The sequence below is a fragment of the Hypanus sabinus genome, chromosome X1 (genome assembly GCF_030144855.1).
Source record: "Hypanus sabinus isolate sHypSab1 chromosome X1, sHypSab1.hap1, whole genome shotgun sequence".
Taxonomy (NCBI): Eukaryota; Metazoa; Chordata; class Chondrichthyes; order Myliobatiformes; family Dasyatidae; genus Hypanus; species Hypanus sabinus.
In genome coordinates, this window is record NC_082738.1 from 46,750,383 (window position 1) to 46,894,561 (window position 144,179).

At 40.2% G+C, this 144,179-nt stretch overlaps 1 protein-coding gene across 1 annotated transcript; it reads left to right on the forward strand.

Annotated features, from left to right (window-relative positions):
• Window positions 1-47,280: 47,280 nt before the first annotated feature.
• kcnj19a (potassium inwardly rectifying channel subfamily J member 19a) lies at window positions 47,281-114,207 on the forward strand. The gene is made up of 3 exons (XM_059955643.1): window positions 47,281-47,946; window positions 76,595-76,811; window positions 113,603-114,207. Exons 1-3 carry the CDS (start codon window positions 47,281-47,283, stop codon window positions 114,205-114,207), a joined length of 1,488 nt encoding a protein of 495 aa, XP_059811626.1.
• Window positions 114,208-144,179: the final 29,972 nt, after the last annotated feature.

The following is a 144,179-nucleotide window of genomic DNA, read 5'->3' on the forward strand; positions in this document are numbered from 1 at the left end:
GGGACAGGCGCATGCGCTCCACTTGCATGGGGTCCTCCGTGGGCTGGGTGGTGGGTGGTGAGGGAGGGGGAGAGGACGAGGAAAGACGGTGATCTGGCGGCGCGTAGGACCAGTCACCTGGTCGTCAACTCGAACAGCCAGGTTAATCTGGTCATCCAAACTATCCTGCTCGTCCTGGACAGCGATCTCATACCAGACCCCTGCATTTGGTCCACGCTGGAAGGCGGTGATGAGGGACCTCTCATTCCATCCCATCTCTACTGCAAGAGTACGGAATTTAACTGCATAGGCTCTCCCTGTTCCTCTGCCTTGGCGCAGGTCCAAGAGTCGGTGGGCAGCCTCCTGTCCCCGTACTGGAATATCAAAAACCCTCCTTAACTCTGCCATGATATGTCAGAACAACTGGGTTGCAGGGTATCCTTGCTCCCGTAGAGTGTTGAAAAGGCTGAGTGGAGGCCCGTCAAGAAGGTAGACTATGTATGCCAATTTTCGTGCATCATCACCAAAACGACCAGGATGGGCTTGGAATGTCAGCTTGCATTGGGTAATAAAATTACTGCAACCATCAGAATCACCAGAATATCGGCCCGGTGGTGGAATACTCGGTTCCTGAATGGTTGTGGGAGTCGGCTCTGGTCTGGGCATGGGAGTGGTTGCATTAGTAGAAGAGATTGTCGGGGCAGCAAAAAAGGAGGCCCTGAGAGATGCTGGGAGTGGGACTGAAGCAGCCTGAAGCTGCTGAATTGCGCTGGTGAGAATATTAATGGCTGTCCGCTGATGCTGGCTGCTCACAGTAAGTTCATGAAAATCGCAGACGCATGAGTCTGATTGTCTGTGGTGAGCTGTTGAACAGTTGCGGCTAGGTTGTTCCTCCAAGTGAGACTGGCTTGTCAGCACAAGGTTATCTCCCTCATTGCCTCCATAACTTCACTGAGAACAGATTCCATTGCCTGTAGCTTGTCCAATGAACCTCATGGCCAAGGTCAGCTGCTCTCCCTCTGTTGGGACCATCTATGTTGTTCGAGACTTGCTGTTCCCAGGCTCGGATATGGCCCAAGTGCGGAGTGAGAGACACTGAAGCAGGTTGATAGTTCACAGACTTTAATACGAACAGTGTTAAATGGAAAATAAAACAAAAAACGCAAGGCCAAACAGGGCCGTTAACTAAAATTGTCAAATGGAAAACGAAGTCTACACTGCGGCTGAAAAGAACGTCTAAACATTAAACGAATACCGCTAGTCTGCAGAGTCAGTTAACTTGAAAGACCAATTTCTCAGGGAAGGCCAAATGCCAAACAGGTAGTGAAGCGTTGCTATGCTCTGTCCAAGTCTCGACAAGCACTATAAAGACAAGTATGGTGCTAAATACTATCATGATTAAATAATAATTAGCTGACAAGTGCAAATTCCAAGTGAATTTAAGAGCAGGGTGGAAGTTAGAGGCAAAGTTGATGAAATTGATGAGCTCAGCATGGGTGCAGGAAGCAGCACCAATGCGATCGTCAATGTACACAGAAAGCGTTGGTGCGTATTACTGGGGAAAGCTTCGAACATGGACTGCTTTACATAGTCAATGAAAAAACAAACGTAGCTGGGGCCCATGCGGGGGCCCATGGCTACCCCTTGAGTTTGGAGAAAGTGGGAGGGGCCAAAGGAAAATTTTTTTAAGGTGAGACCAGTTCTGCCAGATGGAGGAGGGCTGGTTGGTTCTTTAATTGAGGAAGAAGTGGAGAGCTGTAAGGCCTTCTTGATTGGCATAGAAGTGTATAAGGACTAGGCATCCATGGTGAAAATAAGGCAGTCAAGGCCGGGAAATTCAAAGTTAGTGAAGAGATCAAGAGCATGAGAAGTGTCACTGATGTAGGTGGGAAGGTGACTGAACCAAAGGGGATAAGATGGAATTGAGGCATGCAGACATGAGTTCCTTGGGGCAGGCAGGCAGAAACAATCGGCCTACCCAGACAATCAGTTTTGTGAATCTTGGATAGGAGGTAGAAGCGAGCGATGCGGGGTAAGGGAACTATGAGTCTGGTGGCAGTGGATGGGAGCTCTCCAGAGTTGATGAGGTCAGTGATGGTGTCGGAAATGTAAATTGGTTAATAGTTTTATTATTGTTACATGTACTGAGGTAAAGCCAAAAACCTTGTTTTGCATGTCATTCCTACAGATTGCTTCATCACATTGAGGCAGAATAAGGGAAAACCAATACAAAATGCAGAATAACGTTATACAGTGTAGTTCAGGCAGACGATACGGTGCAAGTTCTTAATGAGGCAGACTAAGATTAAGAGTCCATCTTGACCTCAGTCTCTCTTGTAGGCGACCATTAAATACCTTAGTTAGAAGTTACCCATGAGCTTGATAGTGCGCGCTTTCAGGTTATTATAACTCCTGCTCGATGGGATTGAGGAAACAAAATGTCCAGCTTGGGTTGGGTCTTTGATGAAATAGGCTTTTTGCGGAGGCATTGAGAAAGCAAAGTCCATGGAGGGGAGACTGGTTTCCATGATGCGCTGAGCTTTGTCAACAACTCTCTGCAGTATCTTCTCATCTGAGACTGCAAGAAACTGCACGGAATTGTGGACACAATTCAGCACATCACAGAAACCAGTCTCCCCTTCTTAGAAATTAATGTTTTACATTGACAAAACAAGGAGCAGCCTGAGGAGGGATGTGAACGTGAGCTGACATTTGGGTGAAATCAAAGGCTGCCACTTGCATTGGGGACTAGTAGTTGTGGGGAAGAATGGTTGGTAGATCAGGCATTGGCTGACCAGGGTTTGGGTCTTCAGGATCAACTGGTGAAGGTATAAGTATTCGGTACTTTAAATGAGGTATATGTCATGTTTATCACTAGAGATGTAACATAATAGTAAATAATTATTATGAGGTCATTTGTTCAATAATTTACTATTCACAATTGATAGCAGTTCTGAGAGTTAGAGTCAGCTAGAAATGTTCCATATATTGATATATTTGACACCCAACTAAGCCACTGAGCTTGGCCACCATTTTCCTTCACAACTGCCCCACCCCTATCTCCACACCTCATGATGGAACACAGGGCAAGAAAGCCCAGTGGTGCAGAGCCTTGGTGATTGTAGGTCTCAACAGCCTCAGTAAGGAAGCTGCAGCTGGAAAATTCATACAAATCAAGTGCAAAATTAGAAGGGAGATGAGTCTTGGCAGGCAATTCTGAGTCAAAGTTTCTTTTGAAAAGGAAAGTTACAAAGAAGTATGCCATAGTAGTATCCATATACCTCAACTCCATTCTATCCTCCTTGGTTCAGTCCCTTCCTACTTGCATCCATGGTACTTGTTATGCTCTTAATCACCTCACTAACTTTGAATTCCCTGGCCCTGACCGTCTCATTTTCACCTTGGAAGTCTAGTTCCTGTGCGTTTCTATCCCCAATCAAGAAGGCCTTAAATTTCTTCACTTTCTTAATAAAAGAACCAACCAGTTCCTCTCCACCACCTCCCTCCTCCACCTGGCAGAACTGGTCTTCACCCTCAACAATTTCTCCTTTGGTTCCTCCCAATTTCTCCAGACTGGAGGCGTAGCCATGGGCACCCATATGGGCCCCAGCTATGCCTATCTCTTTGTTGGCTATGTGAAACAGTTCCAAGCCTTCCCCAGTAATGCTCTCCAACATTTTCTGCACTACATTGACAACTGCATTGATGCTGCTTCATCACCCATGCTGAGCTCATCAATTTCATCATTTCACCAACCTCCACCCTGTCCTTAAATTCACTTGGTCCATTTCTAACACCTCTCTCCTCTTTCTCAATCTCTGGAGACAAGTTGCCGACCGAAATCTTTTATAAACCGACAGATTCCCAGTTACCTTGACTATACCTCTTTCCACCCTGTCTCTTGTGAAAATTATCTTCCCTTTTCTCAGTTCCTTTGTCTCCACTGCATCTGTTCCCAGGATGTGGCTTTCCTTTCCAGGACATTTGAGATGTCCCCTTTCTTCAAAGAATGGAATTTCCCTCCCTCCACTATTGATGTTGTCCTTATCTGCCTCTCCCCATCTTCACGCTACCTTGACCTCACCTACCACCCCTCAAACCTCTGCATCCAACACATCATTCTCTGCAACTTCTGCCATCTTCAATAGGACCCCACCACCAAACACATCTTTACCTCCCTCCCCCACTGTCTGCTTTCCACAGGGATTACTCCCTCTGTAATTCTCTTGCTCTTTCATCCCTTCCCACTAATATCCCTCCTGGCACACATCTCTTCAAGCAACAGAAATATTACACCTACCTATTCATCCTACCTTCCCTCCATTCAGGGCTGCAAACAGAGGGTTCTGAATGTTCTCACATGCAAATCAGTTTTTAGTGTCTTACTCACTATTCCCAAAGTTAAAGAGTTTGCATGAGCCAAATATGATTAGAAACTATCTGGGTATTTTTGTGGCTTTTTTTTTAATAGAGGAAAATAAAATGTTAAATGTGGTTCTGTAAATCACGTTTAATATTCAGCTGGTAATGGCTACTGCAGCTGGAGACAAGCTTGAGTGAGGTTTCCTCTGGGTGTTTCTCAACCTTGGGAACCATTTAAAGATCTTGAATTTAAAGGAGGATCTATCATGTACACACAGGCTTAAAGCATTGAACTTTAAGCAAGTAAAATGTAAAGTAATTATCCACATACCTTTCTTATACCAAAAAAAACCATTAACACTGTTGAAATGAATGATTGTTCTCCAGAACTATAGGATCACTGTTGAATCTCAGGGAAATGTAATATAGCCTAACTGGACTATTTATTGATGTTTTATTTTTGACTTCACTTTTGAAATTACAATAGACAATAGGTGCAGAAGTAGACCATTCAGCCCCTCGAGTCTGCACCGCCATTCTGAGATCATGGCTGATCATTCACTATCAATACCCAGTCCCTGCCTTGTCCCCATATCCCTTGATTCCCCTATTCATCAGATATATATCTAGCTCCTTCTTGAAAGCATCCAGAGAATTGGCCTCCACCGTCTTCCGAGGCAGTGCATTCCACACCTCCACAACTCTCTGGGAGGAGAAGTTTTTCCTCAACTCTGTTTTAAATAACTGACCTCTTATTCTCAATCCATGCCCTCTGGTACTGGACTCTCTCAACATCTGGAACATATTTCCTGCCTCAATCCTATCAAATCCTTTAATTATCTTATGATTATTGTGTGAACTAGAAATTAGAACAATGTATTCCAAATGGCTTCTGCAACCTCTTGCAAATAGTGATTTATTTATTACAGCAGTTGAGGAAGCTGTTCAGCCCACTAGGTCCATACAGGCTCCCAGTCGAGCAATCCATCAGTTTCACTACCTGACCTGCTGAGTTCTTCCAGCATTTTGTGTGTGTAACACCTTTTGCACAGATGATGTTGACATGCTGAGTGTTTCCAGTATTTTTTGTCTTTTTACAGATTTCCATCATTTGTAGATTTTTTTTAAAAGTTTAGCTTTATGAAGTTCCTCCTGTCAGTGTTTCCGTCCAGTTTTCGCGCGGTGCTGCCCTCTAGTGTTCGCTTGGTGGAGGAACAAGCTGGACCAGGACAATTTACCATGCCATGTTAGTCATGCAACTCAGGGACTTGGGCTATATTTTCTTTCTTTGTGACTATCATGTTTTTTTGAAATCATAATTATGTGAGCTATTTGTGCTATATGCTATGTGTAGTATGCTGTGTGTAATGTGTTTTTCACCTTGGCCACAGAGGGATGCTGGTTCGTTTGGCTATATTTACGCATGGTTGAATGATAATTAAACTTGAGCTTGAAGTTTTATAGTTTTAAAGACAGGTTTTTGAATACAATAGACAATAGGTGCAGGAGTAGGCCATTCGGCCCTTCAAGCCAGCATTGCTATTCACTGTGATCATGGCTGATCATCCACAATCAGTACCCCGTTCCTGCCTTCTCCCCATATCCCTTGACTCCACTATCTTTAAGAGTTTTTCTTTTTGAACAAATTATTTATCAATGATGGAGATGAGAAATTAAACATCGTGTTAAATCTGAGTAAGAAATGTGTAAATTTAATAGAACTAAGAACAGGTCTGTGGATTGGGAGTAATTTGATTCTCAGCAAAAGAAGGCCAAGAAATTGATTTTAAAAAAAGGACAAGCTAGAATGGTAGAGTAAGTAGGGGAAAAAGATTAAAAATATGAAAGATTTTATAGGTGTATAAAATGGAATAAATTACCAAGAGTAAGTGTGGGTTTCTTACAGTGATAGAATTCTTAATGGGGAATAAAAGTCAATGATTACTTTGTGTTTTCAGGGAAGGTGCTTAAACCTGTCTAGTTAGAGAGCAAAGGTCTAACTAAGGAGCTGAAGAAAATATTGTAAATAATATTCAGAAAGTAGTACTAGCAAAGTTAGTGAGTTTTCAAGCTGATAAAACCCAAGGATCTGATTGTTTGCATCCTAGAGTTTTGAAAGTGATGGATTTAGAGATGGTCAATGTTTTAGTTACCATCTTCTGGAGTTCTGTAGATTTTGGAATTGCTCCTATGGATTTGATGAGGGCAAGCATTAACCACATTTAAGAGAGGAGACAGGGAGATAGAGAAAGACCTGACCTGTTAGTTTCATATCAGTGAAGGATCTAATAACAGAACACCTTAAATATGTTCCATTATTGTTTTTGGGATTTAGTAATTGCATTAACTTTAATGTTCCTTTTACAGCCTGTCTGTTAAATAGTTAAATGTTAATTACACGTGTAAAAGTTTCTACAAGGATGTAATTTGAAATACTTTCGGATTTGATGCTGTCTGGTCTGTTCACCTTGGCTCTCTTTTTTAAATATTTATTTATTTATTAATTTTTTAGAAAATTACAAAGAATAAATGTAATGAAAAATTAGTAAGAAAAAGAAAAATAATATTAATCCTCCCCCTCCCCTTAATCCTCCCCCTTCACCCTTGTCTAAAGAAAGAAAAAGAAAGAAAGAAAGAAAGAAAGAAAGAAAGAAAGAAAGAAAGAAAGAAAGAAAGAAAGAAAGAAAGAAAGAAAGAAAGAAAGAAAGAAAGAAAGAAAGAAAGAAAGAAAGAAAGAAAGAAGAGAAAGATTGCCTGGATATCGGAGGATCCCCACATGCTCCATGGAGTTCAAAATAATTTTAATATTTATTTTTACTTTCCCCAATTACTTTATAATTTTATCTTCAAAGGATCTATATATTTAATCCCATCTTTTGTAGGTATGGGAGCCAAATTTTCAAAAATATATCATATTCTTTTCTTAGTTTATATGTAATTTTTTTCAAGTGGAATACAACTATATATTTCATTATTCCAATGATCCATAGTTAAATATAAATCAGATTTCCAAGTAACTGCGATAACTTTTTTAGCTACTGCCAATGCAATTTTTATAAATTTTTTCTGATACTTATTCAATTTAAGTTTCGGTATTGTCCCTTCAATATCTCCTAATAAAAATAATATTGGACTATGTGGGAGTTGTACTCCAGTAATTTGTTCCAATAAAAGTCTTAGATTTATCCAAAATGGTTGAATTTTAAAACAAGACCAAGTAGAATGTAAAAAAGCACCAATTTCTTGATTACATTAAAAACATTGGTCAGACATATTTGAATTTAATCTATTTATTTTCTGTGGTGTTATATATAATTGATGTAAAAAATTATATTGCATTAATCTAAGTCAAACATTTATTGTATTTATCATACTATCAGAACATAATCTTGACCAACTTTTTCCATCAATTTTAACATTCAAATCAGATTTCCATTTTTGTCTTGATTTATGAATTCCAGATTCAATTGTCTGTTTTTGAATCAAATTGTACATACAGGATGTAATTTTTTAAATTTTTCCTTTTTGAATTAATATTTCTATTTCACTAGGTTTTGGCATCAACATTGTTTGACCCATCTTTTCTCGTAAATAAGCCTTTAATTGAAAATAACAGAAAAGAGTGTTGTTTGATATTTTATATTTATTTTTTAATTGATCAAACGACATCAATGTACCTCCTTCAAAACAATCACCTATATATTTAATCCCCTTTTGGAACCAATTATGTAAAAGTTTATTATCCATTGTAAAAGGAATAAGCCTATTTTGAATTAAAGTTCTTTTTACTATTATCTCATCGTCCACATCTACCTTATTCCATAAATCAATCGAGTGTCTTAATATAGGAGATTCTTCTTTTTCTTTTTTCCTGTATCCATTTGGATTCCCATTTATATAGAAAATCTTCTGGTATGTTTTCTCCTATCTTATCTAATTCTATTCTAATCCATGCCGGGTTTTTTTCATCAAAAAAAAGATGCAATAAATCTAAGTTGATTTGCTTTATAATAATTCTTAAAATTTGGAAGTTGTAACCCTCCTAAATCAAATTTACATGTCAATTTTTCCAATGATATTCTTGACATCTTTCCTTTCCAAAGAAATTTCCTTACATATTTATTTAGTTCTTGAAAAAACTTCTGAGGTAATTGTATTGGTAAAGTTTGGAATAAATATTGCAATCTAGGAAATATATTCATTTTTACAGCATTAACTCTACCTATTAATGTTATTGGTAACATCATCCATTTATCAAGATCCTCTTTTATTTTTTTTTAATAATGGCAAATAATTTTGTTTATATAAATTTTTTACATCATTATCAACTCTAATACCTAAATATTTTATCCCATTTATTGACCATCGAAATTGAGTTACTAATCAACATTGATTATAATTTCCTTTGGTAAGGGGTAAAATTTCACTTTTATCCCAATTTACTTTATACCCTGATACTTTCCCATATTCTTCCAATCTAAAAGTTAATCTTTGCAACGATTGCAATGGGTTTGTTAAATAAATCAAAACATCATCAGCAAATAAATTAATCTTGTATTCTTCTTGATTAACTCTAAAGCCCCCAATGTCTGAATCTGTTCTAATTAATTCAGCTAATGGTTCTATTGCCAATACAAATAAAGCAGGTGATAATGGGCAGCCTTGTCTAGTTGACCTCCTTAAGCAAAATGGTGTTGAAATCTGACCATTTGTAACTACTTTAGCTTGAGGATTAGTATTTAAAGTTTTAATCCATTGTATAAAAGATTTGAGGGAAGTTTTCTTAACTTTATCCTGTATTCTGAATCGCCACTTAGAACCTAACCCTTTAATTGCTCTTTTTGGTTTCTTGGCTGAGACAGATATACGTTTGAGTTTGACTAAACGTTGAATATTATCTTTTGCTTCTCTCCTGGCTAGACGTCTAATTCTTCTTAGATGGAGAGATGTTGCCTCACTGACGCATGCTCAATGGCTTAACAATATTATGTCCTGTTTAGATCTTGAAAAAATTCATTACTCAATTCTTAATTCGGACATAAAGTTTCATAACAACTGGGGACATTTTATTGAGTATTTTCATAACTTTCCTTTAGACTAAGTTTCTTTTTCAGTCCCTTGCTTTCAGCTTTTTTTTGGGTAGTAGGCATTATCTTCTGTTTTTAATTGTATTTACAGTTTTGGGGGTTTGAATGTTCTGATTTATATTTCCTACATTTTGCTGTGGTTGGTCTGGAGCTTTTTTCTTGCGGGGGTGGGGGTGGGGGTGGATACCAACTTTATACGACTTCAGTTTGGGTGCTTTTTCAATTATTATATTCTGTATTATATTACCATTGTATGTTTATCTTCCACTGTTTTAATTTCCTATTTTGTTCTTGGGGTTTTTTTTGTAGTGTTGTAGAAAATGCATTAAAAAAATCAATTAAAAATGCTACATGTGTTTTTGAGGGGTAATGATCACAGATGGCTCTCTGATGGCAGTCTTACCACTAAACCAGAAAGTTATGCATTACTGTTCTGCTGCAGAACCCTAAGCAGATCAGTCATACACCTCCAGAGTTGTTCTGAGATGAAGAAATTAAAATGGGTCCTCTTGAACATCTGTAAAAGATCCAATAAGCACGGTAGCTTATCAATGAGCGTAATGCTTTACACCAGTGATTGGGGTTCAATTCCCACCACTGTCTGTCCGGTGACCTCGTGGGTTTCTTTCGGGTGCTCTGGTTCTCTCCCACACTCTAAAGACATATGGGTTATGATTAGTAAGTTGTGGGCATGCTACGTTGGCGCTGGAAGCATAGCAACACTTGCGGACTGCCCACCCCCCAGTTCACCCTTGGACTGTGTTGGTTGTTGATATGAAACAATGCACTTCACTACACGTTTCATTGTTTTGATGTACACGTGATAAATTAAACTAATCTCAATCTTAACCTTGATAACATTATTCAACAAATAGCAAAGGAGTTCTCCCCAGTGGCCTGGAAATACTCCTCCTTTAGTCGCTGTAACTCAGACAGATGATCTTGTTATTGACTGTGATGTTTTGGTTCCTTGTTCTTTCACTGTGTTTTGTACTTTGCTGCAATGACTATACCTCAAAAATACTTTATTTAGCAAGGATTTGAAGCAGTGCCAGGCTCTGCACAAATTGCTGTCTTGAGGTTCGGTCGCATTGCAGTGCATTAGGAGTTGAATCCTTTATGTCTCTGCAGAGTGGCAGAATAAATCTGAGTGACCGATTTTACATACCTGTCAGCTGCCACTCACAAAGCAAGTTAAGAGTTGATAAACAAATCCCCTTGTGTTCTCACTTGAATCTACACCAGAGTGAGTGGATTATTAAAAACACAAAATGCTGGCAGAACTCAACAGGCCAGACAGCATCTATGGGAGGAGGTAGTGACGACATTTCGGGCCGAAACCCTTCATCAGGAGTGAAGTAACATGGGATGGTCAAGGGGGGGATAAGAAGTGGGGGGAGGGATAAAGTAGAGAGCTGGGAAGTGATAGGCTGGAGGAAAATGGGCTAGGGGGAAGGTGGAGAATTATGGGAAATAAAAGAGAAAGAAAGGTAGGGCTGGGGGGAGATTATAGTGAGGGGGGGAAGAGAGAGAAAAAGAAACAGACTAAAATTATAGATAGGGATGGGGGTAAGGGGGGGGCAGTGGTATCAATGGAGGTCTGTGAGTTGAATGTTCATGCCGGCAGGAAGGAGGCTACCTAGGCGGGAGATAAGGTATTGCTCAATCGACCTGCATGTGGCCTCATCTTGACGGTAGAGGAGGCCATGGGCAGACATGTCAGAGTGGGAGTGGTCTGTGGAATTGAAGTGTGTGGCCACAGGGAGATCCCGCCACTGCTGGAGGACTGAGCACCGGTGTTCGGCGAAACGGTCTCCCAGTCTGCGGCGGGTCTCCCCAATGTATAAATGGCCACATCGGGAGCACCGGATACAGTATATCACCCCAGTTGACTCGCAGGTGAAGTGGTGCATCACCTGAAAGGACTGTCTGGGGCCTAGGATGGTGGTGAGGGAAGAATGTGGGGGCAGGTGTAGCACTTCTTCCGTTTGCAGGGATGAGTGTGACGCACCATCAATAACTCTCTCTGAGACGTAAAGGCGAGACATCGGCTTTTATTGACTGGAAGAAGGAACAAGCAGTGGTTGACCACCATACTACATCCTGGAGACAGCGAGGCCGGGCTCAGGCCTCAATCGCCTTTATACAGGGGTCTGTGGGAGGAGCCACAGGAGCAGTCAGCAGGGGGTGTGTCCAGACAGGTATATGTAGTTCACCATAGAGTGCCTGGAGGGAGGTCGGTGGGGAGGGATGAATGGACAAGGGAGTCACGTAGGGGGAGATCCCTGCGGAAAGCCGAGAGTTGGGGGGGGAGGGGAAGATGTGTCTGGTGGTGGGATCTCTTAGGAGGTGGCGGAAGTTACAGAGGATTATACGTTGGATCTGTAGGCTGGAAGGGTGATTTACTAATGGATTATTTACTGTTTCCAAATCTATCTTGCACTCAGAGTCCAAATTACTATTGAATGTGTTCGAATTTAGTTACAATTAATGGCTAATGTTCTAACTGATACATAAAAATTACTGAGCATATTGATTCCTAGTCTCCATTACAAAATTTTGTCTTTATTAATTAATTAGTTCTCCGATTCCGGAAGATTGGGCACTAGGAGTTCAGTTTGAAAACAGTCACAGTGGACAACACGTTCCTTAAGCTCTGCTTGTTCTGTTGATTTCATGACCCATCTTAGGCCCTGGGCCTCTAATCGATTGTTTGATTGTTTAATATTTAATGACATTTCCTGTACACAGTGTAAGGAGAACAAAATAATTGTTACTCTGGATCTGATGCAGCACAAAAGAATACAAAACGTAAAGAGCACAAAAATAATAATAATAATAATGAACACACAATAAATATAAATACATAAGATAGCTCCTATACATAGATTGATTGTGTGCCCATAAAGTGACGCTAGGCTTTACATAAGATGTCTGACAGGAAATAATACAGTAGTGGTGGAGTTAGTGGGTAGAGGTGTTGATCAGCTTTTCTGCTTGGGGAAAGTAGCTGTTTTTGCGTCTGGTGGCCCTGGTGTGGATGCTATGTACGTAGCCTCCTCCCTAATGGGAGTGAGACAAACAGTCCATGAGCAGACTGTGTAGGATGTTACTGGCCCTTTTTTGGCACCTTCCATATATATGTCCTTTATGGTGAGTAGTTGATGCATTGGACAGTTTTGAGTACCTGTTGTAGAATTTTCCAGCCCACCACAGAGCAGCTCCCATACCAGGCTGTGATGCAACTTGTCAGGATGCTCTCTACTGCACATCTGTAGAATAACGTGACCATAGTTGTACGTAGTCTAGCTCCCTTCAGCCTCCTCAGAAAGCAGAGGCATTGGTGAGCTTTCCCAACTGCGTAGCATGTGTTCTGGGACCATGGGAAGCTGTGTGTGCACTTCCCGAAGTTTGCAGCTTCCACTGTTATGCTGTCAGTGTAAAGGGGGTTATGAGTGGTGCAAGTTCTCCTGAAGTCAATAACCATCTCCTTTGCCTTGTTGACATTAAGGAAGAGGTTGTTTGCCTGTCACTAGGCCTCAAGCTCTTCCACCTTCTCTCCGTAGGCCGTCTCAACATTGTTGGTGATGAGCCCACAGCTGTAGTGTCATTGATCTCAGCTTTGCAGTTCACAGCTTTCCCTCTGATGTCCTTGCAACCCTCTCCATCCCAGTAGCCTTCTCTAGCCTGCTGCAGGCATAAAACTCTGGAATTCTTTCTTCAAATAGCACCACACACGCACCTCCCTTTTCTTCTTTAAGACACAACAAAATTCAATGCAGGCCACATTTTCAAGCATTTTACCTAATGTTGTCTTCCAGTCTACACCAGATAGTGTACATTAAAGGAATTTGTTGCAGATTTTATGATGTACTATATTGAAATATTGCTGATAAAACAATTTAATCTTACATAATTATGACACTCCCTCCATTAAAATGATATAACATGTTATGTACTACCATTCACAGGTAAGCTTTTTATATTTTGTCCATCAAATGTTATAACATCTTAAACATCACAATTGAGTTACCCCGTAATGTCTATCAGTGAGTAAGATGAGCAAACATCATTGCATTTGTTTCTTGTTTTTCTTTTCTTTTTCCAATATTTTTATTAGTTTCTACATAGAAGAATACAGAGTAAAGAAAGTGTATATAAAAGGTCAGATAAGATAAAAAACTACCAGTTTCATTATATCTGTTCATAGTAATAATTACATTACCCCATATTCATATAAGTTAATCAATAGTTATATTGAACTATACTAATTTATTACAAAAGAAAAAAGAGTCTAACCCCTACCAAGACCGAAGCTGTTCATTAAGGAGAAAAGAAGGAAAATACCTTCTTATATAATAAAAATTAATTATAGTCAACATCTGAGTTTAAATAACGAATTGAAGGTTTTGAAAATAATTCAGGAAAGGTCCCCACAATGTTTGAAGGTCTTGAATAGATTCAGAAATTGAACAACAAATCTTCTCTAAATCTAAATATGACATAACGTTCCATAACCATTGAGCATGAGTAGGAGGGAAAACATCTTTCCATTTAAACGAAAGCGTCCTCCTGGCTATAAGAGAGCTAAAGGCCAAAATAAGTAAATCAGATGCCTTCAACTTAATATCCTGTCCTGCAACAATACCAAATAGGGCCGTCAGAGGGTTAAGCTTAAAATTAACTTTAAAAAGTAAGAAAAAAAATTTGAAAAACTTCCTTCCAATATTTTTCAAGATTCAGACAAGTCCAAAACATATGAATTAATGAAGTTTCTCCATTATTACATCAGTCACAGTAGGGAGATACATCTGAATAAAAATGAGATAGCTTGTCCTTAGTCATATGAGCTCTATGTACCACCTTAAATTGTGTGAGGGAATGACGAGCACATAGTGATGAAGTATTAACTGGTTTAAAAATTTCATTCCAAGTTTCCTCAGATATTGTTGTCTGTAAATCTTATTCCTCGAGATTCTTAATTTTGTCTAAAGGGACATTCCTTGTCTCCAGTAACATACCATAAATCTTAGATATTGAACCATTATGAAAAGGTGTCAATCTAAAAATTATGTCTAGTAAGTTCTTATCTGAGCTTATAGGAAATGTGCATAATTGAGATCTTAAAAAGTCTCCAATTTGTAAATATCTAAAAAAGTGAGTTTTGGGTAAACTATATTTGGCCAACAATTGCTCAAATGAAGAAAGGTTTCTTCCAACAAACAGATCCCCAAAACATTTAATACCCAACTGGTCCCATTCCTTAAAAACTAAATCAACAACCATAGAGGGTTTAAAAAAATCTGAATAAATGGGGCTTGAAAGGGAAAATATCAATAAACCAAAGTGTTTTCTAAATTGTATCCAGATCATCAGAGAATGTTTAACTATTAAATTATCAGTTAGTATACTTACAGATAAAGGAAGTGAGGATCCATGAAGGGAAATAATAGAAAATTTATTAACAGAGTTAGCTTCTAAAGAAACCCATACTGGTCAGTCTACACGATTAATATAATAGTAAGATATCGTATATTAACTACCCAGTAATTAAATCTAAAATTAGGTAAGGCTAAACCTCCAGACATTTTATATTTTTGAAGATGAACTTCATTTAAATGAGGACATTTATTTTTCCATATATAAGAGGATAAAATAGAATCAAGAGAGTCAAAAAAGGATTTAGGAATAAAAATGGGTAAAGCCTGAAAAAGATAAATAAACTTAAGTAGAATATTCATTTTAACAGAATTAATTCGTCCAATCAACAATATTGAAAGAGGTGACCAATTTAATGATATCCTTTTTACATGATTCAATAAATTAAGTAAGTTTTCTTTAAACAGGTGTTTTGTATTTCTTATTAACTGTTACACCCAAAAAAGTAAATTAATTCCTTACAACTTTAAAAGGGAGATTAGTATTAATTGATACCAGATTATTTAAAGGGAATAATTCACTCTTATTTAGGTTCAATTTATATCCTGAAAACTGGCTAAAACGGGAGAGTAAAGAACATATGCAAGGTAATGGGTCTCAACATTGGAGATAGACAGCAATATATCACCCGCGTAAAGTGAAATTTTATGAGTAATAGCTGTGGTGGTTCAATCCGAAGTTCGGGTTTTCTGGTGTTTCCTTGCTGTGGTTGGAGTTAACTAGAAACACCTGAGGCTCATATTGGAACTGGGAATATAAGTGGCCCTGGTATGGAGTGTGGTTGGGGGAATTTGTCTGGGCAAGAGACTTTTGGCACAGATGGCTGGTGGAAGGCTAGAATGGACTCTTGGGGCTGTGTTGGAGAACCATGGCTTCTGGGAGCCTTGCTGGTAGTAGTTGGAGTGGTCATTGTGGTAGGGATTCAGCTGTTTCCTGGGCCAGCTGGGTGGCTGTCAGCCACTCTGAGCTAGGGAGGGATCTGGTTGCTTCTGTAGCCAGACAAGGCTGCTGGCTGTAATGGCTACTTGGAGCTACCCTGATGCAGAGGTGGAACTGTCTGTTGTTTGTCTCTTCCTGTCCTTGCCCCTGTGGGGTAAGTCTGGCTGTTCTGCCATTGCCCTGTGGGGAGATTTGTCTTGTCTTGTCTTTGCCTCTGTTGGGTAGGTCAGGCTGTTCTGCTGTTACCTGATGGATGGTCCTGCCCCACATTGGTGTGGAGTTATAGATGAGTCCTGGCTTGTTGGAGGATAAGTCCTGGCTCCATGTTGATGTACAGTTCCTAGTCTGCCCCTAGCTCCAGCCAGTGAGTTCACCATTCTCCAAGCCTGCAGCCTCTGGCCTCAAGCATCAAGACCCCAAGTCCCTAGCCAAGCCTTGTCACATCCTCGCCTGGGTTTAGGGGTCTGAGCCCAAGGCAAGACCCAGGTTCTGGGTCCTTGTCCTGTCTCGGGCTTGGAGTCCACCCCAGGCTCCTTGTTCCCAGTCCCTTGTCCTGGTCCTGCTTACCCTGCCTAGACTGCATCCTCTCCTGTCCTTGGGTTCTGTCTCATCCTGTTTCTGGGACTCCAGTGTCTGTGTCCTGCAGCTGGGTCCTGATTCAGTACCTGACTAATGACAATACCTCTCCTTAAAATACCACAGATATCATTAGATTCTCAAAAAGCAATGGCAAGAGGTTCTAAAGCTAGATCAAAGAGCAAAGGGTTCAATGGACAGCCTTGTCTAGTTCTGTGATGAAGTTTAAATGGTTTAGAATTTTGAAAATTAGTGACAACCTGGGCAGAAGGAGATAGATAAAGAAATTTAATCCATTGAATAAAATCTGGTCCAAAATAAAATTTTTCTAAGATTTTAAATAAATAATTCCATTCAACCCAATCAAAGGCCTTCTCAGCATCTAAGGATATCACACATTCTGATATCTCCTGGGATGGAGAGTAAATAACATTTAATACACAGCGTATATTAAAATGGGGATGTCTGGTTTTTAATAAAACCAGTGTGATCACCAGAAATAATAGAAGGTAGAATATTTTCAATCCTATGAGTCAGAAATTTAGAAAGGATTTTAGTATCAACATTGAGTAATGAAATTGGCCTATATGAAGAGCATTCAGTTGGGTCCTTGTTCTACTTTAGGATAAGTGAAATAGAGGCTTCATAGAAAGGTTGAGGCAAGCTGCCCAATTTGAAAGAATGCAAAAAGACTCAGTGCTACTGCAGTATAATTAATGAAGATAAAGCCTTATAAAATTCTCCAGAAAATCCATTTCGATCCTTCCCCAAATGTAAGGAATGTATAGCCTCAGCAATTTCCTCATAAGAAATGGATTGATCCATCTGTTTGCAATTATCTGCAGAAAGTGTGGGGATGTTTAATTGATCTAGAAAATTATTTATTTCAGTATTATCTTTAGGGGAATCATAATTATAAAGCTTAGAATAGAATTCTCTAAAGGTATCATTTATTTCAGAGTGATCAGTTGTCCTATCACCATTAGTTTTGCAAATTTCTTTAATTTGTCATTTAACTACAGATGTTTTTAATTGATTGTCCAATACTTTGCCTGATTTATCTCTGTGAATATAAAATTGAGTTTTATCTTTAAGAAGTTGAGTTTCAATTGGATAGGTTAACAAAGGATCATATAGTTTTAACTTCAACACGTTTTTTATATAAAACAGGATCTGGAGCTATAGCATATTTTTGATCTAATTGTTTCAATTGATTGGCTAATTCAATTCTTTCTTTATTAGCTTTATTCTTAACACTTGCAGTATAAGAAATAATTTGTCCTCTAATATAGGCCTTGAAAGTGTCCCATACAATAAGATTAGAAGTCTCTTCCTTTTTATTTTTTCAAAAATAAAATAATACGTCTCTCTAGAAATTTTAAAAATTCCTCATCAGATAACAAAGTTGTTCTGAAAATGCCAAATTTTGTTTGTTTGAGGAAAACCAAGAAGATTTAAAGATAGAAATACAGGGGCATGATCTGAAACAGCAATTTCTTTATATTCACAGGAATGAACTGATGAAATCATTTGACTATCAATAAAAAATAATCAATCCTGGAATATGTATGATGGGCATGAGAAAAAAAAAGAGTGCTCCCTATCTAAAGGATGTAAGAAACGCCAAATATCAACAATACCACATTTCAATAAAAAAGATTGAATAAACAAAGCTGATTTGTTAAGAGATGCTGGTTTAGAAGATGATTGGTCTAAGATTTGGTCTAGCCAGCAGTTAAAATCAACTCCCATCACCCAAGAAGAAAGACTCAGATCTGGTAGAAACAAAAAAAAACACTCAAAGAATCATGGATCATCTCCAATGGATATATATACATTGGTAAATACTGTTAATTTATTGTCTAGTTTTCCTGAAACTATAAGAAAATGTCCATTAGTATCAGACACTACTTTATGTTGGACAAAGGAAAGTGTATTATCTATAAGAATCGAAACTCCTCTAGATTTGGCCAGAAAAACTGAATGAAAACAAAGTCCATTCCAACGGCTATGAAAAACATAGATGATCACATTTGCGTATGTGAGTTTCTTGTTAAATAAAAAATAATAGGGACCTTAAATTTCCTGATATCAGCAAAAGTCTTATTATGTTTGACAGGGTGATTTAACCCTTTCACGTTAAAACTGAATAGATTAATAGTTTGGTCCATTTTTAGAATAATTTAAAGAAAGGTTTAAAATGTAAGTTAAAACCAATCCATAAACCTTGAGAAATGGTAACCAAGCAACAAGTTGGCTAAAAACAGTTCGAAAACAGCTTCTGAGAGAAAAAACACACCCCCCCGCCCACCTCCCAAAGAAAGAAAGTCGACAACTACAGACAACCCCCCCCCCCCAAAAACCTGGTGATCGCTCCAATTAGTTTCAGGTTGTTTATATTCTAATCTAGACAAAACAATATCCAGACAAGAAATTCAATTCTTGTATATCAAAAATACAGTATTAAAAATACAAAAGGAAATTGGTTACAAAGGTTTACCAAAAGTAAAAGTTACCATTATTCATACAGAAAGGCATTAAACATTTAATCTTATATCTTCATGAAAAAACAGGATAAGCAGTTAGCTTTCAAATTAAAAAAACATCTTTATGCTTCAGCATTCCAACGAAACAATTCGAAGGGTTCATCTTTAATAAGATTCTCAGCCAAACAAAGTAGACAAGGGACGGGTTAACCCTTAATAAAAAAATTTCCAACAAAGCTTGTTTAAATATAGCATATTCCTGCATAACCTCAAGCCAATAATCTTCAAGAATCTTAATATCCCATCTTATAACGAATCATGCCCTTTCGATGGGATTTATGAATTAAAAGTTTCTCATTTAATCGTGTGTTTTCATACAAGGACAGACTAAGCAGCTAGCCTTCGGGTTTTAAATACTTTTGTGCTTCAGCAATCGACTGAAACCATTTGAAAAAAACGTTTTTAAGTATGATTCTGAGATGAGCTGGATAACGAAGGGAGGGTTTAAAATTCTTGTTAAAAAAACCCGGACATAACTTCTTTAAACTTAGCATGTTCCTGCATAACCTCTGGTGGGTAGTCTTCCACGATTCTAATCTTGCCATCACAATAGTCAATCATGCTTCTTCAATGAGATTCATGTATTAACAAACTCTTTGTTTTAAATTCATGAAAGCAAATTATTATGGATCTTTGTTTATCTCTGTTAGGAGATTGAAACACAGGGGACCTGTGAACTCGATCAATCATCGGCAAAGACGCCAAAATTTCCAGAAAGTTTGCAAAGAATTCCATAGAATGATTACCTTCGATTAATTCTCTGAAACCCAGAACCCATAGGTTGTCCCTTCTACTTCTACTTTCTATGTTGATAATCTTCTGTCTTAACTTTTTGTTGGACTTCAATTGCTTTTCACAAAGCTTTTGCAGTTCATCCACTTCCGTTTCCAGAGATGACAAAATTGCTTCATTATTTTTTATACGTTTATCGTGTTCAATGAGAGTTTGTTGAATAGAATCCAATTTGCCATCTATTTGTTTAAATTCAGAGCTGAATTGTTGAAACTCCTCAAAGGCTTCTCGTGTATGACTTTGCAGCAAATCCATAATAGAATCCAAAGAAGCAGGGGGATCATCCCTTTTAGTACCTCTGCCACCCCTTGATGTAGCCATAATGAAAAAATATCACACTTAAAAAGGTTTCAAGACAGGTTGGAAGTAGTAAGATAATTAGAGTTGGAGCAACAGAAGATTGCTGTTACTCCATCACCCACCACCAGGAAATCTCCATTTGTTTCTCGCTGAAAGGTAATTAACCTGAAACATTTAACTCTGTTCCTCGCTGCACAAACCCCGCTGAGCCCTTCCAGCATTTTTATTTCTTTTCTAGCATCTGTGGTATTTTGGACATTTTTGGCTCATCCGTTAAATGTTCACATCAAGATAAAACGTTCAATAATGGATATGGATTTGGCATACAGTTAACATTGCGGTACTATTCCCAATCTGGCATTTGTTACTGTGTTTTTTGTGTGATATTTGTGTTTCACTGAAAGCTGATAATGAGCTGTTGTCAGAATAAACTGCAGCAGTATATGGAGGTTTACAGCAGATGGTGTACTGTGAAGCAAGCAAATTATATTCCAATGAGATATCCACATTTTAATAATTAACATTGTTTTTAATTACCTTTATTCACACATTCTTCATATTCAATATTAATGTTTTGGAAGAGGGCCACTGTTCACCATTGTACCCCACACACCTATTTCACTTTCATCAAATACACTGAAAATTTGAGTCCATTAGGGAGAACTGGCTTTAAAAGTCTCAGACTGATTTTTCAGTTTGGGAGGGGTAGCTCCTGCTGAGGACATCTATGCATCCAACTTCTTGAACTTTGAAGCAAAGGAAAAGCCATCTGCTGCCCCTTATTAGAAGATTCCTCTACATACAGTATCTCCAATCACGGAACATAAGAATCAAACAAAATAAGAGCAGGAGTAAGTAGCTTATTGGGCCTAGTGAACCCTTCAAGTTGATCATGGCTAATTTATCCTGGCCTCAACTCCTCTCCATAACACTCGATCTTTCAAATATTTTCTATCTCCATCTTAAATATATCTAACAATCTGGCTTCTGTCACCCGAAAGGTAGAAAGCTCCAAGATCCACCACTCTCTGAGAGAAGTTTCCATGCATCTCAGATATAAATGATCATTCCCTTATCTTGTAGCAACTGTATGTCCCCTTGCTCTCAATAGTGGGAGACTCACGAAAATGTCAACATCCACCCTATCAAGATGTCAAAAGTGCTTTTATACTTGATCAAAGTCACTCTTCATTCATCTAAACTCCAAGGAATACAGAACCAGACTGTTTCCTGATAGGACAATCTCATCCAGATATTATCTTGGCAAATCTTCTTTGGTTTGTCTCCAATGCTACTATATTCCTTTCTGGACTATGAAACAAATACTGTTCACAATATTCCAGGTGAAGTATCCTTCTTCTTCGTGAATACCAACAGGAAGTATTAATTTAGGATTTTGGCCACCTCCTCTTCCCCTTTCCCTTGCTCCAATTTTTTTTTCTGAATATATATTTAAAATGCATTAGATTCTTCTTGATTCTGCTTGCCAAGGACATTTCATGACCACCTTTAGCCATCTTAATTCCTCCTTTAAGTTCTTTCCTGCTTCCTTTATACTCGAGGGCTTGTGTGATTGGTCCTAACCCTGACCCTAAACCTTACATGAATGCTTCCTTTTCCTTTTTGACTAAATATACAATGTCTCTTTGTCATCTAAGGGAAGTGGTGTGCCAAAAGTTCTCACTTTTTTTAAAATTTCATTTGACATGTTGAAGTGTGATAGAGAACCATTTAATGGTTAAGCATTTGCCTTGAACCTCAAAGCCTTCTTTAGTAATTGATGTTGCTTGAGCATCAACAGCTGTCCACAAGAAGCCTTCAGGACCTTCATCTCTTCATTGACATTCTGTCTATGTCTGCCTATCGCTACCTTACTTGTTTTATTTCTTTCATTTTCCTATCTCTTTCTGTTTCCTTTTCTCCGTCTTCTCTCCATTCCCTCTTCCCTCTTTCCCACTCATCATCATCTCTCTCTCTTTCTGTATGTGTGTGTTTCTTTACATCACTGGGTTTTAATTGGCCTGATTGTTTTTTTTTTAAACCCCATATCATACTGTACTTATGCATTATGGCACATGTAAATAAATCATCAGCATAATTAAGGGCAAGATGGCACTACCGTACATTGGCAACTCTCTGTAGGCTACAGAAAATTGTACCAGATTTCCTTTTGAACTACTTCCGCTGCAATCTGTAAACTTCCTCTGACAAAGGCTACGAAATTACATCAATGATCTTCCGATCTCATGACTGACAATCGAATAGGGAACAGAAGTCAAGAGCTTCAGCAGAGCTGTTAAGTGCCCTGCCTTTAAGGGTCAACACCATGGCTGGAAGTGCAGCAAGAGAGGTGGAATTCAAACCAGGCTGAAGCACAGAGGGACAAGGCCTCCTCTACCCAGCAACTTGTTAGTGAATGTTCATTCGCTGGTGAATGAGATTGACAAGCTCAGGGCAAGGCTGTTGTATTAGAGGCAGATGAAGAGATCTCAATTGTTTGTTGCATTGAGACTTGACTAACAGCGAACACACTGAAGCCAGGGATACGACTGGAAGGTTTTACGATTTTCAGAATGGATCGAACTGTGAACTCTGGTAAGGAAATGGGTGTGTGCATGTTAGTCAATTCTCAGTGGTGTTCAGATGTGGGGGTTACATTGACCTCCTGTTTCCATGACTGAGAACAACTAATGATTAAATATAGACCATTCTTTTGGTCTCGGGAGTTCTCATCCATGATCCTGACCACAGTTTATATACCACCAGCGGCTGATTATAAGCAAGTACTCGTGAAATTGCACGATGTCTGCAGACAAAAAATAGCTCATCCCGATGCATTTCAGATTATAGTCAGTGAGTTTAACCAGGCTTGTTTGATGAAAACCCTACCCAATTATCACCAGCACGTAACCTGTTGCACCAGAGGTCCCAACAGATTAGACCACTGTTACACTATGATAAGGAAGCCTATTGTTCCTTCCCAAGACTGCATTTTGGCAAGCTGGATCATTTGGCTGCACTCCTGCCACCTGCATACAGACAGAGCCTAAAGAGCAAGGCTCCAGAGATCAAGACAATAGGAGGTGGTCGTGGGAGGCTGAGGAACTGTTACAAGATTGCCTTGAGTCAGTGGACTGGACCATGTTCAAGAACTCATCTGAGGACCTGAATGACTACACCAGGGCCATTACAGACTTTATTAAAACAGCTGTGGATGAGTGTGTCCCCACAAAATCATTCAGGGTTTTCCCCAGTCAGAAGCCCTGGATGAACAATGAAATCCAGAACCTGCTGAGAGCCAGATCAGAGACATTGACATCTGGAGATCAAGAATGTTGCAAAAGGTGTAGGTATGATCTCCAGAAAGCTACCTCATGAGTGAAGTGGAGATCCCAGACTAGACTGGAATCAACGAGGGGTGTTCGACAGCTTTGGCAGGGTTTGAATGTCATAACCTCCTACAAAGTTAAATCTTGTGACATAGTAGACAGCAGAGCTTCACTTCCAGATGAGCTCAATGCCTTCTATGCTCACTTTAACCACCAGAACAGGGAACAGCCATCATATATCCCCAAGTCTCCCAATGATCCTCTGGTCTCAGTATCTGAATATGACCTGCCGTTGCCTTCAAGAGAGTGAATCCAAGGAAAGCATCTGGTCTGGATGGAGTACCTGGCCAAGTACTGAAGACCTGTACTGACCAACTGGCTGGCGTACTCCTGGATATTTTCAACCTCTTGCTCTGGCAGCATGTGGTACCCACCTACTTCATGCAGGCTTCAATCATACCAGTGCCCTAGAAGAGTGTCTAAATCAGTATCGCCCAGTGGTACTTACATCCACAGTGATGAAGTGTTTTGAGAGGCTGGTGTTGAAACATAATCAGCTCCTGCCTGAGTGGTGACTTGGATCTGCTCCAATTTGGCTACCGAGACAACAGCAGATACCATCTCATTGGCTTTTCACACAACGCTGGAACATCTGGGCAGCGAAGATGCATATGTCAGGATGCTCTTGGTCAATTATAGCTCAGCATTTTATACCATCATCCCCTCAAAACTAATCAGTGAACTCCAAGACCTGGGCTTCAATACCCCCTTGTGCAATTGGATCCTGGATTTCCTCATTTGTAGACCCCGGTCAGTTTGGATTGGCAAAAATATCTCCACAATCTCCATCAGCACGGGATCATCACAGGGCTGTGTGCTTAGCCCCCTGCTCTACTTGCTTTACACCTATGACTGTGTGGCTAAGCACAGCTCCGACACCATATACAAGTTTGCTGATGACGCCACTGTTGTGAGTTATATCAAAGGGGCTGAGTGGTGTAATAACAACAACCTCTCACTCGATGTCAATAAGACCAAGGAATGGATTGTAGACTTCAAGAGAGGGAAGTCAGAGGTCCATGAGCCAGTAATCATCAGAAGATCAGAGGTGGAGAGGGTCAGTAACTTCAAATTCCTGGGTGTCACTATCTCAGAGGACCTGTTCTGGACCCATCACATAAATATAACTGCAAAGAATCCACAACAGCACTTTTACTTCCTCGGGAATCTGCAGAGATTTGGCGTGTCATCAAAAACCTATGCAAGCTTCTATAGATGTGTGGTGGAGAGTGTGCTGACTGGCTGCATTGCGGCCTGGTATGGGAACACCGATGCCTTGGAATGTAAAATCCTACAAAAGATAGTGGATTCAGCCCAGTACATCACGGGTAAAACCCTCCCAACCATTGAGCACATCTACATGAAATGTTGTCGTAAAAAAGCAGCATCCATCATCATAGATCCTCACCAGCCAGGACATGCTCTTTTCTCGCTGCTGCCTTCAGATAGAAGGTGCAGATACCTCAGGACTCACACCACCAGGTTCAAGAACAGTTACTACCCCTCAACCATCAGACTCTTGAACAAAAGGAGATAACTACACTCATTCTAATTCTGGTGCTCTACAACTGATAGTCTCACCCTCACTTTAAGGACTCTTTGTCTTGTTGTTAAATACTCATTATTGATTTATATTTCCACTTACATAGTCTGTTGTCCATTGATCCTGTTTACAGTTACTGTTTTATGGATTTGCTAAGTATGCCTGCAGAAAAAGAATCTTAGGGTTATTTATGGTGACATGCATGTACTCTGATAATAAGTTTTACTTTGAACTTCAAACTTTAGTTAGGACCCTTGCATAAACAAAGTTTGTGAGCCGAAATAAGTTTTTTCATTTGGAGGCCATTGCAAGTAAATATGTCAGATAACTGTTTACAGTGAGTTAAAAGCATTTGCCATCATCAATGTGTAAAGCCAACAACCTTCTCCAAGAGAAACGTATAACAGGGAAGAGAAAAAAAATTACCTGTGACTTGATGATTTGTGATGTTTCTCTGTTAATTTCAGAAAACTGAAAATTCTGTCAAACTCCTTATTGAAATTCATTGAATGTCATGGATTTGCAGCATAAGTAAGAATGAATTTTACCACAGGCTAGTATTTCATGTCAAAGGTCCATTTTAATGTTGTGATTTAGAGTCCTGACATGCTGCTTAACCTTGAAAGCTCAGAGGAGGAGCTGCTTTGATGATTTTTTACTGCTCCACTCTTTTGTTTTCTCTCATTTCTTTCCTTCTCTTCATTTCACTTTTGATACCCGGTATATTTTGTAACTCCAAAACTTAAAAACTAATTGAAAAAAAAACCCAGGAGACAGGAGATAACTCATGTACATTAACTTTTTTTACCTTTCAGCAAAGCACACACATATCGCATGGTCATTCCGTGATGTATGCAATTCACTTATTTTTACATATAACTTGTAATGAATGATTTAAACAAGAATACTTAATCAAGAAAAATATTTACAATATTACTCAAATGCTACCGAAATATTAAATATACACCACTCTTCCCTACTTAGCTATAAAATCCAACTCAATATGGAATGCACCTCAACTACTTACACAGTATACTATATAATACAACTACTATATAGACATCCACAGTGTAGTAAATTTTAAATTGTCCCATTCAGGCACAAAGATTTAATCCCTGTGGAGGCTTTCTTCTCTTATGGGATAACGTCTTTTATGACATTGGGGGGTGGAGGGGGTGGTCACTCTGCTTGGCAGGTGAGACTTGTGGCTGTGAAACAATCTCAGGTTCTGAGGCATCCTCCCTGGTGGTTGTAGGAGTTGACTTTAGGACTGCAGGAAGTGGTTCTGACAGCTTTGGACAGATTTCTACTCTAACAACTGAGTGCGCTCTCCTTGACTGATCGATGTGTTGTCCCCAGATAACATCTGACGCAATCTCCACAGTGTAGGAGACTGGTCTAGTTCTGTCATTAATCTTTCCATGTACCCACTTTTGATCATCTCTGTAGTCCCTCATCAGGACTGCTTGTCCAGGAGTGAAACATCAAACCTCCTTGTTTGAGGAGACTTCAATTTGTCTCAGCTCTTTGTCCTGCGTACTCTTTCTGAGATTGGGTTTGAGGAGATCCAAGCATGGGCACAAGGGATGACCCAGGAACAGCTTAGCGGGTGAGTTGTTGGTTGTGGTCTGTGCTGCATTGTGATATGCAAGGAGGAAATTGCTTAGTATCAGTGTGGTGGGTGCTTCTGACATTGCTCATAGTCTGTTCTTTAGACTCTGGATAAACCTTTCCACCAAGCCATTTCTAACTGGGTGGTATGGTGCAGATGTAATATATCTTATTGCATTTATTTTCAGGAATGACTGAAACGGTTCTGCGACAAACTGTGATCCATCGTCACTGACTAAGTGTTCTGGAACACCAGTCCTTGAGAAGAGGCTTCTCAACACATCACCAGTGTACACACTGTGGTGGAGGCTATTGGGACACTCCCGGCCACTTTGTAGCTGCATTCACTACTAGCAAGAAATTGTGCAAATGAATGGTCCAGTAATATGTACGTGAATCCTCTGCCAGGGCTATGCAGGCCATTTCCATGGATGGAGAGTGTCTGCTCTTGGCATTTTCTGGACATGTTGGCATCCCGAACAGGGCTTGGCAAACTACTTGATCTACTGATTTATCCCAGGCCACCAGACAAAGCTTTGAGCCAACACTTTCATTTTGACCTTGCCGAGATGACCGGCAGGTAGCTCCTTCAACGCTTTAGCTCTCAGCTTGGATGATACAACAACTCTCAATCTCCACATAAGGTAAACCCCATCAAGGGCAAGTTCATCCTGGCACTGGTAAAAATGGGGAACAGGAAGCTCTGCTGCACATTCCAGTCATTTTGGGTGGCCCTGTAGACCTGAGACAGTGTGGGGTCTTGTCTGCTTTCCCTTTGGATCATCTCTGCCATAATAGAAAGACTTTCGATTTGCATGAGGGAGAATGTGTACATCAAGAGGAGTGGCCTCCTTTGTAAAGTTTTCAGGGATTTCCATTTCCAAATGCAAATGAGACAATCCATCAGCATTTTCATGATTTTGATCTGTCATAAGGGGACAGGAGTCTGGACCCAAGTGCAGGACACAGGCACTGAAGTACTAGGGGCAGGATGGGAACAACTAAACGAGAGACAAGACATGGAGACCATGGTGTGCGTGAGGGAAGTGATGTTCAAGGTGATGCTGGGGTTCCGAGAGAGTCTTAGAGTTCAGGCAGGGCAGGATCCCAGAGTTCACTGGGCAGGCCACATAACTCATAGGCAGGGCTCGGACCTTCCAGGCAGGAACACGGAGACTTGAGCAGGTCGCGGGGCACCTGGGAAGATTGCGGGACACAACCTGTCAGCAGCGAGGGATGGAAAGGAGCAGAGTCACCCCGCCAGGCAACAGCAGTCAGGCCGGATTTGCACAACGGAGACAGGGGATAGGTAGGGAACTAGGTCCTGGGTGACTGCCAGACATATTCATCTTTAACAAGGGGAACTGCAAAGCAGGGCAATCAGAGGAGCAGGACAATGCCCCAACTCCACTCAGTCCCAGAGTATGTACACCGCCAGCCGATGGGCATCAGGGTCACCTCCTTGAGTCCAAACAAGCCACGATGATCCACAGGTGTGACTAATTGGTCTCAAGGGCGAGAGGAGGTACGGCTACAAGACCCAGAGTCCATGGACCGGATCAAGAATCGGAATGCGAGCTCCAGACCGGACCATAACCTGATCTTTTGAATTTGATCTTGTAATTGTGTCCTCCAAGAAACAGAGCCCATCTCTGTACTTGTGCTGCTGCTGTGAGTGGAACATCCTTTTGTGGTTTGAAAATGGACACTCATGTTTGATGATCAGTAATGAGGGTAAACTCTGTCCCACACAAGTGCTGGTTAAAACATTTTACACCCCAAACCAGACTCAAGACCTCTCTTGTCAATCTGTATGTAATTTTTCTTTGCAGAGGTAAGGGAACATCATGCAAAGGCTATGGGGCGTTCACTTCCAGCACTCATCATAAGGTGAGGTATCGCAGACAAGCTTCACTGGACGATGTGGATCATAATGTGTGAGTACAGTGTCTGATGTCACCATTTCCTTTACCTTTTGGAAAGACACCTCACACTGCTTTATCCATTGCCATTTCTTCCCGATCTGTAGTAATGAGTTCAAGGGGTGGAGCACAGTAGCCAGGATGGGCAGTGAACCATTATAGTAATTGACAAATCCTAAAAAGAACTGTCACACATCCTTTGGCCTTGGAGCATCCGCCAGTGCTGGAAAGTTTTCAGCATACTTGTGTAACGTTTGTGCGTCATTGGTGTGACCACAGTATGTGATGCTTTGTTTAACGAATTTACACTTGTTGCGTTGTTCTCTAAGCACATAATATTCTGATCTTTTTAACACTGTCTTGAGATTTTGGAGATGTTCCTTGTCATTCTTGCTGGTAACAATGATAAGACCATAAGAAAAAGGAGCAGAATTAGGCCATTTGGCCCAAGTAGCCCACTATTTCATCCCTTTATTCCTTGATTAATCAAGGATCTATCAACCCCTGCATCAAATATACCCAGTCACTTGGTCTCCACAGCTGCCTGTGGCAGCAAATTCCACAGATTTACCACTCTCTGGATAAAGAAATTCCTCCTCATCTCTGTTCCAAATGACACCCATCCATTCTGAAGCTGTGTCCTCTGTTCTTAGACTGTCTCACCATAAGAAACATCCTGTCAATAAAGTCCTCTATTGAGGTCTTTTAACATTCGATAGGTTTCAATGATGCCACCCCTCATTCTTCTGAATTCCAGTGAATAGAGGCCCAGAGCCATCAACTGCTTCTCATATAACAGGCTTTTCAATCCTGGAATCATTTTCGTGAACCTCCTTTGAACTCACTCCAGTGTCAGTACTTCCTTTCTTAGATAAGGGGCCCAAAACTGCTCATGATACTCCAAGTGAGGCCTTACCACATTCTTATAATGTCTCAACATTACATTCTTGCTTTTATATTCTAGTCATAAAATCAATGATGTCATCCAGGTAACACTGAGTGCCTGGGCAGCCTTGCAACACCTGGTCTATAGCTTTCTGTCAGAATGCAGGTGCAGGTGCTACTCCAAAAATATGCCTGTTACAGTGTTAGAGCCTTTTGTGAGTGTCCACTTTGCTGAAGAGTTTCCCTCCAGAAAGGTTGCGAAAATATCCTCTATCCTGGGCAGAGCTTATTGATCTACTTTCAGTACTGAGCTGACAGTGACCTTCAAATCACTACAGATCCTGACAGACCCATTCGTCTTGGCTGCTGGGACCACTGGCATTACCCATGGGCTCCACTCAACCTTGGAAAGAATTCCACACAACCTAGCTCACTAGCTACTTTATCACGGATGGTATAAGGAATTAAACAGGCTTTGTAAAATTTAGGTGTAGCACTTTCATTCAGCGCTACTTTACTTTTGATATATTTCAATGCCGTCCCTCAACACGGCTGTAGCATCATCCAGTACCTTTCTCTATTGCAGGGGATGTGGCATGCAAATGGTGGATGGATCTCCAATCGAAATGTAGTTGTCTCAGCCAATCATGACTCCACAATGCTGGCCATCAGGTTTTTACCACATACAAGCCCAATGTGGCTTTTTGGTTGCTGTATTTTACTGTCACAAATGTCATTCCTCTAGGAATGATCTTTTTTCCAGTATAAGTTCTTAGTTGGATATCTGCAGGCTTTAGTTCAGTATCTTTGAAATGCTGTTCAGATTCATTTTGTGGAATGACTGAAACAGCCGAGCCAGACCAATTCCATTTAAATTAATTTGCTGTTCACTTCTGTTGGAAGCCATATTGCTTGTTGATCGTTAGTTCTCACATTGTAAATCTCAAGGCTACACAGTCGTGTGGCATTCTTATCATTATCAGAGTTTTCAGCAACAGCATGCAATTTAGTGCTCTTTTTCAAACTGCAGTTTGAGCTTTTATCTTTCTCTCTTCCATTTATTTTTGTCTGCCTAACATGCTTTTTGTATGTGTCCTCCTTCGTTGCATTTTCTGCAAGTTTCACCTTTAAATCTGTTAAATCAAGTTAATGATCTCTCAGTGCATCATTAAGTCCATTAACGAACTAGTAATGATTAGACAACTTCTTCAATTAGGCCTCATATGCTGAATTGACTCCGCTTTCTTTTGATTCCACATAAAACCAAAAGCATTCTTCAATCAACAATAGCTTCAGTTCTAAATGTTCCTGCATTTCTTGTTGTTTAGTCATTAAGTCGTGTCCGACTCTTCGTGACCTCATAAACCATAGGGTCCATCGGGCTTTCATGACAAGGTATGGAAGTAAATTGCCAGGCCTTTCTTCTGCACACATACTACTGCTGCCCATGTGGGGATCCAGCTGGGTTTGAACTCAGGACCATCTGCATTGAAGTCCAGTGCTGATGCCACTACTCCATCTTCATTACTTTCTCAATATCAGCAAAACTCATTTCGGCTGGTTTGGTTGGAGCTGTTAAACTTCAAAGCAAACTGTAAGCCTTTGTACACAATACACTCAGCAAATTTGACACTCACTTCTCATTGGCTATTTCATTTGCTTTAAAATACTGTCCAATTTGCTCAGTATACAATATCCAGTTATCTATTGTATAATCAAATGCATCAATTTTTCCAATGCAGCCTGCCATTTCTGCTCTTTTTTTATGATTAGTATCAGCTGGTACTCACTGTTTATGAATCTGCGAACTCTTCTATTTTCTTTTATTACTCAGTCATTTTTCCTTTTGCAAGGAAAATGTGCTGCTCCGAATCCGTGCTTCTCTTAAACTCATAAGTCTTGCTGGGCTTCAACAGGTAGGGTTGAACAGTCATCTTGGGTTCAGTTTAAAAATACCTCATCACCACTGTTATGTTTAGTAATTCCCAAAGCAGAAAAAAATTAATTGAAAGAAAAACAAGGAGATGAGAGATAACTCGTGTATGTTCATTTTTTTTTTACTTTCTAAGATTCTTTTTTCTCCTAAGATAGGAGCAAGGCACACTCCTATCATGTGGCACTATTATGACGTATGAGATTCACTTATTTTTAGAGAGAATCCATAATGAGTTATTAAAATGAACATGAGTGCTTAATCAAACAACATATTTGCAATATTACTCAAATACTAAAATATTAAATGCATAACAGTGCCTAATTAGACTCAAACACAGGGTTTGTGTACTTATCAGCAGTCACACGTTCACATTGGAAAATGCTGCAGTGTAGGAAATTATCATGATCAAACAACATATAACTGTCATTTCTGAAGATCAACCAGATTTATATTCACTTATTTATATCCTTCTTCTCCTAACGTTACTCCATGTAACAGCTTGTGATTGCTTTTCTGGGAACTGATTTATAAAATCTTCCTTTTATGAAGTGCCTCTTGGCATAGGCCTTCCTTTGTGCAACCTCTTTGAAACCTACTGTCCTTCTATGTCCTCTCTCCTCTGATATATTGGCACAACATTGACAACAATGTCTTCGGGTATTTTTCCCCTTTATTTCTGGAATTTCTTCTGTGAACCTCTGACTTTTCTCCTCCTGAAAACTCATCTGTTTGTCTTCTGTCCTGACTTCTTTCTCTGTGAGCTTTCTTTTTGTGATAAACATAGTTAAATCTTTTATAAGATATTCATCATGTCAGAGGCCCTACTTACAGGAAACACCCCAAGAGGAATCATGAAGACCATCACAGTCAGAGCTCTGAGGCATGATAATGGTGCTGCCTGGATGGAGTATGCAAGTTCTCCCTGTGATCGTCTGGGCTTCCTCCAGGTGCTTAGTTTTCTCCCACCTTCCAAAGAGATGTAGGTTGATCATTTAGCTCACTACTGTAAATTGTCCTGAATGTGTAGGTGAGTGGTAGAATTGGGGGCGGGGGGGGGGGGGGGGAAGAGAGTCACTGAGAGTGTGAGAAGAATAGAAAATAGTTAATATAGATTTATTGTAAACAATATATAGACTTGGTGGCCATTAGGTGTGTTTCAGTGCTATAGGGCCCAGTGACTTTTGCACTGCTGTCAGTTTGCAACACTTCAAACTCTAAACTCAATTGTAACACTAAATGTGTTGTATGGTTATTACTGCTCATTTTTGCTAAGTCTGAGATTTATCAAGGCAGTGAATTTCAGGACCAAAATTGAGAGTGCTGGCTTGGCTATGCAGCACAGTTAGCATTATAGACTGTGGATAAACTCCTGGGCAATTGGCTGGTTCTTTCCATACAGAACTCTTCTGTAAATAAACAACAGAGCATTTGTAGCTTGCCTGGTCCATGGCCTCATATTTCTCTCGATTTAATTCATAGTTTTGTGGCATGTGCGTCATTGCAAAGAGCTGTGCAAAATGAAAGCAGTGTGGTGCAATACAGTCTCATCATTGTGATTGCCCTATTGAGTAGCAGCTTTCAACAGGATCACTACCAGCAGCAAAACTGTAGTCCCACAACTGTTGATCATGAAGTTACATTAACATCATCATCATCATCATAATCATCATCCTGGACCCCCCCCCCCCCCCCTTGGGTTTGTGAATTGATGAGATTGAAGTTTGAGATCTGGTGTTCGGTTACCCTACGTTGGCGATTCTGGATTTTGAGGCTTGTTGTTCAGTGATTGTCGTGACCTGGAATCAATTCCAACGATCGAGGCCTGAGGATGAACTGGAAGTCTGGAAGTCCAGAGGTCGAGGCCGGAGGACGAAATCGGTAGTTGGGAAGTCTGGAAGTCGAGGCCCACTGGCCAGAGCCTAAGCCTACAATTCTCTAGGCCTGTCCTGGTGTTAAAGTACTGTGCAAGTGCATGGGAGGGAGGGAGGAACAGGCTTGTTTCTGCTGATATTTTTTTCTAAAAAATTATTTATGATATTCACTAGATCTTTCTGGGTAGTTTACTACAAGGCAAGTAACAAATGGTTGACGGAAAATTCCAAGTCATAGTAGCATCACAGTGGAACTGAGGAGCAAGCTATCATTTTCACATTTATCTTTCAAAGCCTGATTCTTTGGAGAAGTTCTTTGCTTTAACATTTTTCTTTCAAGAATCATGAAGAGACAGAAATAGTTGTGAGCTTGCAGAGAGCAGAGAAGAAAATAAGGATTGGGACACCAAACACTCACTATATGCATATATCATTTCCTTGATCATTTCACATTGTTTCTCACCTAACAATGTGCAGTGCAGTTTTAAAATGGCATCCAGAATTGCTCAATCAAACAGAGGCCAAGATAGTACTGAAATCCTTCACGACATCTGTACAAATCCATCTCCACCAATTCTCACTTTTAAGGATTATATGAAAACTGGGTTAATTCCAGAACAACATAGATAATCAACTGTGATTCCAGGCTTTGTCAGAGCAAAAAAATTCTACTCATGATCATTAGCAGGCTGGGTCAAGCTTTGATATTGGCAGCTATCTGATGATCTGCACACCTTTCACTTCTCCGAATGGGTCCACAGGCAATTCCAAAATGTTCTGAAATGATGGCCCGAGTGAACTTTGTATCTACCTGCTCAGCTTTGCATCAGCTGGAGTTCAAAAGAGTACAACTCAAAGCAACAAAAAACATGAGTAGAGCCAAGTTTCTATTTGCTTATTTTTCCTTAATTCACTTTATTTTTATATTATTTACCAAGATGAATCTTCCAGCTCTTCTCGTAAACTTTCAACAAAATCCTCAGTAATATTGAACTTGTAACTTCAGATGATTCTTTTTGAGACCTATTGAAACGATAATTAATCTGACACCAGCAATAATACCAGAAAGAATAATTTATGGAGTCATTTCTTTGTGTTTTGTTTCAACTATTTGGTTGGATCAAGATGCACAATCTCTTCAAAAAAGTAAATAGTGCAAATAAGATAGAAATAAAAATATTTCATGCTATTTTATTTTAATTAAAACACTACAGAACTACAAAAAAGACATAAAATACTGCAAAATCTGGGCAATATGATAGCTTCTGTACTCTTAATAATATTACAGTTTTAATTCTTAACTTTCATGTTTCTCTCTGACTTTGATCTTCAAACAATTTACTTCATTGGTTGCACAATGGAACTGCTCCCATGATCAATTCTGCTGTCCTTTGCAAGTTTCTCAAAGTTTGCCCCCAGATACACTCTTTATAACAGAAGAATAAGTCAGTTCAATGCAATTGATTGTGTTTTGAATGTAGCTTCTGCAAGTGCTCGATTTACCTATTGATCAGATTTCACAGGGCATTTCTGTAATGAAAAGTTACTTTTCTTATAAACACTTATCAATTGACTCTAGAAAACTCTATGGACAGTCATACCACAGATGATCTGTTGAGAAAGTAGATAAATTGTGTCCTTGACTTAGTGTGTGCAAATAACTGCTTTCTCAGATGCTTCACTTGAAGTCTGTTTCTTTAAATAAATCCTGTGATTGGATGTGCTGTGATAAACATTTTGGTCAATTTTTATTCAATGTTAGATTAATTCCTGCCATACCATAAGTTTCTTGATACAGACTTGACAGCACTGAAGAATATCTCTCAAACATTGCATTGGATGAATAAAGATTGACACTAGAGCTCTCAAATCATGTTTACCAGAAGGGCTTCAATTATCATAAATGGACTAGTACTATGTCAGAATGACTGTTATTATTTTTGGCGGTAGCTTACTATATTTCAAGTTATCAATCTACAAAGCTTCATTTCAAATTAAACCCAGCCACTATATTTTATGTGAAGAAAATACATCTTTCCACAAGGGGTCATCATCTGATTAAGAAAAGAGAATGATTTTGAAACTCTGTTATGAAAATTCTGAAAACCATTGGAAAAATAGAAAATTAAATTTACATCTGAACTTCTCACAATAAACTTAAAATTAGTTCTCACAAAACTACATCAGCGCTGTCTAAAAATCATCATTATTGAATGTGTTAGCTGCCACCTACACCAGAATACTTTAGAAAATATTTTCTCAGTTCCTGTCATCTCTGTTTTCATTAGAATTAGAATTATTTACTCTACTTCCTCAAGAAAACCAATAAAAGATGTTATTCATTAGTGCACAATTAATTCATTACATTCAGGCACAAAATCATTAAAAGCTAATAAAAATGATATAACCGCAAACACGTGGAAATCTGCAGATGCTGGAAATTCAGGCAATACACACAAAATGCTGGTGGAATGCAGCAGGTCAGACAGCATCTATAGGGAGAAGCACTGTCAATGTTTCGGGCTGAGACCCTTCGACAGGACTAACTGAAAGGAAAAATAGTAAGAAATTTGAAAGGGGGAGGGGGAGATCTGAAATGATAGGAGCAGAGAGGAGGGGGAGGGATGAAGCTGGAAAGGTGATTGGTGAAAGGGATACAGAGCTGGAGAAGGGAAAGGATCATGGGATGGGAGGCCTAGGGAGAAAGAAAGGGGGAGGGGAGCACCAGAGGGAGATGGAGAACAGGCAGAGTGATGGGCAGAGAGAGAGAGAAAAAGGGAAAAATTAATAAGTAAATAAGGGATGGAGTAAGAAGGAGAGGAGGGGCATTAACGGAAGTTAGAGAAATCAATGTTCATGCCATCAGGTTGGAGGCTACCCAGACGGAATATAAGGTGTTGTTCCTCCAACCTGAGTGTGGCTTCATCTTGACAGTAGAGGAGGCCATGGATATACATATCAGAATGGGAATGGGACGTGGAATTAAAACGTGTGGCCACTGGGAGATCCTGCTTTCTCTGGCGGACCGAGCGTAGGTGTTCAGCGAAACGGTCTCACAGTCTGCGTTGGGTCTCACCAATATATAAAAGGCCACACCGGGAGCACCAGATGCAGTATACCACACCAGCAGACTCACAGGTGAAGTGTCACCTCACCTGGAAGGTCTGGCTGAGGGCCCTGAATGGTGGTGAGGGAGGAAGTGTAAGGGCAGGTGTAGCATTTGTTCCGCTTACAAGGGTAAGTGCCAATAGGGAGATCGGTGGGAAGGAATGGGAGAGACAAATGGACAAGGGAGTCGTGTAGGGAGCGAACTCTGCAGAAAGCAGAAAGTGGGGAGGGAAAGATGTGCTTGGTAGTGGGATCCCGTTGGAGGTGGCGGAAGTTACGAAGAATTATGTATTGGACCTGGAGGCTGGTGGGGTGGTAGGTGAGGACAAGGGGGACCCTATCCCGAGTGGGGTGGCGGGTGGATGGGGTGAGAGCAGATGTGTGTGAAATAGGAGAGATGCATTTGAGAGCAGAGCTGATGGCGGAGGAAGAGAAACCCCTTTCTTTAAAAAAGGAAGACATCTCCTTTCTTCCTGGAATGAAAAGCCTCATCCTGAGAGCAGATGTTGCGGAGACAGAGGAATTGCGAGAAGGGGATGGCATTTTTGCAAGTGACAGGGTGGGAAGAGGAATAGTCCAGGTAGCTGTGAGAGTCTGTAGACTTATAGCAGACATCAGTAGATAAGCCGTCTCCAGAGATAGAGACAGGAAGATCAAAAAAGGGGAGGGAGGTGTCGGAAATGGACCAGGTAAATTTGAGGGCAGGGTGAAAGTTTTAGGCAAATTTATTTATTTATTATTTTTTCCCTTTTTTTCCTCTCTCTTTTTTTACTCTCTCTGTCCCTGTCACAAACACTCCTTGCCTGCTCTCTATCTTCCTCTGGAGCTCCCCTCCCCTTTTCTTTCTCCCTAGGCCTCCCGTCCCATGATCCCCTCCCTTCTCCAGCTGTGTATCTCTTTTGCCAATCAACTTTCCAGCTCTTACTTTCACCCCACCCCCTCCAGTCATCTCCTATCATTTTGCATTTCCCCCTCCCCCTCCCACTTTCAAATCTCTTGCTATCTCTTCTTTCAGTTAGTCCTGACGAAGGGTCTCAGTCTGAAATGTCGACTGTGCTACTTCTTATAAAAGTGATAGAATGTTGTTATTGTATTTTTGTATACTTTTATGAATAAAATTTATTCTTGAAATTAAAAAAAAAATCCTCTTGGTAGGTTTCCCTTGAAACCTCCACCAACACCCCCATGTGCTCGTTCTTGTGCCTTCAGTTCAATTGTTACTCCACCAGATGTACAGGAAAAAGGGAATACAACAGAATTTTACAAAAGAAAACATATATAGGCTGTCTAACAACCAATGTACATAAGAAGACAAACTGTAAGTAAAAAATAATATTGAGAACATGAATTGTAAAGTGTCCTTGAAGGTCAGTCTGTAGGTCGTAGTTTGCTAGTCTTCTGCTGAAGGAGAGAGGACCACAATGATTCATTATCTAGTTCAGTCTTCAAAATCACTGTGGCCTACATTATCAAAGAGATATACAAATGTCAAAGCCAAAATGAACAAGGTATGTGACATAAATCAGGTGTTCTTTGTTCTACGTTCTTTCCTAACATTCTTCAAGATTTGACTGAGAGTCTAGAATAGGGATCAGGGATTGAATCATAAAATCGCCGCACAGCTGTGTTCTAGATTGATGTAGTCAGTGGTAAAGAAGAATGTAAATGCTCTTTCAAATTACGTGAGTGTAACATAGTAAGAAAATATTTAGCAGTATAGAAGACAACAAAATGGCGAATTTAAGGAAAAGGGAAGACACAGCTTGTATAAATTAAGACTAGGGGTTATCCTTTAGTATTTCTAAAACTTACAGATGCAATAAAGAATCCAGTCCTAACGAAGGGTCTCGGCACAAAACATTTACTGCTCATTTCAACAGATGCTGCCCGACCTGCTGAGTTCCTCCAGCGTGTTGTACATGCTGCAAGGAATCGAAGTGATTCTTCAGGTGTCTCTATTTTAATAATTTGGACACCACAGAAGAAGGTAACCCATTATAGAAGTAATGACTGTACTCGCTTTAAAGTATCTAATTATTATATTTGAATGCTCCAAAGAGGTGATGGAGCTTACAAATGAATGAAGAGTAAGGAAAAGTAAGGCTTTGAATGATGCCAAACCTTACAAAGATTCTATATTATCAAGAGTTGAAAGGAGGAAATATGGGAATATTAAGTTGGAATAGTAACTTAACTCTTCATGCCTGTTTCACTGTTTGGTTATACTATGCTTGAATGCTCTCTGTTGCCTCTTTTTTGATAGAAAGCCAGGCTATTGAACTATAAAAAGTGGCACAAATGGAGGTTTTGTGCTGGTGACTTTTTTCTTGACTTTAGCAATGTTGCAGATTTCTGAACAGTCCACAATCCCATGTTATCACCTACTTTTCCTCTCACATGACTTCACCTATCACCATCCAGCTTGACTACTTCCCCTCACCCTACCTTCTTATTCTGGCTTCTTCTGCCTTCCTTTCCAGCCCCGATGAAGGGCCTCGGCCCGAAAGGTTGACTGTTTATTCCTCCCCGCAGATGCTGCCTGACCTGCTCTGTTCCTCCAGCATTTTATGTGTGTTACTCTGGATTTCCAGCATCTGCAAAACCTCTTGAGTTTATGATTTACTACCATGTTATTCCTTGTTTTATACTAGTTACTTTTGAAATTTATAAATTTCTATGACTTCGCACTGTACTGCTGCCACAAAACAACAAATTTCACATCTTACGTCAGTGATAATAAATCTGATTCTGATTCTGAACAGTGTCTGGAGTTTTAAAAATTCTTGAATTAGCCCTTGCCAAAAGAATAGAGCCCTTGCAGGCATTATTCTTCAACCTTATAAATACTCTTCCATTCCTACCTCATCATTACAGTATCTACCCATTAAGTAGCAACATCTACCTGAATAAACATGTATCCCCTTTAAGAGCAGGCTCCCATGACCACACCATCAAACCAATACATTAGTAGAGAACACTGCTGACACTGATCCAGCATGGTATTACACGAGGAAACATCATTACGCTGTTCTGTGAATCCTACATTTGAAGGTTTGGATCTTTGTGGTATTTCCATAAATAAATTTAGGGTGACATTTAGCACAATTAAAAATAATAAAGCAAATTTGAGGCTATATAATTTCTACTTTATAGATGCTTCTATGTCCTGATAACCCTCAAATAAATAATAACAGGAAGTGATGTGAGAGGACATGTCGTAGCTTTCCTTTGCTGTTACTAGATGGACATATCTGTGTAAGTATATCCCATCTCATTAGGTACAGATAGCCTGGTTTTAACCATATAACATATAACCATATAACAATCACAGCACGGAAACAGGCCATCTCGGCCTTCCTAGTCCGTGCCGAACTCTTAATCTCACAAAATGGGTTTTATCTTTAATACCATCAGTCTCCACAATTAAGTATGTGGGCTAACCCTGACCCTAACCTAATTGAATTCTCTTTTGTTTCTTTTGTGACACGCTTCATCCTGTATGCATAAGACAAATCCAATCCCATGATCTACTCAGCTCAGAAATGCTACATACATATTCTATTCAGAGCTGATGAAGTTTGATGAATAGAAACATAGAACCATAGTACACTACAGCGCAGTAGAAGCCCTTCAGCCCTCCCTGTTGTGCCGACCCATATAATCCTTTAAAAAAAGTACTAAACCCACACTACCCCATAACCCTCATTTTTTCTTTCAACCATGTGCCTGTCCAAGAGGCTCTTAAATACCCCTAATGTTTTAGCCTCCACCACCATCCCTGGCAAGTCATTCCAGGCACTCACAACCCTCTATGTAAAAAACTTACCCCTGATGTCTCCCCTAAACTTCCCTCCCTTAATTTTGTACATATGCCCTCTGGTGTTTGGTCTTGGTGGTCTGGGAAACAGGTACTGGCTATCCACCCTATCTATGCCTCTCATAATCTTGTAGACCTCTATCAAGTCCCCTCTCATTCTTCTACGCTCCAAAGAGAAAAATCCCAGCTTTGCTAACCTTGCTTCGTAAGATTTGTTCTCCAAACCAGGAAACATCCTGGTAAGTCTCCTCTGCACCCTCTCCATAGCTTCCACATCCTTCCTGTAATGAGGTGACCAGAATTGAACACAATACTCTAAGTGCGGTCTCACCAGAGATTTGTAGAGTTGCAACATGACCTCTCTACTCTTGAACTCAATCTCCCTATTAATGAAGACTTACATCCCATAGGCCTTCTTAACTACCCTATCAACCTGCGCAGCGACCTTGAGGGATGTATGGATTTGAACCCCAAGGTCCCTTTGTTCATCCACACTCTTAAGTAACTGACCATTAATCCTGTACTTAGTCTTCTGGTTTGTCCTTCCAAAATGCATCACCTCACACTTGTCCGGATTGAACTCCATCTGCCATTTTTCTGCCCAACTCTGCAGCCTGTCTATATAGCCTCTTATAGCCTTCGACAACCTACAGTTCCATCCACAACTCCTCCAATCTTCGTGTCATCTGCAAACTTACTCACCCATCCTTCCACCTCTACATCCAGGTCATTTATAAAAGTCACAAATAGCAGGGGTCCCAGGACAGATCCCTGCGGCACTCCACTAGACACCGACCTCCAGGCAGAATACTTTCCTTCCACAACTACCCTCTGCTTTCTTCCTTTAAGCCAATTTTTTATCCAAACAGGCAAGGTTCCACTTATCCCATGCCTCATGACTTTCTGGATGAGTCTCTTATGAGGGACCCTGTCAAATGTTTTGCTAAAGTCCATGTAGACCACATCCACTGCCCTACCCTCATCAATTTCTTTTGTTACCTCAGATTAGCTAGATTCCTTATTAACAAATGCAAGCATTAATCAAGAAGCTGCTTTTACTAAAATGATAATACCACTGATGCCTGGAAATTCTGGTCTTTTTCCTCTAAGACTTCCACCCAAAAGTAGACACACTGACATTGCTTAAGAATTTCACCTGAATAACCTTCTCCTTCTGTTCCAATATTATTGAGGTGTTTCCAGTCTTGGGAATGAAGAAACACATGATCTTAAATAAAGTGGGCTCTGAACAATTTAATGTGTCAAGCATACTTGTGCTAGCATGCCTGGAGTGATAATTAATTTTTACATTAAATTCACAGAATTGCCCAAAGCCATCCACAATGACCTATCCCTACTAAGCAGATAATTATCAAAATAATCTAACATAACTGGTGTCAGCAATGGAAAACTTAAAACATCAGAAAAAGATATGACATTAAATGAGTGTTGGTCTCCATAATTTATATTCTTTAAGCAATGAATGAGATAAGAGTATGCACTCATTTTTTAAAAAAAAATAAAGTCTCCCCCTTTTTATTCAACCATATTTCACAAATAAGCTATTGGGTCATCAAATATAATGTGTGTATTCATTTGTGGTTTTTATAGAGTGTTGTTATATAAGAAGCTCGAATGTGTCAATGTGTCTTCTGTCTGTTTCTCCTGCACTCAGTCCATTAATGGTACTTTTCTGGTTCCTGTTGTGTTAGTATTTCAATGAAGTAGAAAGTAATGATTCTGAAAAAGGTTCTTCTGAGTAATAATATTAATATACAGCTATTATATTAAGCAGCTAAATGAAACTTCTTTACCAGTCATGCTTCACAATCAGATTCCTGGAACTGATTGACAATGAAATGAGTTAATTCGCCTTTTGATTTCCTTCCTCACTCCAGTGGGGAAACTTACTTGGTTTTTCTTTCTTTTACTGTGCTGTAAGAAAATTAAAGACAGGCCATTTATCACACTAAGCTTCAGTGCACCCAAGGCAACATTACACTTGTTTCTAGAGAAGAGCACTGAAGACTTTTACTTATCCAGTGGACACACAGAGTGTCAGAATAGATATGAAATAGCAGGAATAAAACATGACAATGTCTAATATGATACCCAGTTTTAAATGTTTTACAGTTTCATGCAAAGTGAAGTAATTTATCAGTAGCCTGATCCACCAGGCCAGATACTCCCACATCCCACAGTCCCTGGCAGGGACTGCTCTGCCCTACAGAAACAAAGACATAAGATTACCCTGCTATCTTACTAATCAATGATACAAAACAAAATCAATGTTGAAAATTGCTGGGAATGGAAACTAAAAATTCTTTACAGTATTTATTTAATGTTCTTGTATCTGAGCACCAAAAATAAATGCACATAATTTTTCCCTTCATTTCTGCTCTTTATATTTTTACAATAGTACATTGAGTAAGTCATGGCAGATCCACTAGTTCCAAAATAGATTACAATTGAATCTACCACATCTGCTACCTTGTGGTGGCCATTTATATGAGTTGGCTAGCAATGAACAGACTGCAATTAACACTTTGCGAGGCGTGGATTCAGGGATCATTTTCCCTCAGCAGAAAGACAAGTAGTTAAGGGACACAGACTAACTGATAGCATTAGAACAGAATTGAGTAAATAGCTTTCATGCAAGAGCGATAGGATCTGGAATTCATTGGCTGAAAGTTGATGGAGGCAGGAACTTTCATAGCACGTACAAGATATGTGTTTTATGTGAAGTATACACAATAACAAATAAGGCAATGGTCTAAAAGCTGGGAATAGGATTAAGCCAGACAGAAACCTCCAGCTGGTATGGACTGGATAGGCTGAGTGGCCTCTTGCAGTGAGACAAATTTGTATGATTCTATGATGTCTGGGCAGGCCGCAAAACAGAGGGTGGAGGCACAATTTCATAGTTTCATTTTGTATCTACAGGGAGTTCAGTGGAATCAGTATCAGGTAGACTAGATGACTAATTGGCAATTGACTCAATAGTTAAAAGAACATTTTAAAATAAAATTAAATTAGTTTGATTTTGGTATTTTGCATATGGAGAATTATTTTTTTAATCTAGATAGTGGTGCTCTTTAATTCTAGAATTAAAGCTATTCCTTTGCAGTTGCCTGGGTAAATGTTGCAGTATTCTTTATAAAAGTTTAACACTGGGTTTCTGGATAAGGCAAGCTATGAACAGTATGATGATGAAGATGAATACCAGTGTTGAATAATGGAAACATTAGCTATGCAATATATTAATTGCTTAAATAATTATGATGTCTACTACAAAGGCTGTTGAAAATTCAGCAAATTGGACATTGAAGTGCAACCATCACAATGACAGGGAGGGATAGACAAATAAAGAATGCAACAAGACTGATGGTATCACTACTGGCTGCTGATATATTAAATTTGGATATGGCACGGTATATTGTTAAGGAATATTTGTGGCTATGCATTTTGCTATATATGATATTTTTGGTGACAGATTTCAAATCTGGTCATACCATTATTGCAAGTCCCAGTATGGACCAACATAAAAATACAAGAGACTCTGCAGATGCTGGAAATCCAGAGTAAGACACGCAAAAACACTGGAGGAACTCAGCAGGTCAGACAGCATCTATGGAGAGGAATAAAGAATTGATGGTTTGGCTGAGATCCTTCATCAGAATCTTGTCATATGCCAGTTGATGTTCACTCACTACCATTCAAATCTGCTTGTAGTCAAAATCCCTTTGTCCCTCCTAACCCTCTCCACTCCTCTTCTGTAATCAGCTCCAGAATGGCTTTCTGGAGCTCTGTGTCCCCAACTTCTCTGCCACATGAATACCTTGCTTCTCTCACCCCTTTACAAGCATCTTGCTCCTCTTGCGATCTCCTCTCCACTGCAATCCTCTCTACAATCTCTCAGTGATCTCTTTCCATTCACACCTCCCTGCAACTTCCACCAACCCAATTAGACAGATTTAGAATTAGATGTACTTATTTATTTATCACGTGTATAATGAAACATACAGTGAAATGTGTTGTTTGTCTTAACAGCCAACACAGTCTGGACTTGTGCTGGGGGCAGCCTGCAGGTGTCAACATTCTGGTTTCAACATCGCATGGCCACAATGTTCAGTAGAACATGCAGCCAACATACAACAATCATCAACAACAACACAAATCCCTTTCCCACCCCCACCCACACAAGCAGATGGGCTTCTAACCTCCAGGAAAGTCACCTCTGGGCCTTTAACCTCCAGACCGTGGCCCCAGACCTGCAGTTACTTTGCCTCCGACTTCCAGACTCACCAATTTAGGAGTTTCAACAGGTCTTTAACCTTCAGATTTGCCAGCCTTGGGCTTCGGACTCACTGACCTTGGGGCTTTGACCTCGGGACTCCCGGATCACAGGCCTTTGACCTCAGAATCTGCCAATTGATCCAATCCTGGGACTCGCTGACCTCAGACATCTGACCCCAGGATTCACTGACCTTGGGGATCACCGACCCTCATTCTATTATAACCAGTACAGAATTAGAAAGTCTATTGTAATGATTTTGTCTAAATGCTTTTCAGAGAACTTTTAAGAGAAATTTGCTTTAGGAAAATTTCCACAAGTGCAATACCATAGAAAAAAATTGGGTGAGGCTCAGAGAGACCAATGCCTGAAAAATCAGGCATATTTCAGATGCACGAAAAGTAGCCCATGTCCTGACTTCAGATTTGGGATTCAGTTGCAGTATGCAGTTTCCTGCGCTTCCCTCATCAGTTATGCAGCCACCAACCCATTTTTCAGCAGAGGAGCACTTAGTTGTCAAGCACCTCCGCAATTATTGTGGAAAATTCATGACGCACAAGCTAGCAAATGTGGCAAATAAATAATTGAAGTCCATCAGCAGAGTCACTGCTCTAATTATAATAAAAAATAATTCGCCGTTACTATAACTTCCAGACTATCATTCTTTGTCACATAAAATATAAAATGCTATTTGTTCAGAAACAAAACATGATTATATATGCACCTAGCTTTATGTATGAAAATAGCAAAGGTATGAATGTGAACAAAATAAAGGGTTCTTTGAACACTCTAAGTTTGTTGTAATGCAACTGCATGAGGAGTTAAATTCAAGGAGACTCAATATCCATCTGTGCTTCAGCATCAGTTTCTCTGTCTGCATATAGTTCTTGATGAGACATCTGTGATGAGATTTGGTTTTACTTATTTGATCATAAGGTGTGAACATCACTGAGATCACAGGGCAATTAAGAGTCACCCACATTATTGCGTCTGGAGTCGCGTGTAGATTAGATTCAAGATTCAAGATTGTTTATTGTCATTCTTCAGTACACGAGTGTAAAGAGAACAAAATGACTGTTACTCTGGGTCTGATGCTGCAAAGAAAAGGCACAATAAATATAAAAAACACAATTGTAGCCCTCAGGTTCTGTCGGCTGTGTAAGTCCAGGGAAGACAATCTCTGGCCTCACCAAACGTGTGAGATTGAGATGCCAAACCTCCAGTCTGTGTGGATGCTGCGTGACGTGTTACCCAGTTACACATCAGTACCACGAAGTAACAGACTGTACACCATATGCAATTAAATGATTTAGCTTCATAATTCTTAATTTGACTGAAGGGTTAGTAAAGTAAAACAAAAAGAAAAGGGCCCATTTTAACGAAACAGTCTACTGTGCACAAGTTGGAGCTCACAGCTTCCCTTCTGCTGGTCCTCCATTGATTTCCCCAGGCTTCATCGACTCCCGACCCCACTCCGAGTCCACTCTGTCCTGCTGTCTATGACCTCTCCTTTCTGGCATCTTCTCTCTTCATCTTTCGCCGAATAAAAGACCCAGATCACTTCGGTCGCAGGCACATAACAAGAAAAATCACTCCCTTCATTGGACAGTGCACGTTCCAAAGCCCCGTATCTCTAGCCATAACCCAAACACTGCTGCTACAGAAAAATCATTACATTAGCCATGAAACCTTTCCCAGGGTGTTAAACAATAAAAACACAATAAATATAAATACATAAGATTAGCTTATATACAGAGATTGATGCATGTCCATAAGGTGATGCTAGGTAGCAGAGTATCTATTCATAAAGTGCTGACTCTGCAAAGTTTGATATTGTAAGTTACTCTGAAGGATATACTTACTGAATGTGTGTGAAACTCCTCAGTGCTATTTTGTTGGAGACATTAACCAATTTTAAAACTTTTTCCAAAACCATAAGCTGATCAAACCATGTAATATTGGGGCTCTGACTTTGTTTGATTTTACAGGGTAATGTTTAGCTGTAGGGGGCAGCATCATATCTCATTCACATTTTCATTGTAACCCTTGAGAAACTGAAATTTTCTAAATGATACAGCTATTATAATGCACAAACTCAGATTTCTCTTCTCCTTTATTTTTTAGCTTCTATCAACATTTTAACATTTTCAAGATCTTTCTGAACATTTGAACTATTAAAATTATTCAAGTTGGAATAAGTTTTTATTTGTATTGTCACCATGATTTCTTCTAGTATATTAGTTTAATGGAAAATGGTTAATGTAGTAATATTACATTAATGTTCTGGATGTCTGAACTTTGCATTGCTAAAATTATCTATGGTCTCACTGATATTATTTCTGTCAGTGTTTTGGTGTCCCTTTCTCTGTTATTCTGCTTCACAGTTGTTTGTCAATCTTATTTTTATATCATTTTTATTTGCCTGCCTCTTTCTTTCTGTTCACTCATTCTGTTCATCACTTCTCTGAGGGATGATTGCAAGGCAGCAGTGTGCTCCAATTGGTCAGTCAGCTGCCGTGTACAGCTCCTATCTCTAGAAACATCATGATGCTGGATAACAGTTCCCAGGGAGTCTCCAGCATTCCTGTAACAAAGCTGCACATGCTCCCGAGCCTTCTACCTCTTCTGATCATCACAAAAGCAGCTGAATCGAGGAGAGTCCCCACTTCCCTTCGTTGTCGAGAGACATTAAACTCCCTAGCAACGGGGAAACATCTTTTAAAGTATAAATCCTAAGCTACCTAGCAACTAAACAATGTTATTTAGTGCCTTTCCAACTTCCAGATTTGAAAGGAGACCTGTGTCATTACACAAAGACTGAGGCTGCTTCAAGGATAAAACAACACTGGACAAAGATTAATGGTACCGGTCTAGAGCTGAAAGGATGTCTGCACTCCGTCGAAAATTTGGTGAAGACTATCAAGTTGTCAATACTTCCAGGGGTTCTACCTACAACGCTCCCATAAAAAAGAAAAGACAAAGGTTTGTTGACAAGAATGGTCGTTGTAACGTACAGCATGGGAACTTAGGCGGAGAGACAAGTAGGTACATTTCTGATCTGTTCACTACTTTAGTGGATCTGAAGTGGAGATGGAACCTTCTAATTTTCATTCTGACTTACACAATAGCCTGGCTGGTGATGGCTTCAATGTGGTGGATCATAGCCTACATCCGTGGAGACATAGATCAAACCCATGGGGAGAACTACACTCCGTGTGTGGCTAATGTCTACAATTTTCCATCAGCTTTTCTTTTCTTCATAGAAACAGAAGCCACTATTGGCTATGGCTTCAGATACATCACTGAAAAATGCCCAGAGGGTATCATCCTCTTCTTGTTCCAGTCTTTGCTTGGCTCCATTGTGGATGCCTTTTTGATCGGGTGTATGTTCATCAAAATGTCCCAGCCAAAGAAAAGGGCAGAGACTTTGATGTTCAGCCACAGCGCAGTCATCTCTCAGCGTGACGGCAAAATGTGCCTGATGTTTCGAGTAGGGAACCTTAGAAACAGCCATATGGTCTCTGCTCAGATGAGATGCAAAGTGATAAAGGTAAGCGCTGTCAAATATTAACTAATTTGCCCGTAATAGCCTCCTAAATGTGTTTAAGTTAAACCAGGCACCCTAACGAGATTTGGCTCTGTAGATAATTTGTTATACTGTACTGGTTCATTTAAAACAAACCTGTTTTATTGCAAGATATCGTTGCCTTCAGTAGTGAAGATTGTTGAAAATTTAATTTGAAAGCATTTAGCATTAACTATCTGGAAAATAAAATGAAGCTCAAACAAGAGAAATATTGCTCCCAAGGCAATTCAGCAATGGAGGAGTTAATAAAGTCAGTATGGGCACAATAAGTAAATCTAACACTTGTGCTTCTTCCTGCAAAGACTCCATCAGAATATGTTCAAATACTACAAGTATTTGAATATCTGGATTGATAGTGAAATGATAGGGCAGTAGACTAGAATTACTACTGCCATCATTAACACACCAGTAACTCATTTGTTAACAGTTTTTTGTTCTTGCTATAGTGCGTGCAATAATGATATTTCATGACAAGCATTTTACACTGCTGTTCACTAAACATTGTCAATACATAATTTTAATCATTATTTAAGGCACTGCGCAAAATAAAATCCCAGCAACTGAAATGTGAGTGAGAGATGTCCTCATTTCCAAGTCAAATTCGAGAGCGTTGGGACATACGCTCAATAGCTTCTTTACGGTTACCTCCTGTGCCTAATAAAGTGGCTACTGAGTGTATGTTTGTGGTCTTCTGCTGCTGTAGCCCATCCACTTCAAGGTTTGACCTGTTGTATGTTGAGAGACCCTCTTCTACACACCACTGTTGTAATGAGTGGTTATTGGAGTGTCTGTCACCTTCCTGTCAGCTTGAACCAGTCTGACCATTCTTCTCTGACCTCTCCCATTAACAAGGTGTTTTTGTCCACAGAACTGCCACCCACTGGATGTTTTTTTGTTTCTCGCACCATTTTCTGTGAACTCTAGAGACCGTTGTGCGTGAAACTCCCAGGAGATCAGCATTTTCTGAGATACTCAAACCACCCCGTCTGGCACCAACGGTCATTCCACGGTCAAAGTCTCCCCTATTCTGACAGCAACTGAACCCCTTATCCATGTCTGCATGTTTTTTTTCATTGAAATGCTGCCACGTGATTGGCTGATTAGATATTTGCATTAACGGGCAGGTGTACCTAAAACAGTGGCTACTAAGTGTGTCTTTGGCCAGTGACTTGACCATGACTGCTGGGAACTCCAGTGCCTGCTAGCAGGTGTTACTTAGGGGCAATGGGAGTAGGACGACTCTGAGGGATACCACAATGGGGGGTAGGTTACCTCTCCTAGTGATAACTCTAAACAAGGGAGACATAGGAAATGTTTAGGGAACTGGGCCAGTTGAGTAGCCTAACCAACCAACATGTAAAACCCACACAAGTGTGCATTCATGTTGCAGCTGCTGATCACTCGAAAGGCCTGTGAGTCTAAAATGCAATCGGTATTGTAGAGTAACTACTAGGAAATGGATGCTTTGCAATTTCCTACACACAGTAATGAGGCAAATCACCATTTAAGGTAATATTGGTGGCATTATTTGAGAAACAAATGTTGGCTACGCAATTAGAGAATTTATTAGAATTGGTTTATTATTGTCACATGTACCAAGATAGAGTGAAAAGTTTGTCTTGCAAACTGTTCATACAGGTCAGATCATTATACAGTACATTTTATTGCACCATATAATAGTTAGTACTTCCACCAACACAAGGGTTTTTGGAACTTAGCAAGTCAGGCAACATCTATGGCAGGGGTTCCCAAGCTTTTTTATGCCATGGACCAATACCATTAAGCATGGGATCCGCGGACCCCAGGTTGGGAACCCCTGGGTGGAGTAAACAGTTGATGTTTTGGCCCTTTGAGTCTCAGCCCACGATGTCGGCTGTTTACTCCCTTCCCTCCATAGATGCTGCCCGCCTTGCTGAGTTCCTCCAGCATTTTGTTTGTGTTGCTCAGTACTTCCACCAATGCAACTTGACTTCAGATCTGCTCTGAAACATCAATTGAAATAAGCCCACAACCACCTATCTCAGAAGACAAGTGTACAACCACTAAATCAAGGCTGATACATCGCACCAGAATTGGGTGTATCACTAATGACTGCACAGCTAAATGGAGGCAGCAGTAGCAGGAACATCTGACATGTGGAGGTCCACCACCCCAACATAAGCTCAATCACTTATCTCATGTATGGGGCAGATGGAAGCTCTGCATTGTATTCATGGTTGAGCGGGTTGCTGACCTCTGTTAGGGCTCTTGTGCAAATCTGGTGGAATCAGTACAACTTCTGGGCCACAAAATTCAAAATATTTAACTGATACAAAAACAGAAAATGCTGGAAAAACTCAACAGGTTATGCAAGATGTGTGGATAGAAAACAGTCAATGTTTTGGGTCTGCGACCTTTTGCCAGCTACCAATTCTGATGTTGGGCTGCAAACTTGAAATGTTGACTGTCTTTTTTCCACAAATGCTGCCTGATCTGCTGAGTTTTTTCCCAGTATTTTCTGTTTTTTTTTTCATTTCCAGCATCTGCATTTTTTTTTAAATTTCATTTACACTTGGCTGATCTCTTCCGTCAGAATCGTGAGCAAGTCCTATTTTGTATTGCTCAAAGGTGTAAATATATTTACTGCACTTGTAGAGAAAATTGCACACCTTACAGTCTCCAAATCAAGTTAGTTGGGAAGAAGGCTAGTAAGTAATTATTGTGTCAATAATTTAATTAAAGTTTCAAATATTAGCTAATGTAAAAATGTTATGTTAAGAAAGTGACAAATACAAATTAGGAGAGAGGAGGTAAGCATTTTAAAACACAAGACAAAAGGAATAGTCCACCAGACCCCCTCAAGCCTGCCATGACATGCAATCTAATCATGCCTCAGCTATGCTGGTCTCAACTCCTCTTCTGTGCCAGTTCCCTATGACCTTTCATATATTTGGCAGTTTTCATCAATAGCATTCCTAATAATCTGTCCTCCACCACCCTCAGAGACAGGGAATTTGCTGTCATTTGTGAGAAGAAGTTTCAACAAACCTCATTTTTGAAAGACCAGTCGTTTATTTTGTAGCTATGTCCTTTTCTGGCTCCCCCTTACTGTGCAACAGAAACACAGAATAACTCCTAAACCTAAATGAAGATGATAATGAATAGCAAACAACAAATAAATACTCCATTAGTGTTTGCATTACACTGTCAGTATAATAGAATGTAACATGATTAGCATGATAATTATATGTCTAAACAAACAGAATCCAAAAAAACAATGACTAATAAAATCTTTCTGCAACTGTCTGTTGGCATTTCTAGTTTCAATCTGTTGTAAATCATTTTATAATAAAATGTGTATGATTTTGAAGTATATTTGTTCAATCAGTTTTATGGCAAGATATGCAGCTAATTTGGTGTGTACTATGTTGCAGAGGGCATAAAAGTAGTTTCACGTCTCTATTCACTTTTATGAATGAAAAGCTTCAAAACTAATGCCAGCACAAAATATATATTAATCATTGATCTAAAATTAATTTGTGCAGATCTCTATATAAGCATAAAACAGTATCTACAAAGGTAGTAATATGTTGTTTTGATGTATTTTGTAACATTCTTGTTATCTATTTTAGAATTTTTAACAAAACACGGGATTTTGAACTAAAATGTTTTACTTTGAACAATTTTACTGTATCTGTAAGACTCATACACTCACATCTAAAACTTTTTCTGTGTCAAATTATTTACATACATAAAATGAATCATTGCCATAAGACTTTGAAATAAAGCTGATCAAAATTGTTCAAAGCCATTCCTCATTGTTTGTTCATGAACACATTGCTACTTTTATCAAACTTGTTTTTGAACAATTAAAGGTAATGTTAGGTCAAGATGGAAAACTTAGTTTATGGTAACAATTGCAATGAGATTCATGGTCAGTTACCTCTGAATTGGCACTGTAATTTCACCCACAAGATACTAAGCTTTTTATTGGCAAGGTAATGTAACCTATTTAACCTTTTCAAAGCTTACATTGACATTTCTGGCTACTAATCAAAAATGGCATTTCCTATTACTTTCTTATTGCCTCATGAATTGAACCATTTCCACTTCTCCATAGTTACTTCCCAAATGTGCATTATAATGTTTTGTGCAGAAGAAAATATAATTTTTGTAAACATTTATTTCTTAGAATCTGTTTCCAAGTATACAATACATCAAGAAAACAATGATTTCAAACTAACATCCATTCTGCTTTTCAAATGAAAGCATTGCCTATAAATCATAAAGCTGTCCCTTTACTTTCAATTAGTAATGTCATGTAGGGGGGCAGTTCTTCAAAGGAGCGTAAAATATTAATTCAGGAATAGGCATTTCTGACCCTCGTGCTACCCCTGTGATTCAATAACATCATGGCTGATCTTCTATCTCAGTGCCAATTTCCTGTTCTAACCAAATAATACTTGATTCCCTTAATAACTTAAAATCTATCAAACCTGGCTGGGTACATCTGGGTCTTGGTTACATCAGGTAAGGCAATTTGAATGTACAGAAATATAGGAATCTGCAGAAAGTAGTGGACACTGCCCAATACATCACAAGCACATCCCTACTCACCATCAGTAGTATCAACAGGAAATACTGCTTCCAGAATGCCACATCTATCGTCAAAGATCCACTCCATATAGGCCATGCCTTCTACTCACAGCTACCATTGGGCAGGAGGAACAGAAGTCCCACACCACAATGCTCAAAAACAAATACCTACCTTGAACCATTTGTTTCTTGAACACCCATCAGTACAATTTAGCAACTCTCTGAGCACTTTCACAACATTGAACTAAAATGGACACCTTCCTTTTTGTTCTAAGTTTCTTGCAAAAAAATTATGTATAATTTTGTTTAACTTGTGTTTTCTTGTAAATGCTGCTTACATGACGCCACGTGCTAATGACGTTGCTGCAAGTAAACTTTTTATTACACCTGTGTGCACCTGTACTTGTGCATATGACAATAACCTCATCAAGCTCTGTTTTGAACATCTCAATGGAGTGACGAACCCTCCACAGCCCTCTGACATAGTGAATTTTGCACCCGCTGACTGAAGAATTACTTCTCAGCTCTGATTTGAATAGACAATCCTTTATTTAAGACTGTGACTTTTTATTCCAGGCATTTCCAAACAGAAGAAACATCAATTCCCAAGTTACTCTGTCAATGGCACTTTGATCTCTCTTGCACATTCAGAAATATTCTATTTCATGCCAAATTTAGGGATAGTTTATTTACTCATTTTTTTTAGGGTGTGAATGTTGCTAGGAAGGCTAACATCAAATGGCCATCTCAAATTTACTTTAAAAACAAAGATGTGGTGCATTACCTCCTTGAATTGCTGAAGTCCTTTTGGTGAGGGTTGTTAGGTAGGGAGTTTCTGAACTTAGACTGAATGACAATGAAGGACAGGCAATGTACAGTACTGTGCAGAAGTCTTAGGCACATACCACATATATATATATATATCTAAGGCGCCTAAGACTTTTGCACAGTACTGTAGTAATTGTATGTATGTAACTGCTGCCACAGAAAAAAACAATTTCATGACGTATGTGAGTAATGATAAACCTGAATCAGATATGGATCTCTATCGTAGTCTGAGAGTGGGAAGAGGACAGGGAGAGTGGAATCATGGTTGGGAAAAGGGGAAGGGAGAGGATAGGGAGCGGAAGCATCAGAGACATTCTGTAATGATCAATACACCAATTGTTTGGAATCAAATGACCTTGCTTGGTGTCTCAGAGCTGGGTGTGTCTGCACTCACACCACACCCCCCTGGCCTGGCAGTCCTTCTCTGCCACGTGTCTCAGAATCTTCCCGTGGAGCTCCGCCCTCAAAATGCCTAACATCCTTTGCTCCTGCCAGATTTACAAACTTACAAACTACATATGTGTGCCTAAGACTTTTTCACAGTATTGTACTTCCAAGTCAGGATACAGCGTGTGACTTGGAGGGGGGAATTGATTCAAGGTGCTGTTCTAACTATATGATTTGCTGAAATGACCTTTCTTAGTACTATTTGGAGTGCACATCATAGTAAAGCAATTGGAAAAAGACTTTTTTTCTAACTCTGTTATTTCCTAATTGTGACACAGACAATACCAATACCAATACCAGACAAAACACACAAGAGTTTGCAATTATTTATAACACACATGTGAGGAAGGAAATGTCATTTTCTCCATTTGCGTCAATGAGTGCAGCTACAATACTCAAACTTGATGCCATCCAGGAGACAGAAACTGAGAGGAATTCGGTTTTAATTGTCAGTTCAAAATACAGGAAGGGGTATTGGCTGTGAATGTTTCATTCCTTGAGCTCATGGAAGTATAGGTGTTTAGTTAGTTGACTGCTTACCAAAGGTAAATTACTCCCCCAAGACATTTACTGTATCTAGTACTTATGAAGACCTCAGGGCTTCCTTTAAACATTTCAAAGCCAATGAAATGTAATCATTGTTGTAATGCAGTCAGACACAGCTTACCAATGTATGCACTTAAAGGTCTGTGAAGCAGAAGTTATATTAATGATCCTTTAACATAGGTATGAGGCAAAAATTGACCAGAATTTTGAACTCTATAATATTAATATCACTGAATTATTTTCACCTGACATCACCTCAGATGAACAACTCAGCAAATTTAAACTTGATTTTGCCCCAATTACTGATGTACAGCTGTTGCTAGAAGAGGCAATTGCAATGACCAGAAGATGCCCAACAGATATCGGAGTGGACTTTGGTCATGTTGCTTTTCAGGTCTCCTAGACAACCACTGAAATGAAATGTTTGGTCCCTTAGCTGTGCAAACAAAGGATGCAGGTCCGTCTATGGCTTGATCTACCACAGTGGACAGGCAGAGTAAGGGGGGGGGGGGGGGGTGCTGCTCTGCTGGGGATGTTCCGTGATTCCATAATTCTCATAGCCATTTCTTTTGCAGTACACACACTGATGCTCTGTCCTGAAGGACTGAAGCGAATGAGACAAGTGCATTCAACATTATCTCCTCACCAAGTAAATGTGGCAGCAAGCCTGAATAATATAAGGTTCAACATTGAACTGGAGCCCACTTCAGACACAAACCCTTCTTAATTTGGTCTGGCCACATTTGGCGTGTTTTCTCCTTTCCACATTACAGTAAGGAGGTGGAGTCATTGGAGAGGGTGCAGAAGAATTTCATTTGGATGTTGTTTGGATTAGAAAGTATCAGCACAAGGAGAATTTGGACAAACTTCGATCATTTTCTCTGGAGAATTGGAGGCTGTGAGGAGACCTGATAGAGAGGCAAAGATCGGTTGTTTTTCCCAAGGTAGAAATATCAAATAAAAGGTGACATAGCTTTAAGATGGGGGCAGAGGTTTGAAGGAGATATGGGGAGGGAGTGGGGGTACTATTTCTTTCACACACAGTGGTCGGTGCTTCGAATGTGCTGCCAGTGGTAACTGTAGAAGCTGACATGAGTCATTTAAACAGACACAGAAACATGCTTGAGACGGAGGGATATAAGACAGGTACAAGCAGATGGGATGAGTTTTACTTGACATCATGGTTCACACAGACATCATGAGCTGACGGGTCTGTTCTATGTTACATATTCTAATTAGGGTTGAAAATACTCCGCCTCAAGAATAATGAGCAGTTTGTTTAGCATTGTTCTCTTGATGTTGGCATTGCATGCTGTCTAGCTACATTCCCTTTAGCATTCAGTGATATTAATATTATAGAGTTCAAAGTTCAAAAGGTACAAGTACCAAAGTACATATATGTCACCATACACAACCCTGAGTTCATTTTCTTGCTGGCATACTCAATAGATCCAATAACCATAATAGAATCAATGAAAGACTGCACCAACTGGGCGTACAACCAATGTACAAAAGACAATAAAATACAAAAATAAAAAAAATTACTAATATCTAAATATGCAATAAATATCGAGAACATGAGATGAAGAGTCCTTGAAAGTGAGTCCATAGATTGTGGGAACATTTCAATGATGAGGCAAGTGAAGTTATCCCCTTTGATTCAGGAGCCTGATGATTGAGGGGTAATAACTGTTCTTGAACCTAGCGGTGTGAGTCCTGAGGTTCTTGTACCGCCTTCCTGAAGGCGGCAGTGAGAGTAGAGCATGGCCCTGGGGGTGACTGTCCTGGTTGATGAACAATATGGTGGTCAAGACTGATTAGAAACTCAGCTAGGCCCTCTGCATTAATACCATGTAGATCAAAGGCTGGCACACTATCCTGAGCGACTCAGCTCCTGAATCCTGAAACCTTTCGACTACTTACAAGGCACGAGACAGGTGTATGCTGGAATATTCTCCATTTGCCTGCTTTTCAATCAGAGTCAAAGCAGTATTTATTGTCATATGAACAAGTACACGTATGCATGGGTATAATGAAAAAATTACTTACAGCAGCATCACAGAAACATAGCATCAGAGACAGAAAATTCAACAAGAAAACATGATATAAACACAAAAAGAAAAACATAGCATAGCAACATAAATTACACAAAACTATACAAGAATGAGCACAATTAGAACAAAAAAAAATGAAAGCGAAGTCCATTGCAGTGCAAAATGGTGGTAGTAATGCTATACTGAGGTGGTGATTAGGTTTGTGGAGATTTAAGTAGCTGTTCCTGAACTTAGTGGTATGGGGCTTCAGGCTTCTGTACCTCCTGCCCAATGGTAGCTATAAACTATTTCAGCCCAAGCCAGGTACTCAAGAAATTTGATTTCATGCAGGATTAAGCAGCTCACTTAATTGCCACCCATCCATAATTGGGATTGAGAGTGCAAAGTGCACCATCTGTTATTTACCTGGAGTACTCTTACAGCAGCTCCCAAATCCACAATCTACAGTACATCATCAGAAAGGGCCAAGGTTTCAGGAGCATGGGAGTAGCACTACCTATAAGTTTCCCCACAGGCTGCACAGCATTGTGACTTGAAAATATATTGCCAGTTCTTTATTGTCACTGGACCCTAAATCCTGGAACTCCCTTGCCTTCACCAGAATTCGTTATTTTTATAAATAATCTGGATGAGAATGTACACAGTACGATTTGCAAGTTTGCAGATGATATTATAATTGTAAACAGTGAAAAAGGATATCAAAAATTACAGGGGGGTCTCGATCAATTAGGTAAGTGGACTGAAGGTTGACAAATAACCTTCAGTTTAGCTAAGAGCAAAGTGTTGAATTTTGGGAAGTCAAGCCAGGGTAGGACTTGTACAGCAAATGACCAGACCCTGGAGAGTGCTGTGGAACAGAAGGACCTGGCAATACAGGTGTCCCCCCTTTACAAAGGTAGAGTGTTCCTATGAAACCTTTCTTAAGCCGAAATGGCGTAAAGCAAAGAACCATTAATTTTTATGGGAAAAATTTTCGTAAAAGCGAAAATCCCCTTTGTAGTGTGAAAATGGGTTACTAATGTAGGTCTTTTGTAAAAGCGAAGTGGCGTAAAGTGAACATTTGTAAAACGGGCAACACCTTTACTGGTACATAGTTCACTGAAACTGGTCTCACAGGTCAACAGGGTGGTGAAGAAGGCATTTGGATTGGTGGCATGAAGCATAGGAGTAGTCGCACAGAATGTTGGTGAAACTGCATTTACAGGATTGTGTACAGTTCTGGTCACTTAGTTCAATAGAGTGATAAAAAAAATTATGGAGATGAGGGTGCTGAGGTTGAATGCACTGTTGCAAATGCAGAAGACTGACTCTTGTGCTGTATTCTGGGGTTTAGGACCTATAAGTGACACCCAGTAGTAATTGTACACATCCTGGAGCTGTTGAGTCCTGTGTGTCAAAAATTCTTCACACATCAGTGGAATGGAAACATGAACATTACAGAATAATCTTTGTCTGTCTGTCACATCTTCTACTGCAATGCTGAAGAGCAGGGAAGATCTCCTGGGTTTAGTGTTTCTGTTCTGTTTGTTTGATAAGTTGAGTATTTCAATCTTGTCTGATTTTCTTGCCTTACCACTGTAAGTAGGACAGCCAAATCATGCTGAATAGCAAAGAACAGAGAACGCAGGGTGGTAAAAGATAACCTGCTTAATGGGCTTAGATATGCTACTGGAATGTTTTATAATGAAGTTTTCAATCCCGTATCCTGAGAAAATAATGCTCTCCGGGATTTACATCCAAGAGCCTGCAGTGGCACAGAAAGTACCATATTCCTTCTGTCAGAATGTTATGGATTCAAGTTCTGCTCTAGATCATTTTTTGTCAAGATCATTGGACTGACATTCCAGAGAAGTATTGAAGGAGTGCTGCACTATTTATTGGGGGTTCTGCCTTTTGAATTGTATGTTAAATGGGGACACTGTCTATTCTCTCACGGGTGTATAAGAATTCTCATCTCTCCATTTTAAAAGAAGCACAGAACTAATCGCAGGTGTCCAAATCAATAAACACTTCTAATAATTAATTAATTCTGATCATTATCATTTTGCTGTTCGTGGGAGCTTTCTGTGCTCAGTTCAACTTCCACATCACTGACAGTATTACTGTATCTGACACTTCACAATGACTTCACTGCCTATGTGACACATTAGGCCTTTCTGAAAAAGGGTGCTGTTCGGCCAGATCCTCTATGGATATGGAGAAGGCCCAAGTTGTAACGGAGTATCTCCTTTATATACTATATTGTACTTATTTCACTGTATATACTATACTTGCATTATATATTGTATAACATAGATAGTATTAAACATTATACCCAAGATGCAGACTGTGCAAGGAATTTGCTGAAAATATCCAGAACATAGTAGAGGGTGCAAGATGCATGCAGGGACAGCATACAGCGACGGCATAACCAAGTGGCTCCAACAAATCCTGGGAATAATGTCTGAGATCTCGGTCCGGAAGAGTGGATTACTAGGAACAGCAAGGACACTGTGCTGAACGCTCAGGCTCCCAGGCCTCTGGTAGATGACCCGAGACTGAGGGAAAAATACACATACACACCACCAATAAGGGGTGAGAAAAAATATATATATACATTCCATAGAACCATAGAACATTACAGCACAGTACAGGCCTTTCAGCTCTCCATGTTGTGCCGACCCATATAATCCTTAAAAAAAAGTACTAAACCCACACTACCCTATAATCCTCTCATTTTCTTTCATCCATGTGCCTGTCCAAGAGGCTCTTAAATACCCCTAATGTTTTAGACTCCACCACCATCCCTGGCAAGTCATTCCAGGCACCCACAACCCTCTGTGTAAAAAACTTACCCCTGATGTCTCTCCTAAACTTCCCTCCCTTAATATTGTACATATGCCCTCTGGTGTTTGCTGTTGGTGCCCTGGGAAACAGGTACAGACTATCCACCCTATCTATGCCTCTCATAATCTTGTAGACCTCTATCAAGTCCCCTCTCATTCTTCTACGCTCCAAAGAGAAAAATCCCAGCTTTGCTAACCTTGCTTCGTAAGATTTGTTCTCCAAACCAGGAAACATCCTGGTAAGTCTCCTCTGCACCCTCTCCATAGCTTCCACATCCTTCCTGTAATGAGGTGACCAGAACTGAACACAATACTCTAAGTGCGGTCTCACCAGAGATTTGTAGAGTTGCAACATGACCTCTCTACTCTTAAACTCAATCTCCCTGTTAATGAAGCCTAGCATCCCATAGGCCTTCTTAACAATCTTATCAACCTGCGCAGCGACCTTGAGGGATGTATGGATTTGAACCTCAAGGTCCCTTTGTTTATCCACACTCTTAAGTAACTGACCATTAATCCTGTACTCAGCCTTCTGGTTTGTCCTTCCACACATCCTCACACATCCAGATTGAATTCCATCTGCCATTTTTCTGCCCAACTCTGCAGCCTGTCTATATCCTCTTGTAACCTTCGACAACCTGCAGCTCCATCCACAACTCCTCCAATCTTCGTGTCATCTGCAAACTTAACTCGCCCATCCTTCTGCCTCTAGTTCCAGGTCATTTATAAAAATCACAAATAGCAGGGTCCCAGGACAGATCCCTGCGGCACTCCACTAGTCATCAACCTCCAGGCAGAACACTTTCCTCCACAACTACCCTCTGCTTTCTTCCTTTAAGCCAATTTTTTATCCAAACAGCCAAGGTTCCACGTATCCCATGCCTCATGATTTTCTGGATGAGTCTCTCATGAGGGACCCTGTCAAATGCCTTGCTAAAGTCCATGTAGACCACATCCACTGTTCTACCCTCATCAATTTCATTTGTTACCTCTTCAAAAAACTCAATCAGGATTGTGAGGCACGATCTTCCCTTCACAAAGCCATGTTGACTATCCATGAGTAGACTGTACTTCTCCAAATGCTCATAGATCCTATCCTTAAGAATTCTTTTCAGTAGTTTGCAGACCACCGACGTAAGACTCACCTGTCTATAGTTCCCAGGTTTCTCCTTATTACCTTTTTTCAACAAGGGAACTACATTTGCCGTCCTCCAGCACTTCCCCTGTAGCCAAAGAGGAATCAAAGATCATAGCTACTGCTCCAGCGATCTCTTCTCTCAATTCCCACAACAACCTGGGATGTATCATACCCGGTCCTGGGGATTTATCAATCTTGATGTTTTTAAGAAGCTCTAGCATTTAACATAATTCAACAGAAGAAACCGTGTGAAAAAACCTTAACATTTGTGGTTGGTACATTTGGCAGTATAGACTTAAAGGAGATTAAAAAAAACACAAACAAACAGCATTCCCACTCACATAACTTCCTGAGGTGATACCCCTTTCATTGTTTGAGGGATTTCCCCACCCAAATCTGCTCCTCCAGGTGCTGTAGAGGAAGAGACCTGCACTGTAGGCCTTCCCCACAAAACCTTAACATTGGCTGCAGTGAGCTTCAGTGCGTCCCTCAGCACGTACTCCTGCAGCCTGGACTGTGCCAGTCAGCACCATTCCCTTACAGACACCTCGCTGTGCTGAAAGACCAACAAGTTTTGGGCAGATCAAATGGTGTCTTTGAGCCACAGAGCTGATGACCTTCCAGCATCACTTGATGCCTCTGAGTGTGTGTTCCATGGAATAGTCCGTAGATCAGAGAGTCTTCTGAAACTGTTGCTGGGGTTTGAAATGGGACGTGCACCCTTGCATCCTTCTCCACACCCTCTTAACAAATCCATGTTCTGCAATGAGGTGGGAGACCATCTCTTTCCCACCTCAGCCATCCTAAGGGCAGCGTACATTGCAGGTGATATGTCATCAGTGTTCTGGTTGTCTTGACAGTTTCTGAGTCAATAACTCAGCTATCTTTGCACAACAGAAAACCTTCCCTGATCCTCCTGCCACCCACCTACAGAAGGAGTCACCAACAGTAGCGAATGAACCTATAAATCTGCATGTAAATAGGATGCAGGAGGAAACTGGAGCACACAGGGAACAGGGTGCAGGGAATCATGCACCCAGGCAGCACTGGGAGTCAGTATCAAATCCAGGCTGCTCAAAGGCGTTCACAGCAAAGCATCTCCTGAATGCCAGTTCTCAAAGGTTAAGGGCAGTAGACCATCTGCATGTTCCCATCCTTTTCCAAAGCAACCATCCTGACATGGAGATAAAATGACTAGACCATAGACCATAAGAACATAAGACATAACAGCAGAATTAGACCAGTCTGCTCCACCATTTGATCATGCTAATTTATTCTCCCTCTCAACACTATTCTCCTGCCTTCTCTCTGTATCCTTTGCTGATCTTACTAATCAAGAACCTATCAACCTCTGCTTTAAATATACCCAATGACTTGACCTCCACAACTGTCTGTGGCAATGAATTCCACAGATTCTCCACCCTCTAGCGAAAGAAATTTCTCCTTATTTCTGTACTTGTACGGTATTCTGAGGCCCTCTCGCCTGATCCCACTAAGAAAACATCCTTTCCACATCCACTTTATATAGGGTTTTCAGTATTTGGTAGGTGTCAATGAGATTTCCCCCCACACAATACTGGGCAAAATCCTCGAGGCTTCTACCAGAAACTACCAGGAGGAAGTGCCTCCTTTACAAAGACAGGAAATAGTTAAGAATGAAAATCACTATCCTTTCTCCAGGTACAAAAGAGAAGGACAATAAATTCTGGGTTTCCAACAATCTTTATGTTGAAATGAATAAAAGGTTGCAAATCTGAGAACAACAGCATGTGGCAACCAGTTTTCATATTATGAAAACAAAAGAGATACTGCAATCTGAAGCAGCTATGGAGCAAAATGGACAGTTGGCTTTTCAGGTCAAGGTACTTCACCTTAAATCCAGATAAAGGATCTCAACCAAAATGTCAACTGTTCATTTCCCTTTATAGATGCTGCCCGATATACTGAATTCCTTCAGTTTTTGGATGTAAAAGTGTTTTTTCCGTGTGTCCTGTTTTTTGCCTCATTAATGGGATTATATTTTTGACCTCGTAATAGTCAGCAGCCTCACCATCATCTTATACTACTTCAACATGACTGAACAAATCCTGTACTCAATGCCCTGATTTGTGAATGCTAACCTGCCAAAAGCCCTCTTCATGACCCTAGCTGCCTATGATGAGGGCTTTTGGTGAGACTGAACTTAGAGCATTGTGTGCAGTTCTGGTCATCTACCTACAGGAAAGATACGAATAAGCTTGGATGAGTGCGGAGAAAATTTCTAAGGATGCTCCTGAGGCTTGAGGACCTGAGTTATAGGGAAAGGTTGAATAGGTTAGGACTTTATTCCATTGAGTGTAGGAGAACGAGGAGAGTTCTTATGGAGATATACAAAATTATGAGGGATGTAGATAGGGCAAACACATGCAGGCATTTTCCCTTGAAATTGGGTGACAATAGAACTAAAGGTTACAGATTTAGGGTGAAAGGTGAAATATTTAAGGGGATTCTGAAGGAGAACTTCTTCACTCAGAGGGCAGTGCTCGTGTGGAATGAGTACTCGTATGGTAATGTTGGAAAGATGAGTGTCTGATTCCAATGGAAGTGATGGATGCAGGTCCAATTGCAACATCTAACAGAAGTTTCGATAGACACATGGATGAGAGGGTTACAGAGGGTGTGGGTGGATGGGACTGGGCAGAAAGACAGGTCAGCCTAGACTAGATGAGCTGAAGTGTCTGTCTCTGTGTTGTAGTGCTCTGTGACTCTTTATTAGCTTGTGATATATAACTGACATGACATAACACTTAATTAATTTAGAATATTGTCTCCATTCGTCCACTGATAACAAAGGAATTGCTCTTTTATTGTTCACATAAGTGCTGATAGAAGTTTCACTGAAATCTCTTACTTTATAAGGGTTCGGTCTTCTCTGTGATTTGTTCAGCAGATCTGTGTAGAACAATCATTTAGTAGCTATAGCAACAAAGACTTTTTCAGATCTGAGTTCAAATGCTAATACTTCTGTTTTTATTGCTTGCACTATGAAACAATACATTGTTCATACTTTGACACCTATGATAGCATTTCCTGAAAGAGGAAAAAGCCTCAGATTGACTGCTATTTGGCAGTGCACTACAGAAGTGACTTCAATGTCTTTGGAGTTTGTATGATCTATATAGTAGAATGTACTTTATGATGTCCCATTGGAATCAGACACTTTCATCTTTCCAACATTACCAAGTGTGTACTCATTTTTCTTGCCTTTGCATTTACACTGCCACGTGAACCAAGAACCAAGGAAGTGGATAAATCATTTTCTTTTAGTATTCTGCTGGTGCCACTGAGACCAGTTGTCAGAGGATGTGACAAGGATTTATTTAGATCTGTTTAACAATTTTACTTGATCTTTCCTTGGCTTCAACTTGCTGTTGAGTATTACTGCCTCTAAGCCAGAAATTCCTGGATCTAAGGTAAACACTAGAGACTTGAACACAAAATACTGGATTGATGCTGCAGAGAATTGCTGAGAGGGAGTCGCAATATTAGGGTGCCTCCTTTCAGATGACACATTAAACCAAACATGCTCCCACGAGTCAATGCGGAATTATTTCAGGGAAACAGCAGGGGAACCAGCCCTAATGTTCTGGCTAATAATTATCCTTCAGTTATTATAATTAAAACTAATTATCTGGTCATTAAATCTAGCTATTCACTGGTTTTATCCACTTCCTACATTATCATAGTCACTGTACTTCAGGAAATAATTCAATGACTGCAGAAGGCTGGGAAACATGTAAGGTAGAGTAAATGCCTGTAACTCAACCTGAGAATTTATGATTCTGGTGGTTGTTATAAGATCTGGATATCATTGAAATGTTTTACTTTTATAAAGCTGTAATTGCTTTTGCTTATATTTTAGAAAAAAAACATAAAGGGTAAAATGCAATAAAGTCTGGCGAAAAAAATTGCATTATGTTATCTTTTTTTTACCCCTAACAGCTGCTTCCAACAGTTGTTGTATCATTTGCATCTAGTAATGAGGAAACCAATGCTCGTTTCCAATTCTCACGTACAGTAGAAATAGGATTTGATACATCTGTTCAAACAACTCTTCAAATAGGTTTTACAGCAGCTATGAACCAAATAGAACATAGCACAATGCAGGAGCAACACACACAAAATGCTGGAGGAACTCAGCAGGTCAGGCAGCATCTATGGAAGGGAAAAAATGAGTTGCTGTTTTGGGCCGAGACCCTTCACCAAGACTGGAAAGGAAGAGGGGATAAAGGCAGAATAAGATGTTGGGAAGAAGGGAAGAGAACAAGTTTGGTGGTGATGGGTGAAACCAGGTGAGGGGGAAGGTAGGTGGATGGAGGAAGGATGATGAAGTTAAAAGCTAGGAAGTGATAGGTGGAAAATGTATAGCGCTGAAGAAGAAGGAAGCTGATAAGAGAGGAGAGTGGACCATGGGAGAAAGGGAGGCAACACAGGAACAGGCCCTTCATCTATGATGTTTATGCTGACCATGATGAGCTGAGGGACCAGATCAAAATTACATAAAGTGTACTTGCTGTGCAAAGAGCAAGAGAATTCCTGTGATCTCCCAATCACATTTGCTGAGGACTTCTGTGTGGAGATAAGGTTTTGGATAGCAATCGTTTGGAGGGCGTTAGAGGGGATTGTGATTGGAGGAGGGTGAGATGAACCAGGTTTTATATGAGATTAGGTGAAGCTCTCCTTCTGATGGTCTCCCTACCTGAAGTCCCTGCATTAGATTCAGATTTATTTATCACGTGTACATTGAAACATAGAGATGAAACATGTTGTTTGCCTTAACAACCAACAAGGTTGTGCTGAGGGAAGCCTGCAAGTGTCACCACACATTTTGATGCCAACATAGCATGCCCACAATGCTCATCAGAACAACATAAGCAACAACAAGAAAAAAAACAAAGCAAAACAACAGCAGCAAAACAAACTCGTTTCCTGCCCACCCACACCCTCACACATATAGAGACCTTCAACCTCAAAGCAGGCCACCTCTGGGCCTCCAGTTCCTGGCTCTAGATTCTCAAATTCACAGATACCAGACCTCCAACTTCAGGCTTGACCTTCAGGCTTTGATTTCCGGACTCACACAGACCTCTGACCCCGGTGACCTGGGCATTTGTGACTCCTTTGGTCTTCGACTTTCAGCCTTATAATTCCGGACTTACCATGCTCTGAACTTTAACCTTCTGCTTTGTCCTCAGGACTTCATCGATGACTAGGTATCGACCCCCAGGACTCGCCGATCAGTAGTTTGACCTGTGGGCCTTGACTGCCAGACTCTCTCGGGCTTTGTTTGACTGATGAACAACCAATGACCAGCTTGTCACACATTTCAGCTGAAGAATATTTTTGGATTAGCCCAACCTCAAGCAGCTGCTCTCTCATTAAATCTGTTGGGGTAAAAAGCTAGTGAGGGTGGACATGCAGATGTAAGATGAAAACATCACATAATGCCCTAGTAAACATAACATCAGTCAGCAATTGCAAGTGTATTGACCTTGCACAGATATTCCCTATAGCAGTCTGCAAAGCATAGAAAATGAAAGCTACAGTGACTTTGACTGCAAACAGACTTGCTGTGGCAAGCTGACTGCAGGCAGAGATACATCTCTGAGAGAGCCCTCTTGCAGGCACATAGTTCCCTTATGTGGTAACCATGAGAGTCCATCAACCCTACCTAGGCCTGACAGGACATGACTTTAGATAAAGTTTTAGGTATCAGTTTGATTGTGTCAGTCTAGTTCAGTACACTTTTCAGGACAGGATCAATTGTATATCGATTTGATCAATGGCACACAAAGTCTGTGATTTCACTTTCCTGAAAATGCATCTGGATTGATATGGCTATGGTAAAGATTATTAGTAAACAGCTCAGACTGAACATTGGCGGGTTAGGTTAAATTTCATATCTGAACAGACATTGACAAAATTGCCGGAAAAAAACTAATGTTATGTTCAGTCTGTGCGATCCTACATTTAAAGCTCTATTGGGCCAGAAAGTCTTTCTTTGAGAAGCTCTCATTTTATCTGTTTTCAGTTGTGTTTCCCTTTATCATCTGCTGACTTTCCTGCATTGGGCAGCTCTGGCTGGGACGGAATTGTTAGAAGGACCCCAGGGAGTACAAAGTGCCTACTTAATTCAGGAAACCCTATAACAACCATGTAAAAAAGAAATGACCTAAGTAAAAAATGCATCACATCTGCCCAAACCTATTTTGTCTTTAAACTGAAAGTGAGTGTCATTTCACTTTAATTTCAATCATGGCCCAGTTATTAGCATTCTTATACTGTATATGAGTTAAATGCTTGTAGTTCAAGTTGTGCTCCAGAATATGTACAATGTACTTGCAATTTGATGGATGGTTATGGACCTAAAACCTATTTCTTAAGCCTATTTCTCTCTCCACAGATGCTGCCCAACCTGCTAAGTATTTAAATGTGTTCTATAACTTCTTGACTGTCAGTTCAGATTGACACTTCAAGTGAGATTAAAGGGAAGTTGCACTGATAAATGTGCCATTTACCCTATTACACAGAATGCCTAATTTTCAGCTGGTCACAAAAATATCCAGGTGCCAGATTGAGCAGCTGAGGACTTAGTTTTATTTATCATATACAAATTACACCTTAGCCAAAATCATAGAAATAGATTATCTAGTCAAGGTCTATCTATGGGATCTTCCACTGCACAAACTTGTTACTGTATGTTCTAACTTATAACAGTGACAATTTCTCAAAACTGCCATTGGCTCTAAAAAAGCTTTTAGATTATCTAAAATGTGAAAGCTACTATAGAAATGGAAGATTTTCATTTTCTACGTGGTTGGAAGTAACAGCCTCCTAATCCATGTCCCTAGGCCCAAAGGATATTAGAAATTATGTGTTAAAGAAGGAAAGTCCTTGCATTCAACTTCCTGATTTTAAAGTGCATAGGTATATGAACAAAATGAAGTCGCTGTGGATTTCAGTGTAAAGAAATATTTTATTTCAGAGTTCAATGAGACAAAGGCTATTTTTAGGGCTTTTGTTTTTTGCAGAATATTTGCCAAAATCATTCCCCATGTAATAGTTCTTTTGGAGTATCATTGGTCACTCCTGGGACAATCAGGACCTCACAAATCAAAGCTGGATTAGGAGGCTCTTCATGTAAGTCTACCTCAGCTTTCAACCTTTCAAAGTCTGCATCATTGCAAGAATCCCCCAGGCTCTCTGATGTTGCTCTAAATCCCTCAGGTAGCTCAAAATAAAAACATGCCTTTAACTCTCTTGATCAACACCCCCCACCCCCACCATCCAATGATCCCATGGGGTCACCTATAGTAACCCCACTCTTCAGTCCCTACCAATAATTACCTCCAACTGCCCTCCTACCAGGGATGCAGGCCCTGGTAGTTCTAACCCTGCCTCTCTCAACTCAATGAACATTTGTAACAGGGAACCCTTAACCAAAAAATTGCTGCATTGCCTTTCTTGCACACCTACTTGGGGACGTAAGGAAGTCTCAACTATATTTGATTGAGGAGTTGCATTCTCAGCTTTTTGAACATTCTCCCTGTAAGTGCAAGATACCCCCAACCAGCGTAAAGATGATTAATTACCCTGTCAATTAATCCTGCAGACAACACCGTTGTAAATTTACTGAGATTGATTTCATGCACCTATTTTATATGTAGCTGCTCACTGCATTTTTTCTGAAGGAGATTTACTCATGTTAATGGTGAAGCTGCAGCAATTTCTTTCATGTCCGCAGTTTCTTTCTTTAAATAGACTATTTTCTGAGTGAAGTCTGAACATAGAACATAGAACATTACAGCACAGTACAGACCATTCAGCCCACAACGTTGTGCCAACCTTTTAGCCAACTCTAAGATCAATCTAAACCCTCCCTCCCACATAGCCCTCCATTTTCTATCATCCACGTGCTTATCTAAGAGTTTATTAAATGCCCCTGACAGAACATTCCACACATCCCCCACTCTCTGTGTAAAGAAATTTTCTCTGACATCCCCCCTATTCTTTCCTCCAATCACCTTAAATTTATGCGTCCTTCTGCCCCGGGAACAAGTCTCTGGCTGTCCACTCAGTCTATGCCTCTTATCATCTTATACACCTCTATCAAGTCACCTCTCATCCTCCTTTGATCCAATGAGAAAAGTTCTAGCCCGCTCAAGCTATCTTCATGAAATATGTCCTCAGAACTAGCCACATCTTGGTAAATCTCCTCTGTGCCCTATCTAAAGCTTTCACAATCATCCTATAATAAAGCAACCAGAACTGAACACAATACTCCAAGCACGAGGAAATCTGCAGATGCTGGAAATTCAAGCAACACACACAAAATGCTGGTGGAACACAGCAGGTCAGGCAGCATCTATAGGAAGAAGTACAGTCGACGTTTCGAGCTGAGACCCTTCGTCAGGAGGATCTGAAAGGAAAGATAGTAAGAGATTTGAAAGTAGTGGGGGGAGGGGGAAATGCGAAATGATAGGAGAAGACTGGAGGGGGTGGGATGAAGCTAAGAGCTGGAAAGGTGATGGGCGAAAGGGATACAGAGCTGGAGAAGGGAAAGGATCATGGGACGGGAGGCCTAGGGAGAAAGAAAGGGGGAGAGAACACCAGAGGGAGATGGAGAACAGGCAGAGTGAAGAGCAGAGAGAGAACAAAAAGGGAAGGGGGAAAAATAAATAAATCAGGGATGGGGTAAGAAGGGGAGGAGGGGCATTAATGGAAGTTAGGGAAGTCAATGTTACAAGGGAGTCGCGTAGGGAGTGATCCCTGCGGAAAGCAGAAAGGAAGGGGGAGGGAAAGATGTGCTTGGTAGTGGGATCCCATTGGAGGTGGCGGAAGTTACGGAGAATTATATGTTGGACCCGGAGGCTGGTGGGGTGGTAGGTGAGGACAAGGGGAACCCTATCCCGAGTGGGGTGGCGGGAGGATAGGGTGAGGGCAGACGTGTGGGAAATGGGAGAGATGCGTTTGAGAGCAGAGTTGATGGTGGAAGAAGGGAAGCCCCTTTGTTATTCCAAGCATGGTCTAGCTAGAGTTTTGTAGAGCTGCAACATTACCTCACAGTTAATTTACTTTGTTTACAGTATGATTTGTTTACTGTGGTTCATACACCAGTTCTTAGTAGTTAATGGTGTTGCAAATAAGCACCAGCCTTATTTTTTATCACTGGAAATGAGATGCTGCTGATAGTTCTTTTGAACACAGAAGGTCTTCTTGAAGATCAACTCTTGTTCACTGTTAAAATTAACTTTTACTTTACTTTTGCCTCTTGCCCTTGTCTGAGGTTTAAACAAGACTGTGTAGACATGAAAACGGCACTGTTTATTGGGTCAAAATGGTACAAATAAACAGATTCTAATACGGATGTATGTGATGAACTGAAACATTCAGCACTAGGCAACAGAATGCATTGTGACTTACTTGGCAACTATAGTTATTTTGTTCAAGGTATTTCAACTGCTTCAATAAATTTGAGACTGTGAATACGTAAATAGAACGCCTGCATATCCATTACAGATTCCAAGATAGAATATTATAACTTAGAACAAGATCTACTTGGCGATGAAATAATTCAGAATCAGAGTTAGGTTGAATATCACTGGCATATGTCGTGGAATTTGTTGTTTTACGACAGCAGTACATTGCAAAACATAATAATAAAAAGCTATAAATTATAAGAAGGTGAATTACAATAGGGTGCCTAAAACTTTTGCGCAGTACTTTTGCGAGTTTGTAAATCTGGCGCGAGTAAAGGATGTTGAGAATGGTGAGGGTGGAGTGTGACAGGTGACAGAGAAGGAATGCCAGGGCCAGCAGAATACAAGTCTCCTGGTTCATCCACAGATTTTGGTTTGTGTATGTCCGGTGTGTTCTCGAAGGCGCACACTCATTCTCACAGATCTTGATGAAGTCGGTGTCAACTGTGGCATATTCATTATGCTGTTGATGATTATGATGATTTTTAACTTCATAAATTTGGTAACAAAATCCTTATTCACACAGTAAACAATACACATTTGATGGCAGGGCCCTTAACAGCATTGATGTACAGAGTGATCCTGGGGTCCAATTCCACACCTACTGTACCTGAAAGTGGCTGCACAAGTTGACAGTGTGATAAAGAAGGTGTATAGTATGCTTGTCTTTATTAGTCAAGGTACTGAGTTTTAGAGTCATGAAGTAATGTTACAGTGTTATAAAACTGTGGTTAAGCTGCACCTGGAGTATTGCCTTCAGTTCTGGTTGTCGCATTATAGGAAGGATGTGGAAACTTTGAAAAGGGTGCAAATGAGGTTCGTTTTTATTTATTTAGTGATATAGCGTAGGCCCTTCGGCCCAATGAACCACACTATCCCAGCGACCCCACAACCCCAATTCGCCCTAGCCTAATCATAGGACAACTTACAACGGACAATTAACCTACCTTGTCCATCTTTGGACTGCAGGAGGAAACCAGGGCCTTGCAAGGCGAGGATGTAGAGTCTCTTTAAAGAGCAGCGCTGGAATTGAATTCCAAACTCCGAATGCCCGGAGCTGTAATCATCACAACACTATGTTTTGCAGGATGCTGCTTAGAGGGCAAGTATCATGACGAGAGTTTGGAAAAGCTAGGGTTGTTTTCTCTAGAGCAACAGAGGCTGAGGGGAGATCTGATAGAAATTTCTAAGGTTCTGAGGGAAACAGATAGACAGCTAGTATCATTTCCAGGTTTGAAATGTCTAATATTAGAGGGCATACAGTTAAGAGGAGAGGGGGCAAATTCAAAGGAAATGTGTGTGGCAAGTTTTTACACAGAGAGTGGCAGCTGCCTGGAATGTGCTGCCAAATGTAGTAATGGAGGCAAATATGACAGGGACATTTAAAAATCTCTTAGATGCAAGAGAGATGCAGAGAATGCATGGATGTGCATGAGTATGCAGAGAATGGAGGGATCTAGTCTTGTTTAGGCAAAAGGGAAACGTTTTGTAGGCTTTTAATTAGTTTAATTAGTTTGGCACAGCATCATGGGCCAAAGGGCCTGTTCCTGCGCCGTATTATTACATTCTATTTTGTTTTTATTGCATGGTTTTCTTGTAGGGAATAAATCCCAGTTCATTAACAAAATGATCGAAGGATGTAAAATAAAATTTTAATCTCTGAATTTCAATCTTAATAGTGGTGTGCTGAAAGTAAGCAAGAGAGTTTTAATGAACTGGTTTAAAGGTATAAATCAAGAAAATGTATTTAATTTAGCCATGGGTTTGAAGAGATGGAGGTTTTGCTGCATCTGTACAAAGCTCTGATTAGATCTTGTCTTGAGAACCTGCTGCAAATCTTCCTTCATTCATGTATGGATATGGAATATGTTGGAAATACTCAGCAGGTCAGGTAACATCTGTGAAGAGAGGTGCAAAATAATGCTTCGGGTTGATGACCTTCCAGCCTTTTTCATCTTGTGTTGACATTCCTCTTGTCACTTACTATTAATTACAACCCTCCCTTGTGTTCTCACCACTCTGTCTCCCCAACCCTTTCTCTGCTAAAATTTGCTTCAGCTCTGACAGCTCTCAATTCTGATAAAAGATTAACAACATGAAATATTAACCTCACTTCTCTTTTCACAGATGCTGGTTGACCTGCAAAACATTTCCATTGTTTTTGGCTTCTATTTTAGATTCCAGGGATCTGCATTATTTTGATCTTTTCTTGCTTTTATTAAATAGGGAGATTAGTGATGTTGGAATATGAGCAATTAGTGTTAAGATGTAAGTCAGCCATGACTTATTTGAATGTTGGAAGCAACAGGATGGAGGGGTGGGGACAAGATAGGTAGTTGAATGACTTATTCTAAAACTATTTCCTTCGAAAATATAAACACTTATTTTGGATTGAAAGTCAGTAGGTTAAACGACTCATTTGCTAAAGCCCTAATGATAGTCCCGTGGAGATAACCACAAGAAATAAAGTGAATTAAAATGAGTAACATCTTTAGTGGTGTTTGGGTTATTTGGTCACTTTATGTGTTTGTTATCAATACATTTTCTAAAGAGGATGTTGACATATGATGGATATGCACTTTCCAGAGCCCAAAAGGCTTCTTGCTAATCTCAACTTTCTAGCACAGCAGCATGATCTTTCCAAAAGGTCAGAGTTGTTTTTCACAAAGTTAAGCTTCTAACCAATACTCCTTGCTCAGCTTTTTGATGTAAGCAAAAACCAGTCTTCAGTTCTTAATGTAAATTACAAGCAGCAATCAGCTTGAAGGTAAAAGCACTGCTTTGCAAACAGCATTGTTGCAAAACACAGGATATGATGTTGGTCCACATCGGGGGGGGGGGGGGGGCTGGTTACTAAGAACTGTAGTTTACAAAGTGAAGGAAGAATTCTTGTCTGCATTATCCAAACATAAGACAATAGGGTTATTTTGCACATCAAACATGATCACAGGCATAGCTATCTATCAATGGTGGGGATATTTGTGTACTCAGAGAGTCAGCCCTCACAGCATTAATTTTAGGTGTCTGGGATCTCTGTCCCTCAGAAGCTTTTAGCATTCTGTGTGAATAACTTGGATCCAGCAAAGGCATCTGAGAAAGGTTACATGCAAATAATGCCAATTAGTAATAAAGCAGTATTAATATTAGAAAGCAATGGGGATTGTCCAGACTGACAAGGAGAAAGACAGGGTTACAGAAAGAGAAACGAGAATTCATTCCTCAACCTTCAGTTCCTGTGATGTATGACTTTTTCCTCTGCAACTCTTTGGTATGTTATTTTAGTTCATAAGTTTTTAACCTGTGTTGGGAAATCCTTTGTAGTTTATAAATCTTTTGTAATTTGGAAATCCTTTCAAAATCAGAAAACCTCTGTGAGTATTAAATGTGTGTTGAGAACTATCCGTCTATATTTAAAAGTGTATCATTAAAAATAAAATAAACTGTGCTTAAACTACTTCATTAGCTGGAAGTATCTCCTCATTGGTAGGGAGAGGGAAACACACCACATAAGTGAAGGGTATCTGCAGCTAAATAGGGGAAGTAGCTAGTCCTCAAAAAAATATAACCTACCAATAGTGAAGGTACCTGTAGATACCTGCTGTGTATCTATTTACCACTATTAGATGGGGCTTAAAATCTTCTTTGGAGTTCAGGGTTTTTCAGACAGTGAACAAAATGGCATTACACCAAAACAAGTATCATAAGGTATCATAAGAAGTAAGTCACTTTTTGGGTTGAAACTAGCAAAGCCAGGCCTCCACTGGTGGTGGTGGAGGCAGAGGCAGCAGACTGAGGCATCCATGCCACAACTGCACTGCTTCCTACATCAGATCTGAAAAGGTTGTCCATAAACTTTTATTATTTATTATGTTGCGATTTCCAAATCTCCTTTGCATTTATAATTAGAACACTTCGTTTTTTTCACTGTCAGCTTCTGGATGTCATTTTTATGAGGTCTGACCCTGGTTAAAGTTGATAGTGGGCTGCCTGATGGACCAGATAGAGAGAGTTTGATGGAATTAAATGGATTAGTGGGCTCTTTCAGGTGGCAATGAAGACTCAACTCTATTTCTTAAAGCTAAGTCAGGTGGGTTTTTGACAATAAACTGATAGTTTTGTTGTCTTGGTGTCAATTTCACAAACACCAGTATTTTAAAACTGAATTCAAATTCTGAACCTTCCTTTGTGGGATTAGTTGTTGGATTTCCAGTTAAATTACCTTCATGATAAATTTGCATACAGATGTCTGAGTTACAAGTCTGGTATCATAACCATCAGGTTCTTCTACCCCATTATCATGGTAATTGTAGCAGCTTAACACGTGTAATAAGGCCTCTATGTTCCTACCTGTTGGTTTTACAAGTAACATAACCACTACACTCCCACAACCAAAAGTTCAAACATATTTCATTTCTGAGTTCCTAACCAACTTTTGGGATTCCATCATGAACTGGCTGGGTGATAAGTTAAACATAAGTTATTACTTTCTCACAATCTTCATTCAATGCCTATTTGGACAAATTTATTATAAGTGCAATTAGTGTCTCAAGGGAAACAGTTTTTTGAATCAAGTTGAGTTTATTGTCATGTGCCTGCATGGTGAGGAACAAATACAATGATAAACTTACAGCAGCATCACAATCATCTAAGTATAGACTACACAAAGAATATATACAGCACTGTTCAAAACTCTTCAGTACGTATATACATATGTATAGGCCTAAGACATTTGCACAGTACTGTAGTAATTTTATGTATTGCACTGTACTGCTGCAAAACAAAAACAATTTTCATGATGTATGCGACTGACAATAAACTGATTCTGATATAGGCCTCTATTATGGACTGAGAATAGGAAGGGGACAGGGGAATCATGGTTGGAAAAGGGGGAAGGAAAAGGGGAGAGAGAGGGAAGCACCACAGAGACATTTTGTAATGATCAATAAATCAATTGTTTGGAATCAAATGACCTTGTCTAGTGTCTCAGGGGTGCGTGTGTCTGCATCCACATCACACACCCACCCTTGGCACCTCACCCTCGCCATTCCCAGTATCCTTTGCTCCCGTCAGGGTTACAAACTCTCACTCCACTCCACATTGACAAATACAGCACCATGCAAAATTCTTAGGCACTATAGCTTTTATATGTGCCTAAAGACTTTTGCACAGTACTGTAAATTTTACATTTTATACAAGATAGTGAAGAGGGGAAAAGAAAAAAAGATTGCAAAAACAAGATGTTAGTGCATTAGGGTTAGGGTAGTGTAAGAGCTGATCTGTAGTACTCCATTCCTGAAGTAGAGCTAGGATGTGGAACCTCAGTCTTCCTGACAGTCATAGTAAGAAGACTCAGGTGGTGGGAATCCTTGACGATAGATCATTAATAGAACATATAAACATGTCTTCAGACGTAACACTCACTTGAAATTTTTCTTTAGTATAGATATACTAATGAAGTGCATCTAAAATTAACTGGTTGTGATGGGTTTGAATTAACTGCATCAAGTAGTAGGAATAGTAACAATTTACTTTCATCAATTTTTCACTGTGATATGGTGAAACACGGGATTGGATGACAGTAATGTGGTACGGATGCATTCTAATTGATTCTGAAATCAGCTCTGAAGGAAAGAAATTGATGTTGCAGAAAGAGAACAAATGGGGTAAAATGCAATTTGTTGAGATGAAACTTTAAAATGATGGAAGCGGAAAGGCAGAATGAACAGAATGCATTAAGAATATGAAACAGGATAATGGAAAAGAAAATGAAGGAATAATTAAGAAAGGAAGAAATGAAAGATGAATTGCACCAAGCCCTCTACTTCTAGTTGTGTCAGTAGTTAGTTTCACTTAAAATGATCATGAAAATTTGATTTGCATTGTAACAAAGTGATCCATTTTCTCAAATATCTGTGTGAGATAATGCTCTTTCTCATATTATTTCCTTATGGAGAATGTTGGGAGAGTTATGCTGGGGAATGACCATCATTGGGCAATTGTGGGACTCACATATCTTAGAGGAGGCACCCAAATTAGGACCCCAATAAATGAAATCCTCTAGTTGATTTTGGTTCCCTCCCCAACCAGATTTGGCCTGACCCATTAATGTCACTTCTGGCCCCATGAAGTATAGGCTCCAAACCCATATTCCACCTGACCTCATTTTTATTTACTTGATCATTTACAAATAGAAAATACCTATTCCTTCTCTCCTGCTAATTGTGCCTCTTGTTTTTATCTTATTCTATCTTACCTCTTATTTTCTCCATTTTGATAGATGTTTTCCCCTGCTCATTCTTTCCTTTTAGATCCTACAAGGAATGCTCCCTCCTTTTCCCCACACCCTAGATGTAAGTAAAATATTAGACATACTGTATCTATTAACCACAGCCATACATACTGTTCAACTTCTGCTCACTTTTAAATACTAAAGGCATGTTAGGATATGCAGATCCTGGAAAAAGGCTGTTCCAGAAGTTATGGATTGTAACATTCAAGCAAATCATCTTAAGTTTAAAACAAAAATCAACTGACTATTTTAATTTTATTTCTGACAATCATGAAGGTAAATATATGAGATGCAGTTTGATGTGGTATACCAAGGCTACTGAGTCTTTTGAAGCATGAAAAGCTACGAGGAATTAACTGCAATGACAATATTTTTCTCTCTCTTCTGTTTAGTCCCGACAGACTCCAGAAGGCGAGTTCTTGCCCTTAGATCAGTGTGAGTTGGACGTCGGATTTGGCACAGGTGCAGACCAACTGTTCCTTGTTTCACCTCTGACTATTTGCCATGAAATAAATCCTAACAGCCCATTCTTTGATCTATCTCAACGATCTCTCAGAAATGATCAATTTGAAATTGTGGTAATACTGGAAGGAATTGTCGAGACCACTGGTAAGTCTGTTTTTATTTCTGCGTGTCATTAAAACATCTTATTTCTTTACTTTATAAACAGTTCATAATATTTCCATCTACCTCCTATGCCCTTGTAATCACCCAGACATTTTTCACTGTGGAATATGCCTTGATTTTGTTGTGACTGTGACAAGTCACTGGAGATAAAAGTTGATAGATACAAGAAGTCTTTATTCAACACAGCAGGTCTTTTGGATCTACTCTCCTGACAGCAAACAGTACAGTAATTTCTTTTAACACAAAAAGAACATAAACAATTAACTGCTATTTCAGTGGTTGAAATAATTTTAGCATTTTAAGTACAGACATGTAATTCTGCAGAATTACGCATTTACAATGGAAGCACAACTGACTAAACACTTCTGAATATTCAAACCCAGGGGCTGGTCTGAAGGATTCTAAAACAAAACTCTAGACATCCTTTTTCTTTTCTTTCTTTTTAAATCTTTTTATTAGTTTTAAACAAACATAAATGAAACATGAATACAAAGTGTTTGAGAGTACATAATTAATAGTTTAAATAGACAGATATATAATAATAAAAATATATAACCTCTCAAACTCAGAACATTAATGAACAAAGAAGTAAAAAGAAAAAAAAAGACCCCAAAAAAAAAAGAGAGAGAAAAAAAACAAAAAAAACACGAACCAACATGGGCCATTGAATAATATTAAGTACATATACAGTAGTGCCAATAACTCCAAACCTCCATCCAAATAATTAAGGATAATATAAGTAAGGTTTAGGAAAAGACAATTCAATTCATATGAAAATGTTGAATAAATGGTCTCCAAGTTTCTTCAAATTTAACTGAAGGATCAAAAACAACACTTCTAATTTTTTCTAAACTCAAACAAGAAATAGTTTGAGAAAACCACTGAAATACAGTTGGAGAATTAATTTCTTTCCAATTCAATAAAATAGATCTTCTAGCTATTAGACATCCAAAGTATACTCTTTTGGTACAGTGTTGAGGGATGACTCCATGGATATAAAACAGACATGAACTGAATTGTGTTTTAAGCAGTAAGGGTATGTCTTTCACAATATGTTCGTACAGGAAATGGCCACTTAATGTCAAGAACAGAGGAGGAGCACTACAGGGTGAAGGCAGGGCACTAGGGAAGGGCACAGCATGGGAGGTACCATCAACAGGCATTCAGCTGGTCTAACCTGTAGAAGGTCCAACAAGCCAGACTCAGCTTCCTCATCAGGGCAACCCATGACAACATTCTGTGCCCTCGAAATCTTCGCCAGTGGTTCGGCAGTGAGGATAGCTGCCCCCTGTGTGATACCATCAATGCCAATCTCCAAAACATCCTGGCAGGATATAAGTTGGCCCAGTCCCAAAGGCACTACTGATGGCAGCACGACCAGGTCCTAAAAAAGCTGGTGGAGGTGGAATGTTTAGAGTAAAAATGAAGGCTTTATTTGAGCTTTTGTAATCTGGCAAATGCACTTTTCCACAAGATGTAAGGGCCCCATTTGCTTGTTCTATCCTCCGGATAGCTCACGGTGGGATGTTTACAATTGGATAGAGCAAAGTGCTGTAAAGCTGTTTCAGGCTACGTCCACACTAGACCAGGTAAATCCATAACCGAAGCTTTTTCTCTTTGTTTTGACCCACCGTCCACACTGAAATGGCGTTTTCCTCCCCCAGAAACAGAGCTTTTCTAAAACACCCTCCAGAGTGTGTAAATTTAAGGCCGGTTGGGCAAAATAGTGTGGACAGGGTAACCGGAGATTTTTAAAAACGCAGTCATGACACGCGGGAACAGATGGTGGCGGCAGCGCGGCATTTCATTGTTTTCTTGAACGCAACACCGCCCCCCCACACAACCTAACAATTTCAGAACAGACGGCAACAAGACTAAAGCCAGAAGAATTAGAAATGTACTCACCAAATACTTTCACCCATAACTTACTGAATAAATAAGTACACTCACTTTGCCCTGTTTCCTGTCCTTGCTTGTATGAAGGTGCAAGTACTTATTATGCAAGTACTTCTCTGACAATAGATGTGTAACAGCCTAATGTAACATTGTATGGAAATACAAGATAACATTAATGCAGACATGTTTTATACATTTAACAAGGGGCTTTATTAATGCAACAGAGTTAATCAGTTTTTCAATGTTCGTCATCAGCCGGGTCAGACTGTCCGTGAACTCCCTGTCGGTTGCCTCCATACGCTCCAGTATTTGTTTTTTTTTTCAGTTTTAAGTCCTCCTGCGTGAGAGCGAACAGCTGTCTGTCGTTAGGCATTTTCCTTTTAAGTGTTTTTAGTCTGTAACTGCACAAACTCGCAATTTCATAGCGAGATTCAACACCAAACATGTTGCTTGTTTTCTGTAGATGTGTCCTGTGCATGCCCAGTAGGAGGAGATCACCCAAATACCCATTTTAATATGGACGGAGGTATTTTTAAAAATGCTTGGTGTGGACACCTACCGTTTTTACGTGAAACTGGTGTTTCCGGTCTAGTGTGGACATAGTCTCAGCTATGCTTTCAATTGAGAATGACAAGGTGCTAATTACATAACCTTCATTTACAGTGCCCCTTTGCTCTGGTTACTACACAAGTCCACAGCATTCTGTAAGCACACAGCAGCTGTACCATGGTTTATTGTGGGACTTAAGGCTGATTTATACTTGTGCGTCACATCTATGCTGTAGGTACCGCGCACCCTATGCCGTAGGGCAATGTGCAGCTCCTCAAAAATGTAACTCACGTGTTGCGGTGACGCAGACCACAACAACTGTGATTGGTCCATTTGGTAGCATCGCATTTCCTCCCACATAGAAGTGAAAATCAGGGCTATGGTGTAGGGTAGATGCGACGTACAAGTATAAATCAGCCTTAACTGCTGACTAGCAACACATTTCAATGCAATGACTGCAGTCGAAGGACCACAAAAAAATAATGGGAAGTAAATGCCAATGTGCCAGGTTTTTCTAATAGCAATAAAAAGAAAATCAGTTTTGCAACAGCCATGTTTTAATATTTTCTCTTATCAGCATAACAGCAAAAATGAGGCTGTATAATATAACAAAAATTAATGGGAAGTTAGAAGACCAAGAAGCTTTTAAAAACCAACAGGAGGCAACCAAAATGCTACAAGGAGAGAAAAGATGAAACATGAAAGTAAGCTAGTCAATAATATAAATGATAATACCAAAAGTTTTTTTTCAGTTATATGAAGAGTAAAAGAGAGGTGAGGGTGGATATCGGACTGCTGGAAAATGATGCTGAAGAGGTAGCAATGGGGGACAAAGAAATGGTGGATGAACTTATGAAGAATTTTGCATCAGTCATCAACTGTGGAAGATACCAGCAGTATGCCAGAAACTTGAGAGTAGCAGGGGGCAGAAGTGAGTATCGTTGCTTTTACAAAGAAGAAGATACTTGTGAAGCTTTAAGTTCCGAAGGTAATAAAGCCACCTGGACCAGATGGACTACATTCCAAGGTTCTGAAAGTAGCTGAAAAGATTGTGGGGTTATTAGCAGTGATCCTTCAAGGAACATTAGATTCTTGAATGGTTCTGGAGGACTAGAAAATTGCAGATGTCTCGCTATTGTTTAAGAAGGGAAGCAGAAGAAAGGAAATTATCAGCCGGTTAGCCTGACTTCAGTGGTTGGGAAGATGTTGGAGACGATTGTTAAAGATTAGGTTTCAGGGTACTTGGAAGCACATGAGCAAAAGTCAGCATGGTTTCCTTCAGGGGAAATCTGGCCTGACAAATCTATTGGAATTCTTTGAGAAAATAACAAGCAGGAAAGACAAAGGAGAGTCTGTGGATATTGTTTACTTAGATTTTCAGAAGGCCCTTTTAGAAAGTGCCACACATGAGCCTGCTGAACAAAATAAGAGCCCATGGTATTACAGGAAAGATACTAACAATGTTACATGCTCACAGTTTGAACACGGGATGACGTAATGGTCTTATGAGTGGGATGATGTAATTGTCTCATGACCATGGGGTGATGTTACATCACATGATGACATGTTCCAAATGGTATTTAAACCAAGCCCGCGGTCTGTGACGCAGTTCTCATTTTTATTTTTGTGCAGTGTTGTTGTTGCCAGTCAGAGGTGTGGAGGCTCCATCGGTTTTGTTTGTTGCACGTTTATTTTTCCCTTACAGTCCAGTATCAGAGAGTGAAGGCATTACCGGAGTTATCCGAGTTCGAAGGATTGGGTAAAGTTAATGTCGTTCAGCATCTTGGGGAACGGATAGACCTTTGTGACTTCGTTCAGGAAGTGTGGCATGTACATTTGAGTTAAACCCCTGCAAGGTGGGAAGGTTTGTGCAGTGATCACCCTCCAGTCAAAAGGTCAGTTCCTTTTATTTCCTTGTGATTTCTTCGAACAAGGCATCTCCCGGCTGTGGGGTCGGCAGATTCCATATAACCATATAACAATCACAGCACGGAAACAGGCTATCTCGGCCCTCCTAATCCGTGCCGAACTCTTAATCTCACCTAGTCCCACCTACCCGCACTCAGCCCATAACCCTCCACTCCTTTCCTGTCCATATACCTATCCAATTTTACCTTAAATGACACAACTGAACTGGCCTCTACTACTTCCACAAGAAGCTCATTCCACACAGCTATCACTCTCTGAGTGAAGAAATACCCCCTCATGTTTCCCTTAAACTTTTGCCCCCTAACTCTCAAATCATGTCCTCTCGTTTGAATCTCCCCTACTCTCAATGGAAACAGCCTATTCACGTCAACTCTATCTATCCCTCTCAAAATTTTAAATACCTCGATCAAATCCCCCCTCAACCTTCTGCGCTCCAATGAATAGAGACCTAACTTGTTCAACCTTTCTCTGTAACTTAAGTGCTGAAACCCAGGTAACATCCTAGTAAATCGTCTCTGCACTCTCTCTAATTTATTAATATCTTTCCTATAATTCGGTGACCAGAACTGTACACAATATTCCAAATTTGGCCTTACTAATGCCTTGTACAATTTTAACATTACATCCCAACTTCTGTACTCAATGCTCTGATTTATAAAGGCCAGCGTTCCAAAAGCCTTCTTCACCACCCTATCTACATGAGACTCCACCTTTAGGGAACTATGCACTGTTATTCCTAGATCTCTCTGTTCCACTGCATTCCTCAATGCCCTACCATTTACCCTGTATGTTCTACTTGGATTATTCCTGCCAAAATGTAGAACCTCACACTTCTCAACATTAAACTCCATCTGCCAATGTTCAGCCCATTCTTCTAACCGGCATAAATCTCCCTGCAAGCTTTGAAAACCCACCTCATTATCCACAACACCTCCTACCTTAGTATCATCGGCATACTTACTAATCCAATTTACCACCCCATCATCCAGATCATTTATGCATATTACAAACAACATTGGACCCAAAACAGATCCCTGAGGCACCCCGCTAGTCACTGACCTCCATCCCGATAAACAATTATCCACCACTACTCTCTGGCATCTCCCATCTAGCCACTGTTAAATCCATTTTATTACTCCAGCATTAATACCTAATGACTGAACCTTCTTAACTAACCTTCCATGTGGAACTTTGTCAAAGGCCTTGCTGAAGTCCATATAGACTACATCCACTGCCTTACCTTTGTCAACATTCCTCGTAACTTCTTCAAAACTTCAATAAGGTTTGTCAAACATGACCTTCCACGCACAAATCCATGCTGGCTACTCCTAATCAGATCCTGTCTATCTAGATAATTATAAATACTATCTCTAAGAATACTTTCCATTAATTTACCCACCACTGATGTCAAACTGACAGGTCTATAATTGCTAGGCTTACTTCTAGAACCCTTTTTAAACAATGAAACCACATGAGCAATACGCCAATCCTCTGGCACAATCCCCGTTTCTAATGACATCTGAAAGATCTCCTTCAGAGCTCCTGCTATCTCTACACAAACTTCCCTCAAGGTCCTGGGGAATATCCTGGGGAAGATTCATTGATACTTTGAAGGAATCGTTGTTTCAGGGAAGTCTCTCCTTACTGACTGTATAAATCACCTGGACTTTTAAATTTATCACTTTAAGTCTGTGCTTGAATGAGAACTCATTAAGAACATTTCCTGCGTTTGACCGTTTGTTAGATATTGCTACCCAACTGTTAACTTCCAGTTAAGTCAATCGTTTGTTTACTTTTCTAAGTTTTAAGTAGAGGTTAATAAATCTTGGGATTTGTTTTAAACCCTGTCTCAGTTTCATATTCATTGCTGCTCCATTCGTAACAGCAAGGACAGAAGATTGGCTGACTTGAAGGAGGCAAAGAGTGGGAATAAAGGGGGCCTTTCTGGTTGGTTGTTGGTGACTAGTGGTATTCCTCAGGGGTCAGTGTTGGGACCGCTTCGTTCATGTTATATGTCAATAATTTTGATAGCTTTGCAGCCAAGTTTACAGATGATACAAAGATTAGGTGGAGGGGCTGGTAGTACTAAAGAAGCAGGGAGTCTGCAGGAGAACTTGGACAGATTGGGAGAATGGGCAAAGAAGTGGCAGATGGAATATAGCTTTGGTAGAAGGAATAAAAGAATAGACTTTCTAAATGGCAAAAAAAATCAAAAATCAGGAGTGCAAAGGAACTTGGAAGTCCTCGTGCAGGATTCCTAAACATTTATCTTGCAAGTTGAGTTGGTCAGGTAGATGGAGCTTGTCAGCCTGAAAAGGAAGTCCATCTAAGAGAGGGAAAACTCTGATTTCAAACCTCCGCTGCCTTGCGGCCATACCCACTCATGGGAAAGGCTTTGGGACTAAACACTGAGAACAAAACCGGAGCTGGAGTCCCTAAGGCAGTCTGACATTGCCTTCAATCTCATTCTGGCAACTCCTGTGACGACACTGGTGCCAAGCTGTATCGGCCCTTGCACTTCTCTTGGACAACATCGGTGGCATGGAGAGGGGAGACTTGCTGCTTGGGCAACTGTCGGTCTTCCATACAACCTTGCCCAGGCCTGTGCCCTGGAGAGGATACTCCAGCAGACTTTCCAGGCGTAGATCCATGGTCTCACGAGACTAACAGATGCCATCACTTGAGCGGGTGGTAAGGAAGGCAAATGCAATGTTAGCATTCAGCTTAAGAAGTCTAGAATGTAAAAGCAAAGATGAAATACTGAAGCTTTAGAAGGCATTCATTTCAAGAGGACTAGAACATAAAAGCAAAGGAATATAAACACCCACTTACACTACGTAGTCATTCAACTAACCAATTTGCCTTTGAGGTGTGGAAGGAAACTGTGGAACCTGTGAAAAAGAAACACACACAGGAGGGAGATGAACCCCACAGAGAAAGCACCCAAGGCCAGAATCAAACTGGTTACCTGGAACTGTATAGCAACGGCTTTAATTACTGAGCTTCTGCGCTGCCTTGTTGCATTTGCAGTATTGATTAGTAGAGTTTGAAGCATTGTATCTTGTTCTCATTGTTGTTGCAACTCTGCTGAAACTCATGATTCAATAGACAATAGATAATAGACAATAGGTGCAGAAGTAGACCATTCGGCCCCTCGAGTCTGCACCGCCATTCTGAGATCATGGCTGATCATTCACTATCAATACCCAGTCCCTGCCTTGTCCCCATATCCCTTGATTCCCCTATCCATCAGATATCTATCCAGCTCCTTCTTGAAAGCATCCAGAGAATTGGCCTCCACCGTCTTCCGAGGCAGTGCATTCCACACCTCCACAACTCTCTGGGAGAAGAAGCTCTTCCTCAACTCTGTTTTAAATAACTGACCTCTTATTCTCAATCCATGCCCTCTGGTACTGGACTCTCCCAACATCTGGAACATATTTCCTGCCTTAATCCTATCAAATCCTTTAATTATCTTAAATGTTTCAATCAGATCACCTCTCAATCTCCTCAATTCCAGCGTGTACAAGCCCAATCTCTCCAATCTCTCTGCGTAAGACAGCCCTGCCATCCCAGGAATCAACCTAGTGAATCTACGCTGCACTTCCTCAATTGCCAGAATGTCCTTCCTTAAACCTGGAGACCAAAACTGTATACAATATTCCAGGTGTGGTCTCACCAGGGCCCTGTAGAAATGCAAAAGGACATCCTTGCTTTTGTACTCAATTCCCCTTGTAACAAAGGCCAACATTCCATTTGCCCTCTTCACTGCCTGTTGCACTTGCTCATTCACCTTCATTGACTGGTGAACTAGGACTCCTAGGTCTCTTTGCATTTCTCCCTTACCTAACTCGACACTGTTCAGACAATACTCTGCCCTCTTGTTCCTGCTTCCAAAGTGGATAACTTCACATTTATTCACATTGAATGACATCTGCCAGGTATCTGCCCACTCACTCAGCCTATCCAAGTCTCCCTGTATTCTCCTAACGTCCTCTTCGCATGTCACATTGCCACCCAGTTTAGTATCGTCAGCAAACTTGCTGATATAGTTTTCAATGCCCTCATCTAAATCATTGACATAAATCGTAAAGAGCTGTGGTCCCAATACAGAGCCCTGTGGTACCCCACTAATCACCTCCAGCCAGTCCGAGAAACACCCATTCACTGCTACCCTTTGCTTTCTATCTGCCAACCAGTTTTCTATCCATGTTGAAACCCTGCCCCCAATGCCATGAGCTCTGATTTTACTCACCAGGTTGATGAACTTTCATCAGAACTGGAAAAGTCAGAAAGAAGTGTATTTTAAGTTGCAGAATGAGGTGGGTTGTGAGGAACTAGGTCTGTGATGGGGTGGAATTCAAGGTTGTACAAGTGACACAAATGTTATTGGTGCTCTCTTAGAGAGGGTGATGAATGCTCGTTAATTACAACCCCGAGGAGTGAAAATACAGGAAGATGAATAAGGACTGTTAAAAGAGCACAGGTAATGTACTGGAACTGTGAGATACCGTACATGTGTAATTCAACATAATAATGGAAGTCCTCATCAGATCAAGTAACAGCTCTGGAGAGAGAAGTGAACTGCAATAACATTACCAGTCGGTGACTATATATCAGGACCAGCAGTTCTGACACAGACAGGCAAGGTTCTGATTCACAGTCATCCACCTGCAGCAGAAAGACATTTTGTTCTCACTCCACAGATGTCACCTGATCGACTGAGTGTTTCTCACATTCATGTTTATTTTAGATTTCCATAACTTGCTGTGGTCTGCCTCTCACAGTCCTAGCATGTGTTCCCCACCTCCCCCACCCCCACTTTGCTGATCTTATTCATCTTCCATTTAGACTCCTCCTATTAAGCAGGATTAATAAAATATGTGATGAATAAGAATTCATCACCCTCTCTTGCTTTACTCCCTTCACATACTATTCCTTTATCCCTTCCATCTCTTCTCCTCTTCTAACTTAAACCATATTTACTTTATGATTCTTTTCCACTTTTGGTAAAGGATCATTGACATTTCAGGTCATTGCACTGACACTAGGAGAGATTTTGGATTGCATGATGAGCTGGGGAAATCGTCTTCATATTTCCTTACAGCATAGAAGGACAATCACTTGGCCCATCAGGTCAATGCTATCTCACAGAGCAATCCCATTCCTCTATAACCTATTTTCCGTACATTTCTCCCTGGCTACTACCACGTACTTCTGTCACAAGGGGCAACTTAGAGTGGCAATTAGCATGCCAACCTGCATGCCTTTGGGTGTCCTCGTTCCCATTCACACCCCATAGACATGGGCCTTGGTGGGTTAACTACCACAGTAAATTGCTCCTGTTGTGTAGGTGGGGGGTTGAATCTGGTGTGTTGGGGGAGAGGAGGGAACACTGTTGATATGAAGGTGGGAAGAATCTGGAACAGCAAAGATTACTTGTGGGGTGGGGGGGATGTTAGGTTTGTTCAGTGAGCAGGCATAGACCATATGGGCCGAAATGTCCTCTTCCTATGTCATGATGCATTATGCTGAAAATATGGTCCACTAGCTGCATTACTGGGGAAGACTGAGCTAAGAGCTCTGCTGAGACAAATGCAATGGCCCACAGCATGTGACCGGCCATCTCAGGGGAGCAGAAGCTATGTGTAAACGACGAGAGAAGACTAGTTGTTAGAGAGCTTTTCAAGCTCAGCAATCCCACTGAGGGTCACCAAAAGTTTCCTTGCAGCCAGATGCCAGTTTATATATCCTCTTCTGTTAACATTATAGAGACATGTTCTGACTGCTTGGCTGATTCAAAGGGAATTTTCCGTATTTGTTTGAGTTAATTTTATGATTTGGATGAATTCTGACAGCTCAAGTATCTGGAAGAGGGAACACTGAAGACTAAAATCTTGGTGTGAAATCTTAAAATCGCACTATTTGCCTTTAGCTAACATTCTGCTCAGCTCTGTTATCTGTCATCAGTGCCTGTAAACTCTGCTCCCTTGGTTTTTTTCAGGAAAAAGGACTGAAATCCATTTATTAAATTTTACACTAATAAAAGATTTTTATCAGCTATTTGCTGCTTCACTGTGTTGACTGACCATTTTGAAATTCTTGTGATTAAGCCACAGAGAAAACAGTGTTTAGTTAAGATCTGTTTTCTCTTCCTTTTAATGAGGTTTGATAGTGCTGGAGAAACAGAATATCCTATTTTCTGAACAAATCATAGAGGTAGTAATCCCTCGATTAGTGTATCTTCACTAGAGGTCTGGAGTGAATCTAGACCCTTTGCCTCCCTTCCAGCCAATAAATACAACACTTCCACACGTTTCTTTTTGTTAGTTTTAGTTTCTTAAATGTAAGACCATAAGATAGAGGAGCAGGATTAGGTCATCCAGCCTATTGTGTCTGTTCCGCCATTCAATCACAGTTGATTGTTTTTCAACCCCATTCTCCAGCCTTCTCTTCGTAACTCATAACTCCCTTATCAATCAAGAACCTATTAATCTCTGTCTTAAGTGCACCCAATGATTGGCCGACACAATCCTCTATGGCAAAGAATTTCACAGATTCACCACCCTCTAGCTGAAGAAATTCCTCCGTCCTCTGCATTCCAGTTTTAAAAGAATGTCTCTTTATTTGGAGTGTGTTCCTTTGGATCCTAGGCTCTCACACTAATCCTTTGCTCATCCACACTATTGAGGCCTTTCATTATCTGGGAGGTTTCAATGAGATCCTCCCTCATGAGCTGGGGGAGATCAGGCTTTTCACTAAACTCAGTAAAAAAGAAGAACACGTGTCCTATTTCGGTTAGACATTATTGTTCCAGCCGTGTACATGCATCAACTTTCTGGCCTTATGCTGCTTTGATTGTGCAAAATCATGAACTGTGCTAAACATCAGAGGGACATATTTTGTGCATGAGTAACACTATATGTAGTTTACATCATATTTAGACAGACAGCTTCCTCCAAAAATATCCAAGTGTCAGTCTTTATAAGTGAACACTCGATCAAATTTCAACCACTTCAGTTAACAATTTGGTTCAATTTTATCATTATGAAAAAACACAATATTTCAAGCATATATTAAGTACTTGACTGATGCTAATTATTTTATTTGGATATAAAAGTTGACAAAGCCTATTTAAATTTTGCACAAATGTTTTGGTTCTCTTTTGCACCAGTCTCTTGATATGAGTTGTCACTGGTGTTAGTCTGATCATTCTCATTTGAAGGGTTCAATGTTGGATAACTCACTGCAAATAAAATAGCCTTTCTGATTGCCATTGAGATTTCCCCTTTTCTCCCCTGAGCTGGTATTCTCTCATCATTACCATTATAGAAAGCACTAACTTCTTTCAGGGCATGGCAAATCATTTAGTCCCTAATGGTTCACCCGGGTGGCTACACCTGATATGTAGTCATAGAATCATCACGTCAGCATAATTAAAACTGGTGCTTTGGCTCACTGATTCCCTGTCAACTATCAAGCACCCATTTATACACATCTCAAACTAATCCCATTTATATTCTTATGATTATCATAATTATTGTTTGCATAAGAGTATGATTATTGTTCCTTCCTGATTCTAGCACTTGCCTACTTACCAGGTGCAATTTACCAGGTCAATTAACCTATCAACCTGCATTTTCTTAGTGTTTGGGAGAGTACAGGAAGTAAACCCACAGGGTCACAAGGAGAATGTTGGAACTCCACTCAGAATTGAACCGGGATTACTGGCACTTACTCTTCATCTTCTTTTTCTTGCACTCTTAACTCCTGGTGGAGTCGTCGGGGTGCCATCATGACAAGCTTTTAGGTGTGCTCATCGTGCGGCGTGTCTTGGGCATCTGAAACCTGGCGGAGCCCGTCCCTCTCCAGGTTCGACCACAGCCGATTTCCTCCAACTAGGTGGCTCGCCTTGGTCGTAAACACGTGGCTGTTATAGTTCATCTGAGAACCTCTCTGCCCCGGCTAGTGACTTTGTCATTGAAGTTATTCACCCAGTGGTGCCATGTTACCACAACCCCATCACACTGTTTGGCCTGCCAGCTGAAGCGCTTTACCACGGTATGGCACTTGGAGAGATTTAGGAGATGGATGAGGACTGGTGATGCCTGTCCACCCTGTCTGGTAGGGAGCAGCTGCCAAGCATCAAAAGTACAAGACGTACAAACAAGCTGGACGAACTCAGCAGGTCGGGCAGCATCCGTTGAAATGAGCGGTCAACATTTCGGGCCGAGACCCTTCATCAGGACTGTAGTATACTTTGTGTTATCAAAAGTACTACTTCTATTCAGAGCCCCCTATAGCTCTGGCACTATGAGGCAACAGATCTATCTGCTTCACCACTGTGCTATCCCCATGCTCCATTGAACCTTGACTGTGGGAGCTGTTAAATAATTCAATAGTAGGGACATTACTGTATAATACAGCCCAATGCTGCACTTGATCCTGAATAATCCATATCCTGGCTAAGCGTGAATCCGAAAAGGGATCTTTTCTCTTCCATCACTTTCTTTGGTTCTCCAGCCAATTTAGCTCAAACACAGGTGAAGAATTGAACTGGGGATCTTTCCATATCTATGCTTCACAGCTGCTTATAAAATAAACTTATACAGCATTCAAAGCATCCTAGCTAAGATTAGCATTGCAACCTATTATTGATCCAGAAAATGAATCTTGAAGAATATTGATATTAACCTACTTCTAAAATTAGGCTTGGATCACATGAAGAAGTGATTCTCTGGTTGAATGTACTTTTGAAATCCATTGTTCAGCAAAGGACACGATCTTAAGTTGGAAGTATATCATCATCACCTCCTTTATGAGGTATTAATTTTATTATGAGGCAATTAGATTTTACAGTAAATGCTGGTCTTGACAGCAGCTACCCTTATCCTGTTTATGTAAAAAAACATTCCCGGTGGATGAAGTGTAAAAATATATAGCAGTGGGAGCTGAGGTCCCAAAGGCAGGTGGCTGATTTTGCATCGTTTCACTTGACGGCCACAAGAAATGACAACTGAGGCAAGACTGTGTGAAAAAGCTGATTACTTTGTATGAAACTGTTGCTTCTATTTAAATAGGCACTTAAAATTGTCTAAGACATCCTTGTTGCTTCAAAATGAATACTAATTATGCATAACAGTTTTGGAGAATAGACTTCACTTAACCACCCACCAGATCATTGATGAAGATACATTGAAACTGCAGGAACCATTTTACATCAATGCTATCCTTCATTGCTGGTCTTAGACCTCTTTGAATTAAAGGCAGGCACTAACTATCTGCAGGGCAGTCCATTTGTAAAGATATGCTGTGACTGTTCTGATCAGCTATGGTTTTATCCAAAATTTGGGCATTACTAATGAAGAATGTCTCTGATAAAGATTGTCTGTTAACTCGTACGAACAGCTTGCAGATCAAGGTTCACATAGAAATTGTGCAAGTTGTTTACCATGTATACATCTCTGAATTAAATCACATCACCTCAGTAGGTATTGATGAGACATCCATGTCTAAATAGAAAATTATTTCTGTTGGCTAATAAAGCACTTTCTATGTCAATTGCTCAAGTGACCATAGTCATTCAAGCTTATCTGAAAGACAGAAGCATGGGAATTTGGTGTCTAAAGATTCAAGATTTAAGGTTCAATATGTTTATTGTCACTCTTCAGTAAACAAGTGTAGAGGAGAACAGAATGATTGTTACTCCAGATCTGATGCTGCATAGAAAAACAGAATAAGAATAAAGAACACAAAAAGGAAAAAAAAACAATAAAACTAATAAAACAATGTAAAACAATAAATATAAAAGCAATTACAAATTGTATACATGGACAGACAGATATACTTTATTGATCCCGAGGGAAATTGGGTTTCGTTACAGTCGCACCAACCAAGAATAGTGAAAAAATATAGCAATATAAAACCATAAATAATTGAATAATAAGTTAATTATGCCAAAGTGGAAATAAGTTCAGGACCAGCCTACTGGCTCAGGGTGTCTGACACTCCGAGGGAGGAGTTGTAAAGTTTGATGGCCACAGGCAGGAATGACTTCCTATGACGCTCAGTGTAACATCTCGGTGGAATGAGTCTCTGGCTGAATGTACTCCTGTGCCTAACCAGTACATTATGGAGTGGATGGGAGTCATTGTCCAAGATGGCATGCAACTTGGACAGCATCCTCTTTTCCGACACCACCGTCAGAGAGTCCAGTTCCACACCCGCAACATCACTGGCCTTACAAATGAGTTTGTTGATTCTGTTGGTGTCTGCTACCCTCAGCCTGCTGCCCCAGCACACAACAGCAAACATGATAGCACTGGCCACCACAGCCTCGTAGAACATCCTCAGCATCGTCCGGCAGATGTTAAAGGACCTCAGTCTCCTCAGGAAATAGAGACAGCTCTGACCCTTCTTGTAGACAGCCTCAGTGTTCTTTGACCAGTCCAGTTTATTGTCCATTCGTATCCCCAGGTATTTGTAATCCTCCACTATGTCCACACTGACCCCTTGGATGGAAACAGGGGTCACTGGTGCCTTAGCCCTCCTCAGGTCCACCACCAGCTCCTTAGTCTTTTTCACATTAAGCTGCAGATGATTCTGCTCGCACCATATGACAAAGTTTCCCATCGTCGCCCTGTACTCAGCCTCATCTCCCTTGCTGATGCATCCAGCTATGGCAGAGTCATCAGACAACTTCTGAAGATGGCAAGACTCTGTGCTGTAGCTGAAGTCCGAGGTGTAGATGGTGAAGAGAAAAGGAGACAGGACAGTCCCCTGTGGAGCCCCAGTGCTGCTGACCACTCTGTTAGACACACAGTGTTGCAAGCGCACGTACTGTGGTCTGCCAGTCAGGTAATCAATAATCCATGACACCAGGGAAGCATCCACCTGCATCACTGTCAGCTTCTCACCCAGCAGAGCAGGGCGGATGGTGTTGAACGCACTGGAGAAGTCAAAAAACATGACCCTCAGTGCTCGCCGGCTTGTCCAGGTGGGCGTAGACACGGTTCAGCAGGTAGACAATGGCATCCTCAACTCCTAGTCGGGGCTGATAGGCGAACTGGAGGGGGTCTAAGTGTGGCCTAACCATAGGCCGGAGCTGCTCTAGAACAATTCTCTCTAGGGTCTTCATGATGTGGGACTGATTGCCAGTGCATCAAGAGATGCTAGCTGATGTGTACGTGGTGGTATTGGGTGTCAGTGAGGTGGGTTAATGGGTGGAGGTGTTGATCAGTCTGACAACTTGGGGGTAGTAACTGATTTTGAGTCTTGTGGTTCTGGCACGAATGCTGCATTGCCTCTTCCCTAATGGAAATGGGACAAACAATCCATAAGCAGGATGGATAGGATCCTTCATGATATCACGAGCCTTTTTCCCCACACTTCCCTGGATATACAGTATGTCCTTGATGGCAGCTAGGTTAGTACCGATGATGCGTTAGGCCCATTGTAGAGCCGCCCTGTCTCACTGGAACAAGGGAACTGTGCTCACAGTCTACTACTCTCTGGGCTTTTGTAGGCTTTGGTGTGTGTTAGGAATCATTCTGTGTTTATGAAATTATGTATAGCATAACCCGTCTTCAGGAAATAAAACCTGCACACAATTTAACTTCCAACTGATACAAAACAAATCATTGGGTGTGCAACATTCTGATTTTGTACCATTGCAACTACATAGGGGAAGACACTAGATGAATATTAATGCAAGAGATTCTGCCCGAGCAACACACAAAGTGCTGGAGGAACTCAGCAAATCAGGCAGCATCTATGGAGAGGAATGGACGATCCAGTCCCTATGAAGAATCGCGGCCCAAAACATTGACTGTTTCTCTCCACAGATGCTGCCTGACCTGCGGAGTGCCTCCAGTACTTTACGTGTGTTGCATTAGATGAATGTTCCAGTGATTAACACATTGTTATAGGTGTATTGCACTTAATGAACAGTTCAGGACAGGTCTGATTTGCACTTAACCTTCTCGTTAGTTGTATATTCATGGAGCTATCCCTCAACACGTAACAAAAGGGGTATATTTTGGGTGTCCGAGGCTTTTGGGTACTCAAGAGGTTTTTGGAACAGACACCAGCATTGGATATTCAAGGAGACTCTGTTAGTTGGGATGTGTTACCAATGTAAATATTTAATTCTGTACATTCACCTGGCTATATTCAAAACGTTAAAGTTAAGCAGGTGATTATAACAATCAAAAATGTTGTTAATCATTTCTTGTTACCTTTGTGTTGAAGAAGTATAAAACATTCAGTCAGGAGAATGAGTTTCTGTCTTGGAGGCTCACTGTGTGAATCAAGACATTTATATATTCCAGTTACAACTTCCGTGTAGCTCAGCTTTAGTCAATCACAACAGTGTGGAATCGTTCACTATTCTGGTGTCTGATCAAGGTTGGAGTTATTGATGTTACAATGAAGTTACTTCCATGCTGAAAGGGGCTGTCTAAGTTGGATCTCATGTTAAAATTTTTCTTCTCTCTCAACCTACTCTTTCTTCAGATGCTCAGTGGAAAAGTCTAGGACCAGAGGGTGCAGCCTCAGAATGGAAGGACAGAGATGAGAAGGAATTCCTTTAGTTAGTGGGTAGTGAATCTGTGGAATTCATTGCCACAGATGGGTGTAGAGGCCAAGTCATTAAGTATATTTAAAGTGGAGGCTCATAGATTTGTGATTAGTAAAGGTGTCAAGGGTTATTGGGAGAAGGCAGGAAAATGGGATTGAGAGGGATAACAAACCAACCATGATCAAATCGTGGAGCAGGCTTGATGGGCTGAATGGCCTAATTCTGCTCTTATGTCATATGGTCTTAGTGTCTTATGTTCCAGCTCCCCAGTTTTTTTCTGTACAGCTTTCTGCAAGGGCCAGCTCCTTGTGAAGCTGAGCTTCTTCAGAGTGGAAAAGAGTGCCACCAGCTCATCGGAAGAAATGCAACTATCATCTTGCAGCCTCTCCTTTAACATTTTCAAACAAAGGCCATCAGTTCCAGGAGACTTGTTAGCCTTTACTCTCTGTATTTTCACAGGCACTTTCCCTCGGTGATAGACATTGCTTTAAGATAACCCTGCTAGCTACTCTCCATCCACTGCTTTTGCTCCTCATTTTCTATGATTGTTAGGATGCTTTTAGAATGTTCAGAAGACATGAAAAGAAAATATTTTAAATCCCCTGTCTTCTTACTTCCTATCATTAATTCTTTGGTCTCATCTTGTGAAGTACAAGCTACCCTCTTCCTTTTAACCTTCTTGTGTATTTCTTGTTATATTTTTGTAATTAGGCTACTCACATAATCTATTTTCTCTTCTTTTGTTTTAGTCATACCTTTCTTATTTTTAAACTTTTCCAATTTTCTGGCCTACTATTAATCTTTACAATGTAATATGCCTTTTCTTTCAAGTTGATAGCATCTTTAATTTACTTAGCCATGGATAGAACATGCTTCTCATTGTATTTCTATTTCTCCAAGGAATATATCATTACTCACGCCAGAATTAAAGGAACAAAGATATTGCAGAAGGTTGTAAGCTTGAAAGAGATTGCAGAGATAGAGAAAAAAAAACAATGTTAGAGAAGGATTTGTAAATGAAAATGAGTACTTTAAAACTCCCAGACCAGGAACCTTGGAGTTGGAATTGGAATTGTTTTATTATTGTCATGTATACCATCCAGGCAGGACATGTCATGTCACTTTGAGGAAATAAAAAAACTAGAATGCGAAACGTAGTGTATCAGATACAGAGAAAGTGATAAATAGTGTGCAATGGCAACAAGGAGGTAAGTTAGGAGGAAATAAATTCACCTTTAGCATAGAAGAGATCCATTCAAGTGTCTGATAACAGTGGCATGGAAGCTCTCCTTGATCTTGAGCAATGTTGTTATTTAACTAAAACCTTGAAAAGAGTCAGGAAGATATATCCTCCCAAAATTTGTAGACAGTACCATAACCATAGGATATAGGAGCAGAAGTAGGCCATTCAGCCCATCGAGTCTGCTCTGCCATTCAATCATGGGCTGATCCAATTCTTCCAGTCATCCCCACTCTCCTGCCTTCACCCCATACCCTTTGATGCTCTGGCTAATCAAGAACCTATCTATCTCTGCCTTAAATGCACCCAATGACTTGGCCTCCACAGCCACTCATGGCAACAAGTTTCACAGATTTACCACCCTCTGACTAAAGTAATTTCTCCACATCTCTGTTCTAAATGGATGTCTTTCAATCCTGAAGCTGTGCCCTCTAGTCCTAGACTCCCCTACCATGGGAAATAACCTTGCCTTATCTAAACTGTTCAGGCCTTTCAGCATTCAGAATATTTCTATAAGAAACCCCTCATTCTCCTGAACTCCAGGGAATACAGCCCAAGAGCTGCCAGATATTCCTCATATGGCAACCCTTTCATTCCTGGAATCATTGTCTGAACCCTCTCCAATGTCAGTATACCTTTTCTAAAATAAGGGGCCCTAAATTCCACACAGTACTCTAAGTGTGGTCTCACGAGTGCCTTATAGAGCCTCAACATCACATCCCTGCTCCTATACTCTATACCTCTAGAAATGAATGCCAACATTGCATTCGCCTTCTTCACCACCGACTCAACCTGGAGGTTAACCTTTAGGGTATCCTGCCCAAGGACTCCCAAGTCCCTTTGCATCTCTGCATTTTGAATTCTCTCCCCATCTAAATAATAGACTACCCGTTTATTTCTTCCACCAAAGTGCATGACTATACACTTTCCAACATTGTATTTCATTTGCTACTTCTTCGCCCATTCCTCTAAACTATCAAAGTCTCTCTGCAGGCTCTCTGTTTCCTCAGCACTACCTGCTCCTCCACCTATCTTTGCATCATCAGCAAATTTAGCCAAAAATCCATTAATCCCATAGTCCAAATCATTGTCATACATTGCAAAAAGCAGCGGTCCCAACACCGACTCCCCGTGGAACTCCACTGGTAACTGGCAGCCAGCCAGGATAGGTTCCCTTTATTCCCACTCTCTGTTTTCTGCTGATCAACCAATGCTCCACCCATGCTAGTAACTTCCCTGTAATTCCATGGGCTCTTATCTTACTAAGCAGCCTTATGTATGGTGCCTTGTCAAAGGCCTTTTGAAAATCCAAGTACACCACATCTACTACATATCCTTTGTCTACCCTGCTTGTAATTTCCTCAAAAAATTCCTTTGCAGGAAACGATGCTGGCTTTGGCCTATCTTGTCATGTGCCTCCAGGTCCTCCGTAATTTCATCCTTAAAAATCTATTCCAACAACTTCCCAACCACTGATGTCAGGCTAACAGGTCTATAGTTTCCTTTCTGCTGCCTCCCACCCTTCTTAAATAGCGGAGTAACATTTGCAATTTTCCAGTTATCCATATCAATGCCAGAATCTATCGCTTCTTGAAAGATCATTGTTAATGCCTCCGCAATCTCTCCAGCTACTTCTTTCAGAACCTGAGGGTACATTCCATCAAGTCCAGGAGATTTATCCACCCTCAGACCATTAAGCTTCCTGAGCACTTTCTCAGTCGTAATTTTCACTGCACATATTTCACTTCCCTGACACTCTTGAATGTCTGGTATACTGCAGATGTCTTCGACTGTGAAGACTGATGCAAAATACGCATTCAGTTCCTCTGCCTTCTCTGTATCTCTCATTACGATAACTCCAGCATCATTTTCTATTGGACCTATATCTACCCTCAACTCTCTTTTCCCCTTTATATACTTAAAAAAGCTTGTAGTAACTTCTTTGATATTAGTCACCAGCTTCCTTTCATAATTCATCTTTTCCTTCTGAATGACCTTCTTAGCTTCCTTCTGCAAGTTTTTAAAAGCTCCCCAATCTTCTATCTTCCCACTAGCTCTGGCTTCCTTGAATGCTCTCTCTTTGCTTTTACTTTGGCTCTGATTTCATTTGTCAGCCACGGTAGTTTCCTTTCATGTGAAAATTTCTTCTTATTTGTTATATATCTGTCTTGCACTTCCTTCATTTTTCGTAGAAACTCCAGTCATTGCTGCTCTGCTGTCCTTCCTGCTAGTGTCCCTTTCCAGTCAACTTCGGCCAGTTCCCCTCTCATGCCATTGTAATTTCCTTTATTCCACTGAAATACCAACACATTGGAATTTAGTTTCTCCTTCACAAATTTCAAAGTGAACTCAATCATATTGTGATCACTGTTCCCCAAGGGTCTCTTATCACCTCCGGATCATTGCACAACACCCAATCCAGCACAGCCGATCCCCTAGTGGGTGCAACAACTAGCTGTTCTAACAAGCCATCCCTTAGACATTCTACAAATTCTCTCTCTTGAGGTCCAGTACTGGCCTGACTTTCCCAATCCACTTTCATGTAAAAATCCCCAACGGTTATCATGATATTGTTCTTCTGACACGCATACATGCCCTAACTTTACCAAGGACAGTCCCAAGCCCAGCTGCAAAAGGAAGGTTGGGCATAGGGCTAACAACCATAAAAACCCAGAGCTACAGAAATGGCAACATAATCTCCAAAGTCTTCATCCCTGGGAGAGGAACAGTCTTTGCTTAGAAGATATATGAAGTTGTGTGGTGAAAATGGAAGCGATAGGGCTGATCAACCTTTGGCCCAGGACAGAGAACTCTGGTGAGATGCTGATGGTGGTCTATGGCCCAGTAGGGTGATGGGTTTAAGAAGAAGAAGAAGAAGAAGAAGAAGAAGAAGACATATGTGCCCTGATTAGATTCCACCAGCTGGTGCTATAAAATTATCCACCTGGTTCCTGAGTTGGAATTGTACATCTTGCTGATTTCCACCAGAATGATATGGCACATTTTTTGTACACTGGCAAGCTCCAAAAGGGATGAAGGGTCACAGCCCAAAACATTAACTGTTTATTCCTTTCTGTAGATACTTCCTAACCTGCTGAGATTCTCCAGTATTTTGTGTGTGTTGCCCTGGATTTCCAGCATTTGCAGAATATCTTGTGTTTGTAGATATGAGCTTTGATTCTGTAATGAGACTGAAGTGCTGATAGGCTGTTAGTAAAGTTTACCTGCAGGTTTGCAATGGAAGTGAAGATGAAACTTTCAAATCAAATGTTTTAACTAAATTCCTGACACCTAACTGATGTATAATTTGTATTGTCATTAATTTGAAGGACACTGTACTGTATTGTACTAAAAAGTCTTACTTATTGTTTTTAGTCGGTAAAACAAAAGAACCAGTCCAATACTCAGGCCTTTATGTACTTAGGTAGCGGAAATGAATACTTAAAAGGGGTGCATTATGTTGTCGTACACTAATGACATGCAAAATAATGCCAATCTGGTATCATACACAGAAGATGCTAAAAATAGTTATATAAAAATGTTTAAACTTTATGGTCTAGGAAGAGGATATATATAATATATAGTATGAGGATATCTAATTGAAACATTTCAACTATTGAAAGGCCTAGACAGAGTGGATGTAAAAAGGATGTTTCCTATAGTGGAGAATTCTAGGACCAGAGCATCTCGAGGGGCGTCCCTTTAGAACTGAGATGAGAAGGAATTTCTTTAACCAGAGGATGGTAAGTCTGTGGAATTCACTGTCGCTGCAGTGGCCAAGTCATAGGGTATATTTAAAGCAGAAGTTGATAGGTTTTTGATTAGTCAGGGCATTGAAGGTTACAGGGAGAAGGTGGAGAATGGGGTTGAGAGGGGTAATGAGTCAGCCATGAAGAAATGGTGGTGCAGACTCGATGGGCTGAATGGCCTAATTCTGCTCCCATGTCTTATAGTCTTATGTTCACATAAATATACGGAAAATGAGACGTCAGATATAAAATGGCCCTATATATCAAAGTACACCAAGGTGTTAGGATCAAAGTATATAAATGGAAGTTTTTGACAAGCATATTTCGAATAGATATCCAGAGAGACTTCTGTATTACTGAAAAATAAATGTTAGATTAATTTGCCACTAAAGCAGTAGAATTCCCTTGTGTTTAGGAGATTAGCATCCTCATGGGATGAGATTTGGTGGGCTAAGTGTCCTCTTCCATTACGAACATTCTTATCAATATAACGAGCTATACATCTATTTAAAGTATAACTGATGATAGTTAAATCAAACATAAAATTCAAATATAATACAGTAAAATAATTTAACTTGGGGGAACTGCCCATATATTGCTGAGTACAGAACACCTTTCAAATTGTTTGGACACCAGTTTCAACAAATCAGGCAGACTGAGACACAAGAGATAGGGAGAATTTCCATTTGCGTCACCTCAACAAAGTAATTTAAAGATAATATCAAAACCAGATTCTATACTGTATTAGTGTCTTCATCTTTTTCCCATTTCCCATGCCGGATATCTTTACAGCTTCTCTGAGTGAGTGGCAATTACAGGCCTGGAAATAATCAAATGCCAAAAGATTTAAACTACAGGTTTGAGCTGGTTTAGAATGCAATTAGTTTGAGGGGAGTCAGACTAATTTCACAGTGAGAAGATTTTCATCCCAAAAGATCAAGCTAAATGTAAATACAGACTCTGGAGGTGAGGCCTTCTTGTGCCATTTTACCATTCCTCATTTTAGTTTAAATTTTAGCTGGTAGTTTGTCTTATTTTCTCCATCTCACTTCTGCTTTGTACCTGATTTAATTCTAATCCTTCCCCCACCTTTTTCCAAATATGGCATTTCATCAAGTAAAACTAGGAGTTTGTTCCGGCCAAATGGGGAAAATAGTTGCTGGATTGGTGCTGGAAAATAAGAGAATTTGAAGGTTTGCATTTAACACAAAATCTTGGATAATTCCTACTGACGATCATCGAACTTGTCCTGCAGATGTGTAGTACTAAGCTGTCACAGTCTGATGTGGATTCCTCCATACACTTCCAAGTGTGACTGTGGGCAGCACTGGCTGCACATAGCGGTTCAGTTTTGGGGACTAGGGAAGCAGTGCACAGTTCACAGGAGTTCCCCAGAAGTCTTAGCAGTAGGGATCTCGTGGATAAAAGGTAAGTGATGCCATCTCACCTTTCTCTTTTACTCTCCTGCAGTGGCTGTGACTGAGAAGGGACAACCTGCCTCCCCTCCTCTGCAAGATAGGTCATCCTGATTAATTCCTTTGGCCTGTTCTTGTTCTATAGAACTCTACCTCGGACTTTATTCTTCGAATGTCTGTGATATCTCAAATGCCCGCAGGTATAACAGGACATTGACAGGGTGTAAGGCCGGCTGAGAAGTGACAGATGGAGTTCAACCTGGAGGAGTGTGAAGTGATTCACTTTGGAAGGTCAAATTTGAAGGCAGAATATAGGTTTAGTAGCAAGATTCTTGGCAGCATGGAGCAACAGGTCCATGTCCTGAAAGTTGCCATACAAGATGATGTTGTGATTAATAAGGCACATAGTGTGTTGACCTTCGTTTGTCGGGGGATTGAGTTCAAGAGTTGCGGGGTAATGTTGCAGCTTTATGAAACCCCTGTTAGACCACACTTGCAATATTGTGCTTTGTTCTGATCGCCTCATTATAGGAAGGATGCAAAAGGTTTATCGAAGGTACAGAGGATGCTGCCTGATTAGTGAGTATGTCTTATGAGAAAATGTTGAGTGAGCTTGGGCTTTTGTCTTTGGAGTGAAGGAGGATGAGGGATGACTTGATAGAGGTGTACAAGATGATAGGAGGCATAGATAGAGTGGGCAGCCAGAGACAGTTCCCAGGGTGGAAATGACTAATACCAGGGGGCATAATTTTAATGTGATTGGAGGAAACTATGGGGGAGTGGGGGATGTCAGAAGTAAGTTGTTTACCCAGAGAATGGTGAGTGCGTGAAATGGTAGTAGAGGCAGATACATTAGGGTCATTTAAGAAACTCTTAGATGTGCACATGGATGATAAATAAATGGAGGTCTTTGTGGGAGGGATTGATCTTGGAGTAGGTTAAAAGGTTGGAACAACATTATGGGCTGAAGGGCCTGTACAGTTCTGCAGTGTTCTATGTTCTATGTCCCACAGTCTGGGGTGAAGACTATGGGCCAAAGAGACTGACATGAAGGTGAAGAAGTCAGAACAAGAGATCATTACAATGTTTATTAAAGTAGGGGCATTGGAGAATGAAGCTAAGGCTTCTTCTAAGGGCTGAACATTCAGGATCAGAGAGTGGAGGATCAGGAGAGGGAGTGTAAATACAGCAAATGTTGGGACAGGAGGGAGAGATGAGTTCAGAGGAAAGTGAAGGGAGGACAGATCTGCAGGACTAAACAAACTCCAGAGCAGTTGAAATTTGTGATCTATAATGTGCAAAGGGAAGGATAAAAATAGTCTGTTGATAAAGAGTAAAGGTAAACTATTCAACAGAAGAGCCTTGAAATCAAGTGAGTCAATACAGTTGCAAAGAACGATTAATGCATGGCATTATGTTTGGACCTCAGGCTGCACCAAGAACAGTGATTCGAGAAATGCATTCCTGCATTTTTGTTTGGATTGGAACTATGAAAGCTGAAATTTCAGTTGGAATCCGTGTGCAGTCAGTTGGAGCTGGAGATATATGTGAAGGAAAGAGATAGAAACATAGAAAACCTACAGCACAATACAGGCCCTTTGGCCCACAAAGCTGTGCCAAATATGTCCCTACCTTAGAAAGTACCTAGGCTTACCCATAGCCCTCTATTTTTCTAAGATCCATGTATCCATCCAGGAGTCTCTTAAATGACCCTATCATTTCCACCTCCACCACCGTTTCCGGTAGCCCATTCCATGCTCTCACCATGCTCTGCATAAAAAACTTACCCCTGACATCTCCTCTGTACCTACTTCCAAGCACCTTAAAACTGTGCCCTCTCATGCTAGCCATTTCAGCCCTGGGAAAAAGCCTCTGACTATCCACACGATCAATGCCTCTCATCATCTTGTACACCTCTATCAGGTCACCTCTCATCCTCCCTTGCTCCAAGGAGAAAAGGCCAAATTCCCTCAACCTATTCTCATAAGGCATGCTCCCCAATCCAGGCAACATCCTTGTAAATCTCCTCTGCACCCTTTCTATGGTTTCCATAGCCTTCCTGTAGTAAGGCGACCAGAACTGAGCACAGTACTCCAAGTGGAGTCTGACCAGGTTCCTATATAACTGCAACATTACCTCTCGGCTCTTAAACTCAATCCCATGTTTGATGAAGGTCAATGCACCGTATGCCTTCTTAACCATAGAGTCAACCTGCTCAGCAACTTTGAATGTCCTATGGACTCAGACCCCAAGGTCCCTCTGATATAACTATGGAGGTACATTTTGGTCAAGATCTTATTAAAGAAGGAAGTAGAAACCATTTAGATAATTATATTAAAAGGGATGGACAGAAAGCACATTAGAGAGAGAGAGGAATAGAATTTCTTCAAAGTGCTAAATTCTCAAAAAAAAGTGTCCGGAATTACACAATATTTGAAAAGCAAAGAACTGCAGATGCCAAATGTCTGGAAAAAAACACGGAAAATGCTGTAAATTTTCAACAAATCAAACAGCAATGCAAGCTTTTGCTGGGATTTAATGCTTCCCAAAGTGCAGTCAATAGAGACCACGCATGCCCACCCTGGCAAATTCTGGTAAGGAGTGCCTGATATCTACATTTTCTCCAAGGACAAGGAGAAACGTACCTCCGATGACCATTATTCTTTATTAGCCTATACAGCTTCCTCTGTCACAGTTGTTGGAAGAATGTTATGTGCTCAATTTAAGATAACATCTGCTGTTCGACATGCTAAGAAGTGTGAGAAATTATAGTACATCAATATGGAACACCTCACTAAGACTGTCAAAGTCAGTTTTAGCACAATGTTGCTCAGAAAACCCAATAACATTGCTCTGGGGAACTCAGAACTGAAGTTCCCTCACAAGTATCTTTCACAAGTACTGTTCCAACAGTATTTAGATGTGTACAACATTATTTAGATGTGTAGGAAAATTTCTAGACCCACAGCTTTAATAAGTGTGAAAGGAGATAAACTTAACAAGCCTTCAGGCAGCTCTTCCCAGAATATTTTAACTGCTTGTGTTCAACATAGGCCAACGCACCATTTCAACTCAAGCCTCCGGAATGCTCTCAGGCAAACTTTCATAGCTGAATATTCAGTTAAAATTAAGCCTCATTGCCAAATGGTTTCACTTTCACTAAGGCCCTAGACACCTTGATCAACATATACAGATGCTGAAGGAACTCAGCAGGTCAGGCAGCACCTATGCAGAGGAATAAACAGTTGACGCTTCAGGCCGAGGCCCTTCACCAGAACTGGAAAGGAAAGGAGCAGAATCCAGAAAGTTTTGCGTGTTGCCCATGATTTACAGCATCAGCAGAATCTCTTGTGTCCTAGATGCTTTGCTGCTCCCGGCCCACACTTCCAGCAAGTAATAAATATTTTAGACATGGAAGTCAAAGCTCTAATGGTAAAGCTGCAGGGTTCCCAGCTTCAGGCTGGTTTCTGAATGCCAGTAGACCAAAGCACTGCTAATGAAAGTATCGTTCACAACGTTCCTTTATAACAGATTCAGCTTCACTAGGCTGCTGGTCAAAGCAATTTATTTCTATAATGTCTATTGATCAGGTCTTCTTAGGCTGATCACTACGTATCAAAATGAACGAATGAAATAACTATTCTGACTAATATGAATTAGATCAATTATTGTATGCTGTGTATATATTTTTTCTCATTTGTCAACCTAATTTACGACTGGCCATTCTAAGTCATCCATCAATATAAGCCGATGGCCCCTTCACGTCAGTGCTGAGGGGGTGAACAGCTTTAAGTTCCTCAGCATACTCATCACCGAGGATCTCATGTGGTCTGTACACACCAGCTGTGTGGTGAAAAAGGCACAACAGTGCCTCTTTCACCTCAGACAGTTGAAGAAGTTTGGTATGTGTCCCCAAATCCTAAGAAATTTCTATGAAGGCATGATTGAGCGCATCCTGACTGGCTGCGTCACTGCCTGGTATGGGAACTGTACTTCCCTCAATCACAGGACTCTGCAGAGAGTGGTGCGGACAGCCCAGCGTATCAGTAGATGTGAACTTCCCACTATTCCGGACATTTACAAAGAAAGGCCCAAAGGATCATTGGGGATCCGAGTCACCCCAATCACAAACTGTTCCAGCTGCTACCATCCGGGAAACGGTACCACAGCATAAAAGTCAGGACCAACAGGCTCTGGGACAGCTTCTTCCACCAGGCCTTCAGACTGATTAATTCATGCTGACACAACTGTATCTCTGTTACGTTGTTGTACATACTATTTATTATAAATTACTATAAATTGCACATTGCACATTCAGATGGAGATGTAACGTAAAGATTTTTACACCTCATGTATTTGAAGGATGTAAGAAATAAGGTCAATTCAATTCAGTTCAAATTGCCTGTTTATCATTAGAATAAGACAACTAATTAAACAAATGACATCGAATTCCTTCTACCTGAACACGGTCCATATCCCTCCATTCTCTGCATATTTATGTGCCTATGTAAAATCCTCTATCGTATCTGCCTCCATCTGAAACCTACCCTCCTCCTTTGAATCTTTGAAATTTCCCCTCCCTCTCACCTTAAATACATGCCCTCTATTGTTAGACATTTCAATCCTGGGGAAAAACAATATACACATATCTTCCTTCAACTGATACCTCCACAAGGTCATTTATCATTTACTTACAAAGTAAAAAAGCATTTGAGCTTCTAATCTTTCTTTATAATGCAGCTAACTGATGCTGACAAACAAGTTTATGATGGTGTTTCCATGAAGATCATATGTGCATCTTTTGTTAGAAATAACATAAGGTGATTGTTGTTGACATGTTTGTTGCTTGAACCTCTCTCTCTCTCTCTCTCTCTCTCTCTCTCCACCATCTCAGAATTCCCAATAGACTGTTTTCATCTGTTGTTTGCCATTTCACTGGTGGCAGTGAAGTGCTTCATCTCACATGGGGTATAAATCCTGTCGCAACCAGTCAGGGAGAGAGCTGGTGACAGCAAATTGGCACGGACGCAGGTTATGAAGTGCTGCCGAGCATCCCTCTGCTTCAGCAGAAGGAAGGGAGCAGTGGGAGATGGTTTAAAGAGGATGTGCATTTAAATAAAGTAAAGCCCAGAGAGGGGTCTTTCACAGGAAGATGACTCAAAGCATGTTAACATTGCAAGGAAAGGCAGTGGGGATGGTGTGTGGGTATTGCTGCAAATTTATATGATCCATTCCAAAAGTATATCCTGTAGTAATTTAGCTGGAACGATTAACAATAACTTCAGAGTAGGTCGGGGTTCTAATTACAGGGATTTTAATTTGGTTTTGGATGCCCCTTCTACCATTAATTTTAATTGCAGTGTTAACATTTCAGCAATTTTTATTACAACCCTATATACAAAATCTGGCATGCTCAAGTTCTGTTTCAGTTCATAGCTATAGTTTTAGACTGAAAGCAATGGATTTCTACAAGAACAGGAAGCTCATTATGATTATGTATGAAGTGTTTTCTTCTGCTTGTTTGTATTAACTACTTCAGCAACACATGCCACTTCCAGAAAGGATTCACATCTACAGCAGTTCTGTGTTCTTGGCCCTCTCTTCTACTTCATCAAACTGAATATTGTTGAGATAGAAGAGCAGGGATTACATCAAGAAAGACCATTCCCTGCTTCACTTAGTCAGGGCATACCATCAATTTCTCATGGGGAAAAAAAAATCAAAAAAGAGTTGATGGGTGTGTGAAAGAGTCAATAAGTTGAAGAGATACAGGAAAATATGGAGAGAGCGTGTTCCTTTGGGAGCCAAAGTAGATGCAATGGACCAAATGGCCTCTTTCTGTATATAATAAGTATAAAATAGACTATCACTTTAGGTGAGATGTCAACACCTTTGCAAGGCTATAGAGAAGATTTAGCAGAATTGTTCCAGGGATGGAGAGAGACCAGAGAAATGGAGATTGTTCTCCTAAGAACAGAGGAGATTAAGGCATTCCATATTTTAATTGAAGATGTACTGGGTTGAATGTTTGGACACAGATTTACAGAGAAATAAAACAAGTGATTTTATTTTTACACAATGAACTATTACTAACAGGGACGTACTGCGTGAAGGGTCAGTGACTTTCAAGTTCAAGTTCACATAGTCATAAATACCCAGGGTATAAGTGCCATGAAAATTATGTTTTTGCAGCAGTAGCCCAGTACATTACAAACAGGATGAACATAAATTATTTAAAATGACAGAATTTTGCATAAAATAGTGTTTTTAAAAGGGTGTTGTGCAAAAAGTTGAAAATATTTTTTAAAGGACTACGCATTTTTGAAAGAAAGAGTAAGAAGATGAGATAACTGAACGGCATTTTCAAAATCAGTATTGATATGATTGGCCAAATGAACATCTTGTGATTTATGTGATTCCATGATTTTATTTTCAGGCAAGGATTTCTTAGTTGTGGCATTGAACATAACTGGCAGAGTGTTTGTGCTCCAAATTTATAAAAGTTGGCATCATATTTTGGGAAGGATGTGTCAGTGCTGGAGAGAATACAGAGAAGGTTCACCAGGATATTGTTTGGGATGGAGTGCTTCAGTTATGAGGAGAGACTGAAGAGACTTGGTCTGTTCCCTCAGGAGTACAGAAGGTTAAGTTAGGGCCTGTTTGAGCTACAGTATGCAAAATTATAGGGCTGTAAATAGGGTGCAGAGAACTTTTCCCATAATCAGAGATGGACAAAACAAGAAGATATAGGTTTAGGATAATAGGGCAAGAGGTTCAGAGGTCATATGAGGGGAACCTTTTTCACCCAGAGTCGTGAGTACCTAGAATGCACTGCCCAAAGGAGTAGTGGAGACAGGGTCACTCACAGTATTTAAAAAGAGTCTAGATGAGCACTTGAATCACTTTTATTTGGGATTTAAGTTAGGGACTGAATGGTATGGCCAAGCACTGGGAGACTGGATTAGTGTGGATGGGTGCTCAGTGGTCAGTGTGGATGTGTTGGGCCCAATGACTAGTTTCCATGCTATATGGTTCTATAAATATCCTGTTTTCAAGCTATTTCCCATCAGCTGTCATGTCAAATCTTTGAATCCGGAATAGTACTGGTAGCGATATGGAAGGGTGCAGACCAGTTTAATGTGCCGGATGTTCTACCCGCCATCAAGGACATATATACAGAAAGGATGTAGAAAAGGACCAGTAACACCATAAACGATCCCACACAGCCTGCTCACAGACTGTCCCACTCCCATCAGGGATGAGGTTACATAACATCCCTGCCAGGACCACCAGGCATAAAAACAATTACTTTCCCCAAGCAGTAAGACTGATCAGCATCTCCACCCACTAACTCCACCACAACTATATTATTTCCTGACAGTCACCTTATGTACCCTTTATAGGCGTACAATCGATCTATGTATATAAGCCATCTAACAGTATTTATTTCAGTGGTATGTGGTCGAAAATATACTTTTACTAGACTAAAATAAAATCATGACCATTTCCAGATTATTTCTCTTCATTCTGGAAATTTTAGCAGCAGCACTTGAGCATCATTCATCAATAACATCAGTGGCCAGGCATTGCCCTTCTAGAGCAATGGTAGGCAAATCCATTCATGCTGTGCCAGGCAATGGCCAGCATTGGGGACTCTTAGAATTTGCTAATTTGGCTAACTTGCTAATTGCCTTTACAGATGATGAGATTGCTGCATATTTTCCTTTTGCTGAAGAGCATAATCTTGGCAGTGTGATTAGTGTGTGAATCAAAGCTTCTTTAGAAATGCACAATGAAGCAGATACTTGCAGAATATTTTTATGAAATGTTTGACAGAGAAACCAGTACCTGTCAATGTTCTTGAAGCACACATGACTTGGCATGCAAACACATCAAATGATACGGCAATGAATAAGGTCAAAAGGAAAGCCTGTTGTTAATTTGGATTAAAGATGGAAAATTGCAGAAATCTATGGCAGATATTTGAAAGCAGATTGGATAAAGGAAAAAGGCAGAATAATATTTCAGAGCTTCATTGTGATCTTTATATTCAACTGAACCTGTTTTTGTTGAAGGATTTGTAGCATACAACTGGCCTTTGACAAACCCGATGCAGGTTTATTCAAAGATAAATTTGAAGTACAAAATCAGTTGGAAAAGTAACAATTCTTATTATAGGTGACATTTAAAATCCACTGAGATTCAAGCTTCAAGTTTGTCATTTCCAGTACACCAGTGTAAGAAGAATGAAATAATTGTTGCTCTGGATTTGATGCAGCACAAAAAAACCCACAAAAGATAAAGAACACAAAAATAGTAATAATAAAGCACACAATAAAAATAAATAAATACTGTAGCCCCATATTTCCAAATGTTTGCATGACTTTGTTTGCACAGATTTCATCCACCTTTAAACTTTGATGTGATGCAAAGCTGGTCTACAAGTGTGGCAGTATTTGTCACACTGGTGACTCTGTTTTACAGCGACCATTCAAGCATCCCATTGTCTCCACTTTTCATATAAATGCAAATTATCACCTCATCTCGATTTCATGCTCCCTCAGTGGAATCCATGTAGTGAGTTTTCAGTCATCGTTTTGGTAGCTATGTATATTCTACCTCACACTCATATCAAACAGGCTCTAGAGACAAACTGAGTAACACAATCAAGCACCATTAAACAGTGTGCCCTAATGCCTTCCTTATTATTTTGGGGCATTTTAACCAGGTCAATTTGACAGAGGCAATAAATAATTATCGCCAGCATATCACTTGTGGAATCAGAGGAGCCAATGCACTGGACCACTGCTATACTGCCATCAAGAACACATACCTTGCCATTCCGCGTCCACGCTTTGGAAAGTCTGATCATCTGGCTGTACTTCTGCTCCCAGCGTATAGGCAGAGACTGAAGGCCACAGCACCAGTGATGAGGACCAAGAAGGCGTGGTCAAGGGAGACAGAGGAGTACTTACAGGACTGCTTTGAATTGGTGGACTGGTCGGTATTCAGGGATTCAACTTCGTCTGAATGAATACGCCACAGTTGTCAGTGATTTCATTAAAACCTGTGTGGGTAAGGGTGTGCCTGTGAGAACATACTGTACATACCTGAATCAAAAGCCGTGGATGAACCAGGAGATCTGTAATCTGCTGAGGGCTAGATCTGTGGCATTCAAGTCTGGTGACCCAAGATTATACAAGAAGGCCAGGAACTACTCACAGAGAGCTACCTCAAGAGCAAAAGAAAAATTCTGATTGGGGGTAGAGGCAGAATCAGATGCACGTCAAGTCTGGCAGGGTTTGCAGGCCATTATTTTCTACAAAGTGAAACCTAACATCATAAATGGCTCTGATGCTTCACTCCCAAGTGAGCTCTACGTCTTTTATGCATGCCTTGAAAGGGAGAATAAAACTCAGCTATGAGGACCCCTGCAGCATTCAGTAACCCTCTGATCTCTGTCTTGGAGGCCGACATCAGGCTGTCTTTCAAGAGGGTGAACCCTCGCAATACGACTGGCCCTGATGGAGTACCTGGTAGGGCTCAGAAAATCTGTGCCAACCAACTGACAGAGGTGTTCAAAGACATTTTCAGTCCCTCATTGCTATAATCAGTAAGTCCCACATACTTCAAAAGGGCAACAATCATGCCAGTGCCTAAGAAGAGCAGGGTAATCTGCCTAACAACTATCGTTCAGTAGCACTCACATCTTAGGCTAACTTAGTGCTTTGACAGGTTGGCTAGAATCGACTCTTGTCTCAGCAAGGACCTGGACCCACTGCAATTTGCCTATCACCACAATAGGTCTGCAGCAAACACAATCTTATTGGCTCTTTATTTGGCCCTGAATCACCTGGACAATACCAGCACTTAGGTCAGGATGTTAAATATGACTACAGCTCTGCATTTAACACAATAATTCCTACAGGCCTGATCAAAATGCCTAAAACCTGGGCCTCTGTACCTCCCTCTGCAACTGGATCCTCTATTTCCTCACAGAAGACCACAGTCTGTGTGGACTGGAAATAGCATCTCCACTTTGCTGATAATCAATCTGGTGTGCTCAAGGGTATGTGCTTAGCCCACTGCTCTACTCTCTCTACACCTGGATAGGCACAGCTTAAAATGCCATCTATAAATTTGCTGATGACACAACTAAAGTTGTCAGAAATTCAGATGGCGATGAGAAGATATACAGGAGTGAGGTAGATCAATTGAGTGAGTGGTGCCGCAGAAACAACCTTACACTTGACGTCAATAAGACCAAAGAATTGATTGTGGACTTCAGAAAGAGTAAGATAAGGGCACACACACCAGTCCTCATTGGGTGATCAGTTGTGGCAAGAGTGAGCAATTTCAAGTCCCTGGGTGTCAACATCTCTGAGGATCTATCCTGGGTCCAGCACAACTGCGGCTATATTTCATTTGGTGTTTGAGGAGATTTGGTATGTCACCAAAGACACTTGAAATTTCTGAAGATGTACCATGGAGAGCATCACTATCTGGTATGGGGAGAGGGGAGACTGCACAGGATTGAAATAAGCTGCAGAAAGGTGTGAACTCAGCTCCATTATGGGCACTAGCCTCCTTAGCATCCAGGACATCTTCAAGATTTCTGAATGGACATTGAACCCGTGAACACTGCCTCACTACTATTTTTTTCTCTCTTTTTGCACTATTAGTTTAATTTAACTTTTTTAAAGTATATACTCCCTGTAATTTACAGTTTTTATTATTCTGTACTGCTGCCACATAACAACAAATTTCACAACATATGCCAGTGATACTAAATCTGATTCTGAACATTGTTGGACATTTGTGCCCGGATATATAGAATCTATTTTGAACCCATAACTTTCTCACACAGAGGCAAGACTGATTTATCATTTAATCTGCAGCATAGAATGGGTATTGCTATCAAGGAGGGAAAATTTCTCCTCAGGACCCTCCCTCAGGTTGGGAACCTACGTATAATACAGGAGATGTGTTAATTAGGGGATGTCTTGCATTGGTATTGCTTGATAAAGGATCAAATATTGGCAGTGTTGAATATATATTACTCCTCGTGTTTGTATCAAAATGTAAATGTGAATAAACAGAGAAGCAATCTCACTTAACTGCTTTTCCTCTGCATTATTTTCTTATTTTCCTGCTTCATGTATTTACCTAATTCCATCCAAACTTTAGTGATTGAATTGATTTAAGTCGACTTTGGTAATGCATGAAAGGATTTCTTCTAATCCCCTCATTATGCTTCTTATACTAATGCTAAACTGTTACTGATTCAGCAGCCATGGGTAATCACCTGGGCAATGTTTGTTCTCACACACCTGCTCACCATTTAGGATTCTCCAGCTGAAATTTTTAAGGTTCTAGTTAATATAGTCTAAGTGTCTATATATTTGCAATTCATAAAATGTATGAGCCAAATTCTGGGTATCTTTTATCAACTTAAATCCTGTATTTATTCTGTATGTACGATTGCTATGATGATTGGTGAAGATGAAAGCAGAATTTATCATATTTTGTCATGTTGTGAACTTTCCTATGCTAAACAGAAACTTTAATTTTATAATAGACAATAGACAATAGGTGCAGAAGTAGACCATTCGGCCCTTCGAGCTTGCACCACCACTTTGAGATCATGGCTGATCAACTACTATCAATACCCGGTTCCTGCCTTCTCCCCATATCCCTTGATTCCCCTATCCATAAGATACCTATCTAGCTCCTTCTTGAAAGCATCCAGAGAATTGGCCTCCACCGCCTTCCGAGGCAGTGCATTCCAGACCCCCACAACTCTCTGGGAGAAGAAGTTTTTCCTTAACTCTGTCCTAAATGACCTACCCCTTATTCTCAAAACCATGCCCTCTGGTACTGGACTCTCCCAGCATCTGGAACATATTTCCTGCCTCTATCTTGTCCAATTCCTTAATAATCTTATATGTTTCAATCAGATCCCCTCTCAATCTCCTTAATTCCAGCGTGTACAAGCCCAGTCTCTCTAACCTCTCTGCGTAAGACAGTCCAGACATCCCAGGAATTAACCTTGTGAATCTACGCTGCACTTCCTCTACAGCCAGGATGTCCTTCCTTCACCCTGGAGACCAAAACTGTACACAATACTCCAGGTGTGGTCTCACCAGGGCTCTGTACAAATGCAAGAGCATTAGTCACCACCTGCCATTCCGAGAAACACCCATTCACCGCTACCCTTTGCTTTCTATCTGCCAACCAGTTTTCTATCCATGTCAATGTCTTCCCCAATGCCCTGTGCTTTGATTTTACCCACCAATCTCCTATGTGGGACCTTATCAAATGCCTCCTGAAAATCGAGGTACACTACATCCATTGGATCTCCCCCATCTAACTTCCTGGTTACAGCCTCGAAAAACTCCAACAGATTAGTCAAGCATGATTTACCCTTGGTAAATCCATGCTGGCTTGGCCCAATCCTATCACTGCTATCTAGATATGCCACTATTTCATCCTTAATAATGGACTCTAGCATCTTCCCCACCACTGATGTCAGGCTGACAGGTCGATAGTTCTCTGTTTTCTCCCTCCCTCCTTTCTTAAAAAGTGGGATAACATTAGCCATTCTCTAATCCTCAGGAACTGATCCTGAATCTGAGGAACATTGGAAAATGATTACCAATGCATCCGCAATTTCCAGAGCCACCTCCTTTAGTACCCTAGGATGCAGACCATCTGGACTTGGGGATTTGTCAGCCTTCAGTCCCATCAGTCGTCTCATCACTATTTCCTTCCTAATGTCAATCTGTTTCATTTCCTCTGTTACCCTATGTCCTTGGCCCATCCAAACATTTGGGAGATTGCTTGTGTCTTCCTTAGTGAAAACAGTTCTAAAGTACTCATTAAATTCTTCTGCCATTTCTCTGTTTCCCATAACAATTTCACCCAATTCATTCTTCAAGGGCCCAACATTGTTCTGAACTATCTTCTTTCTCTTCACATAGCTAAAAAAGCTTTTGCTATCTTCCTTTATATTCCTGGTTAGCTTGCGTTCGTACCTCATTTTTTCTCCCCGTATTGCCTTTTTAGTTAAGTTCTGTTGTTCCTTAAAAACTTCCCAATCATCTGTCCTCCCACTCACCTTAGCTCTGTCATACTTCCTTTTATTTAATGCTATGCAATCTCTGACTTCCTTTGTCAACCACTGTGGCCCCTTTCCCCCCTTTGAATCCTTCCTTCTCCGGGGGATGAACTGATTTTGCACCTTGTGCATTATTCCCAAGAATACCTGCCATTGCTGTAATGAGATCAACGATGAGACAGCTTCAGTCACTTAGGTTTAACTATGACAATTTTCTTGACTTCATGATTTTTTTCAACTATTTTTGTAATTCCAATCTATCTAGAAAATTTTAAAAGCTTTCTGTTATTTTGCTCTGCAGGAATGACATGCCAAGCAAGGACCTCATACACAGAAGACGAAGTTCTTTGGGGCCATAGGTTTCTTCCAGTTATGTCGCTGGAAGAAGGCTTTTTCCGTGTGGACTATTCCCAGTTCCACTCCACATTTGAAGTCCCCACTTCTCCATACAGTGTAAAGGAACAGGATGAGAAGTTGTCACTTACCTCACTCTGCGCCACTCCTTCCATCGGCAACAGCAAAAACAGAAAGGAAAGAATCTTCTCCCTGGATTGCATCGATACCCCAGAGGAAAAGGGCAGCAAACTGCCAGCCAAGCTTCAGAAAATGAGCACCTGCAAGGATGAGCTGCAGAAGAAAGTTCTCAGAATGAATGCAGATATAGGAGAAAAAACCTGCAGCACTGGGGACCTCCCTTTAAAAGTGCAGCGGATAAGTTCAATTGCCAACAATTCCTGTGCTGAGGAAAGACTCCCTCTGAAGGCCTTCAATGCCAATTCTGAATCCATCACTCAGTCAACAGGGGATCTGCCACAGAGGGCATATGGCCTGCAACCTACCGGTTCACGAATGGAGGACAATTTACCCGCCAAACTGAGAAAAATGAATTCTGATCGCCTCATTTAGAAGTGTAACCTTTTCTGAAGGTGATCTGTAAAATATCTGAGACTTAAGACTCTAACTGAAGTGGATTGAGCTGCTTTAGCGTTATATACACTTAGTTGCAGCTGATTTTGCTTGCAAAATCACGTGATTACAATGTTTTAAGTTGAAGGAAAAATATGAGCTTGTGTTTTGTTCATGCTTCAGAGCCAAAATACTAACTAAGAGGATCCATCGTCTTTCTAGAGCAGCCCAATCGAGTTTTAACCAAGGTTAGAGTCTTGAGTAAAGCTATTCAGTAGAGTTGATCTAGTGAATTCATTAATGAAAGTATCATCTGTCATCAATCTGAGTCACACTGATGCAGAGGGTCCTAGGATTGATGTTTAACCTATGCCAAGTTAGCCTATCTCAACTGCCTGAGAGTCAAAGCTTAAAAATGACTTTAGCATCCCATTGCTAGGGAGAAAAGTCAATTTGATCTTCATTTTGAGTTGTAACCTCCAGTTTTTCATGTATTGTTCTTACTGTCGACTAGGTTCAATGTTCTTTGTGATCTGTGGTAAAACGAAAAGGTCTTTAAAACCCATATTACTGTTGTAATTTAACCATAACAAACCAGCAGCACATTGTGCCCTACCCAGAGCTATTTTCTCTAAGCTGATCAACTAATTGAAACATAATTGACAAAACAAATAGATAAGCAAAAGTAAGACATGAACATCCATCATTGCTTATGTTATGAAGGCTAGACCAAATCTTTAAAGAATCCAATAAGAATATTCAGGAAGTTTCTGGTTGCCTATCTTTAGGGAGAATGTCACTTTCCTCTGAGAAAATGCTGGATAGATTTATCACAATGGTGTCATGAGAGCGGAGAATGTGGGGTTGCTTTCCTTAGAACAGAGAAGGCTAAAAGAGTGCCTGTTTGAATTTTTCAAAATCATACAGGATGTTATTGGATAATGTAAAGATAAATATTCCAGTCATACCAGGCTTGGTAAATGGAAGACACAAATCTAAACTAACTGGCAATGAACCAAAGGTTCAAAGTTTAGAGGTTCTTTTTATTATCAAAGTATGCATGTACATACCAACTCTGAAATTCGTCTTCTCCAAATAGCCATGAAATACAGAAAAAAACACGGGAGTTGTTGAAAAAAAGACATCAACACCCCCTCCCCCGCACGAAAAGGAAAAAGAAACAAAACTCACAAATCACAACCCCCCCACCCTCTCCCTCACACAAAAATCTAGCAGACTGCCAACACGGTAAAAAGCAGTTGGAACACCAAACCAAACCCCTCCTTCACACAAAAAACCAATAGATCACCCACCCAGAAGACTGCAGCCAAAATATCAAAAACCCCAAACACCCAACCCCCTCACAAAAAACAGCAATAGTATCAAATCCCCATCCTCCTCCCCCGCAAAAAGAGCAGCCCCTCCAGCAGCAAACCCCAACCCTTTCTCCCACACAAACACCAACAAGAACATTAGGCCCCAAATCCCCTATTGCTCCCTAGCACAAAAATCAACACATCACCCACCCAGAATCCCAAGCTGCCAATCAGCAACAACAAAGAAAACACAGAAAACTGAACAAAAGCAATATAAACTGCAGTCCAACAATCACATAAATCTCAGAAATTCAAAAACATCCTCCTGCCAGAAATGAGGAGAGCAGTCATTCAAACTCAGTCCTTCTGCAAAGAGCGACTGTCACACAGCTGATCTGCAGCCTTCAAACACCTCCTACCCATAGCGAACCCATGGAGAGTGACCGCTGATCTCCTCTGCATTCACCTCGATGCTTCAGTCTTCTTCGACACTTCAAAATGGAGCCAATACTGGCCTTGGTCTCTGGTCTTCTGCACAAGGCTGTCTGTGCCCATGATCCTATCCAAGGACAGCAGATCACTTGATCAAGCTCCAAAATGCATGTCACAGGCTCCAACAGTCTCCAAAACACCATCATACAAAAAGAGCAAGCAGAAGGCATATAAAAAGTGAAATAATTGAAAAGATTGGCTATCTGTAAGACGTCGCCAGAGGAATTGTTGTATGCTGGTGCTATCTTGACCAGAAACCAGCGATGACTTACGGAAAACATTTTTCTTAATGTGTTGCTTTTTTCTCACTCCAAGGAATGTGATGCCAGAAAGAGCTGAACAGGCAGATTTAATTATAATTTTGAAAGAAGAATTGGAGAAAGGACACAAGCTAGGGCTTAGTATAGGAGATAATGAGGTTGCATTGAGATGAATGGCTCTATTGATACTCATAAATTTGACAAGTGATCCAAAAAGGGGTGGCTCTGCTGTAGCCCGAGCAAATTACAGGGCAGAATTCACTAAAGAGATTTTTCCATCCAGGGTAGCCAAGTTAACCAATGGCAGCTCCACTGAGTTGTAAATCAATATTGTAAGAGAGAAAAATAAAATATTTTTAAAGGTCTTTACTGAAATGAAAACAAATCCATAGTTATAAAATGCAAGAGTTTGCATTAGTTTTGCTGTATTAATTTGAAACTGAATCCATATTGGTTTCATTCTGCAATCTTTCAATGGGGTTGATTGTACCTGTGGCATTTCCATCAATGAAAAGCAAAAAAAAATGAAGACAAAGCAAAGCTGTCCACCAGTTTGTAGTGGCCTAGAATATGCTTACTTAAATTAAATTGGACTTGTAACCATATGAAGCCCTGTGCAGCAAAATTGACCAGTGTGTATGTGAAGGAATTAATGGTCATTCAAGTTCAGCTTCAGTCATTTGTTATAATGCTCCTGATTTTACTAGTGACAGAACCTACTGGTAACTATTCCTCATGTAAGGCACAATATGGAAAGCGCTTACAATGTATGATAACGCTTGATGTAGTCATAGAATCTTACAACACAGAAACAGGCCCATTGGCCTAACATGACTATGCTGTCTGTTGAACCTATCTGGACCAATCCCATTTATCCACAATAGGTCTACAGCTATCTATGCCTCAGTACGTGCCTCATGTACTTACCCAAATGTTTCTTAAGGAGTTTGAAAGTATCTGCCTCCACCACCTCTTCAGGCAGCACATTCCACTTTCTAATCAGAAAGTAGAATAACATTTCTAAATAATAACTTTTATTATTATTGTTGTTGTTATTATTATTATTATCATCATCATCATTATTATTAACAGCGGTATATGTTGTGAAATATGTTGTTCTGTGGCAGCAGTACAGTGCAAGACAAAAAATTACTGTAAGTTATTATAAAATATATAAATAAATAGTGCAAAAGAGGAATATTTAGGGAGTGTTGATGAATCATTCAGAAATCTGATGGTGAAGTGGAAGAAGCTGTTCTTAAAACATTGAGTGTTGATCTTCAGGCTCCTGTACCTCCTCCCTCATGGCAGTAATGAGAAATGATGGAGGTTATGAGAACAGGAGAGTTCAAATAGATTGAATTGTTCACCCAAAACTGGGAAAATAAAGCCATCTCATCTGGAACAAGATATGATCCATTGAAAGTGTCTTGTCAGTGGAAGATATTTCATGAGGAGAATTGAATGGCGGAGTGGAGATACGTCTCCACCAAAGGAGGTGTAAGGCACTCCTTCCCTCTGCTACCCTGCAGGTCACCCTTAGGCAGGGTGTAGCACCTGCTTAGACCCCCCCACCCCCTAATCAGGGTCATGTGAAGCCATTGGATAGGTGGTGGATGGTCATATGAACAACTGGAGCACATCACGTCCTGGTTATGTGACAACTGATGCCAGGCAGACGATCTATGAACAGTATTGACAATAGCCAGGGCTTCCCATCTTGTAAAGACACTGTCTAGAAGAAGGCAATGCCAAACAACTTCTGTAGAAAAAAATTGTCAAGAACAATCATGGTCATGAACAGATGGAAGACCATAATCACCCACGTCATACAACACAGCACATAATGAGCAGTCACCCCCATGAAAGAATACAAAATGAAGAAAGGCATTGACTTGAGACTAAAAAGAAAACCTGTGGAGACATAGGCATGGCTCTCACTAAATACATTGTGTTTGTCTTCAAAAAGAAAGAGCAATGCAAATATTTAAAGAGGTCAATAAACAGAATAAATGTGGACAGAGGGGGAATACTAAGAGTTTAATGTCTTTAAAAGTACATAATTCCAGGCCCAGATATAATGTTAAGAGAAGCAAAGAAGAACGATATGACTATCATTTTTCAATCCTCTCTGAGGCCAGCTGTGAAGTTGCATAATATTAATGTAGTACCATCATTTAAAAAAATAAGAAAATGTTTGCTATTAGAAACATAGAAAACCTACAGCACAATACAGGCCTTTCAACCCACAAAGTTGTGCCGAACATGTCCTTACCTTAGAAATTACTTAGAAATAGCCCTCTATTTTTCTGAGCTCCATGTACCTGTCCAGGAGTCTCTTAAAAGACACTATCATATCTGCCTCCACCACTGCCACTGGCACCGGCAGCCCATTCCATGCACTCACCACGCTCTGCGTAAAAAAACTTACCCCTGACATCTCTGTACGTGCTTCCAAGCACCTTAAAACTGTGCCCTCTCGTGCTAGCCATTTCAGCCCTGGGAAAAAGCCTCTGACTATCCACATGATCAATGCCTCTCGTCATCTTATACACCTCTATCAGGTCACCTCTCATCCTCCGTTGCTCCAAGGAGAAAAGACCGAGTTCACTTAATCTATTCTCATAAGGCATGTTCCCCAATCCAGGCAACATCCTTGTAAATCTCCTCTGCACACTAACACAATCAGCCTAATATTATTTGTGGGTAAAATGTTTCAAAATGTGGAAAGGAAAACATTCAAGTTCAAGTTCAAGTGTAAGTTTATTGTCATTTCATCTGTATACAGAATATGTACACCACCAAACAAAACAATATTCCTCTAGACCAAGGTGCACAACATAGTACATACAACTCACACACAACACATAAAGTAATATTACCACAAATAAATTAACAAATAATAAGGTGCATTTACAACACAAGTTAAAAAAGTAAAGAGTGTAACACTACTGGTGCTTCATTGGTATTGAGACCTAGGTGGTGGTGGTAGTTCAGTAGCTATTTCCCATTATAACAGTTCTTGTGCTATTGTTACAGTACCTCCTACCTGATGGTAGGGGGTCAAAGAGATTGTTAGATGGACGGGAAGACACATTGACAATGCTAAATATCTTGAATGTGCAGTGCTCTGGTAAATATCTCGGATGACATCATTGTTTAGGTAGGCATAGATTGACCATGAATGTCAGCATGGATTTGGTGAAGGAAGGTCATGTCTAACTAATGAATTATTGATCGAGAAGGTAACAAAGAGTTGAATATTGTGCTGTTGATGTAATCTACAAGGGTTTTAGTATGGTTTTGCTAAGATCCCATATGATAAATTAGTCAGAAAACTAAAATCCCGTGGGATCCTTGGAATGCTGGATACAAAATTGTTTCAGAAATTGGTAGAGGTTGAGGGTTGTTTAAATGACTAGAAGATTTTTGCAATATTTTCTGAATTGTTTACTGCCAGATTGCATCCATTCTGTCATATGTATCAATGGTCTAGTTTTGAATGCAGATTCAAGATGATCAAATTTCTGCCAAGGCTGATGATGGGGAAATAAGTTGTACAATGCAGCAAGGTATCAATGGATTGGTCAGTGGGATGAAATGTGATGTATGACTTCAAACTGGGAAGGTACGAGATAATACACATAACTGATAGTATATCAAGATGTTCAGGCAAACATAGAGGCTTTGGAAAATGTGTTCATTGATTCCAGAAGGTTACTGGAGAGGTAAAAAGTGTAATTAGTAAAACTCAGGAGAGTTTTGTTTGCTTAAACTGAAATTTTAAGAGCACGGAAGTCATATAGGAACTATGGACTGAGGAATATTTTGGTTATTATATTCGGGATGTTAGCACCAAAGAGAGTGCAGAGAATAGTTGTGAAGGTGTAACAAATGTTATGAGGGTAGATTAGACAGGCTGGGCTTGCTATCCATGGAAACTTAGACACTAGGTTTAGATCTAGTAAACAAAAGCGCAGTGGTGGAGTGGAAAGAAGGGACTTCATACCATCAGCAGTGAGAATTATTAGAGTAGAGTGTATATTAGTATAATTAATAACTGATAGAATTTGAGGTATATTATTTTCACTCCAGAAGTGTGAGAAGTGGGGAATTCAGTGCCTGTAAGGTGACAAAGGCAGAATTCCTCACCATAATCGAAAAGTATTATGAGTTTTCATCTGTATGGCTGAGGACCAAGAGCTGGCATGTGGGTTTGGCTCATTATCTCTTTGTCAGACTACTGTGGACATGATTAGCCAATACAATGCCACACATTTCTGTGCTCCTAATGCTCCTCCCATATTGAAGACCCAATGTTTGTATCAAACATACTGTTCATAAAAACTGCATTAAAACTTCATCAGTGCTTACCTCAGAAGAAAATATATTACTGTTAATGAGTATAACCCTTCAAAGCAGAGCTTTGTATATTTTGCTACAATCAATATCTGATTAAATTGCCATTGATATCAATATAAAATCACTGGACAACACACAGACTCAAATCCTATTTCTTTCAATTTGACTGTAACTGTTATACTTTGTCCTCTTCAGTTTATCCCTTTCCCTTTTACCAGTACCTCTCACTTCTTTTTTATCCTGTTTTTTTAAAAGTTTTCCTGTCGTGTCCTTCAACATTTGTTTCTTTCCTTCTACATTTATTTCTTTCTTTTCCCTCTTTCATCTTCCCACTTGTACCTTTCCTTTACTAAACTGCAGGAAACTAAGTGGTGGAAGCAGCGAGAGTCGGTCAGCAGCAACAGAAGTGAGGTCACTTTGTTGGCCCACTCTAATTGCCGCTCCTTCCTACTCCAAAGCTTGGCTTATAATGGAAAGGGAGAAGAGGAGAACCCCTTAATAACAACAAAAAATAATTTCTGAATAAGGTAAAGATGGAAACTGTGAAACTATCTTTGATAGTTTAATATATTCAATGCAAAAATCCTTCAATATAACACCTTGCTGATAGTTTTGATCTGGAGAAGATGCTTACTCTTGTGGAAGAAACTAAATCCAAATACATGCATCGTTATTTATTAACTTAGAGATACAGCGTGGACCAGGCCCTTCCGACCTAACAAGCTGCACCGCCCAGCAGCACACCTACTTAACACTAGCCTAATCACAGGAGAACTTATAATGGCCAATTAACCTACTAACTGGTGTGTCTTTGGAATGTGGGAGGAAACCAGAGCACCTGGAGCAAACCCACTCACTCACGGGAAGAATGTGCAAGCTTTCTTAAAGAGCACGCCGGAATTGAACTCCAAACTCTGATGCCCCGAGCTGTAATAGTGCCGTGCTAATCACTACCCTACTGTTGCAGCCAAATAAGTCAATTTAACATGAAGAAAAGCTTTTCTCTCAGAGAATCATGAATTTTTGGACCTTGCTTCCTCAAGGAGAGTTAGAAGCAGAGGATTTGAAACTTTTTAAGGGTAAAATTGATTGATCCTTGATAACAAAGGGGATGCAAGGTTAACAAAAATAAATGTGGACATGGAGTTGAAGTTACAATTGGAGGAGCCACATTCTTATTAAATGATGGAGCAATGTCAAGGGACTGAGCGAGTTCCTCCTGCAGCTGGAAATACCGGACTCCATCCAAATATAAAGAAATAAGTGGGTGATTGGCCTGGAGTCAGTGGGGTTCTGCAGTGATTAATGTGGGTATCAAGGGTCTGAACTGATCCAGAGCAACAGGGCAACTTGCTGGAGGAAAACAGTGGGTCAAGCAGCATCTCTGGGGGGGGGGGGGGAGTGGGGGGGGGGAATGCATCATTGAAATATGGGGTTAAAACCTTGCATCAGTTAACCAAGTCTGCATAAGGGCATTGGTTGGGAGCTGGCTATCTGGGCTTCCATTAAGATCCTTGGTGCATATGGCAGTGGGGGAGGGGGTGGGTTGCTGTTCATGGGAGTCAGGTTTTGAGTGGACGTGAACACTACGTAATCAGGAAATGGCGGTTTATGGATGGGGGTCGAGAGGATCATTGGGTTAATGGTTCAGGGGGGTGGAGTCAGGGGTTGACAAGATCGGATAGTTGTGGGACAGAGGGCCAAGAGGTCAGAAAAGGACAGAAGGATTGGAATTTCAGGTTGTGAAAGTGAATAGTGAGGAATCTGGGACAAGACTGGTAGATGACATTGAATGCTGTGTTTTATAGGGACAGCACAAGGAGGAAAAGAGAATAATGCATTTGGTTAAGTCAATTCACAATACACCTCTGCAACACTAGGGCATGGCTGTATCTGAAGAGCCCATTAATGCTTGGTCTTGGAATAATAACAGGTTAAGTTCCTCTCCAAATTTCCAAAAACACAGAACTCCCAACAGGGGATGCCTGATCACATTTCTAGAGTGAGCTGAAACATCTTAGAAATGTTGATTATTGTATTTCACTGAAACAAAATTATGCTTATTTGCATCGCTTTGAAAAAATAATGCTATGGAATTGAGTTTCAAGGAAATTAATCATCATAGAGTTGAGAAAAATAGAACTCTTTTTAAATGATAAGAGACTAATAATTATTAATTTATAATGGACTATGAAAGTGCAGGTTCTTGGAAGTGCTGCAAGTAAACAATCAGCTTCTTCGAACAATTAGGGAGGCAAGTAATCTGTTGGCATTTACTGCAAGAAAGCTGGATTACAAAACTCCAAATGTCTTGCTGAGATCTTACGCAGCTTTGATAAAACCTTATTTGGAACATAGTGTACAGTTTTGATCTCTGTACTTAAGCATTGATTCTATTTGCTCTATACTCACTATAGTTGAGAAAGTGAGAGGCTATCTCATTAATCATAAAAGAGTCTGAGGAGAATTGACTGCAAAGAAGTTCAGAGGTTATTTCCTCTAGGTGGACAACCCAAAACCAAGGGCACAGATCTGGATAATGTGTTAGCCATTTAGGGCCAAGATGAGGAAAATACTATTTTTGCAAAGATTTGTAAGTTATTGTATTTCTACATCCCTGAGTGACGTGGAATTTTATTGTTGAGTGTCAAGGCTAAAATGGATTAAATTTTAGACAAGGAAGCATGTCTTCAGAAAAGAAAGTGGTCTTGAGGTAATTAGCCATCAACTTTTTGAACATCAGAGCACACTCCAGGGATTTTCTGGTCTCTGTTTCTATGACTTGCAGTATATTCTAAAGCAAAGAGGGAAACTAGGAAGAGTATCAAACACAAATTCATTAATTGGAAGACTTCTCTGTGAGCGTTAGCAAAGAAAACCAAATGATTTTTTTTCACAAATGGTGAATACTTGAACATTCATCAGAAATATTTGCCTGCATTATATTTGAATGCCGACTGGTGACGTAGTGGCATCAGCGCCAGACTTCAGAGCAAAGGTTCCTGAGTTCGAATCCATCCGGCTCCCTTGCATGCTTTCCATCTGTGCATGGTTGAGCATCGAGCTAGCAACTCGACCTTGTAAAAACAAGAAAGCCTGCTAACAAATGCTGTCACGACAGTGTTCCAATGACTCCACTCAGAGTTAAGGGCTTTCTTCTTCTTCTTCTTCTTCTTCTTCTTCTTCTTCTTCTTCTTCTTCTTCTTCTTCTTCTTCTTTAGAAGCAATAATTGGAGTGAAGCTACAGGCTGATGATATCCATTAGGCAGTGCCTCAGGTTGTCATTGAAGCTGGAATTAGTCTTACAGGAAATTAAATGGATTAAAGTAATATTTTCAAAAGAAAATGTACATTAATTTATTCAACTGAATTTACTCATGTCTTTAGAGCAATATTTCATTTATGTGTATGTTTAGTGAAGTGTTCAAATTGATTAAAACAGTGACCCAAACACAACAGCACTCTGGAAGTATCCTCACTTCTGTTTCTCTGGAGCATTTAGGGATGGGTAAGAAATACCGGTCTTATCACAAATGCCTAGACCTTAGAAGATAAATTAATTTTTAAAGAAATCTTTCATCTTATAGAAATTCATTCAAAATCCCTAATAGGTTGTCTTCTTTGCTTCTATTTGGAGTCAGTCTTCAGACGCCAATCTGATGATTGTCTCAGCCTGGTGCAGTACAGAGCTTTTCCTGTCAGAAGAGGTAAACCTCACCACAGAATGGCTTTTTCCACAACGTTTAACAATATTTGAAGGTATTCAATACCAAACACAATGTTTTTAATGGTAAAAAAGCTAAACCATAAGAAATGTTTGAAAACAATTGCATGTACTAAAAGGAACTCAGTGAGGTACACCTAACAATGAAATTCAAAAAGTATAAAGGTAAGCTGTCCTGCTCCCCTCACTTGCAACATTTCTGGGATTTCAGATGAATGAATTTGCTCGGTTGTTGTGGGCATAACCTGGGACTGGTACAAGTGGGCGCAGAATAACTGCTGGGAAATTTGCAGTACTCCAAGTTGTAGGATCTGAGGATCTGGAACATGATGTATTCAAAAAAGTAATTTCAAAGCCATGTACAAAGTAGTTTTGTACTGGAGGAAATTAAGCAAATAAATATTCATAAACATAATACTGGAGAAGTTGAAGGGCCTATTCTGCACTGTATCTTAATAAATCATTTAAAAATCTGTCATGTAAATTATTAACATACATGACAAATAACCAAAAGAAACAGCATCAATCCAGGTGGCACACCACTCATTATAGCTTCCAATCTGAAAAACAACTCTCCACCACCACCACCTTCTGCCTCATAGCAATTTTGTATTGAATTTAATCCAGGAGTGGCCTCTGCTGACTATACCGGTACCACCATCAGTAGTATCTACAGGAGGTGCTGCTTCAAGAAGGCAACATCTATCATCAAAGATCACCACCATCTTCTCATAGCTACCATTGGGCCATAAGTACAGAAGCCCAAAGTCTTATATCAGCAGGTTCAAGAACAGCTACTTTCCTTCAATCACACCTGGATCACTGGACTTTAGCAACACCATGAATGTTTTGATCACTTTGCACTAAAATGGATGTTGTTCTAATTGTGATTTCTCTTGTAAAATCATGCTTAATTTATGTTTATGCTTTGTGAATGCTGCTTACATGATACTATGAGCCTGTGGTGCTGCTGCAAGTAAGTTTATCATGGCACCTGTGCACACTTGTACTTGTGAATACAACAATAAACTCGACCCTGACTTTAATTTCCTAGTTCACCTTGAATTCCATGTGTCCTAACCTTCTGGACAAGCCTACCATGATGGACCTTCTCAAAGGCCTTGCCAATCACCTTGGTCACCACACATGATTTCCCATGCACAGAACCTTGATAACTATTCCATAATCAGTCATTACTTTTCCTGCAAATAAATCCCTTCCCTTAGAATCCTTTCCATTAACTTTCCCAACAGTGATATAAGGCTCACTGGCATGCCTGTTTATTCATGTTCCCTTTTTATATAAAGACACAATATTAGCGATAATCCAGTCTTCTTGAACCTCAACTGTAGCTAACAAAAATATAAAAAATTTTGCCAAAGCCCCAACCTTGCTATCAATAACACCCTAGGATAAACCTGGCCAAGCCCCGCTTTCATGCACTTCAAGACCACCAACACCACCTCCTTCATAATGTTGATGTGCTCCAGCTTATCATTTCTTCTTCTCCTGAACTCACTGTCTTCCATGTCCTTCTTCATGGTAAATACAGACATTAAGTACTCATTTAAGGCTGCGCTTCACCACACACAGATGATCACACTGACCATTAGGGGGACCAAATTTCCCCCAAGTTATCCTTTTGCCCTTAACAGATTTATAGAAGCCTTGAGGACATTATGTACATTTCAGTTTAGATACAGTCTTAGACAGGTGAGCTTTGGTCCAAAATTCTTGTCAGGGCTGATGTTGGAAAATTGACCAGGTTTATTTTTCTGATTGTATCAGAAGAATACAGGCCTAGCAATTCACTGGAGCCTATAATGGGATAATGCACAACCAAACCATACACCAAGGATCAGTTTGGATGTGGGCCCTCTGCTTGTAAGTTCAGTACCACTCAGTCCTTAAGTTGTTTAGTATGATTGAAGACGGTATTATGTAAGTTCTTCAAAGGGGGCTTGAATAAGTCTGAGACCATAGCTAAGTGTGAAGTGGCAAGAGCAGAGAGGGAGTGTAACGGGGGATTAGAGCAAGGCCTTGTTGCTAGCCATCTGTGGCGGTGGGGGATTTGTTTTCAGGCAGACGGGGGATTGACGTGAACGATGTGAGTTCGGGGAGGCTGATTATTTAGAGGCACATGTTCATGAGAGGTTTCAAAATCAATATGTATAGGATAAGGGTGACGGGTTTATGAAAACTGGGTACCATGAAGAGATGGTTGGTGATTGGGAAGATCTGGAAGAGATCAGGTAAGTAAGTAAATTGATTGGATCCTTGCTGTTTTAAGTTCACAGTGCTAGGTTTGGATCTGGTCGGGGAGGACCCTTTAACCCACGAGCAATGCTATAAAATCCTGCTTAATATAAAACTGCTCAAATAATGGTGTATATCAAACCACAAGGATTACTATTTAGTGGTAATGTTCTAAATGAGTATTGCCCAGAGAATGGCAGTGAGTTATACACATGCATCTCATTTGTTCAAATGTATTCAGTGTTGGTGATGTGCATGGTTGAGGTTCTGGATTGGCATCGTTCAATTTGTAATTCATTGCATGTACGCTCTGGTTCTGAAAAAAATAACCACCTAGAACAGGGCTGGACAACCTATGGTGCATTGGATGATTAGAAGCGGCGCAATGAACAGTGGGAAAATCAGTTCTTATTAATGGCGGGTCTGTCAGGAAAACCATTGTGCATTGTTTGTGAAAACACTTTCTCACATAATAGAAGACATGATCTTAATAGACACTATAAAACACATCAGACTGAAATAGAAGGAAAACTGAAGCTAATGCTTGGGTCTGAGTTACAGAAAGAATATGTGATTAAGAAAAAGGAACAAATCAAAAGAAGACAAAATATATTTCTTAAAAGTCTCATTAAGATAAGTAATGTTTATCTCATTTTTATATTAAATCAATATATCATGTAAAAATGCAAAATATGTCTATATTAACATATTTTTACAAGAATTGAATGGGAGTATAAGAGTTGTATAGTGCATCTGAACTCCTGCGTGAAAACAATTGATGTGTGGAATGTAAAAGGTTGGCCACCCCTGGCCTAGAGTAACTATTGAATTTCCGGGCAATATCACTTCTAACTCATGTTTTTAAAATAAAGAATCTTGAGTAAAACCTCTGAAAACAAGTAAATGAGAGGATTAGGAACTGAGACTACAAAAAAAAAAATCTTCTATAATCAACTTTCCTTAAAACTGTTCCAATTAGCATGCCTCCAATCTCAGTGAGCCTTTAGAAATATGCAACTTATAAATTACTTTAAAAAATAATTTTCAGAATAATTGAAACTTAGGCCAATGGATGCTCTGATCTTGAGAATCTGTCAAATATAGAAACAGATATTCTTTCCCAAATCTGTTAATACACCAACTGCTACCCATCATCATTGGAACATATTTGTGTTTTGATGCCTATATACTGTTCAGTTACCCTGTCTTTTATTACAAAATAAAAAAAAATCACCTGTAACTATCTTATGTCCTTGAGGGATAGGAGAATCATCAGATTTGTTCAGTACCATTGCAATTATATCATTGGAAATCTTATTAAAATTTGGAGCTTCAACCAATGCTGTGAGAAGAAAATGGGGAGAAATAAGGAGAAGTGCAACAACAAACCAGAAGAAAATTATATATGAATAAGAAGTTTAACTGGAATTTTGGGTTTCATATAAAACTGAATAAATTTTAATTTATACATATTAAAATGCAATGACTTTTGTGATACAGGAAATTGGCCAACAAACAGAACAGCGATTTGAATGCTTCAAGAAATGATCTCAAAGCTTTTTGCAGAAATATTCAAACCTTGAAGAAGTGACTCCACTATTCTTCAAATATACTTTGCACACCAAAACTTGCATTAGAAATGCCACTTCCCTGCACTTGAATTTTCCTGCCACTATCTATGAAATAGTTGTATTGTTCTGATTGCATATTCGTGCTTTGTCCAATTTAAGATCACTGGGAAATCATTTAAACAGAATATATGCTCATTCTAACCTGTAGTGTGACAAAATTGTTGCTCTCTAATGTATCAATGCTTGGAAAAAAATAATAAAAAGTTATTTACTTACTGGAAAAATCCAGTTTTTTTTTTGTTTTTAATTACACACAGCAGCCACTTATTAATATACTACTGGCAATTACTATTTAGTTAATTCATATCCACAGGGCAAACTCAGTGTTGTGCTGCATTTAGTGAAAAGCTGAACCTGGAATTATAGCTTCATCATGGCTCAGAAAGATGAGACGCGACAATATGTACAATAGTCTCTCAAAGTGTCATGGCACTTTTAATGTATTCAGAGCTCTCTGTTTTTGTACACCATTTAGATCTATCTCACTAAATCTCTCTCATCTCTCCTTTCTAACAAAATCACTCCAAAATTCTTTGTAATAAGTTCCATATTTGTTCTATTTATCCATAGGATGTGGAGGTTTCAAGTATCTTGCCATTTATTGACCATCTCTAATCGTCTTTTGAGTGGGGAGTCAGTTAAGAGTCAACATGTACATTAAACGAGCTGAGGAGAGATGATTTAATCAAGAATTTGGTAGTGCCATGGTTACTGTTATTGGAACCAACTTTTTTAAACTATAGATTTATTTAGTTACTTGAACTTAAATTGCCCCACTGCCTCACTGCGATTCAGATTCATACTCCTGTATCAATGGTTCAGAGGTTGTAAAGGGGCTTATCTTAATCTTCTAATCCACACTTGACGCAAAGGAAGTGCCCAACGACTGGAAAATGGCAAAGGTCATAACCTTATGCATAAGGGAACATTGAGTCATATTTGCCAACTACAGGCCCTATAGTTTAATTCTGTGAGGGGCAAGCTATTAGTAACAATAATGAGGCATGAAAAATATGCTCATTGACTGAAGTTTGAAATAAATAAGTCCAAGCTAGTTGTTTGTCCAATAACTTAACTTTAATGCCCTGTACTCACGTGTTTGCCCATTTTGCCAGTCAATGTATGTTCTCCTGCAGTCTGTGACTACCCTCGTCACTGTTCACAACCACTTCCATGTTTGGTATCATTAGCAAAGTTCAAAATATTACCCAACATGACTCATCTAAATGATTAATATATATTAAAAATCACTGACTTTTGGGAAATATTACTGTCTATTAGCCACCAGTCTCAAGAAACAAATATCCACTGTGAACACAAAGTACACTGCAGATGCTGTGGTCAAATCAACACGTACAAAAGCTGGATGAACTCAGCAGGTCAGGCAGCATCTATTGAAAGGAGCAGTCGGGCCGAGACCCTTCATCAGAACTGAAGAAGGAGGGGGCAAGGGCCCCATAAAAAAGGTGGGGGGAGGGTGAAAAACCAATCAGAGGAAAGATCAAGGGGTGGGAGAGGGGAAGCAAGGAGGGGATAGGCAGGAGAGGTGAAGAAGGAATTTAAGGGGAAAGCACTATGGGTAGCAGAAGAAGGCAGAGTCATGAGAGAGGTGATAGGCAGCTAAAAGAGGAGACAGAGTGAAGGTGGGATGGTGGAAGGGAGAGGGAGGGAATTACCGGAAGTTGGAGAATTCAATGTTCATACCAAGGGGCTGGAGACTACCCAGATGGTATATGAGGTGTTGCTCCTCCAACTTGAGTTTGGTCTCATCATGGCAGTAGAGAAGGCCATGTATGGACATAGCCGAATGGGAATGTGAAGCAGAGTTGAAGTGGGTGGCAACCGGGAGATCCTGTCTGTTGTTGCGGACGGAGCGGAGGTGCTCGACGAAGTGGTCCCCCCAATCTGCGTCGGGTCTCTCTGATGTAGAGGTGGCCACACATCAAAACATTGTCTCCCGTACCATCACTGCCCTTATCAACTCTGGAGAGCTTCCATCCTCAGCCAAAAAACTCATAATTCCCACTCCCCGCACTGCTCGGTTTTACCTCCTCCCCAAGATTCATAAGCCTGACTGTCCTGGTAGGCCCATAGTTTCGGCCTACTCCTGCCCCACCGAACTTGTATCTGCCTACCTCGACTCCATTTTGTCACCCATAGTTCAGTTGCTCCCTACCTACATCCGGGATACATCCCATGTCCTCCACCTCTTCAACAACTTCCAGTTCCCCGATCCCGACTGCTTCATTTTCACCATGGATATCCAATCCTTATACACTTCAATTCCTCATCAAGAAGGCCTCAAAGCCCTCCGCTACTTTCTTGACAATAGACCTCACCAGTTCCCCAACACCACCACACTCCTCCAGTTGGCAGAACTGGTACTCACACTTAATAACTTCTCTTTTGGCTCTTCCCACTTTCTTCAGAACAAAGGGTATAGCTATGGGCACTTGCATGGGCCCCAGATATGCCTGCCTCTTCGTGGGTTATGTGGAACAGTCTATGCTCCAAATCTATACTGGTACTGCTCCCCAACTTTTCCTTCGATACATTGACGACTCCATAGGTGCTGCCTCCTGCACCCATGCTGAGCTCGTCAATTTCATCGACTTTGCCTCTAACTTTCACCCAGCCCTCAAATTCACTCGGCCGATCTCAGACACTTCTCTCCCCTTTGTCGATCTCTCGGTCTCCATCTCTGGAGATAGACTGTCCACTGACATCTTCTATAAACCCACTGACTCCCATAACTACCTTGACTATACCTCTTCCCACCCTGCCCAATGCAAAAATGCTGTTCCCTATTCCCAGTTCCTCTGTCTCTGCCGCATCTGTTCCCAGGATGAGGCTTTCCATTCCAGGACATCCCAAATGTCTTCTTTCTTTAAGAATCATGGTTTTCCCTCTGCCATCATCAACGATGCCCTCACCCGCATCTCCTCCATTTCTCCGCACTTCGGCCCTCACCCCATCTGCCCATCACCACAACAGGGACCGTGTTCCCCTTGTCCTCACCTACCACCCCACCAGCCTCCAGATCCAGCATATTATCCTCCACAACTTCCACCACCTTCAACAGGACCCCACCACTAAGGACATATTTCCCTCTTTACCCCTCTCTGCTTTTCGTAGGGATCGTTCCCTCCGCGACTGCCTGGTCCACACGTCCCTCCCCACAGATCTCCCACCTGGTACTTATCCCTGCAAGCGTAAGTGCTACACCTGTCCCTACACCTCCTCTCTTACCACCATTCAGGGCCCCAAACAGTTCATTCAGGTGAGGAAACACTTCACTTGTGAGGGGTAACCTATTGCATCCGGTGCTCCCGGTGCAGCCTCCTCTATATCAGCGAGACCCGACGCAGATTGGGGGACCGCTTCGTCGAGCACCTCCACTCCATCCACCACAACAGACAGGATCTCCCGGTTACCACCCACTTCAACTCTGCTTCACATTCCCATTCGGATATGTCCATACATGGCCTCCTCTACTGCCATAATGAGGCCAAACTCAGGTTGGAGAAGCAACATCTCATATACCGTCTGGGTAGCCTCCAGCCCCTTGGTATGAACATCGAATTCTCCAACTTCCGGTAATTCCCTCCCTCTCCCTTCCACCATCCCACTTTCACTCTGTCTCCTCTTCTAGCTGCCTATCACCTCTCTCATGATTCTGCCTTCTTCTACTACCCATAGTGCTTTCCCCTTAAATTCCTTCTTCACCTCTCCTGCCTATCCCCTCCCTGCTTCCCCTTCCCCACCCCTTGATCTTTCCTCTGATTGGTTTTCCATCCTCCCCCCACCTTCTTTATGGGGCCCCTGCCCCTCCTTCTTCAGTCCTGACAAAGGGTCTCAGCCCGAAATGGTGACTACTCCTTTCAACGGATGCTGCCCGACCTGCTGAATTCATCCAGCTTGTTTGTACATGTTGAAATATCCACTGTGGCTTTCTGCTTTCTGTCTTAAGTATTTTTATTTCAATTCCGTCTGCTATCTCCTCAATATTATTAAGTTGTCTTTTCTGGGACTTCATCAAATGCCTTCTGAAAATCCAAATAAATGACATCAAGCACAATTTCTTTATAACATATCCATCATGGCTCTTCTGTATTAACTCAAAATGTTTAAATTAACTACTTTTTCCATTATGGTTTCTTGAAGCTTTCTTACCATCACAATTATAGTATTGGATTTGTACTTGAAAAGCACAAGAGGTTCTGTGGATGCAGGAAAAACAGTGTAGCACAGTAAGGACTCAGTCTGATGAAGGGTCTCAGCCTGAAATATCAACTCTTTATTGCTTTCCATAGATGCTGCCTGACCTGCTGAGGTCCTCCAGCATTTTGTGTAGATCTATAATTATCAGTGATGTCCTTATACCTCATGTGGAATAAGGGTGTGACGGTTGTCATTTTCCAGTCCTTGGACCTCCCTACATCTAGTGGACAATTATGATCATTTTCTTCACATTTCTCTCAGCAATCTACGATGCACCCCCTGACTACCAGATTATTGATTTGCAGTAAACACGTCAAGTCTTGCTCACATACCTTTCCTTATTCTAAGTGGTAAGTTTCATTTCAGCTAGCCCAACACCACTTCATGAAAAGCTGTATTTCTTCAAAAGGAAGTACATCAAAGCTGCTTCAAAACCATGCAGGGAATGATCCTGACGTTTAAATATTTCTCCTTCCCTTTCCACAGATGTTCTCTGACCTGTTGAGTACTTCCAGCATTTTCTGTTTTTGTTTTAGTTTCAGATTACTACCATCTGTAGTTTTTTTTCCTGCTTAAGCACTGCACTTTCTGGGAGAAAATGAATTCTGAGTATTTCATACTAGATAATATGCTCAGAAGATTAGAGGGTTCAGAAGGGAGGTAGGACTAGGGGGAGAATAGAGGCATGTGAACCGAATCTATGATAATATTAAGTCATGCTGATTTTAACTTTGTAGCTAAGGAGTTGCTACAGACAAATACTATTCAGTGGTGAGGCATGTCTCGGCCAAAGTCAATTGTGAATGACGTCATCTAAGTAAGGACAGAGATGGCAGGAATCTTGTTTGTGAGAGAATGGACATTCTGGAAAGAACTACAGAGATGGGTTTCCCTTTCTTGCCACAGCCCATTGGCTACTGAAACCTTCACCTGTGCCTGTGTCTCTGGAGTTGACTATTCCAATGTACAATATGTGGAGAGAAATGTAAAACCAATAGCCATGCAGGTATTTTCTTGACTTCTCAGGAGCCTTGGACTCCATTAGCCAAGTGGCATTGTGGAGAATCCTTCACAAATTTGACTCTTATCAGGAAGGCATTATCATTCTACATATACAAGCTTTGATCTTGAACACTGACACAATCTCATTGCAAACAGGAGTAAAGAAAGGCTATATTATTGCTCTAGTTCTCTTCCCAACCTTTTGTATGTTTTAATCTTTCAGGATGGGATTACATCAAAGGAATCTCAGTCTAAATGGTAACAATTTATTAAAAGTATTTCCTGGACATGTGCGAGACTGCAAATGGTGTAATCTGAAGCAACAAACAATCTGCTGAAGGAATTCAATGGGCCGAGCAGCATTTGAGGGATGAAAAGAATTGTCAGCATTTCAGGTAGATGTCCTGCATCTGGACCCTCCACAACCCACTAATTTCCTTCAGGAGCTTGATTGTTGCTGAATAAAATTCCCGAAGGCAAGTGCTCCTGGATGTTCTGCATGACTTTATTTTGCTGTCCACCCACTCCTTCCTCATGGATTGATGAACTGCTTTGATTAAATGCAGTCACTGACTTCACAGGTCTGTTTCCCCTAGAAACCCACCGCAAGATGTTTAAAAGTTTAATTAGCATTGACACTGAAACAATGAAATCTTAATGAGCAAACTGCCACAATAAAACACTTTTCTCGCAACTGAACCAGTCAGAGCAGCTGCCTGAGTATTTGATTTAAAACCTGAGGGATCCTGAACAAAATAAATAGCTTTCAATGAGTGACTTTTTCTGCCGAAACTGACAGATATTAACAACTTTGGCACATCACTTTGGTAGTAAACTCATTATTTTCCACAGCCCCAAGATTACATTTTCAAAGTATCAGGAAGGCTGTTGCAATATGTTCTTTATTCACTATTATTTCAATTTTGGTACTCTATTTCTGCATAAAATTACATTTAAATGACAACTTTGTAAGTAAACAATAGCCCATATTAAACTGATTTACTTCTATCTGCTGTATTTCACAGCATATAACACTTTAATGTCAAAATTCAGACCAAAAGCTCACAAAAGTAATTGCTGTATTTCTCTTTAGTTTTCAAACTATCTTTTCCATAAGCTAAATGGGATGGATCTTGCCTTCTTGTCTTTATCTGCTAAGAAGACGTTGTTGCTGCCTTTCTCAGCTGCAGGTGACAACTCCAAAATACATAGACAAAAAAGTCTGATGTGTTCCTGGCTATCTCTTGAATCTACTCCGTATTTCTACACCATTTTAGGAAAATGTAATCAAAAACTGCCTCCACTTCATCAGTCTTGCAGTTCCCTTTTATATGTCACTGTTTGGCAGTATTATCTTTTGGTTCAACATGTCGCCGTTGTAAAATTCTCATAGTTGCTTCCTGGTCTAGAAAATTTTTATATTTGTGAAATCATAATGCTGCCCTCACTAACATTGTAGCACTTGTTCTTTCTCTCTCTCGGTATAATGTCAGATTTTGTTTGATGATACACTTCAGCCACATATTCCAATATTAAAATTGTTACAGAAGAGGATTAAATGTGTTACAAAAATTCAATGCTGCTGTAGCAGCAACAGTGGTAGATGATCGTATTCGATCAATATTAGCAACCTCAGGAAGAAATAATAGGAAGGATGGAAAGGAGACTGCAAACTTTCCCTCATCCATTTTATTCAAGATTTATTCTAGAAGGTTTTTCCCATTTCTGCATGGTTGTCCATCTTGGATGGGCTGTTGGTTAGCTGCGTGGGTAACTGGCCATCTCTTGTGCCTTGAAATTTATGTCATATTTGCCCATTTGGAAAGCCACCCTAAACAAATGCTAGTTCCTTTTGTTCCCAGTTGACTTCTACCATCAAAGTCAATAACACATCTATACATTAAAAGTTGCCTTGCAAATTCACAGCACAAACAAAGAATCAGCTCAATTCTATACCCATCCGCTGTAGACATCCATAACCAAAGACAAATTTGGCGGGTACCTTCCTCCAACACCCAGTAGAAATATTCTGATTTATAAAATTGACATGTAATTAAGTTAATGTTTTTTAACTACAGATTGCCATAATTATCATTACTGCTACTTCTGATATTTGCTGTCCCCAGGTGCAGTTATGTCAAAAGATTTTTGTTCTCTCCTTTCTTGGATGAGCAGACTTGCCTTTTGCATCAAACAAGGAGACTTACTATGATCTGTTTTAGCAACATTTTGAGTTACCATTTTTCATCCTTAGACATGCACTTGTGATGAAAATGACTGGTTTGAAGATATTTCTTGTTAAGTATTTCCATTGCATTGTAGGCTGGAATATTATTCCTTTATTTCTGTGCCCTGATTAAAAATCTAACAGAAATTGTTTGACCCAAATGCTCTTTGTTGATGGTTCTATACTGAAATAAAACAGCACGGCCGCAATGCAGATTTCAGACAATTATAGACAGCTATAATTTAGCATAAGGAAACGAATAGTTTGACTAAATTTTTTTCCATAACTGAAATAGATAATTGATGTTACCTGTCCTCTCCCAGACTGTGTGAATTTCTTAAAAGAAAAATGTGATTGAAATGTGATTGTAAATCAGGGACTTAATAGGAATTTTTCTTAAAAGAAAAATGTGATTGAAATGTGATTGTAAATCAGGGACTTAATAGGAATTTTTCTTAAAAGAAATCTTTGATTTCTCATTCAAGATCCACTGTTACTTAATGCTCTGAGGACATTAGATATGGACATGGATGTGGAATCTGCTTCTGAAGGCCCCTTCCGTAACTTTCAGTTATGTCTACACAATTCAGGTTGTGCACAACTGTTCAAGATGGCTTTCATTGGTGGGTATGAGAGCTACTTCACCTCTCTTAAAAGACATCTCCCTTAACAGGTCCCAAGCTAATGCTGAGACTCCAGCTTGGGTCAGTCCTCTTTAAGTTATTTACATACTTGACTCTGTCTTGACCACCTATCCAACCCAACTATTTCTTCTTCATTGGTATCAACCAAGTATTTCTGAAAGCCTCATCAGATCCCACCCAGCCAATCACCAATCCCCCCACCTGATATCCCCCAATACTCCTCAGTTCTGATGGAAGGTCCTCTCTCTGAAACATCACATCCATCTTTCAATATCCCTTGAACTGAACTTCTATACTTGCATGTTTTGGGCTCAGATTTCCAGCACATGTAGTTTCTAGCTCAAACATCTCCTCATTCAACTCCATTAATCTTTGTTAATATTAAAAGCCAGGATATTTTCAGAATTTTCCATCATAATATAATCTCAAGAACACCTTAATCGCTTTCTCACAACATGACGCTTGCCCAACTGCTGTTTACACTGAAGATAAAAGGCACTGTTAAAACATAGAACATTTTTACACCTTTCCAAAGTCTGCCTACTTATTTGCTCTTCAATGTCCCTTTTAATCAGATGCTTAAATCAAGTGATTAAAGTGTCCAAATGATAGTCCAGTAACAAAGGAGCAACAGGACAGATTGGAATATTATGTGTGATTGTTCTTTTGTGTTCGTACTATCTAGGTCCTCTGGCCATCAGTCAACGAATCAACTCAAATCTCAAGAGCTCCAACAGTTTTGATGAATTTGTATGGCTCCTCCAGATTGCACCTAAAAGCATTTATAATTTTTCAATCCAGAGTTCCATCAATCCTCAGAACCTTGTGACAACAATTAAACCTTTTATGACCAATACCATATCCATCAGAATATGCCTTTTGAATATAAACCTCCTCTCCTTCATTTTCCCTAACTGTAGCTCAGCTTCATCATTAATTTTTAAAGGCATTTGGTACTAGAGTCATAAAATTGCATAGTAATCTTCAGTGACAATGAGCACCATGTGTAACTGATTTTATATGGACATAATTATACACATTATGTAAAAATGAAACAGCGCTGGAAGAATTAATTCATTCAGAATGAGAGTGAACCAAGGAAATAAATAAAATATACATCTTGATGCTCTATTATTTCATTTAGTAGATTGTACAAAACTATGTGGGGGAGGGGAGGGTTAAAATGATTGTCATTGCAACATTTGGTAGCCTGGGATTGTTCTTGTTTGACTGTCTGATGGTTGGCTGACTTAAAATCAAATCCACTCCCATGAGAAATGCCACTTTTCCCTTTGGCAGGCAGCAGACAGGGACTTGGGGAATATCCTTCAATGGTGCACCATACCTTTCTTTCACTGGGGAATAATTTGAACCTCAGTGGAGTTGGGGTTAACTCCACTGGATAAGAGATAACTGGAAAAGTGGATTCATGAGACAGATACGATCAGTGAAGCAATTAGAGTATTTTGGTTACTTTACAAATGTCATTACTTGCATTAGTATACATTTATTAAAATGTAAGATTAGTACATGATTGTAATAACCTTTTTTGTCAGGAATCTTATAATTACTTTGGGTAACAGTATCTAACAGCAAGAAGCAAAGATGAATTAATAAAGTTCAGCAATATAATTGAGTTGAAACCTGGGGTACAGCTGAAGGGATGAATGGTTCACCTCAACTCCAGGTATTTTATTAACCTAGTTCAGATTCAAAATAAAGAGTGGCACAATAGCACAGCTGATAGTTGCTTCACTCTTTGTGTACTTTGTGGCCTTAGCAAGCCTCAGAGACAAAGGAGAGTAGCGATGAATACTGCCAAGTAGAACATCAGATTTGGGAGGCATGTGTAACACACAGAGGGGGAGGGAGAGGGGGAGAGTTTAATAAGAACTGTTGCAGACTTTAAAGGAAAAGAAAAACAATAAACACTAGTCCAACAGGGCAGTTAACTAAAACTCTCAAACTAAAAGTTAAATGCTAACACCACAGCTGAAAACAATAACTAAATGAATACTGCTCCTTTCCAGCATCAACCAAAATAGCAGTCCTCTTTCTTGAACCAGGCCAAGGGTAAGCAGGGAGCATAAATGTTACTGTGCTTTTGGTCAAGTTCCTACAAGGTTAGAATGAAAAGAAGGGAGTTAAATACCCCCTATAATTGAAACACTAATTAGCTGGAATGTGCATACTCATGAGTGCAATTGCCAAACCTGTTTTCAATATGCAAGTAGATTGGGGAAATCAGGTTGGTGCTAGATCCCAAGTGAGGGAACTGGCAGAATGCATATGAGATGGCTTTTTCGTGCAAATTATGGTTAAGACCACTAGGGGAAAAGAGAATTCTGGATTAGATGTTGAGTACTGAACCAGATTTGATTAGGGAGTTCAGGGTAAAGGAACCATTCGGAGACAGTGATACTAATATGAAAGAATCCACACTATAGTTTGAGAGGGAGAAGATAAAGTCAGATGTATCAGTATTACAGTGGAGTAACAGAGGCATGAGAGATGAGCTGCCCAAAGTTGATTGGAAGGGGACATTCTCAGGGATGGTGGCAGAACAGCAATAGCTGGAGTTTCTGGGGGCAACTGGGAAGATGCAGGATAGACACATCCCAAAGTTGAAGAAGTATTCTAAAGGTAAGATGAGGCAACTGTGACTGACAAAGGAAGTCAAAGACAGCATAAAAGCAAAAGAGGGGGTGTATAATATAGCAAAAATTAGTGGGAAGTTAGAGGATTGGGAAGCTTTTAAAAACCAACAGAAGGCAACTAAAAAACCCATAGAGAGAAAAAAGGAAATGTGCAGGTAAGCTAGCCAAAAATATACCTGCACATTTCATCTTCCCAGTTGCCCCCAGAAACTCCAGTGATATACAGATACTGCATATAAAGAGTAAAAGGGAGGCGAGAGCAGATATTGAACCATTGGAAAATGACACTGGCGAGGTGCCAGTGGGCCACAGAGAACTGACAGCAAACTTAATAAGTATTTTGCATTAATCTTCTCTGTGGAAGACACTAACAATATGCCAGAAATTCAAGAGCGTCAGGGGACAGAAGTTGCTATTACTAATGAGATGGTTGCTGAAATGTCTGAAGGTAGATAAGTCACCTGGGCCAGATTGAATATATTCCACAAGGACAAGGTTACAGGATACTTGGAGCCATATGATAAAGTAGGCCAAAGTCAGCATGGTTTTCTTAAGGGGAACTCTTGGCTGACAATCTGTTGCAATTCTTTGAGGAAGTAACAGGCAGAATAGTCAAAGGACAGTCAGGGAATGTTGTTTACTTCAATTTACAGAAGGCCTTTGATAAGCTGTCACACATGAGGCTGCTTAACAAGGTAAGAGCCCATGGTATTACAGGAAAGATATGAGCACGGGTAGAAGACTGGCTGACTGGCAGAAGGTGAAATATGGGTTAAAAGAGGGCCTATTGTGATTGCCTGTCAGTGACTAGTAGTGTTCTGCAGGTGTTGGTAATGGAATGCTTCTTTTCACATTATATGTCAATGATTTGGATGATGGCTCTGTGGACAAGTTTGCAGATGATAGTAAGATAGGTAAAGGGGCAGGTAATGTTTAGGAAGCAGGGGGTTTGCAGAAATACTGAGACAGATTGGGAGAATAGGCAAAAAAGTGGCAGGTGGAATATAGTGTAGGGAAGTATATGGTCATGCATTTTGGTAGAAGGAATAAAGGTGTACACAATTTTCTAAATTGGGAGAAAATTCAAAAATCAGAGGTGCTAAGGGTCTTGGGATTCCTTGTGCAAGATTCCCTCAAGGTTAACTTGCAGGCTGAGTCAATGGTAAAGAAGGCAAAAGCAATGTTAGCATTCATTTTGAGAGGAATAGAATTTAAGAGCAAGGATATGATGCTGAGGCTATATAAGGCATTGGTCAGACTGCACTTGAAGTACTGCGGACAGTTTTGGGCTCCTTATCTAAGGAAAGATGTGCTGGAATTGGAGAAGGTACCGAGGATGTTCACAAGAATAACCCTGGGAATGAAAGGGTTAACATGTGAGGAGCATTTGATGGCTCTGGGCCTATGCTCACTAGAGTTTAGAATGAATGGAGAATCTCATTGAAATCTATTGAATACTGAAAGGCCTAGATAGAATGGATATGGAGAGGGTGTTTTGTACAGTGGGAGAGTTTAGGACCAGAGGGACATCATTTAGAACAAAGTTGTGGAGGAACTCCTTGAGCCTGAAAGTGGGGAATCTTTGGAATTCATTGCCACAGATGGTTATGGAGGCCTAATCACTGGGTGTATTTAAATAGGAAGATCTTGATTACTCAGGGCATCAAATGTTATGGGGTGAAGGCAGGAGAATGAGGCTGAAAGGGATAATAAATCAGCCACGATGGAATGACGGAGCAGACTCAAAGGGCCGAATAACTTAATTCTGTTCCCAAGTCTTGTGCTCTTATGGTCTTAACTGCTTCACCAGGCCATTCTCCCTCTGTTGAGATTTGATAAAATATGCTCCTGTTCATGGACTAAACATTAGAAAGTGTCAACAACTACAATAATGGCCTTTAGTAAAATAAACAATTACTACAGTGCGGTAACCATACAGAACTATGTCCATGCTGCCAAATTTACTTCAGAGTGCACAATTGCAGATTTGCCTATATCACATTCCATTATCACGTTACCTGGATGTATTTGTTATCACTGAAATATCTTTCTCTCTCTCATCCCTCTGATTAGGGCCAGCTATCAACTGCATTAGTACCAGGGAAAACCTCATAAACATTTGATTGGATCTGTACCACATAAATGAAACCACATTAATCAGATTATAGCTTCCAATTTTTAACCAATAGGTTTTTTAAATGCAGATTGAAGATTAATCTTTTGCTTTGCTACTTATTCTAGCTTATTAAAATTTTAATATATATCTGGAGTAAACATAACATAATTTTGTCTAAAGCTGTCTTCACTGTGTCAAATCTGGTCAATTTATTTTCAGAGAATGAGTTTTAAAGAAAAAATTAAGAAATAATCTGGTAAACTCAAATCTTTGGATTTTGGGACAGGCAAATTCCTCTCAACTGAAATTGTCCTTGAAGACATTGAGTTTGCAGCTTAATCATTCTTGTAATGATTTTATTTTGAAGTTTGGAATTGTAAAGTTTCAAACAGAGTTAGAGGCCATGAGAAAAGATCATTAATATGTACAATTGCAGATGCTAGGAAGACTCGGGCATCATTTGTGGAGAGAGAAGTTATCTGCTAATCACTAAAGTATGGTGACCGAGTAAATAAAGAGAATCAAAAATACTATTGCAATGTTCGGTTTCACATCTAGAGAACTGAAGCGGTAGACGGTGGGGTAAAGGTTTACTATAGCTATACCAAAGCTTAGTCAGCTCATGTATGGAGACTGCACGTTCAAAAGAACTCATTGGATTTATAGAAGTGACATTGGCCTTGAAGTGTGTAATGGAGATATGCCATGGGCTGCAGAGTTCAATTATGAGGAAAAACTTTACAATCTGAGCATGTATAATTAAGGATCAAAAATTTAAGCATGTTTTGATGACTTGGAAATTAATTGGCATTGTTGCTGGTGAAAATCATCGTCAACATGTAGGAGAATGGAAGATTAACAGATAAAATCAGAGTCATTCTGGACAAAACCTAAGAAGCACATAATTCATGCTAATGATGGATCACATTAGAACCTTTCACCCACTACAGATGATAACTCAATTAACTTTAGATCTGATATTGTTTGACTGCTGCAAGCCAGAGGGCGCAGAGCTACTGTATGCATGTGGAATTAGTTAACAGATCAGCCATAATCTTATTGTAGGGCAATACCAGCTCTTGGGGCTGTGACCCTGTCCTTATTCTGTGAACGTGTTGGAATTTCAATGAAATTATTAAGGAATATTCACAATTTAATAAGTCTGTGTTTGGCATATAGTACTTCTGGTGTCGGTATTAATTAAGGAGCACAATATAATCCAAAATAATTTGAAATAATTTATCCAGCATTCACACAAGTTATCTTGAGGAAAGAACTTTGTAGACCAGGTGGAAAAATAACATAATTTTCAAAATAAATGGAACATTGTCAGAATAAAATTCTGGAAGAATAAAAGGCAATTAAAGCTCTCTTAAAAGATTTGGATCAATAACAGCTAATGAAACTAGCTTTTTAAAATTCATTCTTAACGTTAGCACATTTGATGACACCATCCTTCATTTTGCTAATGACTAAGTGTACACTGATGGGGTGGTAATTAGCTGGTTTGAATTAATCAAATCTAATTTCCTGCTTGGATGTTATTGCAAAACCATAGAGGCAGGCTTCTTTCTTAAAATACTACCTACCTGTTCCATTCTGAATTTTGATTGCTCGACCAGTGGCAGTGGGCACTAGCAATTGAAGATGCTGTGTGTTCATCTAATCCAGGAGATCTGCATAGAGCTGCAATCCATTCTGACACTCCATTACAGTATCGACTTGGGGCTGTGTTTTGAAGAAAGTCCGAATAGTGTCCTAGCTAATATTCAACTCTCAATCAACATCAATGAAACTGACAATCTGGCTATTGTTTGTGAGAGCTTTTGACAACAAATCAGCTGGACCATGACAGATCTGACTTCACTCTGATTTCAAGTTGTATAGTTCATAAAAATAATTTAATTATAGAGCATTACAACAGAGAAATAGTCCCTTCGCCCATCTAGTTTGTGCTGACCTAGTTTTCTACCAAGTCCTATTTACCTGCACCCAGACCATAGTCTTCCATACCTCTCCTTTCTATGTACCTATCCAAACTTCTCTTAAATGTAACAATCAAATCAAATCCGCATCTATCACTTCCACTGGAGCTCATTTCGCACTTGCACCGCCCTCTAAGTGAAGAAGTTCCCCCTCAGATTTCCTTTAAATATTTCACCTTTCACCCTAAACCTTTGACCTCTAGCTCTAACCTTGCCCAATGTGAAGGGGAAAAGCCTGCATGCATTCACCCTATCTATACCCCTCATAATTTTGTATACATCTACTAGATTTCCCTTCATTCTCCATTGCTTCAAAGTATTTATGTGAGTCTATAGTAAAGGCAATAATTTGATGGTAATCCTCTCTTACCAAGATTGAGGATGACTATTGTTCCATTCTAGTTCTGTGGATTTAAGACAGCAGATGAGATCAATACGAAACTTTGGGCCACAGACTTTGGGCCAGGTGGTAATGGATATGAATGGAATGGCAATGGTTTGGGAACTGACATCCTCCTGTGGTTGTCGCTCATCTTCTCTGTGAACCCAATGAGTGTGTGTCAGGTTCTCAATGCTAATGGAATTGTTTTCTCTCCATTTTTAACAATCATGAGTACTAATGGGAATCATATCCAATGGTAGTTGGGAATGTCTTTGAATCTTTTACTCTATCTTTCCATTGGTCTCTTGACATAACAATACCCAAAATTGAGGAATTTTGCAGTGATTTCATTGGTGGTACATCTCCAGTGCTTGAAGTAACTACTGTGTGTATCCATACCTCTGAGGAACACAACAAGAAAGGGATCACCACAGCCCAACAGGACATAAACTTTATTCTAGGTTTGAGCTATTCATCTTCACTCTTCTTCTCAGAAAGCCACAGGCCCTGCTACTGTGCTAAAAGGTGATGGTAAATTTCATCAATGATATCAATTGTACATTCCTTCATAGTTAGCTCCCAAGATATGGGAAGCAGCCTATGTTTTCCATGAGATCAGAGTGGACCTTTTATTGTCAGTGGGTAGTGTTTCTTCATGAGGACGTACTGAGTAGAGGCCCATTATTCTGTGGATGTT

Excerpts from the sequence above, each read along its gene's own strand:
- kcnj19a (XM_059955643.1), top strand. The coding sequence starts at position 47,281 with ATGTCTGCACTCCGTCGAAAATTTGGTGAAGACTATCAAGTTGTCAAT. Across the intron at positions 47,947-76,594 it reads TGAGATGCAAAGTGATAAAG|TCCCGACAGACTCCAGAAGG; the intron begins GTAAGCGCTGTC and ends TCTTCTGTTTAG. Across the intron at positions 76,812-113,602 it reads AGGAATTGTCGAGACCACTG|GAATGACATGCCAAGCAAGG; the intron begins GTAAGTCTGTTT and ends TTTGCTCTGCAG.